Source organism: Bombina bombina, chromosome 4 (genome assembly GCF_027579735.1).
Source record: "Bombina bombina isolate aBomBom1 chromosome 4, aBomBom1.pri, whole genome shotgun sequence".
Taxonomy (NCBI): domain Eukaryota; kingdom Metazoa; phylum Chordata; class Amphibia; order Anura; family Bombinatoridae; genus Bombina; species Bombina bombina.
The window spans coordinates 364,818,468-364,962,646 of NC_069502.1; the positions used below are offsets into that span (position 1 = coordinate 364,818,468).

General features: G+C 39.4%; 1 protein-coding gene across 2 annotated transcripts; it reads right to left on the reverse strand.

Annotated features, from left to right (window-relative positions):
• Nucleotides 1-1,915: 1,915 nt before the first annotated feature.
• LRRC31 (leucine rich repeat containing 31) lies at nucleotides 1,916-80,219 on the reverse strand. 2 transcript variants are annotated; one of them, XM_053710121.1, is made up of 10 exons: nucleotides 79,908-80,219; nucleotides 72,763-73,005; nucleotides 68,087-68,227; nucleotides 67,151-67,318; nucleotides 51,783-51,938; nucleotides 35,202-35,369; nucleotides 16,096-16,263; nucleotides 6,485-6,652; nucleotides 4,447-4,614; nucleotides 1,916-2,355 (listed from the first exon to the last, which is right to left on the reverse strand). In XM_053710121.1, the coding sequence occupies exons 1-10, from the start codon at nucleotides 79,918-79,920 to the stop codon at nucleotides 2,039-2,041; spliced, it is 1,710 nt and encodes a 569-aa protein (XP_053566096.1). In that variant the 5' UTR covers nucleotides 79,921-80,219; the 3' UTR covers nucleotides 1,916-2,038. The 2 variants fall into 2 exon arrangements, with proteins under 2 accessions (XP_053566096.1, XP_053566095.1); XM_053710120.1 differs by having other exon boundaries at nucleotides 51,771-51,938.
• Nucleotides 80,220-144,179: the final 63,960 nt, after the last annotated feature.

Here is a 144,179-nt window from a genome sequence, read left to right on the forward strand (position 1 = left end):
ATCTCTTTTAAATTTCTACTTCTTCTGTAGCTCAATTGCACTTTGTTTCCAATTAAATCTTTGAGGTGGGGGTCAGATTGAAGTATGTGCCAATTTTTTTTAATTATATTGACAATTTGCTGAGTATGTTGATTGTAGGTTAACACCAATCTTGTTTTATTGCAATCTTAATGATGGGTTAAAAGAGGAAGGGTCTGTCACCAGGTGTGGATAACGTACCTATATATTTGTATATATAAGGGTGTATTGTGTATTTGTATTCAGAGATAATTAAGACGTAGTCTTTTGTATTTGGGCTTTAACTCCTCAATAAAGAACATACTGAAATAAGAGCAGTGCTGCCTGGTTGGACTTTCTTAGATTATTAAACAAGTTTGGCTCTACTTTCCTATAAAAATTCAATCAGGGAGAAAAAAATGTAGTCCAGAATTACAATAAAATATGCGTTCCAGTGCCATAGAGCAGACAAAATGAATCCAATTAATATATAATGGTATTGACTGTTGTTTCCAGAAACATGGGATAAGATGTTTAGCACAGTTGTTGATAACTTTTAAAAGGCGGAGTCTGTATTTGCATTGCAATTTTGGGGGCACTATTGAGTAAGGAGATCTCTGGTGTTTGAGTCACTGTGGTTACCTGGGTTTTTTATATAGTCCTAATAACCTCATCCAGAATTGAGAGATAGAGCCACATTCGCACCTTATATGCAAGAAAGGATGATCTTTTTTATTTACTAATACTTTACTATTAATATACAGTAACAGTATATATTAATTTATCTGATGTACATAGTGTATTACATAAACCATAAATATCATAAATCTCAGTTAATCACATATATATCTAAACCTAATACCGTTTCTAAGTTAAATAAATTAAGACACATTTTATTCATATTGCTGAAATACTTCTTACCATATAAACATACAATCATAAAATAAAAATATGATAATATCACTATTTTTATCTTGCAAGTAATATTATACACAGTCACATATGATTGGAATCAATGTGAAACCTTACTAGAACATATGTCAATAAAACCAAGCATATTTGAGTGAAAATTAGATGTCACAAGAGTTTATGTTTTATTATGAAATTAGGTATTGAAGCTTTATCATTCTGTCATAGGAGAATCCCACTGAAATTGCATCTATACCAAATGTACAAGTTCAGCATTTATTTAAAAAACAACTTTTGAATATAGCTTAAGATTTCACTTTTTCCTACTTACATAGGGCATGTTTCACCAATGAGGCCTAGACACAAAACCAGACCAATGAGCAAGGACTTCAAAACAGACTGCTCAATAATTATGTTGTACAATGTAGTTTTTATTGTATGCCATTTCTTCGTTTTAGTTTGTGTAGGCAGTTTACTTATTTCTGCCTACTCAAACAAGGCACACACCTAGGGCATCCAATCTTCTGATGCACTATGTAACGCAGCCTACGAATGACCTATTCAAAAGGCTATCGGCCGTATACTAGCCTAATATATATGTATGTGTATGTATGGGACATTAAACTGAAAATGTAATTCCACTTAAAATGTCCATGCATAGTAAACCTTGTTTATTTTGCCTGCTTTTCCTGTTTAACACTAAACTTGACCTCACAACATACTACACAGGTGTTGGTTGCTCAATGCAGGAGCTCATTTATATATCTCTCAAACTGACCACAGCATAGGATATAAGATAAGCATACTGAAGAGGTGTGTCCTTGGACTGCAGAACAATGCTTTTGAAACATTTATTTTGTTTGCAGGTATTCTGCAATGCAGTGCTTAATTACTTAAATAAACTATGTATATATAACAAATGTCTGCAATATCTATTTAAAGAGTATATATATATATATATATATATATATATATATATATATATATATATATATGAAATGTGGTGGCCACATAGCAAGGAAAAAGTAAGGGATATATTGATTTGAAGGAGACTGGCAGCATAATTATTAAACATCTATAGTCTAAGGTGCTGTTCTGTGGAATAACGTGCAATTAATCATTATAATTAATATCATTCAAAATAAATATGAATCATGCTCTCCTTATTAATACGCTCCAGTTGCTGCTGTTCTGCTGCTGAGAGTACCCAGCGCTGCATCCCTAGTTCCTTGAGCTTCGGCAGTTTTAGCATGCTGGATAAGAGATGGATAACCCATGCGCCACAGTCACGAGTAGATCCTGGACGAAGACTGACATCTAATTCAGTGATATTATTGATAGCATATAAGCTTTCAAAGAAAAGTGCCCATCCCTCGTCTGCGATTGTGTCGTTGTAGGCAAGATCCAAATGCTGGAGGCTGTCTAGGTAACCGGCCTGTGCTGCAGATGCTGAAATAAAGATAATGTCAGTAACAGAGAATTGTTATACTCCTAACATTGAAAATGATAAAAGAACATTTCAGATCTTTGGTGGTTGCTTGCGTCCTCCATTTTCACCACTGTCACTTAAAGGGACATGACATTTTTCTTTCATGATTCAGATACAGCATACGATTTTAAACACCTTTCTAATTAAGCTCTATTATCAAATTTTATTTTTTTCATCATGGTATCTTTTGATGAAAAGCAGGGAAGTATACTTATAAGCTGGCCCATTACTGGAGCACTATATAGCAGCAGTTTTGCAAGAATGCAAGAGCACTAGATGTCAGCACTATAGATGTCATTTGGAAGAGCACTAGATGTCAGCACTATTTCCTGCCATGTAGTGCTCTAGATGCCTACTTAGGTATCTCTTTAACACAGACTATCATGGGAACTAAGCACATTTGATAATTGAAGTAAATTGGTATTTTTTTTAAAAAAAATGGTATGAAAAAGTTTTTGGTTTCATATCCCTTTAAAGAGTGAAAGGATCAGACTCCCATTCACATTACAAAATAATTTATTATTTCAGAAGAAAAAAATGGAGTCTGTTGCTCTCATCCTCCACAGGACTATATCAGCTTTGACTCATGGGAATACATTGGAAAAACAGGTGGCACAAATATCCCCTCCCCACTACATGCTAAACAGACTGGCAGTAGGAATTTTAAAAAAAAGCTTGTAATTTTAAGACTCGCAAAGGGGTTAAACCCACAGAGCACTGCTGGTCCCAAGCAAAAAAAGCCCTCAGGAATAATATAAAGAAATGCACCATCTGCAAAAAGTACACCTTCAGCTCAGTATTGTGCACTCTAAGCTGAAGTGCATGATACAGCTTGTCAAGAAAACACTATCAATTATCCGTAAATATACACCTCTTCAGTCACAGTGTACAAGAATACTTCAGTTTCAATATGGCGGCACCCAATGTGAAGATGCAGAACTTCACTGACCAGAACAATGCAGAAATCATGCATTCCTAACACGAAAATTGCTTTTAATGCACATCTTGGATTTCTTGCATTCTGTATGTGTAAGCCCTATAGTAGTACCACTATTAGTTTGCACTGCAATTAAAAAGTAGGCTTCCATGTTGACGAATGTTACGTGTCTATTCTTTAGAGAATCATAATACTTCTGAGATTTTTATTGATAATCTGAGACACGTCTTGTCTGTAAAAGTGATGAGTGCCCAGCTGCCAATCTAGAACTAAACCCACTAAGGCTGCCCAATAAGGCTTACCCTCTTTCCATATAAAGTAACGCAACACAGAATTAAGAAGTTTCACATCTGCCTTCGTCAGTAGCATGAGTAGGGGGTATAGCAAGCGAAGTAATATAGTGAGCTTAAAGGGACACTGAACCAAAATTGTTGGGTTCTAATGTACTCCTATTCTCAAATTTTCTTAATTCTATTGGTATCTTTATTTGAAAAGCGAGAAGTTTAGATGCCAGCCCATTTTTGGTTTACAACCTGGGTTTTTCTTGCTGATTGGTGGATAAATTCACCCACCAATAAACAAGTGCTGTCCAGGGTCTGAACCAAAAATTGTATGGCTCCTTAGCTTAGATGCCTTCTTTTTCAAATAAAGATAGCAAGGGAACAAAGAAAAATTGATAATAGAAGTAAATGAGAAAATTGCTTAAAATTGCATGCGCTATCTGAATCACGAAAAAAAAATTTGGGTTCAGTGACCCTTGAAGTAAGCTTACCCTGCATGCGAGAGATAGTGGGAGTGATTTCCAACTTCTCATCTGATTATGTAATTTAGCACACAGTGGGGATAGGTTTACAGCATAGAGTTTATTAGAATTAATGTGAATCTGGATACCCAAATAGGTAAAGGATTGAGTGTTCACAGTAAAAGGATATCTATAATTTGTTTATTTTTCTTGGCTTAAACCAAAAAAGGTCAATTTTACTTTTGTGCTACTTAAATCTCACTCATTAGTCAGTTGTTCAAGATTTTTCGCACAGTCTAATATATTGGGCATTGTCTAATAAACTGACATCATACAGACTATATTTCTTTTTAATGTGTATTTTGTACGTACCTAAAACTGCCAGATCTTGAGTCACAAGGTCACAACTGCTCAACATCAGTGACTGGAGCTTAGTTGCTGTTTTAAGTGTATCTAAAAGTAGTTTCAGGTTTCCTCCTATGCACTTATTCCAAGAAAGATCTAGAATTTCCAGGTCCACAAGGTAACGGGAGGCTTCAGCTAAAACAGAGACATTAGTTATTTGAGATATACAATAGAGAACTAAATTATCCAATAGACTATATATATATACACACACAAACACATACGTTCAAACACCTGTATATATGTTTGGCAAATAAAATGTGCCATAGTTTAGATACTTTACTCAATTGTGTGTTTTTTTTTTGTGTGTGGGGGGGTGGGGGGCAGTTAAAGTTGAAACCTGGAATTTCTTTGGTTCTTCAAGGGGTTAGCTGGATGATTGATATTAGTAGTTTTACATTTCATAATGACATCACATACAGAAATAGAGAATTAGCCCATTAAGGACACAGGTTAAATGGGTTTTGAAGTAAACTACTTGAGTAAGTTATTTTCTCTGCACATTTGTAATTAAATCATGCACAATATGAGCTGTGAATCTTTTGGTGAGTTTAAGACATTTCAGTCTGATCTGTTACATTACTATTACATTTATAATGCACCATTGACATTTCAGCACGCAGTTTCCACTTGCTTCTAAAATAGACTGACTATATTGCCGCTTTTAAAAGGGACACATATGAAAATACATATGTCGGGTTCTTACAACAGAACATTATTCAAAGCATTTCTTTAAACAGCCCTGACATATGTATTTTTCATATGTGTCCCTTTTTAAAGCGGCAATATGGTCAGCCTATTCTTAAAGAAACATTTACTACTATGCGAGTGTAATATAATATGACTACTTTCATTATTTATTTTGTCTTCTTTTCCTGTAATTTAAAAAGGGAAAGTCTAGACCCAATACATAATCTTGATTACTTCTTGCTACATATCAGACAAGCATCCTGCAACTGGTCCCACATCTATAAACTTGTAAAAAGTGCATGAAACATTTAAATATTCATTGTTTGTTTGGAGTCGAAAATGTCCGCTAAGCTCTGTCCTCCTATTGCATGTATATTTTGTTATGTTACGTTTCTCCAATCACAATCGACTCTTAAAGAGACAGTCAAGTCAAAATTAAACTTTCATGATTCAGATAGGGTATGGAATTATAAACAACTTTCCAATTTACTTTTATCATCAAATTTGCTTTGTTCTCTTGGTATTCTTTGTTGAAAGCTAAAACTAAGTAGGCTTATAACTGATTTCTAAGCTATTGAAGGCAGCATTTTGACTGTTTTTCACAATTAGACACTGCTAGTTCATGTATGTCATATAGATAACATTCTGCTCACTCCCGTGGAATTATTTATGAGTCAGTACCGATTGGCTAAAGTGCATGTCTGTCAAAAGAATTAAGATAAAGGGGCAGTCTGCAGAGGCTTAGATACAAGGTAATCACAGAGGTAAGTGTATTAATATAACAGTGTTGGTTATGCAAAACTGGGAAATGGGTAATAAAGGGATTATCTATATTTTTAAACAATAAACATTTTCAAGTAGACTGTCCCTTTAAATAAGTTTTTCTATTGCACATGCTGATTTGTGCATGTGCAATTTGATACAGCTAACTGAAAAATTAAATCTGTGGGTGGAGCTTGGTGGCTATTTTTGTCCGCTAACAAACGTTGAAAATTTAAAAGTTTCATGAACTTCTTACAAGCTTATAGATGTGGAACCAGAAAGCCAGAAGAGACTTCTGTAGCGCGCCCCATAGAAACCTATGGGAAAAGGGAGTTAGCACAGTTGTGATGTCCACCCTACAGATGTTAGTGCACTTGAGGCATTCACTGGCATATGTGTACATCATAGAATGTTAATTCATAGACATTGAATTTATGTAAACATTTAAATAATGTACGCTTAGGAATTAAAACTTGTCTTTATTTATTTTTTTAAAACCACCAAATTGTGTGTGTTTATTAAGCCACTAAAGTTTATATGTTAGTTTTCATACCCAATGCAGAAAAGGATTCTTTCTTTAAGGAGCAGCTGCTGACGATTATACATTTGAGTTTTGGTAAAAATCTGAGTCTGCTGAAAAGATGCTCCGGGGAATGTCCCACCATTTTATTTGATGAAATATTCAACACTTGAAGATTGGAAAGCAAAGGTACAACCTGGGCTTCAAAACAAATAAAAAAAATAAATAGATATTATTCATTGAAAAATTACGCTGACATGTAACAGGAATTGATCTTATGTTTGAAATAAGCTCACATATGTTTGGTTGAATTCCTCATGCAATATTTAATTGTGCATGGTAAAAACTGATTTTTTTTCTACTGATCTAAGAAAGACTGAAGTGCACTCAGCAGGATTCTGAAACTGACCCTACATCATACTACACCGTGGTTGCTTGATCAGTGTGGTAGCTCATTTATGTCTGCTCCTAACTGGCTGCAATAGAGAAGATAAAATAAACACACTCAGGTGCAGCAACTCAAAACATTGTGCTGTCTAGAATGAAAAGAATAAAACAAAGTCCCAACCAACTCTCTGTAAAGTGCAATCTAAGCCTAACCAGGGGCCTCAAAGATTCAGCTTATTGTAGTTTCAAGAGCATGCAGATGTGCAGCTTATTGTAGTTTCACACATGAGCATGCTGATGAGCATCTTATTGTAGTTTCACACAAGAGCATGCAGATGTGCAGCTTATTGTAGTTTCACACATGAGCATGCGGATGTGCAGCTTATTGTAGTTTCACACAAGAGCTAGCTGATGTGCATCTTATTGTAGTTTCACACAAGATCATGCTGATGTGCAGCTTATTGTAGTTTCACACAAGATCATGCTGATGTGCAGCTTATTGTAGTTTTACACAAGAGCATGCGGATGTGCAGCTTATTGTAGTTTCACACAAGATCATGCTGATGTACAGCTTATTGTAGTTTCACACAAGAGCATGTGGATGTGCAGGTTATTGTAGTTTCACACAAGAGAATGCTGATGTGCAGCTTATTGTAGTTTCACACAAGATCATGTGCAGCTTATTGTAGTTTCACACAAGAATATGCTGATGTGCAGCTTATTTTAGTTTCACACAAGATCATGCTGATGTGCAGCTTATTGTAGTTTCACACAGGAGCATGCTGATGTGCAGCTTATTGTAGTTTCACACAAGATCAACCTGATGTGCAGCTTATTGTAGTTTCACACAAGATCATGCTGATGTACATCTTATTGTAGTTTCACACAAGAGAATGCTGATATGCAGCTTATTGTAGTTTGTTTCACACAAGATCATGCTGATGTGCAGCTTATTGTAGATTCACGCAAGAGAATGCTGATGTGCAGCTTATTGTAGTTTCAAACAAGATCATGCTGATGTGCAGCTTATTGTAGTTTCACACAAGAGAATGCTGATGTGCAGCTTATTGAAGTTTCACACAAGAGCATGCTGATGTGCAGCTTATTGTAGTTTCACACAAGATCAACCTGATGTGCAGCTTATTGTAGTTTCACACAAGATCATGCTGATGTACATCTTATTGTAGTTTCACACAAGAGAATGCTGATATGCAGCTTATTGTAGTTTGTTTCAAACAAGATCATGCTGATGTGCAGCTTATTGTAGATTCACGCAAGAGAATGCTGATGTGCAGCTTATTGTAGTTTCAAACAAGATCATGCTGATGTGCAGCTTATTGTAGTTTCACACAAGAGCATGCTGATGTGCAGCTTATTGTAGTTTCACACAAGAGCATGCTGATGTGCAGCTTATTGTAGTTTCACAGAAGAGCATGTGCAGCTTATTGTAGTTTCATACAAGATCATACTGATGTGCAGCTTATTGTAGTTTCACACAAGAGCATGCTGATTTGCAGCTTATTGTAGTTTCACACAAGACCATGCTGATGTGCAGCTTATTGTAGTTTCACACAAGGTCATGCTGATGTGCATCTTATTGTAATTTCACACAAGAGCATTCTGATGTGCAGCTTATTGTAGTTTCACACAAGAGAATGCTGATGTGCAATTTATTGTAGTTTTACACAAGATCATGTGCAGCTTATTGTAGTTTCATACAAGATCATACTGATGTGCAGCTTATTGTAGTTTCACACAAGATCATGCTGATGTGCAGCTTATTGTAGTTTTACACAAGAGCATGCGGATGTGCAGCTTATTGTAGTTTCACACAAGATCATGCTGATGTACAGCTTATTGTAGTTTCACACAAGAGCATGTGGATGTGCAGCTTATTATTGTAGTTTCACACAAGAGAATGCTGATGTGCAGCTTATTGTAGTTTCACACAAGATCATGTGCAGCTTATTGTAGTTTCACACAAGAGCATGCTGATGTGCAGCTTATTTTAGTTTCACACAAGATCATGCTGATGTGCAGCTTATTGTAGTTTCACACAGGAGCATGCTGATGTATAGTTTATTGTAGTTTCACACAAGATCATGCTGATGTGCAGCTTATTGTAGTTTCACACAAGATCAGCCTGAAGTGCAGCTTATTGTAGTTTCACACAAGATCATGCTGATGTACATCTTATTGTAGTTTCACACAAGAGAATGCTGATATGCAGCTTATTGTAGTTTGTTTCACACAAGATCATGCTGATGTGCAGCTTATTGTAGATTCACACAAGAGAATGCTGATGTGCAGCTTATTGTAGTTTCAAACAAGATCATGCTGATGTGCAGCTTATTGTAGTTTCACACAAGAGAATGCTGATGTGCAGCTTATTGTAGTTTCACACAAGAGCATGCTGATGTGCAGCTTATTGTAGTTTCACACAAGAGCATGCTGATGTGCAGCTTATTGTAGTTTCACACAAGAGCATGTGCAGCTTATTGTAGTTTCATACAAGATCATACTGATGTGCAGCTTATTGTAGTTTCACACAAGAGCATGCTGATTTGCAGCTTATTGTAGTTTCACACAAGACCATGCTGATGTGCAGCTTATTGTAGTTTCACACAAGGTCATGCTGATGTGCATCTTATTGTAATTTCACACAAGAGCATTCTGATGTGCAGCTTATTGTAGTTTCACACAAGAGAATGCTGATGTGCAATTTATTGTAGTTTCACACAAGATCATGTGCAGCTTATTGTAGTTTCATACAAGATCATACTGATGTGCAGCTTATTGTAGTTTCACACAAGAGAATGCTGATGTGCAGCTTATTGTAGTTTCACACAAGAGCTTGCTGATGTGCAGCTTATTGTAGTTCCACACAAGATCATGCTGATGTGCAGCTTATTGTAGTTTCACACAAGATCATGCTGATGTGCAGCTTATTGTAGTTTCACACAAGAGCATGCTGGTGTGCATCTTATTGTAGTTTCACACAAGAGAATGCTGATGTGCAACTTATTGTAGTTTCACACAAGAGAATGCTGATATGCAGCTTATTGTAGTTTCACACAAGATCATGCTAATGTGCAGTTTATTGTAGTTTCACACAAGAGCATGCTGATGTGCATCTTATTGCAGTTTCAAATAAGATCATGCTGATGTGCAGCTTATTGTAGTTTCACACAAGATCATGCTGATGTGCAGCTTCTTGTAGTTTCACACAAGAGAATGCTGATCTGCAGCTTATTGTAGTTTCACACAAGATCATGCTGATGTGCAGCTTATTGTAGTTTAACACAAGACCATGCTGATGTGCAGCTTATTGTAGTTTCACACAAGAGCATGAGAATGTGCAGCTTATTGTAGTTTCACACAAGAGAATGCTGATGTGCAGCTTATTGTAGTTTCACACAAGAGCATGCTGATGTGCAGCTTATTGTAGTTTCACACAAGAGAATGCTGATGTGCAGCTTATTGTAGTTTCACACAAGAGCATGCTGATGTGCAGCTTATTTTATTTTCACATAAGAGAATGCTGATGTGCAACTTATTGTAGTTTCACACAAAAGAATGCTGATGTGCAGCTTATTGTAGTTTTACACAAGAGAATGCTGATGTGCAGCTTATTGTAGTTTCACACAAGAGAATGCTGATGTGCAGCTTATTGTAGTTTCACACAAGAGCTTGCTGATGTGCAGCTTATTGTAGTTTCACACAAGATCATGCTGATGTACAGCTTATTGTAGTTTCACACAAGATCATGCGGATGTGCAACTTATTGTAGTTTCACACAAGATCATGCTGATGTGCAGCTTATTGTAGTTTCACACAAGATCATGTTGATGTTCAGCTTATTGTAGTTTCACACAAGATCATGTGCAGCTTATTGTAGTTTCACACAAGATCATGCTGATGTGCAGCTTATTGTAGTTTCACACAAGATCATGTGCAGCTTATTGTAGTTTCACACAAGATCATGCTGATGTGCAGCTTATTGTAGTTTCACACAAGATCATGTGCAGCTTATTGTAGTTTCACACAAGATCATGCTGATGTGCAGCTTATTGTAGTTTCACACAAGAGCATGCTGATGTGCATCTTATTGTAGTTCCATACAAGAGCATGCTGATGTAACATGAATTGATCTTATGTTTGAAATAAGCTCACCAATGTTTGGTTGAATTCCTCATGCAATGTTTAATTGTGCATGGTAAAAACTGATTTCTTTTCTACTAATCTAAGAAAGACTGAAGTGCACTCAGCATGATTCTGAAACTGACCCTACAACATACTACACAGTGGTTGCTTGATCAGTGTGACAGCTCATTTATATCGGCCCCTAACTGGCTGCAGTAGAGAAGATAAAATAAACACACTCAGATGCAGCAACAACTCAAAACATTGTGCTGTCTAGAATGAAAAGAATAAAACAAAGTCCCAACCAACTCTCTGTAAAGTGCAATCTAAGCCTAACCAGGGGCCTCAAAGATTCAGCTTATTGTAGTTTCAAGAGCATGCTGATGTGCAGCTTATTGTAGTTTCACACAAGAGCATGCGGATGTGCAGCTTATTGTAGTTTCACACAAGAGCTTGCTGATGTGCAGCTTATTGTAGTTTCACACAAGAGAATGCTGATGAGCAGCTTATTGTAGTTTCACACAAGAGCTTGCTGATGTGCAGCTTATTGTAGTTTTACACAAGATCATGCTGATGGGCAGCTTATTGTAGTTTCACACAAGAGCATGCTGATGTGCAGCTTATTGTAGTTTCACACAAGATCATGCTGATGGGCAGCTTATTGTAGTTTCACACAAGGTCATGCTGATGTGCAGCTTATTGTAGTTTCACACAAGAGCATGCTGATGTATAGTTTATTGTAGTTTCACACAAGATCATACTGATGTGCAGCTTATTGTAGTTTCACACAAGAGCATGCTGATGTGCAGCTTATTGTAGTTTCACACAAGAGAATGCTGATGTGCAGCTTATTGTAGTTTCATACAAGATCATGCTTATGTACATCTTATTGTAGTTTCACACAAGAGCATGAGAATGTGCAGCTTATTGTAGTTTCACACAAGAGAATGCTGATGTGCAGCTTATTGTAGTTTCACACAAGAGAATGCTGATGTGCAGCTTATTGTAGTTTCACACAAGAGCATGAGGATGTGCAGCTTATTGTAGTTTCACACAAGAGAATGCTGATGTGCAGCTTATTGTAGTTTTACACAAGAGAATGATGATGTGCAGCTTATTGTAGTTTCACATAAGATCATGCTGATGGGCAGCTTATTGTAGTTTCACACAAGATCATGCTGATGGGCAGCTTATTGTAGTTTCACACAAGATCATGCTGATGTGCAGCTTATTGTAGTTTTACACAAGATCATGCTGATGGGCAGCTTATTGTAGTTTCACACAAGATCATGCTGATGTGCAGCTTATTGTAGTTTTACACAAGAGAATGCTGATGTGCAGCTTATTGTAGTTTCACACAAGATCATGCTGATGGGCAGCTTATTGTAGTTTCACACAAGAGCATGAGGATGTGCAGCTTATTGGAGTTTCACACAAGAGAATGCTGATGTGCAGCTTATTGTAGTTTTACACAAGAGAATGATGATGTGCAGCTTATTGTAGTTTCACATAAGATCATGCTGATGGGCAGCTTATTGTAGTTTCACACAAGATCATGCTGATGGGCAGCTTATTGTAGTTTCACACAAGATCATGTTGATGGGCAGCTTATTGTAGTTTCACACAAGAGAATGCTGATGAGCAGCTTATTGTAGTTTCACACAAGAGCATGCTGATGTATAGTTTATTGTAGTTTCACACAAGAGCTTGCTGATGTGCAGCTTATTGTAGTTTCACACAAGAGAATGCTGATGAGCAGCTTATTGTAGTTTCACACAAGAGCTTGCTGATGTGCAGCTTATTGTAGTTTCACACAAGATCATGCTGATGGGCAGCTTATTGTAGTTTCACACAAGAGCATGCTGATGTGCAGCTTATTGTAGTTTCACACAAGATCATGCTGATGGGCAGCTTATTGTAGTTTCACACAAGGTCATGCTGATGTGCAGCTTATTGTAGTTTCACACAAGAGCATGCTGATGTATAGTTTATTGTAGTTTCACACAAGATCATACTGATGTGCAGCTTATTGTAGTTTCACACAAGAGCATGCTGATGTGCAGCTTATTGTAGTTTCACACAAGAGAATGCTGATGTGCAGCTTATTGTAGTTTCATACAAGATCATGCTTATGTACATCTTATTGTAGTTTCACACAAGAGCATGAGAATGTGCAGCTTATTGTAGTTTCACACAAGAGAATGCTGATGTGCAGCTTATTGTAGTTTCACACAAGATCATGCTGATGTGCAGCTTATTGTAGTTTCACACAAGAGCATGAGGATGTGCAGCTTATTGTAGTTTCACACAAGAGAATGCTGATGTGCAGCTTATTGTAGTTTTACACAAGAGAATGATGATGTGCAGCTTATTGTAGTTTCACATAAGATCATGCTGATGGGCAGCTTATTGTAGTTTCACACAAGATCATGCTGATGGGCAGCTTATTGTAGTTTCACACAAGATCATGCTGATGTGCAGCTTATTGTAGTTTTACACAAGATCATGCTGATGGGCAGCTTATTGTAGTTTCACACAAGATCATGCTGATGTGCAGCTTATTGTAGTTTTACACAAGAGAATGCTGATGTGCAGCTTATTGTAGTTTCACACAAGATCATGCTGATGTGCAGCTTATTGTAGTTTCACACAAGAGCATGAGGATGTGCAGCTTATTGTAGTTTCACACAAGAGAATGCTGATGTGCACCTTATTGTAGTTTTACACAAGAGAATGATGATGTGCAGCTTATTGTAGTTTCACATAAGATCATGCTGATGGGCAGCTTATTGTAGTTTCACACAAGATCATGCTGATGGGCAGCTTATTGTAGTTTCACACAAGATCATGCTGATGTGCAGCTTATTGTAGTTTTACACAAGATCATGCTGATGGGCAGCTTATTGTAGTTTCACACAAGATCATGCTGATGTGCAGCTTATTGTAGTTTTACACAAGAGAATGATGATGTGCAGCTTATTGTAGTTTCACACAAGATCATGCTGATGGGCAGCTTATTGTAGTTTCACACAAGATCATGTTGATGGGCAGCTTATTGTAGTTTCACACAAGAGAATGCTGATGAGCAGCTTATTGTAGTTTCACACAAGAGCATGCTGATGTATAGTTTATTGTAGTTTCACACAAGATCATACTGATGTGCAGCTTATTGTAGTTTCACACAAGATCATGCTGATGTGCAGCTTATTGTAGTTTCACACAAGAGCATGAGGATGTGCAGCTTATTGTAGTTTCACACAAGAGCTTGCTGATGTGCAGCTTATTGTAGTTTCACACAAGATCATGCTGATGTGCAGCTTATTGTAGTTTCACACAAGAGCTTGCTGATGTGCAGCTTATTGTAGTTTCACACAAGATCATACTGATGTGCAGCTTATTGTAGGTTTCACACAAGATCATGCTGATGTGCAGCTTATTGTAGTTTCACACAAGAGCATGCTGATGTGCAGCTTATTGTAGTTTCACACAAGATCATGCTGATGTGCATCTTATGGGTGCTATGTGACAGCTAATTCTCTAAAAACATTGGGCCAGATTATGAGTGGAGGGCTAATTCATTGCGCTAGAAGTCATTTTTTTGCATTCGCCAGGTTGCGCTTGTATTATGAGTTGAAAGTACACTGTTTTCGCTGTTGAGCTAACCTGACGAGCGCAAAAAGCTGAAGTAAGAAACTCGAGTGTGCATTCACATATTTCCCCACAAAAGTCAATGGAGAAAAAAAAGTTGAAAGAAAACTAACACCCCACTCTCGCGCAAACCCTATTGCATATACTCATGTGCGCTAACCCGACATGAAAATATGAATATTTTACATTCCAATGTACTTCACATAACAGAATATGTTCTATTTATTCATAAATAAATATTTCTACATATATCTGATGGTATTTTGGTACAATATATATCTATATATATATATATATATATATATATATGTATAGATATATAGAAATATATATATATATATATATATATATATATAGGAATATCTCTTTAGAAATACTTACAACATATTCTGCTATGTACAGAACATTTGAATGTGAAATATTTACAGTAAATATATAGTTAAAACCTGTATTAAAAATGAATAATGCATAAATATGTTTATGTTTTCATCTACTTAACTGGAAAGGGCTCCAATGCACTTACGGTATATATATTATTGTCTATATAATGTATACATATGTATTTATTTGTTTATACATTTCTATATGTTTGTAAATACATATATGCATATAAAAATATGTAAATAAATATGTACACATACATAGACATATATATATATATATATATATATATATATATATATATATATATATATATATATATATATACATACATACATACATACCCATCTTTTTACATGTACAGTATATGTATCTCAATGTTAAAGCCCTTTGCCTGCCTTTTTTTTCTCTAACACCTGAGAACTTATATATTTGTGACCTTACAACTTTTATGTGCAATATTTTTTTTAATAATTTTATTAGACGGTCTTATTATGAGTGTAACTATACTTTGTAATGTATTTTTGGTATGTTTTGTGCAACTTTTTTGTTTTGCGAAACAGTTAATCATAGCTATGAAGTGTGATTGCGCTCAAGCGATCACATTTACTTTCAACTCGTAATACAAGAGGTAAACCCAACAAGCGCAAATCCTGCGATTAACCCCTTATCACTTGCGCACAAATGTTTGCGCTCCACTCATAATCTGGCCCATTAAGTAACTTAGCTTTTCAAAATATAATATGCCTAAACCAGCTATTTGATTTGCAGCATTTTGAAAAACCAGGTTATAGAATTTGCTCTAGGGATTGTGGGACACATTTTTCTACACAAAAGCAAGAGGTGTCATTTAAGTTCAGATTTTTAACTGCAGTGAGAGGTTTGTTAGTGACTGAGACAAAACCTAGTGAGTATTTCTTGTACTAACAAGAAGCAGAGGGAAATCATTTCTCACAAGTTGTGAACATCAGCTTCAGGTAGGAATAAAGACCAACTTCATGTAAGAATAGAGACCATAAAGGCAAACTCTGTGATAGAGGCCTATTGCTATACAAGATCACATTACAAGTTACTGTAAGTCTTACTCAGAGCATCAACATCATCTCCAGACAGGCAGCACTGATGAATGTCCAAGAGCTCAAGGTGTTTGAAAGTAGTGAGACGAGCAGCTGCCTCTTTGAATCCTCCCCCGGCTTCCTTATTGCATGACAGATCCAGCTTTCTTAAATATGGCCAGTTGTGGAACACATCACCTACAGAATAAACATCATAAGCTGCATTCTGTACCAGTGTGAGGCTAAATGGTTAAATACAAATACACTCTAACCATTGGTGACTAGTGATGGGGGGGCGCAATGCTGCCTCTTAGAATTTTGCTTCTAAGCATAAACACCCACTTCAGTCACTCTTTTGTTGCCAATGAACTACCGTCTTTAAAATGATGTACATACAGCACACGGGTAAAAGCAGCTCGCTCCTAATGTACATGCTGTCACAGATATGTTTCAGGCATTTTATTATTTTCTTTGCACCCCCCACCCCATAGACGCCCATGACCTCAGAGGGACAGTGAAGTCAAAATAAATTTTCCGTTTTACTTCTATCATCAGATTTGCTTTGTTTTCTTGGTATACTTTGTTAAAGAGTAAACCTAGGTAGTCTCATAGGACATGAGGAAAGTGCATGAGTCTTTCTCACTGTATGGAAGCAGTGTTTGCAACATCATATAATCATGAGGCACTATGAGGCTAGATATTCTCATTGCATCAGCATTTCAAATACTGCAGCTGCTCAGGGCACCAGTGGGGCTTGTATCATATCAGCAATTAACAAATTAAGTAATTACCAGATGGTACAAGCACCTTAGGGTCTCTGAGCAAGTGCCGTATTTAAAATGCTGGTGCACGGTGCATACTTAAATACAATTTTGAAACAGCTATAGCTTTTATTTTTAACATTTTTGCTACTACAGGTATACCCCGCTCATACAGCGGGTTAGGGACCGGAGCCTCGCTGCAGGCCCGGACTAATTTGCCCGGTATGCCGCTGAGTAGTTTAGCCCCGTCCACCGCAGCCGCATTGTTTAATATATCAAGTAGCCAAGCAAATGACAATTACTCGGGCCGGGCCGACCAGTGGCCGCACACTAAATGGTGGTCAGGTGGTGAGTGATACACATGGCAGTAACGGTACGCGGCTGCAATATACTGATGCCGCGAACCGTGTCCACGTGACACTGACTGTTAGAAGAGTAGGAGAGATGCCGGGCCTGTCCGATCCGACGAATCATCTAAGAAGAAAGCAGACTCAGCCGCCAGCCTCTGTCAGGAGGTGAGGTTAGACAGAGGACATTTTTAGTTAGCAGGCTGGCCCAGTGTTACACCGAATGTATATGGGGACAACACATGCCCCATGTCACATAATCTCAATCTCCTCTTGGTGGGGTGGGTGCCTGGCACCGAAAACAACTTCTGGCTCAGGCTGGTAATGCATAAATTACATGCTTTCACACAGAAAAACGTGCATGTCCTGTTAAAGTTTTATTGGTGATTTTTGTTAATGCCATAATGTTGGGAAATTGATTAAAGCTCTACTGTTTAATCAAATTCTTAAGTCTTTGGTAAGAAATATTCTGCAGCCTTTTACATTTCTATAAATATTAAGGCTGTAACTCAAATGTATAATAACCTGGAAGACAGTTCTCAGGCAGCAAAGTGTCTAAATGTTGGTGAAATGTACAGGCAACCTGGGGTATTACTTTATACATAATGTGTGCCCACACTCTCACACGCACTCACACTTACACACACACATACTCACTCAAACACACTCACACTCTCTTACACACACACTCACACTTACACACTCACCGCACACACACACTCACTCAAACACATACTCTCTAACACACACGCCCACACACTCATTTAAACACACACTCTCTCGTCCACTCACACCACACTCACACACACGCTCCCAACACTCAAACACAGACACGCGCACACACACACTAACACACACTAATACACTCTCACACACTGCACGCACACCAATACTCATAACTCTCTCACACACATACACTCTCACACACTCACACACATACACACACTCATACACAAACACACACTTCTCCAGAGGTTAGACAGAGGACCTTTTAGTTAGCAGGCTGGCCCAGTGTTACACCTCCTCCTAATGTATATGGGGACAACACATGCCCCATGTCACGTACCAGCACATAATCTCAATCTCCTTTTGGTGGGGTGGGTGCCTGGCATGGGAAAACAACTTCTGGCTCAGGCTGCAGTAGCAGCACCAGAGAGAGAGAGACACGGATGGTGACACAGGCAGCAGCAGCTCTCAGTGAGTGAGTGAGTTTACTAAGTACTGACTACTACTGTGATGTGAAATAACATTATTTTTATATTAAAACTAAGTGAAGGCTACAGGCAAGCAGGTGGGTGTTTAGCTACAAAAAATATTTTTTGTTGGCTGGCTCAGTAATCCCTATAATGACTGATTATCAGAAATTCTTATGAGTCACTCACATACTGATATATTCTGATTCATAATATATCAGTATGTTAGTGACTCATAATAATTCAATTGTTTTTGCTGCCTTGGATGAAAAAGTATCAATCTCTTGAAGAGATCATCCTATACCTACATCTGAATTTGTGTTATGTGATATATACTTTGTTCCCTATAGCTGTGTGTTATGTGACATATACTTTGTGTCCTATAGCTGTGAGTTATTATGTGACATATACTTTGTGCCCTATAGCTGTGTGTTATGCGACATACTTTGTCCCTTATAACTGTGTGTTATGTGACATATACTTTGTGTCCTATAGCTGTATGTTATGTGATATATACTTTGCTCCTTATAGCTGTGTATTATTATGTGACATATGCTCTGTGCCCTATAGCTGTGTGCTATGTGAAATATATTTTGTGCCCTATAGCTACCCCTAAATGTGTGTTATGTGACATTTTGTGCCCTTACAGCTACAGCTGAATGTGTGTTAAGTGACATACATTTTGTGCCCTATAGCTACAGCTAAATGTGTGTTATGTGTCGTAAGTTAGATCAATGTTCATTCAAGGCAGCAATAAGCAATTCAGTCACTGTCAATATACATACTATACTTTTTACTGATGACAGACTCAGAATTTATAAAACTGGTTGTAGCTACCCTTATTCAACAAAATAAACATATTTTTTTTTTAATTAGGCTAGCTACAAGCATGCAAGCGGTATAGCTGTACTGCCGCAACTTGTAATATGGGAGACCTGCATATTCCGCGCACAATGGCCAATATTTCAGTGGTATAGCCATACCGCAACACTTGTAATCTTGGTGATTATTAGTTCTGACTTTTTTTAGGGGCCACAACAACTAGTGCAGAGGGCTACATATAGTCTTTGGGCCCCCAGTTGGCCATTTTTTGATAAATAAATATGAGGAAGTGCTGTCTTTTCCGAAGGATAGTAGCCAATTGTCAAAGTGGGCCAAAAACACTGTATTCAGATACATAGTAGCATAGTAGATGAGGTTGAAAAAAGACCGAAGTCCATCAAGTTCAACCATTACAAATATAAAATACTTACAAAAGGCTCCAATTAAGCTTAAATAATTCCACTAAAATGTGACCCATTACTAGCAATCATATCTATGAATTTTATTTATAGACAGAAATGTATCCAAACAATTTTTAAATGTATCTAGGGTATTGGCATTCACCACCTTCTTTGGTAATGAGTTCCACAATTTTATTGCTCTTACAGTGAAAAAACGTTTCCATTGCAAGAGATTAAATCTCCTTTCCTCCAACCTTACATTGTGACCTCTTGTCACAATTTTTTTTGGAATAAACAGAGCTTCTGCCATCTCTGTATATGGGCCTTGAATATATTTATATAAAGTAATCATGTCACCTCTCAAGCGCCTTTTTTCTCAAGAAAACAGACCCAGTTTGGCTAGCCTCTCCTCATAGCTTAAATTCTCCAATCCTCTTATTAGCTTTGTGGCCCTTCTCTGAACTTTTTCTAGTTCTGCAATATTTTTTTTTGCGATCGATCCCCAGAACTGCACTCCATACTCAAGGTGAGGTCTTATCCAAGGCTTTATATAGTGACAGAATTATGCTTTCCTCCCTTGAATCAATGCCTCTTTTAATACATGCTTGTCAGTTTAATTGAAGAATTCAGTCTATGGAACTCAACTGTAGACCTAAATAAGGTTTTGTATCACTTTGTCTGCTGCAATCCTGGTAATAGAATGGGTTACAGAATTAGACAGAAGTGAAGTTTTTTATAATGTACTGATAAAGTTCCTCTGATAATTATAACACAGGTTATGTAGCAGTACTTTAGTTACCACCTAGGTAGTAGGCAGATGAGCAGCGGTAAGATTAGTAAGACTTTAGGTAATGTCCCAACTTAGGTATGCTGTAAAGTATAGTATATCCCTTTAAGCAGTAGCTTCTTAACATGTGTGTCCCTTTAAGGGTTGCAGGTTCAAGGTAAGTAACTCCAATTTATATACAGATATGAGTATGCAAATCCCTTATTCAGGGTAATGAATATTTACCTGGAGACTCCTAAATGAAGAGGAGGATGCAGGACAAGTTGTGTTAAGTATTCACACAAGCTGATTTACTGCAGGCAGTGCCTTGTCCGTGGTTTCAGTGTGTGAAGATCCCAGACGCTGATGTTTTTCTCTGCAGCGTTGATACAGACAGGATCAGCTGTTGTTCCGGTGAGTAGTTTCAGTTTAGGATCCAGCTGGCTGCTTAGATGTGACAGGGAAATTGCTCCGTTAGCAGCAGCAGTAGAGAGAGAGGATTCCTCTGTGGGCTGTGAGGCAGAGCGAGACAAGTTGAAATATATACACAGGACAGGAGATAAATCAGAAGGAGGTGTGTACTGCCACGATGTTTTCATATAAGGCTCCCACACTGAAGTTTAATATCTCAGTCGTGCAGATAAGTAACGTTAGCAAAATAACAGTTCAGAGAATCTGATTTAACTTTGAAGATTTTATCTCTTAGAGTGTGAATAAAGATCACAGGAGTAGAAATCCTGATGTGGCTCAGAAACAGTGCTCACTACAAACAAATTACTAAGCACTTGTCTGCAGCTGAGAAGGAAGCTTTATAGGCATTGGGGGAAGGGCAAAGGAAAACCTGACATGACCCCCCTTTCAAGCAAGCTGTCCCACAGATTGAGGCCGAGGACGATCTGGATTGCGGCGGTGGAAGAGGGCGACAAGCCGAGGTGCATGAATGTTAGTGGAGGGTTCCCAAGAATCCTCCTGGCTGGAATAGCCCTTCCACCGTATTAGATATTGCAGTTGATCCTTGTGGTACCTAGAATCCAGTAAGGTTTGGACCTCGTATTCATCAGGCTGAACAATCTCCGATGTAGGAGGCAGTACCAAATTGGAATCCCTCATGTCCCTAGCTGGTTTTAATAGGGATACATGGAAGGTCGGATGTACATGTAAATTTGATGGTAGTTCCAATGAAACTGCATTGACATTGATGATCTTGTTAATGGTAAAGGGTCCTATGAATTTTGTGAATAACTTCCTAGAGGGTATATGTAATCTAAGGTTTTTTGTGGATAGCCAAACCTTTTGTCCCACTTCATATTTCGGGGGCTCCCTTCTTCGTAGGTCGTAAAATCTTTTTTGAGTGGCCTGTGCGTCTCTGATGTTCTCCTGGAGTACCTTGAAGGTTTCTATTAAGGAATTTGTCATGGAATCGACCAGGGGTGAAGTAGCAACAACTCCTTCAGCAAAGGTTATCTGTGGGTGGAATCCGTAATTTGCATAAAATGGAGACATGTTGATGGTGGAATTCATGGCATCATTAAAGGAGAATTCGGCCATTGGTAAGTACTGCATCCAGGTGGTTTGATGGTGTGAGCAGTAACAGCGAAGGTACTGTTCCAACCACTGATTTACGCGTTCTACTTGTCCGTTAGTTTGGGGATGATAAGACGTTGAAAAACGGTGTTCGATGTTTAGGATCTTGCAGAGTTGTTTCCAGAAATGTGATGTGAATTGAGTTCCCCTGTCGGAAACCAGAATCGTTGGGAGACCATGTAGCCTAACTATGTGCTTCAAGAAAAGATCCGCTGTCTCAGAGGAGGTTGGGAGCTTGTGGAAAGGGATGAAGTGAGCCATCTTTGTGAAGTGGTCAACTACTACTAATATGGTATTCTGATGTTCTGATTCAGGGAGTTCGACTATAAAATCCATTCCCACCTGTTGCCATGGCTTGCTTGGAACTTCGAGGGACATTAGGAGACCAAAAGGAGATTGATTATCAGACTTACATGTGGAACACACGGTACAGGTTTGGATATGCTCTTTCACAGAAGTATGTAAACCTGGCCACCAGTATGCCCTTGAGAGCTTCTCAGTGGTACGTTTTATTCCCTGGTGACCAGCTAATGGTGTGTCATGGTAAAGTCTGAGAATGTGTGCTCTAAGATTTCTTGGGATGTACAACCTATCCTTGAAATAATAAAAGCCATCCGGTTTAAGCGTTACAGCATGATGTGGAATCTCTAAATCGTTTTGTAGGGAAGACTTTAACTCCATACGTAGGTCGGTTGTGATACCCAGGAAACATTCTTTGGGTATAATGTTTCGGGACTCCTCATGAAATATAGGAATAGGTTCCTTTCTTGATAGGGCATCTGCCTTGCGGTTTTTGTCAGCAGGTCTGTAGATAATAGTAAAAGTGAATCTTGTAAAGAACAAGCTCCACCTTACTTGTCTAGCAGACAAGGTTTTATTATTCTGTAGATACTCCAAATTCTTATGGTCTGTGTATATAATTATGGGGTGGATAGTGCCTTCTAAAAGATGTCTCCATTGCTCAAGAGAACGTTTTATGGCAAGTAGTTCTTTATCGCCAATAGAGTAGTTCCTCTCAGCTGAAGAGAGAACTTTAGAAAAGAAAGCCACTGGGTGGAGAGGTGTAGCTGGTGTCTCCCATTGAGATAGAATGGCCCCGATGGCGTAATCCGAGGAATCTACCTCCATTACGTATTGATGCTGAGGGTTAGGAAACTGTAGAATCGGTGCAGTTGTAAACCTTTGTTTTAACTCTATAAATGCTTGGTTAGCTTCGTTGTTCCATTTAAATGGTAATGTACCTGTGAGAATAGTAAGAGGTCTTACTATCTTAGAGAAATTCTTTATAAATTTCCGGTAGTAGTTAGCAAAACCGAGGAAGCGTTGAAGTTCTTTCTTTGATGTTGGTTGACACCAGTTCCTTACTGTACTAACTTTATTTTCTTCCATTTGAATCCCAGCTGAACTGATGTGGTACCCAAGAAAGGATATGGTATCCTTGTGGAATTCACATTTTTCAGGTTTTGCGTACAACTGATGAGAACGGAGTCTGGAGAGTACCCATCTGACATGTGTGATATGTTGAGGAAGATCATCGGAATATATGAGTATGTCGTCTAAATAAATGACTAGACAGACATCCAGAAGATCCCTGAATACATCATTTATGAAGTACTGGAACGTCGCGGGGGCATTACATAGCCCGAATGGCATTACCCTGTACTCATACAGGCCATATCTCGTCCTAAAGGTGGTAAGCCACTCATCACCTTTTCGAATCCTGACGAGATTATAAGCCCCACGAAGATCCAGTTTTGTGAAAATTTTTGCGTTTCCTAATCTTTCAATGAGTTCTGGTATGAGGGGGAGAGGGTATCGGTTTTTTATAGTTCTTCTGTTTAGTTCTCTGTAATCTATGATTGGTCTAAGTGAGGAGTCTTTGTTTCTGACGAAGAACATTCCTGCCCCTGCTGGGGAAGTAGAAGGTCTTATGAAGCCCTTTCGGAGGTTCTCATCAAGGTAATTTTTTAGATGTTCTAACTCTGGCTGGCTGAGAGGATATAGATGTCCATGGGGAACAACAGCACCCGGTTGAAGTTCTATAGGGCAGTCGTATTTACGATGTGGTGGTAAAGTTTCTGCCTCTCTTTTGCTGAAAACATCAGCAAAATCCTTGTAGACTTCAGGTAGGTTGACTTCGAAATGTGATAGCTGTAAGACGTGTACCTGTGGATAACAAGTGGTTTTGCAATAGTCAGAAGTTAGCCCTAATGTTAAATTCTTCCAATCGATAAAAGGATTATGTTCTTGTAGCCAACTAAGACCCAAAACGACAGGAAACAATGGTGAAGGAAGTATGTCAAATACTAAGTATTCAGTATGTCCTGTGGACGTTTGTACCTGCAAAGGTACTGTTTCATGTGTAATAGGACCTGTGTGGATGTTTGAACCATCAATTACACGAACAACAACAGGTTGCTGCTTGCACACAAACTTAATTTTATTTCTTTTAACAACATCTAAATCCAAATAATTTCCATAAGCCCCTGAATCCACGATGGCCTCAGTCTTCAGTCTGCTTTGGTCCCACTGCAAAGTTAATGGGAGACGACAGTAAGTGGAGTTCATATGTGAAACACAAGATGTATGAATAGTAATGCACTTACTTCTCTTATTCTTTATCAGCGTTGGACAGTCCTTCACCGTGTGGTTCGGATTAGCACAGTACATGCAGAGCATTTGAGTCCTTCTGCGGTTGCGTTCTTCGGAAGTGAGTGGTCCACGGATTATACCTATGTCCATAGGTTCTGGGGTTGTTTTGTGTATGGGAGGCAAACGGTGTGAGGAGGTTGCTCTGTGTGTGTTCTCCTGATAACCCCGTTCGCTTCTCCTCTCGCGGAGACGTCTATCAATTTGGGTAGTAAGTCTAATAAGTTGTTCTAGGGAATCAGGTAAGTCGATTCGGGCCAGTTCATCTTTAATTGCGTCTGATAACCCTATCCTAAACTGGTTCTTAAGCGCTACTGTATTCCATAAGGAGTCCGTGGAGTATTGTTTAAACTCCGTTATATATTCCTCCACTTGCCGTTTTCCTTGTTTGAGACTTCTCATGTTTGTCTCGGCGGTCTGTTGGAGGTTGGAATCCAAGTACAGTTCATCCATAGCATGTATGAACCGGTCTAGAGATGAAAGAATAGGGTCATCTGTCTCGTATAGTGTGTCTGCCCATGCCCGTGGTTCCCCTCTCAAGAAGGAAATGGTAGCTAAAACTTTAATCTTGTCAGTCTTGTATGTCTTGGCTTTTAGTTGAAATAACAAACTGCAAGAGTTTTTGAACTGTCTATAAAGTCTACGATTGCCAGAGAATGGATCTGGTAGGGACACCTGAGGGTCAGGTTCAGAGGTCTTAGAGGTCAGGGTTTCCTTTAAAAGTTCATGTAAAGTTTGGTTTTCAAATTGTAGCTGTTTAAGGCCTTGTGCCAATTGGTCGACTCTTTGTGAGAGAGTATAAACTACTTGCGGTAGGTCTACTGGCTCCATTGCGTTTTAGGCTTAGTAATATGTCAGTTTAATTGAAGAATTCAGTCTATGGAACTCAACTGTAGACCTAAATAAGGTTTTGTATCACTTTGTCTGCTGCAATCCTGGTAATAGAATGGGTTACAGAATTAGACAGAAGTGAAGTTTTTTATAATGTACTGATAAAGTTCCTCTGATAATTATAACACAGGTTATGTAGCAGTACTTTAGTTACCACCTAGGTAGTAGGCAGATGAGCAGCGGTAAGATTAGTAAGACTTTAGGTAATGTCCCAACTTAGGTATGCTGTAAAGTATAGTATATCCCTTTAAGCAGTAGCTTCTTAACATGTGTGTCCCTTTAAGGGTTGCAGGTTCAAGGTAAGTAACTCCAATTTATATACAGATATGAGTATGCAAATCCCTTATTCAGGGTAATGAATATTTACCTGGAGACTCCTAAATGAAGAGGAGGATGCAGGACAAGTTGTGTTAAGTATTCACACAAGCTGATTTACTGCAGGCAGTGCCTTGTCCGTGGTTTCAGTGTGTGAAGATCCCAGACGCTGATGTTTTTCTCTGCAGCGTTGATACAGACAGGATCAGCTGTTGTTCCGGTGAGTAGTTTCAGTTTAGGATCCAGCTGGCTGCTTAGATGTGACAGGGAAATTGCTCCGTTAGCAGCAGGAGTAGAGAGAGAGGATTCCTCTGTGGGCTGTGAGGCAGAGCGAGACAAGTTGAAATATATACACAGGACAGGAGATAAATCAGAAGGAGGTGTGTACTGCCACGATGTTTTCATATAAGGCTCCCACACTGAAGTTTAATATCTCAGTCGTGCAGATAAGTAACGTTAGCAAAATAACAGTTCAGAGAATCTGATTTAACTTTGAAGATTTTATCTCTTAGAGTGTGAATAAAGATCACAGGAGTAGAAATCCTGATGTGGCTCAGAAACAGTGCTCACTACAAACAAATTACTAAGCACTTGTCTGCAGCTGAGAAGGAAGCTTTATAGGCATTGGGGGAAGGGCAAAGGAAAACCTGACAATGCTAGTATCTTATTAGCCTTTGAAACTGCTGCCTCTTGCATTGTGCACCCATCTTTAGCGTGTTATCGATTACTACCCCCAAATCCCTTTCCTCCTGTGTTTGGCTAAGTCTTGTCCCATTTAAATAATACACTGCCTGCTTATTTTTACTTCCAAAATGTAGAACCTTGCATTTTTCCCGTATTAAATTTCATTTTCCATTTACCTGCCCATACGTCTAATTTTTGCAGGTCCTTTTGTAACGAAATTTCATCCTGCTCTGACCTAATGACCTTACTTAACTTAGTATCATCTGCAAAAATAGAGATGTTGCTATTTAATCCTTGCTCCAAGTCATTTATAAAAATATTAAAAAGAACAGGGCCCAGTACTGATCCCTGGGGGACTCCACTGATTACCTTTGTCCAATCTGAGTATGATCCATTTACTACTACTCATTGATCCCTCTCTTTTTTTCCAGTTATTTATCCATGAGCTAACATTACCAGCTATTCACAGTCCCTTAATTTTGTGCATTAATCTCTCATGTGGCACTGTATCAAATGCCTTTGCAAAATCTAAATATATCACATCAACTGATTCCCCTTTATCTATATTTTTACTTACTTCCTCATAGAATCTAATTAGATTAGTTTGACATGATCTATTTCTCATAAAACCATGCTGATTAGAACTCACAACCTTGTTTACACGAATATGCTCATCAATATAATCCCTTATAATCCCTTCAAATATCTTCCCCACTATTGATGTCAGACTAACTGGTCTATAGCTTCCTGGATCATCCCTACTTCCCTTTTTGAAGAGTGGCACCACATCAGCTTTACGCCAATCCTTGGGTACCATGCCTGAGGATAATGAGTCTTGAAAAATTAAGAGTAGAGGTTTGTCTATAACAGTTCCCTTAACACCCTTGGGTGTATTCCATCTGGACCTGGAGTTTTTTTACCCTAATATTATCCAATTTGTTCCTGATATCCTCTATACATAACCCAGTTAATGGTAAGGGCTGGCATGTTCTATTTTTTTCCAAAGTATCATCCAATGGTTCCTCTTGTATACTGAAGAAAAAAACTGGTTTAGTACCTCAGCCTTCTCCCTGTCACTGGTAATCATGCTACCCTCCATGCATTTTAATGTACCTATATTGTCTTTCTTAGATTTTTTGCTATTTATGTACTTAAATAATTTTTTAGGGTTAGACTTAGAATCCTTTGCAATTTATTTTTTATTTTCAATGTTGGCTAATTTGATTGCTTTTTTTCATGCTTTGTTACATTCCTTATAAACATGGAATGTTGAGTCTGTACTATTTTCTGTGAATAATTTAAATGTCCTACGTTTTTTCCTAATTTCTCTTAACACATTTTTATTCAGCCACATTGGCTTGGATTTTTTTTTTTTCATAACCATATAGTATTTGTTGATATGTATATTTATTTAACAAAGTTTTAAAGGTTATCCATTTATCCTCTGTATTTTAATTAGAGAATAATTTGTCCCAATTTATGTTATTTAATGATTTCCTTAAATCGTTGAATTTTGCTTTCTTAAAATTAAAAGTCTTGGTAAACCTTTAAGACACTGCTTATGAAAAGAGATTTCAAATGTGACCATGTTATGATCACTGTTACCCAAATGTTCTTTGACTTCTATGTTTGATATTATATCTATATTATTTGATAGCACTAAATCCAATATAGCGTTACTCCTAGTTGGCTCTTCTATTAATTGTGACAAGAAGTTATCCCTGAGAACATTTAAAAATATATCCCCCTTAGCTGAATTACTAGTTTCATTGGCCCAGTTTATATCAGGGTAGTTGAAATCTCCCATAATTACAGCACTGTTATTAGCAGCCTTACCTATTTGCATTAGTAGTTGAGTTTCCTCTGGGTCACTAATGTTGGGAGGCTTGTAGCATGTTCCTAGTAAAAAAATTTTTTGATTTTTTTCCCCGCACTCTTTATTTCCACCCACAGGGTCTCTACATTGTCGCCTGTAACATAAATATCTTCCCTTATTGTAGGTTTAAGGTTAGATTTAATATACATGCAGATTCCGCCACCCCTTTTATTATTCCTGTCCCTCCTAAATAAAGTATACCCCTCTAAGTTAACTGCCCAGTCATGTGAATCATCCCACCAAGTTTCAGTTATACTGATAACATCATAGTCCTCTTCTGCAACTAAGAGCTCCAGCTCCCCCATTTTACCTGTCATGCTTCTTGCATTTGTTGCCATACATTTAATTTGCATGTGCTTTCTGCTGATACTTGGTGTGCTTTCCTCTATACTTTCTAATGTGACATTTCTTAAGTCATCCCTTCCTTGAGATATTAAGGGAGTGACAGATTCACAGACTGATCTCTCTGTTCTATTGTGTTCAAACTGACCCTCCCCCCCTTTGCCTAGTTTAAAAGATTCTCTAAACTTGCTACCATCCTTTCCCCCAACACACCTGCACCCATGTCATTCAGGTGCAATCCATCCTTACTTTACAAACTGTACCCAAGTGAAAAGTCAGCCCAGTGCTCTAAAAAGGAAGACACAGAGGAAGACATACTAGTTGCTATGTGCTGTAACATTCAGTTTCTATGGTTTCTGTGTACACGCTGGGAGCTATACAAGCAGCCAACTTACAATGTGGCTTTCACATCAGTGTAATTACTTCATAATAAATAAATACACAATTAAAGAAGCTTAAGGTGAAATATAAAAAAAACTTCTAATGTTCAAATCTTGTTGAAAATCAAGCCACATGTTATGCACTCAGGTTAAAAGACTGCTAGCTAAATGTCAGTAATAGCATCAGACTTATGTATAATGAAACTGGTTTATCACGTTTTCCCAGATTTGATGCACATCCGTTAATGTGTTTGTGCCATCATCTAAGCTCCAGCACATCATAAAGGGAAATCTGTTAATCTCAACTGCATATTAAGAGGGCTTTGCTTCTTCTCTTAGTATCCCTTGTTGAAAAGCGTACCTAGGTAGAATTAAGAACAGCAATGCACTGTTAGGAGCTAGCTGCTGATTGGTAGTTGCACATATATGCGTCTAGGCATTAGCTCACCTGACGTATACAGCTACTTCAACAACGTATACCAAGAGAATGAAGCAAATTTGATAATAGATTTAAATTGGAAAGCTGTTAAAAACGGAATGCTCTATCTAAATCATGAAAGAAAAAAATTAGATTCAATGGGGCTGAATTATTAAGCACCGTATGGTGCCTAATACATCTGTTTCCGTGCAAGCCTACAGCAGTTAAGAAGCAACAGTCTTAAGACCACTGCTCCTTAACTGGTCCGCCGCCTCTGAGCAGCAGACTGCAATCAACCCAATCAGATACGATCGGGTTGATTGACACCCCAGAGGGCGGCATTGCACAAGCAGTTCACCATAACTGCTTGTGCAATGTTAAATGCCAACAGCGTATGCCAACAGCGTTCAGCGTATGCTGTCAACATTGATTGATGTCTGTCAGACATGATCCGCTGAGCGGATCATGTCGGACAGACATATGATAAATCGGCCCCCATGTCTCTTTAATGGGAGATTAATGTAAAGAAAATGGGGTAAATGTACCAAGTGCCGGGCGGCATTTAACATTGCACAAGCATTTCTTGTGAAATGCTTGTGCAATGCCGCCCCCTGCACATTTGCGGCCAATTGGCTGCTAGCAAGGGGTGTCAATTATCCCGATCGTATCTTACGACCGCTGCTTCTTAACTTAAGTTTCTGGCGAGCCGTAAACTTTGGGCGTAGAAAGCAGCACCCGCTGCTTGTTAAATCTACCCCAAAGCACTTTCAATAACTTTTCAATTAAGTAATTTCAATAACTTTTCAATTAAGTAATTTCGTATACATACATATGTAGTATATATATATATATATATATATATATATATATATATATATATATATATATATATATATATATATATATATATATATATACAGTATATAGTATATTGTAAGAAAATGACCCTTAAAGATGTTACAAATATTTTTTGTCAAAAAAGGTTAAGTTGAAGCTGTTTAAATTGATCTTCAAACTAACAGGAAGTACATGTCTATGCACAGCTATTTGCTGAGCATTAATTGTGCAATAGCTAATAAGGGGAACACCAGCGGATCTGTTGGTGGATAGACGCCTCCTTCTAAAACCTTAGTTACAAAATATTATTTAAAAAATAGTGATATATATTTTAAAATACATTAATTTCAATTTATATTGATTAATTTAGTCCTCAGCCTCTTCCTTTTTCAGAAAAGCAGTATAGGAGGTGTTAGAACTGAGTGAAGACCCAACCAAAAAAGAGCAGCCTCAAACTAAAAAAAGGAAGGTCTAATACTATTTGGATGGATGAAAGGGTTAAATGTCTACATGAGTACATTATCGGGCTCAGGCCCAAGTGATATTTAGACTTTATATGTCTAACACTGGCCAAGTGTACTCTCTTCTTTAAAACTGTGAAAAAGTTTGAGATCCCTAGAAACCTAAGAAATAAACTTGGAAGAGGACTGATGATATCATTTGTGTCCATGGGGATCAGTATCGTTTGTCCAAGAATATGAAAGATTTGAAAGCCTTGTTTACTGAAAAAAAACGTAACTTGCCTTCTGAAGTGAAAGATTTTAAGGGAATGGCTTGAACATTGGTACACCTTGGTCTTGCTTTGTGGTGCTTTCTTGGAAGACTTACTATTAGATTTCCAAGAGGATTTCCCAGCAAACTCCTACAACAACGCATTTCATTTAGTTACAGCATTTTTTCTCTTGTCATGTTTTTCCTATCTGTAATAACGGAAATAACAAGCTCTATGTGCTAAATAATATGTTACCTATATAAGGAATGTTAAAAACCTGGGATTACAACCATAAATACCTTGGACTGCAAATGTTTTAATTTAAGAAAAAGTAGAACATCCAAAAAGAATAATGAATGAATGAGTGAATTAATACATTTATTATTTGAGAACAAATTAGCAACCTCTGTCAAAACTATTTTTCAAGAATTAACTCAGACAAGGCAGACTCGACAACCAGCTCTTTCACAGATCCAATACCGCCATACGTAAATAAATAAATAAATAAATAAATAAATAAATAAAAAATACGTTTGAATGCACAATCACCTAGATTACGAGTTTTGCGCTAAACAGGGTGCGAAACTAACGCCAAAAAAGTTGTGTTATTTCACTCTCCATAGCGCTGCCATTTTGAGTTACTGAAAAGCCTCCATGTGCGTGCGATATGGTGGTGTTAAGCTCCATACCGCACAAAAGCCAAGGGCTGCTTTGACATGCTCGTGAGCACTTTCCCCCATAGACATCAATGGGGAGAGAGTGTTAAAAAAACTAACACATGAAGTGCAGAATGAAAAATCTCCTTAATGCAACCCCATTGATGTCTATGGGGAAAAAAAAGTTATGTTTAAGCCTAACACCCTAACATAAACCCCAAGTCTAAACACCCCTAATCCGCCGCCCCTGACATCGCCTCCACTAAATAAACCTATTAACCCCTAAACCTCCGGCCCCCACATCGCCGCACTAAATAAACCTATTAACCCCTAAACCTCTGGGGCCCCACATTTCCGCTACTAATTAAACCTATTAACCCTTAAACCATCAGCCCCCCACATTGCAAAACACTAAATTAAAATATTAACCCCTAAACCTAACACCTCCTAACCTAAATATAAAATTACAATATAACTATCTTAAAATAAATAAAAACTTACCTGTGAAATAAAAATAAACCTAACATTAAACTATAAATTAACCTAACATCACTATTCTAATAAAATAAAAAAATACTACCAATAAAAAAAAACTAAATTACAAATTTAAAAAAACCTAAAAAACACTAAATTACAAAAAATAAAAAACACTAAGCTTACAAGAAATAATAAACAAAATTATCAAAAATAAAAACAATTACACCTAATCTAATAACCCTATAAAAATAAAAAAGCCCCCCAAAATAAAAACACCCCCTAGCCTACAATAAACTACCAATAGCCCTTAAAAGAGCCATTTGTAGGGCATTGCCCTAAGTTAAACAGCTCTTATACCTGTAAAAAAATACAAAGTACCCCCAACAGTAAAACCCACCACCCAACCAACCCCCCAAAATAAAAAACCTAACTCTAAAAAAAACCTAAGCTATCCATTGCCCCTAAAGGAGCATTTTTATGGGCATTGCCCTTAAAAGGGCATTCAGCTATTTTTCACTGCCCTAATAACATCTACTCAGGGTTCCTGAAGTTCGGACATCCATCTACATCCAGGCGGCGACACCTTCATCTATCTTGGGGACGTCTTCTATCTTCATCCCGGCGGCGCGGAGCAGAGCTATCCTGGAAGCTGATCCCATGCTGCGCGGAGCTTCCTCTTCATACGGTCACCGCCGTACACTGAAGTTGAATGCAAGGTAGCCGTTTCAAAATGGCGTACCTTGCATTCCTATTGGCTGATGTAGGGGGGCCGGAAGTTTAGGGGTTAATATGTTTATTTAGTTGCGGCGATGTGGGAGGCCGGAGGTTTACGGGTTAATAGCTTTATTATAGTGTCAGAGATGTCGGGGAGCGGCTGATTAGAGGTTAATAGCTTTATTATAATGTCAGCGATGTCGGGGAGTGGTAGATTAGGGGTTAATAGCTTTATTATAGTGTCGGCGATGTCGGGGAGTGACAGATTAGGGGTTAATAGCTTTCTTATAGTGTTTGTGATGCAGGAGGGCGGCGGTTTAGGGTTTAATAGGTAGTTTATGGGTGTTAGTGTACTTTGTAACAGTTTAGTTATGAGTTTTGTGAAACATTTTTGTTTTGCAAAATCCAAAACTACTGGTCTCAGATGGCGGTATGGATTGTGTCGGTATAGGCTGTAATGCAAGCATTTTAGCCTCAACGCACAACCTGTAATACCGGCGCTATGAAAATCCCACACAAAAATGTAATTGGACGTTGCATTAACGGCTATAATGCTTGCGTTACAGCTATACCGACATGACTCGTAATATGCGTTCCTGGCCATTACACTGGAATTGACATTTTTTTCAGGGTTAAAAGCCGTACTTCAACAATCTAGCTGATTGTGTCTGAACATTTCAGCTCATACCATGTTTTCCAGGTGGACTGAAAGTTAAAATAATTAGGACTGGATTACAAATGGAGCGCTAATCTCCACTAATTTGCAAGCGCATGATAATTAAAGTGAAAGTGAATCCTAGCGTTTGTGAAACGCTAGGATTGACCATTGAAACAAATAAAGGGGACTTTCGTTCATGAAGTATAAAATACTTCATGCCGAAAGCTCCTTTATTTATTTCAAGCATTGCCGTACTGAGCTGTTCAGGCAGCCCACGGCAGAACACTGTTTTGCTTGAGAGGTAACGTTTTAAGGGAGCTTAGATAGAGGGGTTTGAAGAACCTCCCAGATTAAGAATATTAACAGCAGTGGTCACTTAATATTATTTACTAAAATCTAACCAAAAATATAAATGTTTTTACCGTTTTTGCCAAGGCTATCTCACATGCCATGCATTATAAATATAATAAGGGAATATTTTTAATCTGCTGAGGCTGCTGAAGAAAAACCCCAATATATAATTAGAGTGAAAAAAGGCTTAGCATTAGCAGTAAAAGGGTTAAAATACAAGTTACTCCCATGGAACACCTATATATATTCGATATGCATGAGATCTCTATTATAAAAAAAGAACAAAAAAAAAACTTAATGAGAAACTATAGAAGCTAGGGAATTATGGGTATAATGTACACGTGTATATAGTGTGTTATGTGTTGTATTATACTGTCAAATAGTATATTATGTATTTAAAAAAAGTTTATTATATAAAAAACTTTTGGTATGAAGATTTTGTTGTATGGGATTTTCATTTCTCATAGAAGACAGTAGCTACGGCTTTTTTTGTCTTACAATAGTACATTTTTTTACCTTAGCATTATATATAACATTGTTTTATTATATTTAAAGAGACACTGACCCACATTTTTTCTTTCATGATTCAGATAGAGTATGCAATTTTAAGCAACTTTCTAATTTACTCCTATTATCAATTTTTCTTTGTTCTCTTGCTATCTTTATTTGAAAAAGAAGGAATCTAAGCTAAGGAGCCAGCAAATTGTTGGTTCATCACCATGGACATCACTTGTTTATTGGTGCTGTCCAATCAGCAAGGACAACCCAGTTTTTTCAACAAAAATGGGCCGGCATCTAAACTTACATTCTTGCTTTTCAAATAAACATACCAAGAGAATGAATAAACTTTGATAATAAGAGTATATTAGAAAGTTGCTTAAAATTGCTTGCTCTAACTGAATCACAAAAGAAAAAAATTGGGTTCAGTGTCCCTTTGACATTGGGTTTTTTAGCCGCAAGTTCACACTGTACTATATGTTTTTTAGTTATATATTCTCTAATGGTCTATTGTCTTACAATCAGCAGACGTCCATGTTCAGTACCCACAAACCTATTAGGTATTTTTCTCTAGCTTTTTTATGCTTTTCTCATTTATTATTATAGTACATTCCCTAGATAGAGCTATGCTATGTGGATTTTGAACAAGCAGTTTTAGTAGAATCTGAAATATTAGGAATCTTATGTCACTTACACATTTAGCACAATTAAACATTTTAAAAACAAAATGCAAACATATGCTTATCTCATGGTGGCTAATGAATCTTATGACAGTGTTAGCATTATTTTCCCAGATATACTAACTCAGACTCTGGATGGTCTCCTGTTGTAGCCCAGTGCCATGCAACTTCAGCACACTTAACGAAGACTTTGTTTTCAGTTCATCAATAAGGGTCCTGATGATGCTGCCAATGTCTTTGTTCATAGAAAGATCCAACACCTCCAGATTTGGCATCTTATTTAAGGCATGAGCTTTAATATAAACAAAGTATAGAAAACATTATTCAATGTGAAAGTGCTAAAATATATTTTTTCTGTCCTGTCACAAACTCATCAGACCTGTGTTGACTGCAAAAACATGTATATAAAAGGTCTTTGTTATTATGACACAATTTAGTACAGATTAAAAATAAGTAATAAAATATAATAAACAACTTGTAATAGAATTAGAATTATAACAATTTCCACAGGAGGCTATCATGCTGAATGGTGTTTGGATTGTAAAAGAAAAATCCCCAAATTATGTATGGGTTTTTTGTGTGTTAAAAGGACATTAATCACTTTGAGATGGTAATATAAAATGATAAATCATATATAAAAAAAAAAATCTGCAATATACTTTCATTATTTAATTTGTGAGCTTTTCAGTTCCTGTTAGAAATGGAAGTGCAGAACACTGTTCCACAAAGCCATTGGCTGCACACTCCAGCGACCTATTTATAAGTGGCCCTAGTTGGCCACAGCAGAGAAGGTAACCTAACTTACAACATGGCAGCTCCCATTGTTTTATAGACACTAAGGGGGAGATTTATCAAGCAGCCGATACTGCTTGTTCCGCCCGATGTTTCTGGCTCGCCGGAAACATAAGTTAAGAAGCAGCGGTCGTAAGACTGCTGCTTCTTAATTTATCCACCACCTTTTAGGTGACGGACTGCAATCATCCAGATCAGATACGATCAGGATGATCGACACACTCTGCTAGCGGCCACAAATGTGCAGGGGGCGGCATTGCATAAGCATTTCACAAGAAATGCTTGTGCAATGTTAAATGTCGACAGCGTATGCGTATACAGTGAATCATGTCCGCCATTTGATAATTCGGCCCCTAAAACTTAACACTTATTTTTTCAATATGTAAACAGCGAATGAAGCGTTAAAAATACATCTACATGTTATTCTAAGACTAATCTTTTCTTTGTATGCATCATTCTATCTAGAAATTATTTACTGTTTAATGTCCCTTTAATGGGACATAAAAGACCCCATTTTTCCTTCATGATTCAGACAGAGTATGCATTTGTAAATAACTTTCCAATTTACTTCTATAATCAATTTTGCTTTATTCGCTTGTTTACCCTTTGTTGAAGGAGCAGCAATGCATTACTGGGAGCTAGCTGAACACATCATTAAAGGAACAGTCTACACTAAAATTGTTATTGTTTAAAGATATAGATAATGCCTTTACTACCCATTCCCCAGCTTTGCACAACCAACATTGATATATTAATATACTTTATAACATTTAAACCTCTAAATTTGTGCCTGTTTCTAAACCACTATAGACAGCCTCTTTTCACATGCTTTTTTTATTTACTTTTCACAACAGGAGACTGCTAGTTCATGTTGGCCATATAGATAACATTGAGTTCACACCCGAGGAGTTATTTAAGATTTAGCACAACACAGTACTAAATGTAAGTCAACAGATAATAAATAAAAAGTCGTGATCAAGGGGCTGTCAGAAGCTTAGATATAAGGTAATCACAGAGGTAAAAAGTATAAAAATAGTGTTGGTTATGCAAAACTTGGGAATGGGTAATAAAGGGATTATCTATCTTTAAAACAATAAAAATTCTATTGTAGACTGTCCCTTTAAGCCAACGACAAGAGGCATATAAATGCAGCCACCAATCAGCAACTAGCTACAAGCTCCTGAACATACCTAGGTATGATTTTCAACAAAGGATACTAAGATAACAAAGTGCATTAGATAAAAGAAGTAAATTGGAAAGTTGTTCAGAATTGTATGCTATCTGAATCATGAAACATTTTCAATTCCATGTCCCTTTAAGTAACAGATCCAATTCAAACATTATTCCCTATTAAAGTGTGTATATATATATATATATATATATATATATACATACAGAAAGCAAAGCGCTCTACCAGATCCCGCCTAGTAAGGTGAGTTCAGCCCTGAAATACCATGCACCTCATTGACAAGGCCCACTGTGCTTAGAGGGATATGGATGCACCTCACTGACAAGGCCCAAAAAATGTGAAAATGATCATCTGGGGTTACCTAGTTCCTTGTTCAGATAATTGCCTTTACTTTACTAGGCAGGATTAGATTGAAATACTTCAGGAAAGTTCTCCTCTGTCAAAAGCACATTTGGGCTAAAAGAGGCTGCCCCTAGGTTGTAACTCGCCATAGAACAAGCTACTGAGCTGTTGTTCGTTCCTGGTAGAGTGCTTCTATTTCTGTATGCATTTGTATTATGACCCTGGGGAAGTCTCCCTAAGGGTGATGGGGGAACCAGACGTGGACTTCTTGCCCAATTTGCTTAGAGGGATATGGCGGCACCTCACTGACAAGGCCCAAAGAAGGCTGAAATGATTATCTGGGGTGGTCATGTTCCTTTTTCAGAGGAGAATTACAAAAACAAAATGTAAAGTATAACACCGTGCACTAACAAATTATGTGATAAAATTATCAATAAGGATATAGTCCTTGGAACATACACAAATTTTCAGATATTCAGTTGTAGTAAGTGAACATCTGAAGGTCTGAAGATTTGTGTATATCCCAAGAATTATATCCTTATTCATAATTTTATCACATAATTTTTTAGTGCACGGTGTTATACATTACATTTTGTTTTTGTAATTCTCCTCTGAACAAGGAACATGACCACCCCAGACAATCGTTTCAGCATCCTGCTCGATGTTATACATTACATTTAATTTTTGTTTTTCTGTATATTTTTCTTGTAATAGAATTTGCACACTGTTGTTAGCGATAATTACTGTTTTGTTTGTCAGAGGAGAATTGCCTGGTATTTCTGGGCTGGACTGACCTTACTAGGTGGGATCAGACTGATATACTTTAGAAGAGTTCTCCTCTGTAAAAAGCACAATTGGGCTTGACGAGGCAGCTCTGAGGTAGTAACTTGCTATAGATCAAGCTACTGGGCTGTTGTTCATTCCTGGTAGAGCGCTTCTCTTTCTGTTTGTATATATACAGGGGTGGAATATATATATACTGTGTATATATATATATATATATATATATATATATATATTGCAAGGAAAAAAAGAGATAATTAGTGACTCTTAACCCAGCACATAAGTATCACAAAAATTTAAATAGTAAGGCTGAAGGAGCACCCGGTAAACCAGGTTGCTGATAAAAATGTTTCATTTATATTGCACAAAATTATATATATGTAACAATTCTATATGATAGATGGCAACTATACATTACACCATTGAGTCCCAATTTTATATATAGGAAATAATTATATCAACATAGTACCATATATGACACCCTTAGAGGCCTCTATTAGTCGGATCACAATGTCCATCCAATTCATGGGGGAAAAAAAGGATTTTAATTATTAGAGGTATATAATCCCATATTACGGCCTTTTCAAAAAACAGAACTTTTATGTCAGCCAAATTCTAGGAACAGGAACAGTTCACATTGATAATGTTACACAGAGCATAATCTTGGAGCTTGGAACTTGTAAAGGTAATGGTTTAGGATTTGTAGTTACCGCTTTGATCGACAGTAAGTATAGCTACACAGTGGCAGGGTGGTACACCTAAGAAATTACTTAGGGTTAATTGCGGTCATTGTTCATATACGCGGTACCTTTCCCAAAGGAGTTCCATTTGTTTACCAGAGTAGTGTTCCGTTATCCAAACAGGCACTTAGTGGTTACCCATGCCTTACCGCTCTTCACCGTTCCTTATGCGGTTGACCTTTTAGGGCTTGACTTTCCTGGGGCTCAAAGTATAGATGGAGGTGGTCAGCTGTTACCCCTCCGATCAATTGCAGCAGCTACGCACGTTTCACGTTTGGGTACATGGGCTTCTTCTGGCTGAGTTGTGATTCGTTGCAGACATCATGCAGTTTAAATCTGCCTGAAAACTCCTCCTCTTTTTCTACTTTACTCCCGGGTTGAAATTGTGTCAGTACAATTAGTTACTTTTGTTGCCATCTATCTAAATACTATTTACATTCTATCCTTATCTACTTTCGGCAGTACTATGCAGACTGTTTACACTGCATCTTGAATTTAGTTCAATACAAGAACAAACATGATTTTTATGTTATAACTTTTTGTTCACAATTACTTGATATAGTGATATCAAAGAGCCCTAGATATATAATGTAACGGTACCAACAGGATACCAAGGGTTAACACCAGGGAACAATGTCCTGCATAGGGAATCAGCAATTCACAACCCAGCCAGTTTTCAGGTTTAAAACAGAATGACATTTATTAAAAGGCTATGCCTAGTATTTATGCAGGTCTGACCCCCCAGATGGGGGTTGAAAGAATGTTGTACATTAGATGGAGGGACCACACCCTTGGACAGGCCACAATAGAATCACATTACTTTACTTAGGCGTCTGCTCTCTGAGAGTGATTAAACAATGGACTGTTTATCACTTACTTTAATTACAGTACACAATAGCTTCTTAGAGCTGAACACAGTTAACTCCTTCAGTACTGACAGAAGGGTCTGTCACATCTACATAGCACACAATACATTCTATAGACAACCTTTCTTACATTATAGTCCAGAAGTGGCTAGGTTTGCCACAATGCTCCCCCAGAACCAAGCCGGCATACACAGTCTGATCCCAACGGATCGGCTTGGGGATGTCCGGGGAAGTACTCACAGATCACTTTTCAAGTTCAGTTTGTCTGGGCAACCCGTCGGTGTTACCGTTTTGTTTCCCTGGGCGGTAATGGATGGTAAAGTCGAAGGGCTGCAGCGCCAAACTCCAGCGCAGCAGCCTGGCATTGTCCCCGGCCACACGGTTTAGCCACACCAACGGGTTGTGATCTGTGAGTAAGGAAAAAGGTTGTCCATACAGGTACGGCTGCAACTTTTTGAGGGCCCTGATTAAAATATAAAAGGTAACAGCAACTTGTAAGTAAACCAAACTAGGTTGTAGCTCCTCAAATAGGGCTTCAGCTACCGTCTCTGCATGGATGTTGGCGAGAGCAATGGCCTCGGGTACCTAGTGGCGTAGTCCACCACGGTTAAAATGTACCTCTTCCCGAAGGGACTGGGCTTGGGTAGTCACAGGGTTAACATCAGCGGGACCCATGGGAGCATAGGCAGAAACAAGGGGGGCCAAGTCATTTCCAAGGAGAACATCAGCAGGTAAGTCCTTCTTGACCCCCACATTCACAGGTCTAGCGCCCACTCCCCAATCCAAATGTACCCTGGCAACAGGTAGGCGGAACACAGTGCCCCCTGCTACCCTCACAGCCACAGTGTCTCCAGTGTGCTGTTTCTCAGACACCAAGTTCTCTTGAAGCAAGGTCATGGTAGCACCAGTATCCCGTAGACCACTGACCTCCTTCCCATTCACTTTAACCCGTTGCCGGTTATTCCGGTGGGCAGCTTGCACGGGGTCTGCTTCATGTAGGCTGCCCCAGCATTCAGGATTATGTGGGATTCCGACGGTGGGTCTTCTCCAGGACTGTGCTTGATTCGCTGCGTTTAGGGGACACTCTGGTCTTTTGTGCCCTAGTTGCTTACATCCAAAGCACCGAATAGGTTGTGAGTAGCCCCGCGAGGCCATGTGGTATAGCGGTGCGCCGGGGGCTGGTAACTGGCAGCTGCTGGGGTGACTGGAGGTCTGTACTCCACTCTAGCAGTGGGCAATCGGTATACCGCTCCCCCTGCCCCTCGTACTGCCACGGATCCGCCAGTGTGTGCTGTATCCGGCACCAAATGGGGAGCTATCAGGGTTAAAGTAGCTCCCGAATCCCGAAGTCCCTGGACCTCCTTCCCCTCTACGGTCACCAGCTGGCGGTGATGTTGCCGGTTATCGGTGGCCCGGACCGACATCACCTCATGCAGTATTCCCAGGGGTTACTCGGCTTGGGTGCTCAACACCTCATGAGCGGCTGGCTCCGTTTGGTAATGGTGAGCAGCCGCCCTTGGGGCCAGGTTCTGTCTGACCTGGTTCCAAGCTTGTCTGCTCCGATTTTGGGTGCACTCACGTGCCATATGTCCCCACTGCTTGCAGGTGTGGCATTGTATATTTGCCCGTCCGTTGTATCGTGAAGGGGGTGGTGGATTTCCTGGGGCTGGGCGAAAAGGTGCCGCTGTGGGGTTGTTAGGCTGTAGTCCATGGTACCTCCTGGCATCATAATGCTGGTCTGCTAATCTGGCTGCTTCGGTTAAGGTGCAGGGTTTTCAATCTCTCACCCATTCTTGGGCTTCTGGGGACAAGCCGTTAAAGAATTGCTCCAACAGCATCAGTTGTCGCAATTCTTCCATGGTGGTAGCTTGGCTGGCCTGTATCCACCCTTGAGATGCTTGATCCAGCTTGTGGGCCCACTCTGCATGTGAATCTCTTTCTGGCTTGCGCAGGCCTCTAAACTTGCGCCGGTATGCCTCTGAGGTAATGGCATATCTTTCCAAGATCGCTCTCTTCACTTTAGCGTAATCCTTGCTGTCCTCCCTGGGTACAGCGCGATACGCTTCTGCTGCTCTACCGGCTAGCTTGCCTGCTAGCACCGGCACCCATACGGACTGCTCCAAATCATGTAACTCGCACAGTCTCTCAAAATCCTGTAAATACCCATCGATCTCATCCTTCTCCTCACAAAACATTTTAAATGCATGGTATGGGATTTTGGGTCTTACTGGGTTGCTGAGTGCGTCCAAAATGGATTCTGCTCGGGAGGATGCATTCCGCGGACTGTGTGCCATCACGTACTCCTGCACATCTGCCATTACCATGGATAGCATATCCCGTGGTACAGGTTGGGGTAAAAATTCCAGCCTGGTCCTCATTTCCCTCTGGTATAGGGTCTCCTCCATGGCTGCTGGAGGCGTAGCGCTGCGAGCTCTGTCTCCCTCCATCAGCTCAGCAATTAATATAGCCTTGGGTTTGCTGCTGCCTATCTTTCCCCTGGCTTCTAGCAGTTCCTTTATTGTTTGTCTCTTTAGCTTAGAATAATCCATCTCCATTCACTTCAGTCCCTGGTACTCCTTCCATCTTAGTCAGTATTGTAGTAATCCCCCTCTTCCTGAGGTTACTGGCTTGTGTAGTTGCTCTTCTGGGCGATAAGGTTCATTCCGTCGCTTGCCACCAATTGTAACGGTACCAACAGGATACCAAGGGTTAACACCAGGGAACAATGTCCTGCATAGGCAATCAGCAATTCACAACCCAGCCAGTTTTCAGGTTTAAAACAGAATGACATTTATTAAAAGGCTATGCCTAGTATTTATGCAGGTCTGACCCCCCAGATGGGGGTTGAAAGAATGTTGTACATTAGATGGAGGGACCACACCCTTGGACAGGCCACAATAGAATCACATTACTTTACTTAGGCGTCTGCTCTCTGAGGGTGATTAAACAATGGACTGTTTATCACTAACTTTAATGACAGTACACAATAGCTTCTTAGAGCTGAACACAGTTAACTCCTTCAGTACTGACAGAAGGGTCTGTCACATCTACATAGCACACAATACATTCTATAGACAACCTTTCTTACATTATAGTCCAGAAGTGGCTAGGTTTGCCACATATAATTCAATACATGAACACACAATATATTATTGATTATATTAAACCTTAGGATATATATCCCTATTGCAGTACTTGGGAATTTTATTCAAATATTATTTCTTCTGATAAAAGTCTAGTAAGGTTTCAGCGATCATTAGCCTAGACGTGCATAAGGGTTCTAATTTTAAACTGAAATCTATTTATCCTTTCTACAGAAATGGGGCAAAATGTTTCTCCTCATTAAGGCCTAGGGGTTTTAATGATTTTAGATTAAAAATCCATTTACATTCTGCTTGGAGTAATTTTTGATCTAAGTTTCCACCCCTACCTTGCATATTTATTGCTTCTAGACCTCAACAATTTCTTATTACTGTTATGGAACTCTAAGAAGTGTCGTGCTATTGCACTATATTTAATGTTGTTGTTCTTAATATCTCTTTTATGTTCTTTTATGCGCTCCCTAAGTTCTCTACAAGTTTTCCCCATGTAATACATTGGGCAATCGTGAAATAACATCTATACTATGCCTTCACTGCCACATGATATATGACCTTTAATCTTATGCTTAGTTCCATATTTATCAGTAAAGTTATTGTCAGTTGGCATGTTTTGGCACACTGAACAATGACTACATTTGTAGTTACCACTCCTTCTTCTCCATCTATCTAACCAAGTTGTTTTAGGTTTGGAAGTAAAGTGACTCCTCACTAAGTTATCTTTGTAGTTAAGCGCTTTCCTTGGTGTTAAAGAGGGCCCTGTTCCTACTATTTCTGCTATTGATGATTCTGCCTGGAGAATATGCCAGTGTTTCTATAAAATTTGCCTAGTCTCTTTCCCTTTATTGTGATAGGTAGTTATAAACCTTATAGTACTTGTTTGTAATTTATTATTCTCCTTGCTGCCATATAAAAATTCTTCTCTTGTTTTATCTTTAGATCTATTATAGGCTCTTTTTAAGACATTGGCCTCTAGTTATCAACGTGTCTACTTACCTGCCATCGCCGGCCCCAATAAGCCCGCCTAAGCTCGCCTACCATCGCCGCCGCTGACCTGAATACGCTCTCCAAAGTTATCAATAAAGCTGTCAAAAAGCCGCGCACCAAGTACGGGGCGATGAGCAGCGGACTGTGATAGTTATCACTCGTCCGATCTCGCTGCTCTTCGGCTTTTTGACAGCTTTATTGACAAGCTGTCCCTAAGCACCCACACTAAAGTACACTGTTCTACCCCCTATACCGGCGCCCCCGGAGCCCCCCCACAACTAAATAAAGTTATTAATCCCTAAACCGCCACTCCCGGACACCGCCGCCACTATAATAAATGTATTAACCCCTAAACCGCCGCTCCCGGAGCCCACCGCCACCTACATTATACCTAGTAACCCCTATCCTGCCCCCCCTATACCGCCGCCACCTATATTAAATTTATTAACCCCTAATCTGCCCCCCCTACACCGTCGCCACCTATAATAAATTTATTAACCCCTATCCTGCCGATCCCGGACCCCGCCGCAACTAAATAAATTGTTTAACCCCTAAACCGCCACTCCCGGACCCCGCCGCCACCTATATTAAACTTATTAACCCCTAATCTGCCCCCCTACACCATCGCCACCTATAGTAAATTTATTAACCCCTATCCTGCCCCCCGTATCCCGCCGCCACTATAATAAAATTATTAACCCCTAAACCTAAGTCTAACCCTAACACCCCCCTAACTTAAATATTAATTAAATACATCTAAATATTATAACTCTTATTAACTAAATTAATCCTATTTAAAACTAAATACTTACCTTTAAAATAAACCCTAATATAGCTACAATATAAATAATAATTATATTGTAGCTATCTTAGGATTTATTTTTATTTTACAGGCAACTTTCAATTTATTTTAACTAGGTACAATAGCTATTAAATAGTTAATAACTATTTAATAACTACCTAGCTAAAAGAAATTCAAAATTACCTGTAAAATAAATCCTAACCTAAGTTACAATTAAACCTAACACTACACTATCATTAAATTAATTAAATAAATGTAAAATTTTAACCTAGTTAAAATAAAGAGAAATTTACCTGTAAAATAAAAACTAACCTAAGTTACAATTACACCTAACACTACACTATACTTAAATAAATTATTCCTATTTAAAACTAAATACTTACCTGTAAACTAAACCCTAAGATAGCTACAATGTAATTAATAATTACATTGTAGCTATTTTAGGATTTATATTTATTTTACAGGTAACTTTGTATTTATTTTAGCTAGTTAGAATAGTTATTAAATAGTTATTAACTATTTAATAACTACCTAGCTAAAAGAAATTCAAAATTACCTGTAAAATAAATCCTAACCTAAGTTACAATTAAACCTAACACTACACTATCATTAAATTAATTAAATAAATTACCTACAAATAACTACAATTAAATACAATTAAATAAACTAACTAAAGTACAAAAAATAAAAATAAACTAAGTTACAAAAAATAAAAAAAAATAAGTTAAACATTTCAAAAATATTACAACAATTTTAAGCTAATTACACCTAATCTAAGCTCCCTAATAAAATAACAAAGCCCCCCAAAATAAAAAAATGCCCTACCCTATTCTACATTAAAAAGTTAATAGCTCTATTACCTTACCAGCCCTTAAAAGGGCCTTTTTCGGGACATGCCCCAAAGAAAACAGCTCTTTTGCCTGTAAACTTGTTATTTTATTAGGGGGCTTAGATTAGGTGTAAGTAGCTTAAAATTGTTGTAATATTTTTGAAATGTTTGTAACTTATTTTTCTTTATTTTTTGTAACGTAGTTTTTTTTTATTTTTTGTTCTTTAGTTAGTTTATTTAATTGTATTTAATTGTAGTTATTTGTAGGTAATTAATTTAATTAATTTAATGATAGTGCATTGTTAGGTTTAATTGTAACTTAGGTTAGGATTTATTTTATAGGTAATTTTGTATTTCTTTTAGCTAGGTAGTTATTAAATAGTTAATAACTATTTAATAACTATTCTAACTAGCTAAAATAAATACAAAGTTACCTGTAAAATAAATATAAATCCTAGTGCATTGTTAGGTTTAATTGTAACAGGTTAGTTTTTATTTTACAGGTAAATTTCTCTTTATTTTAACTAGGTAGCTATTAAATAGTTAATAACTATTTAATAGCTATTGTACCTAGTTAAAATAAATTGAAAGTTGCCTGTAAAATAAAAATAAATCCTAAAATAGCTACAATATAATTATTATTTATATTGTAGCTATATTAGTGTTTATTTTAAAGGTATTTAGTTTTAAATAGGATTAATTTAGTTAATAAGAGTTATAATATTTAGATGTATTTAATTAATATTTAAGTTAGGGGGGTGTTAGGGTTAGACTTAGGTTTAGGGGTTAAAAATGTTATTATAGTGGCGGCGGTGTAGGGGGGGCAGGATAGGGGTTAATACATTTATTATAGGTGGCGAAGGTGTAGGGGGGGCAGGATAGGGGTTAATAAATGTATTATAGTGGCAGCGGTGTAGGGGGGGCAGGATAGGGGTTAATAAATGTATTATAGTGGCGGCAGTGTAGGGGGGGCAGGATAGGGGTTAATAAATTTATTATAGTGGTGGCGGGGTCCGGGAGTGGCGGTTTAGGGGTTAACATATTTATTATAGTGGCGGCGGGGTCCGGGAGCGGCGGTTTAGGGATTAATCAGTTTATTAGAGTGGCGGTGGGCTCCGGGAGCAGCGGTTTAGGGGGTAATAACTTTATTTAGTTGCAGCGGTGTAGGGGGGACAGATTAGGGGTGTTTAGACTAGGGGTACATGTTAGGGTGTTAGGTGTAGACAGCTCCCATAGGAATTAATGGGATGTCGGGCAGCAGCGAACATGAACTTTCGCTATGGTCAGATTCCCAATGATTCCAATGGGATCCGCCGCTGGGCCGGAAAAGTGCTGAGCGTACCTGCTAGTTTTTTGATAACTAGCAAAAGTAGTCAGATTGTGCCGAACTTGTGTACGGAACATCTGGAGTGACGTAAGAATCGATCTGTGTCGGACGGATCGAAGCTTACATCACTAAATTCTACTTTTGCCGGTGTGTAGGGCTTGATAACTTAGGCGAATCAGCCTTGACACAAATACGCTGCGGAATTCCAGCATATTTGAGGTTGACGGCTTGATAACTAGAGGCCATTGTTAGGATACCCTCTCTCTCTAAATCTCTCCTTTAATTCCCTAGATTCTAATTTAAATTTGTTCTCATCTTAGCAATTTCTTTTTAGGCGTAAATATTGGCCATAATGAATATTCTTTATTAAATTCTGAGGATGATGACTGCTATATGCTAGCAAGGTATTCCCTGCTGTAGGTTTTCTGTGTGTAGATGTTTCTATTTTGTTCCCTGTTCTTTTTATATTCAGATCCAAAAAAGTTATGCTGTCTGTAATCTGGGAAAATGTGAATTTCAAGTTCCATTTGTTAATGTTTAATTTGCCCATTAATGTTTGTAGTTTTTCTTCTGAATCTTCCCAAAATAGGAAAATATCATCTATGAATCTCAGCCATAGGCCAATACAATTTTCTCTATTGAATTCACTATCCAGAACACAATCCTGTTCCCACTTTCCCAAGTACAGACATGCATAAGTAGGGGCGCAACATGTCCCCATTGCAGTTCCCAATATTTGTTCATAAAATTTCCCATGAAATATAAAGTAGTTGTGCTCTAAAATGAACATTAGTAGTTCCAGCACAAAATCAGTATGTTTATCATATAGACTACCTCTCTGTTTTAGAAAATATTTACGTGCCTCAACACCTAATTTGTGTGGGATTGAGGAGTATAACGACTCCACATAAATGGCAACTAATAGTGTGTCTTGTTTAACGGAAATATCATCTAATTTCTTTAGTACGTCTATAGTATCCTTTGTATATGATGGTAAGTTAAATAGGAATGGTCTAAGGCAAAAATCTACATATTGGGAGATCTTTTCAGTTAATCAACCTAGTCCGGAGACTATTGGTCTACCGGGTGGTGGGAATTTTCCCTTGTGTAGTTTTGGAATCGTATAGAATGTTGGTGTAATTTGGAATTTTACTTCAAGGTAATCAAATTCCTTTTTGTTTATTATGTTATCTTCCAAGGCTTTAGAGAGTATTGAAAGCAGTAAATCATTATATTTTTATGTTGGATCAGACTTAAGAGGTTTGTACTGATTTCTATCCTTTAGTTGTCTCGTACATTCCTCTACATAATCAATGGTGTTGAGAACATAAAAGAGATATTAAGAACAACAACATTAAATATAGTGCAATAGCAAGACACTTCTTAGAGTTCCATAACAGTAATAAGAAATTGTTGAGGTCTAGAAGCAATAAATATGCAAGGTAGGGGTGGAAACTTAGATCAAAAATTACTCCAAGCAGAATGTAAATGGATTTTTAATCTTAAATCATTAAAACCCCTAGGCCTCAATGAGAAGATAAATGTTGCCCCATTTCTGTAGAAAGGATAAATAGATTTCAGTTTAAAATTAGAACCCTGATGCACGTCTAGGCTAATGATCGCTGAAACTTTACTAGACTTTTATCAGAAGAAATAATATTTGAATAAAATTCCCAAGTACTATAATAGGGATATATAACCTAAGGTTTAATATAATCAATAATATATTGTGTGTTCATGTATTGAATTATATATCTAGGGCTCTCTGATATCATTATATCAAGTAATTGTGAACAAAACTTTATAACATAAAAATCATGTTTGTTCTTGTATTGAACTAAATTCAAGATGCAGTGTCAACAGTCTGCAAAGTACTGCCGAAAGTAGATAAGGATAGAATGTAAATATAATTTAGATAGATGGCAACAAAAGTAACTAATTGTACTGACACAATTTCAACCCGGGAGTAAAGTAGAAAAAGAGGAGGAGTTTTCAGGCAGATTTAAACTGCATGATGTCTGCAACAAATCACAACTCAGCCAGAAGAAGCCCATGTACCCAAACGTGAAACGTGCGTAGCTGCTGCAATTGATCGGAGGGGTAACAGCTGACCACCTCCGTCTATACTTTGAGCCCCAGGAAAGTCAAGCCCTAAAAGGTCAGCCGCATAAGGAACGGTGAAGAGCGGTAAGGCATGGGTAACCACTAAGTGCCTGTTTGGATAACGGAACACTACTCTGGTAAACAAATGGAACTGCTTTGGGAAAGGTACAGTGTATATGAACAATGCTAACAGTGTGTGAATGAACTGTTCATTTGGATATCAATAATCATGGACCACAATTAACCCCAAGTAATTTCTTAGGTGTACCACCCTGCCACTGTGTAGCTATACTTACTGTCGATCAAAGCGGTAACTACATCCTAAACCATTACCTTTACAAGTTCCAAGCTCCAAGATTATGCTCTGTGTAACATTATCAATGTGAACTGTTTCTGTTCCTAGAATTTGGCTGACATAATGGTTCTGTTTTTTGAAAAGGCCGCAATATGGGATTATATACCTCTAATAATTAAAATCCCTTTTTTTCCCATGAATTGGATGGCCATTGTGACCCGACTAATAGAGGCCTCCAAGGGTGTCATATATGGAGCTATGTTGATATAATTATTTCCTATATATAAAATTGGGACTCAATGGTGTAATGTATAGTTGCCATCTATCATATAGAATTGCTACATATATATAATTTTGTGCAATATAAATGAAACATTTTTATCAGCAACCTGGTTTACCGAGAGCTCCTTCAGCCTTGCTATTTAAATTTTTGTGATACATATGTGCTGGGTTTTTCTTTGCAAAATTGTATTTTTTGACTCTCTGTGCACAGGTGGACGGTTATAATTAGGTTCTCCTATACCGGTCACTTTAAGGCTATATAACTGATTTAGAGTAGTGCTGGTATATCTATCTATCTATCTATCTATCTATCTATCTATCTATCTATATCTATATCTATATCTATATATATATATATATATATATACACAGGATAGATAGATAGATAGATAGATAGATAGATAGATAGATAGATAGATAGATAGATAGGTCTATATAGATATATAGTTATAGAAATATATATTTTAAATATATCTAACTATAATAACATTTTGTGAGTGAAGAAAAATGCTATTTAAACTATTTGTCAACGTGCCTTCGGATTTAGTGCACTTTGGCTTAGCGCACCTTCGTGTTAGTCCTCAAGCGAAAGCTAGAACAGGGTATTGTAGCGTGTCTAATTGAAGTCTATGGGGACAGGGACTTCCCTTTGACCTACAGACATTAGTGTGCCTGAGACTTTTGTTTGCATGATAACTTGTAACTTTCTACTTGTAATATGACTGGAAGAATAAGAGAACTATTGATTTAATTTGAGTTGGGCTAGCGCTCAATAGCACTAATATTTTTGGGCTCCATTAGTAATTTAGCCCTAAAATATATTTTGCAGCTTCTGGTATCCCTAACAGGATCTGCTGCTGATGTCATTAGCTTGTTTACTGATTAAATCATCAGGAGTGCCCTGATTTACTAGGACCTTTACCAATCAGTAAAGAAGGTGAACACTACATATTGCTGTCATTATTATTATTATTATTATTATTAATAATAATACAATTAACCGTATAAGACCGTTATGGCATTCTATTCCGTCCTAACCACGTCAGGCTTTAGCGCTGTTGTTCCAATGTAGACAAAGTAACCCGGTCATCAAAGGGTTAACTCTGCATTTTGTTAATTTTTTTAATAAAAATTAAAATATAATATTTTTTATCTGCTGCCAATGTTTTCGGTGAGTGGGGTTAGAATTGGGTCAGTTTGGGAACAGCAATGAACACAAACAAATCTAAAAAATATATATATGATTAAGGGACATTAAATACTTTGAGATGGTAATATAAAATTATAAACTGTATATTTATGGGGGGAAAAACCTCTGGAATATACTCTCGTTATTTATTTTGGCCCCCTTTCCTATAATTCAATTTTTAAATTGTCGCCTTTTTTGTTCCTGTCAGAAATGGAAGTGCAGAATTCTGTTTTATCCCACACAGCAATTGGCAGCACACTCTACTGACCTATTTTAAACTGTCCCTAATTGGCCACAGCAGAGAAAGAAACCTAATTTACAACATGGCAGCTCCCATTATTTTAAAGACAATATTCAATATTTAAACATCTAATGAAACTTTAAAAAATACATCTACATGTTATTTTCAGACTACTTTTCTCTTTGAATTCATCATTCTATCTAGCATTTATTTAGTGTTTAATGTCCCTTTAAACATTTATATATACAGTACACATATATATATATATATATATATATATATATATATATATATATATGTACAGTATGTATATATAATATTGTATGTATGTGTGTATATATTTATATATATAATTATTTTTTAGGCAAAGCTCGAGACACCTAGTATTTTATATAATGGATTTCAGCACTGGATATTAGTACCTCAAACATACTTATACCTTAAACTTGTCCTGAAGGAGGGAAACCAAGCACTGGGTAAGTGATCTGAGAGTGTAAAGATTTACAAGAGTGGAGAGAGAAATAGGAACAAGGAAAGGAAGAGGAAGGGTGCTGATAGGTTACAAAGACCTAAACAAAACCTACCTTATGCTCTGCCTGTCATACTGAACAGTGTTTGACTCTTCTTGGCTGTAACTAATGCACATCAATCAATGACAAAGAGCACTATTATAACCTATTTTGCACTAGTAACACATATTCCAGTAGCAAAAGTGGTTAAAATATTATATCTCTCTTTCTTTTAATGATTTGCTTATCAGTAGCTATTGTAGATTGAATAGTTCCCTACCCTGGTAGCAGATACAATTATTCCAGCTCTATTTCTTACATAGAGGTTTACCATCTGCTGCTCTGACGTTGCATTCTGTTAAATACAGAGCCTTTAGTTCACATTGGGTTGATATGTGCTGGGTGAGTCGGGACAGATTCCCTCCAAGATCACTATTCCATGACAAATCTAGTGATTCTAACAATGGAATATGTTCAAGTGCTTCTCCTGGAAAAAAACACACAAATAGGTGGTTTAAACAAAAATAAAATATCAACAACACTGCACACTAAACTCTCATGATTCAAATAGATCATGCAATTTTAAAAGTCTTATTAACCCATTAAGGACCGGGCATTTTAGTCTACAACTTGCCCCAAAGAGGAGATTATTTTTATCATTTTTGACATCTCTCTATTTATACAGAAATAGAGCCTTGTTTGTTTTATTTTATTTACCTATCAAATCTTTATTTATTTATTTATTTTATTTTTTGTATCAAATTAATAAAAATAGAGAGATAGATTTCTGAATTCCCAAACATTTCTAGGTGATAAGTTACCTTGCTACTATGACACATTTTAAAAACATTTATTTATGTTAACATACTGCAAGCTAACTCCCAATCCAACAAATACAGCATGGTTTGTGTACTGTATCATTTGTACAGTTGAATCACAATAGATGGGCACATTAGTGCTGTGTGTGAGCAGCTCCTTATACCTGGTAACCATGACTAGCCAGGCATGGAGCTGCTGACACCAGCCTCTATAACACAGACAACTAATACAGGCAAACTTGCCCTCACCACAATGACCTGGGCCAAAACACAATTATTCCTAAATCAGACCAGTACCTCCACATTAAACCCTAACCACAGCTGACCAGCCATGCCACCACTATTAACTCTAACCACAATCTGCTCCAATTTGCCTGACACAGCTCCACTTGGTTATCCCCTACCCTACACTACAATTCTACAAGCAACCAAAGAAACCCACATGCAACCTGCCCAAATAGTAAACTCATTACCCCCTACACTATTACCAAATGGAAAATGATACCACACTTAGGATACACCCTACAGAAAACCTCCATACATGACCCCTATTAGTAAACCTCCTTAATTGTAAACCACCTATACAGTATATAGGTCCATCTAAACCCCCAACTAAAAAACACCAGGTTAAGTCAGCTGTTGGAAAAAAAAAAATAGTCACACACAGTAGAAATAGCTTTAGAATACAATCACGGCCACTAGAAAAAAAAAAAAAAAAAAAAAAAAAGACTAGTCACACACAGTAGAAATAGTCTTAGGATATTGTGATGGTAGTGGGAGTTGACATTACCGTATGGGGGCGTGGCTTATAGCCCTTATAGTCTATGTCGCAGGTACTACGTTAGATGTGTTGTACAAGCTGTTTACTTCAATGCTCTCAGCCTGAAGCTTGGACCACATGGCGACAGCGGTTTCAACGCTTCAGGATTGCTTCCAAGCTGGATTAGCAGATGCTGAGGTCTTACTGAAGCTACAGTTGGAGGCTGAATTAACGTTAGATGGGGCTATTTGGATCATATGGCCCGCCAGAGTGAACTTGGGAAAAAGCAAAGTGCTGATCTGAGGTCTGAGAGTATTGTGGATGAAGTGTAGCAGTTCAGGAGAGCTGCAGGTGAAAGGCACAGTGTGAGCGGTAGACCAAGGGCAACAGATAGGCCCAGAAGCGGATGGGTGCAGCAGACTTGCTGTACGCGGTGTAACCATATCCATGATCAGAATGTCATATGCCCCACTAAAGATAAAAGATGTAGAAGTGTAACCGAATGGGCCATTTTGAAGTGGCGTGTAAAACTGAATACATTGAGGAGATGCAGGTGGATAGTGACCAGGAGGGTCTAGAAGTGTCCTTTGTAGGGTCTGTTGTTAAACGGTCTGGTTCAGACGAAGATTGGCAGGTTACCCTTACTGTAATGGGAGCCAAGGTTGCCTTCAAGATTGACACGGGAGCAGACATCACTGTAATGTCCCTTGCAGCATTCATAAAACTGCCTCGACAGCCTCAGCTTGCAAAAGTTACAACGAAAGTTCATAGTCCTGGTGGCCGCATCGATTGTGTGGTGAAATTTCTTGCCAGCTGCGAGTACAAGCAGAGGAAATTTATCATGTGGGTACATGTAATTAGAGGTCAGTGTGTTAACAACCTATTGAGCAGGAAAGCAGCCTGTGGTTTGGGCCTTGTCGCCAGAGTGAATGAGATTTCGGAAGACATGTTTGGTGAATTGGGCCTACTGAATCGCAACCCAGTCCGAATATCACTTAAAAGTGATGCAGTCCCATACAGCATTACCACTCCTCGTAGAATTCCATTCCCACTCATGCCTCAAGTGGAGAAGGAACTTCTGCGTATATAGAATATGGGAGTTATTGAAGAGGTTGTTGAAGCAACTGACTAGTGTGCCCCAATTGTGCCTGTTGTGAAGAAAAATGGGAAGGTACACATCTGCGTAGATTTGAAAAGGCTGAATGAGGCGGTGAAGAGAGAGAGATATGTGCTGTTGACGCTTGAAGACATAGCTCCGAAACTGGCTGGTGCGAAGTTCTCTACACTGGATGCTTCCAGCGGCTTCTGGCAGATACATCTAGATCCACAGTGCCACAAACTGACTACCTTCATTAGACCGGTAGGTCGGTTTTGCTTCTGCAGACTCCCCTTTGGGATATCCTCTGCTCCCGAAATCTTTCAAAGAGGGATGAGTTCCCTCCTAAGAGACAACAAGGGCCCAGCAGTCATCATGGGCGACATTTTAGTGTATGGGTCTACATTGGAAGAACATGATCAGCGATTGAGCTGTGTACTGCAGACCATTAGAGAGTCTGGGCTGAAATTAAATAAAGAGAAATGCCATTTTAGAAAATCTGAGTTATGTTACTTTGGGCATATCATCAATGGAGATGGCATCAAGCCGGACCCTGATAAAATCCTTGCTATTGAACAGATGAAAAGTCCTTCTGATGTACACGAGCTGAGACAAATATTGGGCCTTGTGAATTATGTGGGCAGGTTCCTTCCAGATTTATCCACAGTACTACACCCCTTCACAGAGTTGTTGAAGAAAGATGTTGCCTGGGTCTGGGGTCCTCCACAGGAAGAAGCTTTTGTACAGGTCAAGTCCTTGCTGGGGTCTGCCCCAGTGTTAGGGTTCTATGACCATTCTAAAAAGACTGTGGTTAGTGCTGATGTGAGCAGTTATGGGCTAGGGGCCGCCCTCCTGTAGCTGAATGAAAACAAACTACAGTCCATCGCCTACTGTTCCTGTACACTGACGGCTGCTGAGTCGAAATATGCCCAAATTGAGAAAGAGTGCCTGGCTGCAGTTTGGGCCTGTGAGCGTTACCTAGTGGGTTTACAGAAATTTAGTCTGGAGACTGACCATAAACCGCTAGTCCCTCTAATCAACTCAGGCAGTGGATGTGCCGGGGAAACAACTGGTAGTGGCAGATACACTTTCCAGGCTCCTGCTGGCTGCTGCTGAAGAATCTTCAACGGAATCAGATGTGAAGGTGTATGTGGATTTAGTTCTGGCATCCAAATCCATTTCTTTAGGAAATCTATAGCAAATAAGACAGGAGACACGTTTAGATACAGATGTTATTAAGTACATAAAAGAAGGTTGACCCGAGAGCCGGGCAGCCTGGATGTCTTTAAGTTCTTACCAGTCAGAGAGGTCACAGCTCATGGAGCTGGATGGGTTAGTGCTGTTCCAAGACTGCATTGTCATTCTTGTTAGCATGCGGCAGGAGAAGTTAAGCAGGATTCATGATGGCCACTTGGTCATTACAAAGTGCAGAGAAAGGGCAGCTACAGCAGTATGGTGCCTGGGATCAGTTCTGACATTGCAAGCCACATGCCCTTGAAATCTACCCTGCTCCCTGCATGCCCATGGCAGAAAATAGCTGCAAATTTGTGCAAACCGCATGGGGAAAATTACCTAGTCATGATTGACTACTATTCCAGATATTTGGAGACTGCAGCCTTGAATGAGATCAACAGTCAAGCCGTTATCACTTGTCTCAAGAGCTTGTTCACCCGGTGGGGCATACCAATGTAGTTAGTGAGTGATAACGAAATGCAGTTTGCTTCCATGGAGTTCAGTTCTTTCAGCAGTGAATATGATTTCTTCCATTCTACGTCAAGTCCACATTACCGCAGGCCAATGGAATGGCTGAAAGCACGGTTCAAATATCAAAGTTCATTTTAAAGCAATCTGAGCCGTACCTAGCTCTCTTGGCCTATAGGGCGACTCCCAGCCATGCCACAGCCTTTAGCCCAGCACAGTTAATGATAGGACGTCAGATCTGCACTACACTACGCTCTGTGGGTTTTTTCCAGCCAGCTCGCTCTATTCCTTGGGACGAGGTCCTTAGGAGGGATAAAGAGGCAAAAAGGGGCTACCGATTCTTCTAAGACAGAAAACACTCCGTGAGTGTCAGGGTTTTCTCCCTGTTGTAATTGCCATGTGCTGCTGGCAGCCATTTTACTCACCTCTCTTCCTGACTATGGTGCATTGTGGGGGATGCTGCTCATTTCCTGCACTTCCTTTTATGGCCAGACTGGTGTGCATCATCCATGTGAGACAGGATGCAGTCTCAGAATTATGATGTCATCACTTATTATTTAAAGGGCCTCTGCTCAGTATGCTTTGCCTTTGCGTTGTCTCAGACCTGTTTGTGAGAGTTCCTGTGTATTACCTGGCTGCCTGACGTCCTTCCTGGTTCCAGATCCCTGGCTTGTTCCTGACTCTGCTGTTTTCCTTGTTCCTGATTCCAGTTCGTCTGACTATTCGCTTTGGCTCCTGACTCGGCTTGTCTGACTACCAGCTCTGGTTTTGACTCCTGGCTTGTTATTTGACTTGTGGACTTTTTATTATTTTTTGCTATTAATAAAGGTGTGATTATTTTTGCACTTCTCATCTCAGTCTGATTCCTGGCACCCTGACATTACGCAAAGGCCATGAATCCTGATGGTGCTAATAATCCACCTTTACCTGCCATCATTTCCAGGATGGATGAGCAGTATCACCGCTTGGATCAATTTGCACTAGCCCTGCAAACCCTGCTGACTCGCACTGCACATTTGGACCAAAGTGTCCCGCAAGTTATGGCTGCTCCTGTTTCCGCTGCTGCACCTAGTCCTACCAGGAGCATGTCCGGTTCTGCACCTCTACCTCAGTGATATGGAGGCGATCCTATTCAGTGCAGAAGGTTTTTGAACCAGGTGGGCATTTACTTTGAGATGTTACCTCAGGCGTTTCCCTCTGACAGAGCTTAGGTGAGATTTCTCATCTCGTTACTCTCTGACACAGCTGTTGCCTGGGCTAATCCCTTGTGGGAGACTAATAAACCTGTGATTTCAAATTGCCCTGAATTTGTGGCCTCCTTTCGAAGGATATTTGATGTTCCGTCTCGCTCTTCCTCTGCTGCTAAACGACTCATGTCCATTCAGCAAGGTACAAGATCTGTTGCTCAGTATGCTATTGAGTTCCGTATGCTTGCCGCAGAGGTAGGTTGGAATAATGAAGCCCTTGTTGCCGCCTTCTTTCATGGGCTCTCTGATGCGATTAAAGATGAAGTTTCTGCCAGAGATTTACCAGAGGATCTCGAGGCATTGGTGTCTTTTTTGATCCTAATTGACATCAGAGTCAGAGAGAGGCCCTCTTTCAAGGAGCGCTTGCGGAAGCCTCCTGTTCCGTTGTCTCCTATGTGTTTGTTCCCACCCATGCCTCCCTATCCTCCCATGCCTCCTGGTCCCGAGTCACTAGGTACTGCTGAGCCGATGCAGTTGGGATTCACGCGTCTCTCCGCGGAGGAGAGGGGCTTTAGGAGGAGGGAGGGGCTCTGCCTCTATTGTGGGTTACAGGGTCACCTTTTGAAGTCTTGTCCTACACGGCCGGGAAACGCTCACACCTAAGGTCCTGTCAGGGGCAGACCTTGGGTGGTTTATCCTCATCCCCGGAACCGCTTAAGGAGAAAACTTTGGTCACGGTTGTCCTTTCCTGGGTGGACTCCTCCATAGTCACTCAGGCTCTTGTTGACTCCGGTGCTGCGGGCTATTTCATTGAAAGTGCTTTTGTATCAAAGCACTCCATTCCTGTTTTGCCTCGGTCCGTTCCGCTTGCTATTGAGGCCATTAATGGCAGGCCCCTTCAGCCCGCACTCGTTACTCATGAAACTGCTCCGTTGTCCATGGGTGTTGGGGCTCTCCATTTTGAAACCCTCCAGTTCCAGGTGATAAACTCTCCGACTGGCGCAGGTCCGAAATGTTGTCGTGGTCCCCGCAATGTATTTCCACTTGTCTTCGGAAACCAGTTAAAGTCTTGTGCACTTCTTCGGTATCTCAATTGCCAGAGGAGTACCGAGAGTTCCTAGACGTGTTTGACAAGGTGCGTGCCGGTACATTGCCTCCTCACCGGTCTTACGATTGTGCCATAGACCTGCAACCTGGAGCCATTCCTCCTCGGGGCAGGGTGTACCCTCTGTCTGTTGCTGAGAATTGTGCTATGGAGGAGTATGTTGCCGATGCTCTGTCGCGGGGGATCATCTGCAAATCCTGCTCTCCTGTAGGGGCTGGCTTCTTCTTTGTGAAGAAAAAGGGTGGCGAGTTAAGACCATGTATCGATTATAGGGGTCTTAATCGTCTTACCATTAAGAATGCTTACCCTATTCCGCTTATTATGGAACTCTTTCACCACCTCAAGGGAGATACGGTCTTTACTAAACTTGATTTGAGAGGAGCGTACAATCTCGTAAGGATTAAGGAGGGCCACGAATGGAAAACAGCATTTAACACCAGGAGCGGGCATTATGAGTATCTTGTAATGCTCTTTGGCCTATGTAATGCTCCTGCTGTTTTTCAGGAATTTATTAATGATCTCCTACGAGATATGTTGCAACAGTGTGTTGTGGTGTACTTAGACGACATCCTCATACACTTACCCACACTTGAGGCTCATAGTTCTGATGTTACACGGGTTCTTCAGAGACTACGCAAGAACGGCCTGTTTTGTAAACTCGAGAAATGTGAGTTCCATCAGACTCAAGTAACCTTCCTAGGTTATGTTATCTCCGTTGCAGGGTTCTCCATGGATCCTGACAAGTTATCTGCATTTCTGCTGTGGCCTCGCCCAGTTGGTCTTCGGTCTATTCAATTACTATAGAAAGTTTATTAAAAACTTTTCTTCCTTGGTCAAACCTATCACAGACATGACCCGTAAAGAGAATGATCCACTCCATTGGTCACCTACTGCCATTAAGGCCTTTGATAGTCTTAAGAATGCCTTTGCTGCCGCTCCAGTTCTGGCTCATCCTAACCCTGTCCAGCCTTTCGTTCTTGAGGTCGATGCGTCTGAGACTGGAGTAGGTGCCCTCTTGTCTCAAAGTCCTACGCCTGACGGTTCCTTGCATCCGTGTGGTTTCTTCTCTAAGAAATTGTCTCCAGCGGAGTGCAATTATGAAATTGGCGACAGGGAATTACTGGCCATAATTTTGGAGGAATGGAGGCATCTTCTCGAGGGTACTAGCGTGCCAGTACTCATTCTTACTGACCACAAGAATTTAACTTATCTATCTGAAGCAAAACGTTTGTCGCCCCGACAGGCCAGATGGGCGCTATTTTTGTCTCGGTTTAATTATATGGTCTCCTACCTGCCTGGTAGTAAGAATGTTAGGGCTGATGCCCTCTCTCGACAATTTTCGCCTCTGTCCAAGGAGGAGTCTGTACCTACTCCTGTTATACCTCCTGACCATATTTTGGCTACCATACGTACTAATTTGATTTCTCCCTTGGGGGGAGGAGATCCTGGCTGCACAAACCAATGCACCTCCTGAGAAACCTAGTGGTAAGTGTTTTTTTCCTGAGAATCTTCAAACTAAACTTTTGCACACTTACCACTATCCTAAAGCCGCAGGTCACCCAGACAAGAACCAAATGATTTGGTCTGTCACTCGACAATTCTGGTGGCCAGGTCTTCGTTCTGATGTTGCTGCGTATGTTGCCTCCTGCTCAGTTTGTGCACAGAATAAGACTCCTCCACGTCTTCCTGTGGGTCTTCTTCAACCTATTGCTAATGGTGAGCGTCCTTGGACACATCTTTCGATGGACTTCATTGTCGAGATCCCTGTTTCCAATTGCAATACTGTTATCCTTATGGTGGTTGACCGTTTTTCTAAAATGTCACATTGCATTCCCTTGATGAAGCTGCCTATTGCTCAGGAGCTTGCTTCAATTTTTGCCCGGGAGGTCTTCCATTTACATGGGTTACCCAAGGAGATAGTGTTTGGACCAGGGTAGCCAGTTTGTCTTCAGATTTTGGCATTCCTTTTGTGCTTAAATGGGGATCCAGCTTTCCTTCTCCTCGGCATATCACCCTCAACCCAATGGGGCTGCGGGACGGTCTAATCAAGCTCTGGAACAGTTCCTCCGTTGCTATGTCTCAGATCACCACAATAATTGGTCTGAACTGTTACCTTGGGCAGAGTTTGCTCGTAATAGTGCTATTAATGCTTCCTCCAAGTTATCCCCGTTCATGGCGAATTATGGGTTTCAACCATCCTTGTTGCCCAATTCATTCATGTCTCAGGATACTCCGGCTATGGAGGAGCATCTCCAGCAACTCCGTTCCACGTGGGTGCAGATTCAGGATTGCCTTCATCGTTCTATGCAGCGCCAAAAGTTCCAGGCTGATCGTAGGCGTCTGCCCGCACCTTCCTACCAGGTTGTTGAGAGAGTTTGGCTGTCCTCCCACAACTTGAACCTTCGTGTGCCTTACAATAAATTGGCTCCCCGTTATGTTGGTCCTTTTCGAATACTCCGACGGGTTAATCCTGTGGCCTACGCTCTTGACCTTCCTCCTGCTATGCACATCTCCAATGTTTTTCATGTCTCCCTCTTGAAACCATTGGTTTGTAATCGGTTTACCACTGTGTTGCCTCGTCCCCGTCCTATCTTTGTTGACAACCATGAGGAGTATGAGGTCAGCAGCATTATTGACTCTCGTATGTCGAGGGGCTGTGTACAGTATTTGGTTCACTGGAGGGGCTACGGTCCGGAGGAGCGTTCTTGGGTTCCCTCCTCTGATGTTCATGCTCCCGCCCTCCTCCGTGCCTTCCATGCCCGTTTCCCCAATAAGCCTTTTGTCCTCCCGCGGGGGAGGGGTCATTGAGGGGAGGGTACTGTCAGGGTTTTCTCCCTGTTGTGTTTGCCATGTGCTGCTGGCAGCCATTTTACTCACCTCTCTTCCTGACTATGGTGCATTGTCGGGGATGCTGCTCATTTCCTGCACTTCCTTTTATGGCCAGACTGGTGTGCATCATCCATGTGAGACAGGATGCAGTCTCAGAATTGTGATGTCATCACTTATTATTTAAAGGGCCTCTGTTCAGTATGCTTTGCCTTTGCGTTGTCTCAAACCTGTTTGTGAGAGTTCCTGTGTATTACCTGGCTGCCTGACGTCCTTCCTGGTTCCTGATCCCTGGCTTGTTCCTGATTCTGCTGTTTTCCTTGTTCCTGATTCCAGTTCGTCTGACTATTCGCTTTGGCTCCTGACTCAGCTCGTCTGACTACCAGCTCTGGTTTTGACTCCTGGCTTGTTATTTGACTTGTGGACTTTTTATTATTTTTTGCTATTAATAAAGGTGTTATTATTTTTGCACTTCTTGTCTCAGTCTGATTCCTGGCACCCTGACAGCGAGGCTCTTGCAGGAGCTGAATGTGGGCCAAAATGTCAGAGTTAAGCTGGATGATGAGAAGAAATGGAAGACAAGTACTACGGTAATAGGACACTCTCCAGAACCAAGGTCTTATGTAGTCCTTACTGAAGGAGGGACAGTCACACATCAAAATAGAAGGGACTGGATGACTCAGACCCACAGCCGGTGGGATCCCCTGTTTTATAAGGGGTACCTTCCCCTCAGCAAGACCACAGCGGGGATACTTCTTTGCTTCCAGCAGACTCTCAATCACCTTCTTCTGTATCAGAGTACAGTTCATGTAAAATGACGTCAAGTGGAAGAGTTGTGAAACTTCCAGCCCGCTACCAGGATTAGCACTGTAGTTAGAGCAGTGACCAGAAGAATAGGCAGAATAATCCCATGGTTACTGTGGACTAGGGTAGTCTACCCCGATGTTCAAGTCAGGGTTGTATTTCTTGTTGTTCATATATATTCTCTTTACCTTGTTATTTGTTGTACACTAAACAGAACAATTTTTGTATGCTTCTTGTATACCTTGTTATTTATATGTATGCTTTGTCCATTGAAAAAGGGGAAAATGTGATGAGAGTGGGAGGTGACGTCACCGGATGGGGGCGTGGCTTATAGCCGTTACAGTCTATGTCGCAGTTACTAAATTAGATGTGTTGTACAAGCTGTTTACTTCTATGCTCTGCGATAAAATAGTGTTGTACCTTCTATGCTGTGTCCTGCATCTCATGACAGATACCATCACTGCCATTGGAAAAAGTGACCAGCTACAGAAAGTAGCAATAGCCATAGGATAACCACACTGCTATTAAACTGCAGTTCCCTTAGAAAGTAATAGTACTAGGATGCTGCTTCTACGTTTTTTATTGCATGTGAAACGCACATTGTAGCAACAGGGTAGAGTGTTTAGAAAGCAATCTTGTGGCTACAACGTGTGATCGAGCCCATTGTTTTTAAACAAAGCCATATACTTGTTAAGGTTACATTTTCTTTTATAAGAGATATTCTGCTCCTTTTTCTTAACATAATATGCAGTGTATAATTGTTTAATTTATCATGTAACTCACCCGCTTAAAATGCTGCATTTTGCAGATATTTTCCAATTATTAAAAATAAGAAAATGATGCTCTAGGTCTGACCCTATTAGAAAAAAACACCCTTTAAGCGCTTTATGTCGCTTTTGTGCTGAAAAAAAAATGTGCAATCGCGATTTATGCTAGAATGATTACCGCAACCTCAGAGCTCTTGTTAACTGTTTCGTAAAACAAAAAAAGTGACACATAAAAAATACATTGAAAAGTACAATTACACTCATAATAACACTATCTAATAAAAATTATTTTAAAAAATATTGTACAAAAGAATTATAAGGGCTCAAAGATATGAGGTCTCAGGTGTTAGAAAAAAAAGGCAGACATACAGAGGATACATATATCTCTAAATATTTATATGTATATATATATATATATATATATACTGTATATGTGTGTGTAAATATGTATTTATATGTGTATATGTATATACATATATATGCATATAAACACATAAATACATATGTATACATATATAAACATATATATAAGTGCATTGGAGCCCTTTGTAGTCAAATAGATGAAAACATATTTACGTAATATTCATATTTAATTTGATATAAATATCTAAAAGAACATATTCTTCTTTATGAAGAACATTGGAATGTGAAATATTAATATTTTTATGTCAGGTTAGCGAACCTGAGAAAATGTGATTGGGTTTGCGTATGAGTAGGATGTTAGTTTTTTTTATTACACTTTTCACGCTCCAGTGAAGTCTATGGGGAATAAATTAACACGGATGAGAAAATCGATGTTCATTTTTTTTATGCTTATGAGGTTAGCGTGCGAGTGAAAACTTTTTATTTTCAACAAGTGCTACCTGACACGTGCAAATAAGCTTACATCTAGTGGAGTTAATATGAAAAATAAACCACCGCTCGTAATCTAACCCAAAGTAAGGATACCAGTGTAGTGTGAGTACCTTACTAACAAAAACTAATATGAACTGAGCGAAAAAATGTAAATGTGCTCTTAAAGAATACTGATCAAACAATCCAAGAAATGTGGGTAATATGTACTAACTAAACAACGTTTTGCCATAAACAACATGAGATGTCGCAGTGCACAGCACTGCAGTTATTTAGTAATTATGAATCCACCCAAAGTAAACTGACAATGAAAAAATCTCTTTATAATCCAGTCATTTATTTATTTTCAGGGAGGTTACTGGTATCAAATGTAATTCCTAACTCGATGGGAGCTCATTTCCCACACCTTAAAGGTACACAAATAGAGAGCAGCAGAAGGAATTTCATTGCAACCTGTTATAAAAATAGACAGTGTTTAAAAATAAGCTCCTTGTGAGTTGGTATGAAATATTTAAATAATGTGTTTTTATATTAATTAACAAATACTTGTTCATTACTATTAGTTGTTTCTCTACATACTGTATTTATTTTTAAATAACAAAAGGCTAGATTACGAGTTTTGCGTTATGAGTAAAAAAGCAGCGTTAAGGCTCATAACGCTGCTTTTTTACTACCGCTGCTATTACGAGTCTTGTAGGTACAGCTGTCCTGCACACTTTTTTGGCCGTACCGCAAATTAACTTACGCAATTTGCATAAGTCTTTTTTCAATGGGACTTTCATAGTGCCGATATTACAAGCATTTTTTTTTAGGCCAAAAAGTGAGCAGTACAGCCTATCCCGCAAAATTTGTAATGCAATCTAAAGTCAGTAGTTATGAGTTCTACACTACAAAGCTGTAGCATAAAACTCATAACTAAAGTGCTAAAAAGTACACTAACACCCATAAACTACCTATTAACCCCTAAATCAAGGCCCTCCCGCATCGCAAACACTAAAATAAAATTATTAACCCCTAATCTTCTGCTCCCAACATTGCTGCCACTAGAATATAGGAATTATTTAGTTATTAATAGTAGGTTTTCTTTAGATTTATTTTAATTATATTTAAGTTAGGGGGTGTAAGGGTTAGGGTTAGACTTAGGTTTAGGGGTTAATAAATTTAGTAAAGTGGCGGCGACGTTAGGAGCGGCAGATTAGGGGGTAATAAATGTAGGTAGGTGGCGGCGATGTTAGGGACGGCAGATTAGGGGTTAATAATATTTAACTAGTGTTTGCGATGCGGGAGTGCGGCGGTTTAGGGGTTAATATGTTTATTATAGTGGCGGCGACATTGGGGACGGCAGATTAGGGGTTAATGGGCCATTATACACTCATTTTTTCTTTGCATAAATGTTTTGTAGATGATCTATTTATAAAGCCCATAAAGTTTGTTTTTTTTAAAAAATTATAATTTTGCTTATTTTTAAATAAAATAACATTGCTCTGATTTCCAGACTCCTAACCAAGCCCCAAAGTTTTATTTGAATACCATCAGCTACCTTCTCCAGCTTGCTCCTGTTTGTGTAAAGGGTCTTTTTATATGCAAAAGAAGGGGGAGGGGGGAAAGTGTCTTATTTACCACTTGCAGTGGGCTTTCCAACTACCTTTTCAACAGAGCTAAACTGAAAGCTTCTAAGTACGTTTTTAAACCATTTTATACTGGATTTTTATATCAGTATCTGTGCATCTTATTCTTTATAGTAGTGTCTATTACATGCAGTTATATGAAAATGAGTGTATACTGTCCCTTTAATAAGTGTAGGTAGGTTGCGGCGACACTGGGGGCGGGAGATTAGGGGTTAATAAGTATAATGTAGGTGGCGGCGATGCCCGGAGCGGCAGATTAGGGGTTAATAAGTACAATGTAGGTGTCGGCGATGTCAGGGGCAGCAGATTAGGGGTTAATAAGTGTAAGATTAGGGGTGTTTAGACTTGGGGTTCATGTTAGGGTGTAAACATAAATTTAGTTTCCCCATAGGAATCAATGGGCCTGCGTTACTGAGCTTTACGCTGCTTTATTGCAGGTGTTAGGCTTTATTTCAGCTGGCTCTCCCCATTGATGTCTATGGGGAAATCGTGCATGAGCACAAACAACCAGCTCACCGCTGACTTAAGCAGCGCTGGTATTGGAGTGCGCTAAGGAGCACAATTTTGCTCAACGCTCACTTCTTGCCTTTTAACGCCAGGTTTCTGAAAACCTGTAATACCAGCGCTGTAGGTAAGTGAGCGGTGACAATAACGTGCAAGTTAGCACCGCACCCCTCATAACGCAAAACTCGTAATCTAGCCAAAAGATATTTAAAAGATAGAATATTTTAAAGATTATAATATTACAGTCCATTACCATTGTTGTTAGACCTTTCCAAGTAAAACAATATTGAGAGTTAGCTACACATCTGGTAAACCAATCACAAGAGGCCCATATATGCAGCCGCAAATCAGCAGTGCTTCCCTAGTGCATTGCTGCTCCTTTGCATAGAAGTAAATTTGAAAGTTATTAAAAGTTGCATGCTCTGACTAAATAATGATTTTTACTTTAGTGTCCCTTTAAGCTGTGTATAAAGTTTCTGTCCTATGTTAAGGGGATATTAGTAATTTTTATTTATGTATATTATATATATATATATATACTGTATATAGTCCTAAAAACAGAAGGCACTCTCCAGATTTAACTTCAGAGAGTGCCTTCTGCTTTTTGGGACTATTCATTATTTTGTTGAGCACCCCGGTCAGGATATTGTCACAGAGAGTGCTAGGCTGGTTGGTGAATTACATATATACACATATAATTGCATGTAGAATACATTTTAATAAGCATTTAAACAGTAATTTTATTATTAATTGTTATGCTGTTTCAAAGCAACCTAGAGACATAACTCTTAAAGGGGCAGTAAACCTAAACAATAATGTTATATAATTCTGGACATAGTGTAAAACTATATAAAATTAATTTAGTGCCAACTTTATACTTCAAAGTATTTGAAAGATTTTTAATGCCAAAGTAGAAATTTGTAGAAACATGGCTCTACTGAGCGGGTCTGGTCTTTTCAGAAGCGCATCGCGGCACACTGTCTAGTCACAGCCGGCCCGATCATGCCATTCAACTCACTGTAGCTCACTTCTGAAAAGACCAGACCCGTTCGGTAGAGCCAAGAGCGGCGTTATGTGTAATAAAACATTTTTGCAATATACTTTCATTATTTATTTTGCCCCCTCTTAATGTAATTTACCTCTCAAAATTGAGGATTTTCTAATTGTCAGAGCTGGAAATACATCTTGCAGGCACATCAAGGCTAACCCTACTACATACATTTACATAATTTGGTTTAACAGATAATTACTGCAAAACTAAATTAATGAATGTGCTTAGATTAGCCTTGTTGTCTGCAGACTGAAGCCTAGATTGGTTCCTCCAAATAAAGTGGTGGGTGGAGTTTGAATATTATAATATATTACAACACAAAAAAAATGTTTTGTAATTAGGTGTATACTGTCTACTTTAAGAATTCATTGAGTATATTTTCATTATGTCCTTTGCTGTGACCAGCTAGAGACAGATATAAATGAGTTCCGACATTAATCAAGTAATCACTGTGTATCATGTTGTATGTTTTTTCCTCTAGGGCAGTGGGAATTTTTTACTCTCAGGTAATTGAAATGAAAAGTGGGCAAAGTATATAATGAAAATACCTTGTAAGATTATGGGATCCAGTGATGTAGAGGACACAGAAACAAAACCTACCTAAAGCATTGACATCATTAGGGGTCAGACTGCAGTTGCTTAAGCTGAATATTTTTAACTTGCCGACTTGTTGGAGGTACGGAGTTAACAACCGTATGGATCCGCCAATTAAATCATTCCAAGAAAGGTCGATTTCTTCAGTGTCAGGAATAAAAGCTAGAAGTGTGCCTGTAACAAGAGCAAATTGTAACTCGTGCTGGGAAGTCAATGTTGTTAGTAAAGGCAAGAACAGCAAATTGACTTTGTTAGGCAACTATTTACTTAGGTTAAGTCATCCGCTCAATACCTATCCCAGACGCAGTGACTTACAGATCCAGTATATCACAGCAACAGTCAGGTGAATATGTTAAGGGCCCTACACATACAAGATCCTCATAAAGACTAAAATGTCACACTAACGATTATATTAAAATGCTGCCACAGACGCCATTGAGGGGCTGACTGTGGGAATTCTTGTGTATTCTAGAGGCGTGGTCGGGATTTTTCACTTAAACTGCTACTCAGTGGGGCGATAAAACAGAGAATGATGCAGACAAATAATTTGTCAAACATTCCAAGATTTTCTTGAAATATTTTATTATTGTCCCTTTAACTAATGCTCATCTCTTTATTCATAGTGAACTGGTTTCATAGGATAAAATATAAAATATAAAATAGTGAGGCAGGATGACCTGATGAAGTTGTTCCAGTGTTAGTGAATCTGTGAAGCTAACCTCTTCCAAAATTCACCTCATAAAACAAAGTCACCCTCAGAGCCTGGCACCATGTAAACGTCCACTGTAAATCTGACATTTATAAAATATCGGTATATGTAGAGACACTCCAGCCACCAGCAAACCATTTTTAAAAGACCTTTATTTTCATGGGTTAGTCATGTACTCATAAACTATAGTATTGACTTGTAATGGAGATGAGAAGATCCTTATATTTACCTACCAAGTTCTTCCATATCCATAGCAGTCAACCCACAATTATTCAGGTTTATGCAGTTACTCTCTGCTTTTTTCCCAAATCTCTGCATAAACTGTTTAACTTTCCACCATCCAGATATATCCAAACCAGGAAGCTGTGTTTCTTCTACATAGGAAAAATGTGTTAAAAAATAGCAATATAATGACACTCACAAGGCTAGATTACAAGTGGCGGACTAACGTTTGCGCATGAATGATATTGAGTTTTTGCGCGAAACAGAAACAACGCTCATATTACAAGTTGAAAGTAAACCCGAACATGAGAGTGCATTCACATTTTATGCTAGCGAGCTTAGCTCAACTGAATTGGGTTACGCATATTTTACATTCCTATGTTCTTCACATAGAAATTTTTTAAATTTTTTATTATTAAATATATATATATATATATATATATACATATGTGATAATGTTAATGTAATATATATATATATATATATATATATATGTATCTATATAGGAATAGATATACAGGTATAGTTATATACAAATATATAAAGAAATATGTATTTACAATAAAAAAAAAAAAATCCTGTATGTGAAGAAAATTGTAATGTGAAATATCAATAACTCCTGTCAGGTTAGTGTGCGATCCATAAGCATTAGTTTTTTTTTATTCTGCGCTGTCCATTAAAGTCTTTGGGGAGAAAAAGTTAACATAGTCGCGATATCTGAAGTCCTTTGGTTAGTGAGCTAATACGCTCACTAGCCGATGCGCACAAAATAGATTACTTCTAGCAAAGTTTACGCTCTTGTGGGAGCGCTAAATAGCATGCCCCTTGTAATCTAGCCCATAATTAAGTTTTTTTTAACAGTAAAGCACCAAACCTAGATAATGAAATACATTTTTCATAATTTCATGAGGTACAATGAATTAAATATTTTATTATATTTGTCTTTTACACATATAACACTAGTGGAGTGGGAGCCCCTGGGGATAAAATCACTAAAAAACAAGTAAAGGAATTCTGGGTTGCTCATTTAGCGCATAACTAGGGGGCAGATTATCTAAACTTCGCTGGTTCTGATGAGGTTTTTTACGCTGGCCCTCATGGAATTATCGTAAAAAAGGTGCTGTCCCTGAGAGTGGCGAGATGTCTCTTATAGAAAGTAATGGAGCTTGCTGGAAAGGGGAACTTCACTGTGTGGACGAAGTTAACAGTGAGCAGACGGCGCACATAGTTAACATATAATTAACATGAGCAGACGGTGCACATTAAAAATTAAAATACCAGTAAATACAGTAGATTTGTATAATAAACAAATGCATGATAAAAAGACAATGCAATAGCACTTAGGGGCCGATTTATCAATGTCTGGCGGACATGACCGATGTAGCGTATCATGTCCGCCAGACATCACTAAATGCCATCAGCATACGCTGTCTGCATTTATCATTGGCCAATCAGTTCTTGTGAACTGCTTGTGCAATGCCGCCCCCTGCAAATTCGCAACCAATCGGCCGCTAGCAGAGGGTGTCATATGCGATTGGGCGGATTGATGTCCACTGCCTCAGAGGCAGCGGAAGAGTTAAGGAGCAGCGGTCTTAAGACCGCTGCTTCTTAACTCCTGTTTCCGGTCGAAACAGGGGTATTTGACCCCATTCGAGCCATGATAAATCGGCCCCTTAGTCTGCACTTCAAATGAGTAGTAGATTTTTTTTGTGCAAATTTCAATCTGAATAATTTTTTCGTATTTTGTCAAAACCTCACCAACTTTTTTAAAAACCTGTGAGATCTATAGGTCAGATATGTTTAAATAATTACGCTTAGATTTGAGAGAAAATTTCATACAATTCTGTTACAAATTTTGATGCACCTTAAAGGGACACTAAACCCACATTTTTATTTCAGGATTCAGATAGGGCATGCCATTTTAAACAACTTTCTAATTTACTTATTGGTGGCTAAATGTAAGCCTCCAATAAGCAAGCGCTATCCATGGCGCTGAACCTAAAATAGGCTGGCTGCTAAGATTTACATTGCTGCTTTTAAAATAAAGATAGCAAGAGAACAAAGAAAAATTGATAATAGGAATAAATTAGAAAGTTGCTTAAAATGTCATATTCTCTATCTGAATCATGAAAGAAAAAAATTGGGTTCAGTGTCCCTTTAACAATAAAATTGATTCCTGCGTTTTTTTGTCTGAATGGTTCAATTACTTGTTTCACATGATTTTTAATTTGCGATTTTCATTGTGCACTTTTGTAATATATGCCTCTCCTTCCCATACAAAAATGCAGTATACGCTCCTTAGCGAGAGAACCTGTTTCCAGGGTAAAAAGTGGCTTTAGATAATTCCACCAGGGCAATAGAAATACTGGTGAGCGTTCCATTAATAATCTCACCAGCCCAGGGACCTTTAGATAATCAGGCCCTTAGCCTACTAGCAGCAGCACATGAATTCTTATAAGGCAACGTAGGAAGCTGTGTAGGGACACCTTTTGTACTGGAGGATACCTGTGTGAATGATCTAGTGATAACACTATGTGATATAATTCTTATTATTCTAGTGCAGCAGCCAGTCAGACTGTACTGTAGGACGTCCAACCGATGGGTGCTAAAGGCTTTATGTAGTTCCCATGGCTGAATTTGATGCTGTTACTAATTATGATAATTGGATATCAGTTTATGTAATAACACGTTCAGTAGTGTTACTGATCTGTTTTCTACATTAGTAGTATGCTATCCTTTTTTAGAATGATTATCCAATTTAGATTCCTCACTATGGGAGTTTGTATTACTCAAGATTTATGGGTTTAAAACCAGATGAGGACCTATATTCCTTTAAGAGGTTTATTCCTTTCTCTCACCCATGAACGTTTAATCCAAAATTACTAACAGTGTTATTAATTTGAATTTATTGTGTTTGTGTCTATTTTTGGGCTGTCATTCTTTAACACACTTTGAAACAGTCAAAAAAGATAACGATGCTAATTGTTTTGTGCATATTAGTTTTTCTTTATTTAGTATAAATTTTTGCCAGGTGAATAAAGGGTTATCTTTAGGCCATTCCTTTCATTTTAAATTTCAACCAATCAGTTAGTGCTGTATGATATATAGGTCTACAACAGCTGCAGCACGTTTATGTCTATGATTACGGTGTTGATACACCGAAACTGGTCAGACGTTTTTTGCTAGGCCTTTTGATATACATTGCAACCTCCTGTGCGCTTTTATATTTTTTGCATAATAAAGTTTGATGTTTTTATTTTTCCATACATTAAGGCTCTTTGGACTTTTTTTGTGTACTGTGGAATGTCTATGTTCTTCCTAAGAAGATATGTTTATAGTTTGGCAATCAATAGTGAGTATATATTAGTGGTGACATCACCAGCCATAAATAGGCTAAAAAATCTTCTGGCTAGAGGTGCCTACTGTATTATTCTGTGCCTGACCAGAGTTCATGTTATCTTCTGTGATCCCTGTATGTAAAGTGACATAAAGCCTAACATTTTATTTAATGATTCAGATAGAACATACAATTTTAAAGAACTTTTCAATTTAATTCTATTATCAAGTTTGTTTTTTATTCTCATGGAATCTTTTGTTGCATTGTACTACTGGGAGCTTGCTGAACAAATCGAGTGAGCCAATAACAAGGGGTATATATGTACTTTAATAAAATAATGATACTCCATTTAAAGGGATATGAAACCCCCCAAAAATATTTCATGGTTCAGATAGAGCATGCAATTTTAAGCAACTTTCCATGCAATTTTAAGCAACTTTCTAATGTACTCCTATTATCAAGCTTTCTTCGTTCTCTTGCTATCTTTATTTGAAAAACAGGAATGTAAGCTTAGGAGCCGACCAATCAGAAAGCGCTATCAGGGTGCAGAACAAAAAAAATTATAATAGGAGTAAATTAGAAAGTTGCTTAAAATTGCATGCTCTTTCTATCATGAAAGAAAAAATGTGGGTTTCATATTCCTTTAAGAACCTGCAAATACATCTTTGAAGCACCTAATTGTGGTAGCAATTAGCGCTTATAAAATGAACCAGAAATTAGATCTCTGGTTAACTTTATAAAATGTCCAGAAAATGTCCCCAAAATCAAGTGTGAGTTTTCATTTTTTTTGCTTATAAAAAAAAAAAGAAAACTGCACTTAGCTTAGGATTTTATAGCTGGGTCCTAACTTTTTTGGTTATTCTCAAAATATCTATATAAAAATACCACTGTCTGGCTCCTAAATTTTCAACGGATTTGTCAACCCTAGTTTAGGACATTTATTTTACAAAATATATGGGTATGGTATAGAACAAATATACATTATTATTCACAGTACATTTGTTCAGATAATGTATTATGCTGTTACATCCTGCAAATCTATCCCCCCCCCTCCATTTATAGGAACTTCAACATAAATCTCTGCTCCATCAAAATAAGAATATTTAAATATTTAAAAATGCATTACAGAGGTTTGTTTCTATTTTTTATTCTATAAAACTACCTTTGCTAAACGAGTTAACCCTATCAGCCCCAGCGGAAATGGATATGATGGTATATAAACTTTCTATTAGCTTCACATAAAATGCAAGCACATTTTACAAGACCTTTTATTTTAACATGTTTAACAGCTGCACTTTTATATACATGGCAGATCATTTTTGAATATAACATCCCTTTAACTGTAAATACCTTTTCCAGGGGTATTAACGTCCACATCTGGGTTATCATGAGTTGAAGTTTTATCTTGAGAGTCCTGCGGTTCCTTTTCTTTTGGCGCTTTTTCTGTTTCTCTTTCAAATGCTTTGAAGAACCTGTTCATACTGAATAATTCATTTTTGCCTTTTGTTGATTTTTTTCTTGGGTTAAAAAACAAATCAAAAGGGGATCTTCTCTGGCCAACGTCCTCTGATTTCTTCTGGGAGTCTTCTTTATCTTGAATTAAAAATGCAGTTAAACCATGTTTCATTTGATATTTAAACTGTAAACTATTGAAGTGTCCAAAATTACTTTTGAGGTCATTGCATGGTGCAATTTATTATTTTATTTTATTTATTACTTTATTTAGAACCTTAAATGGATATTAGAAATGTAATTACCCATAAAAAGTAAATGTTTATGTTTGCATACCTACAGTAAGTGAATAACTTTGTGATGCATTGTTATTTGTTTTTCATGTTTTCGTTTAATTTAAATATTTTTTATAATTCCCCCTAGATATATCCTCCTACATGACACATAGTAATTGCTTGAAATGTTCACTACCCCTCTTATAATTGCCTCTATTTGGCCACAGCAAAAGAGATACGATAAGCAAGACTCAAGAGGAGTTCAATTGGTGTGTCTCTGGACTGCAAAAGAATGCACATTTTGCTAACAAAAGAACCGTATTAAATATTTATTTTGTACGCAGATCTTCTGCAGCACAGTTATTAAATGTTGATGCCTATATAAATTTCCTTTAATATCCCTTTAAAATTGCTTTAAATGCCTCTTGCTTTTGTTTTAAAAAAATGCCAAAAAAGCTAATTCCATAACCTGCAAATACTGCTAATAATATGGCTGGAAAACGAGGTTTCCTTTTTGGCCTCTCTAGGGAGCAGGGTACAAGCACAATTTTTGCACAAGAACAAAAGATTAAATCCCCATACTGAGCTGGGCTATTATTACCCTTGGCACTCCAATCCATTACAAATAACTTGTGTTTGAATGTGTTAGACCATTTGACATACATAAGTGATTACTCTGTAATGCGTATTTCATACAGACATGTTCGCAGGCTTCTCATTCACAGGTTAGAAAAAAAATGATGCAGCCAATAGGAAATAATCTAAAAAGTGATTCAATATTGCTAATAACTACCTTATCTTTGATTGCAGGGGCCCGATCCAATATATGGCGCCGGTTTTGGCGCAAGCGTGGAAACCTGCGCCGCCCATAGTTTCAGCTCGCAGCTCGAGCTATCTTATATACGGCGCCGTCAGATGCTAAAGTGCCGTAAGTCTGACAAACTAGCGATGTCCAGAAATCTGCGTAAGTACAAATTTCTGGAGTCGCCAGTGACTTACGGCACTTTAGAAACTGCCGCCGCATAAAAAAACTGGCTAAGTTATAAAATCACCCGTTACTGTCTAACACGCCTCCCAAACATAGCCCGACACGTATACCCCTCTATCCGCAATCCCCCCTCTCACTCCTAATAATAAATATATTAACCCCTAAACCGCCACTCCCGGACCCCGCCGCCAGCTACACTATCTATATTACCCCCTAATATGATCCCCCTACACCGCCGCCACCTATATTATATGTATTACCCCCTAATCTGACCCCCTACTCCGCCGCCAGCTACATTAAACGTTTTACCCCCTAATGTGAGCCCTCTTCCCCGACGCCACTTACATTAACTATATTACCCCCTAATATGATCCCCCTACACCGCCACCACCTATTTAAAATATATTACCCCCTAATATGATCCCCCTACACCGCCGCCACCTATTTAAACTATATTAACCCCTAATATGATCCCCCTACACCGCCACCACCTATTTAAACTATATTACCCCCTAATATGATCCCCCTACACCGCCGCCACCTATTTAAACTATATTACCCCCTAATATGATCCCCCTACACCGCTGCCACCTATTTAAACTATATTACCCCCTAATATGATCCCCCTACACCGCCGCCACCTATATTAAATGTATTAACCTCTAATCTAATCCCCCTACACCGCCGCCGCCGGAAAAGGGCTTTTTGCGTGGCATTGCCCCAAAGTAACCAGCTCTATTACCAGCCCTTAAAAGGGCCTTTTGCGGGGCATTGCCCCCAAAGAAACCAGCTCTATCACCAGCCCTTAAAAGGGCTTTTTGCAGGGCATTGTAACAAAGTAATCAGCTCTTTTACCTGTAATCTAATCCCCCTACACCACCGCCACCTATATTAAAATTATTAACCCCTAAAATACTAAAATTTCCCTACCACTAAACCTGTCTAACCCTACAAATAGCCCTGAAAGGGCCTTTTACGTGGCATTGCCCCAAAGTAACCAGCTCTATTACCAGCCCTTAAAAGGGCTTTTTGCCGGGCATTGTCACAAAGTAATCAGCTCTTTTACCTGTAATCTAATCACCCTACACCGCCGCCACCTATAATAAATGTATTACCCCCTAATCTAATCCCCCTACACCGCCACCACCTATAATAAATGTATTACCCCCTAATCTAATCCCCCTACACCGCCGCTACCTATATTAAATATATTAACCCCTAATCTGACCCCCCTACACCGCCGCCACCTATATTAACTATATTCACCCTAATTATATTAGGATTAATATAGTTAATATAGTTATTATATTATATATATTAACTATATTAACCCAATCTAACTCTAACACCCCTAACTTAATTATTATTAAAATAAATCTAAATAATATTAATAATATTAACTAAATTATTCCTATTTAAAACTAAATACTTACCTATAAAATAAACCCTAAGATAGCTACAATATAATTAATAATTACATTGTAGCTATTTTAGGGTTTATATTTATTTTACAGGTAACTTGGTATTTATTTTAACTAGGTACAATAGCTATTAAATAGTTAATAACTATTTAATAGCTACCTAGTTAAAATAATTACCAATTTACCTGTAAAATAAATCCTAACCTAAGTTACAAATACACCTACACTATCAATAAATTAATTAAATAAACTACAAATATCTAAACTAAAATACAATTAAATACACTAAACTAAATTACAAAAACAAACACTAAATTACAAAAAATAAAAAAAAGATTACAAGAATTTTAAGCTAATTACACCTATTCTAAGCCCCCTAATAAAATAACAAAGCCCCCCAAAATAAAAAAAAATTCCCTACCCTAATCTAAATTACAAAAGTAATCAGCTCTATTACCAGCCCTTAAAAGGGCCTTTTGTGGGGCATTGCCCCAAAGTAATCAGCTCTTTTACCTGTAAAAAAAGAACAACCCCCCACATTACAACCCACCACCCACATACCCCTACTCTAACCCACCCAATCCCCCCTTAAAAAACCTAAGTCTAATCCCCAAGTGCTCCTTACCTGTCCTGAAGACCGGCGGAGAAGGTCCTGTTCCAGGCGGAGAAGTCTTCTTCCAGGCGGCGACCTCTTCTTCTTCCAAGATCCAGCCGGCGCGGAGCGGAGGAGTTGAAGACCGATGACCGCGGAGCTGAAGACCGTCCATCTGGAACTGAAGACCGGCGATGCTGGAACTGAAGATCGGAGCCGGAGCGTGGAGAATCCTCTTCATACGATCGCCGCCGTACACTGAATAGGAATTCAAGGTACGCAATTAAAAATGGCGTCCCTTGAATTCCTATTGGCTGATTTGAGCCTTCAAATTCAAATCAGCCAATCGGATGAGAGCTACTTTAATTCTATTGGCTGATTTGAATAGCCAATAGAATAAGAGCTGCTGTAATTCTATTGGCTATTCTAATCAGCCAATAGAATTACAGTATCTCTTATTCTATTGGCTATTCAAATCAGCCAATAGAATTAAAGTAGCTTGCATCTGATTGGCTGATTTGAATTTGAAGGCTCAAATCAGCCAATAGGAATTCAAGGGACGCCATTTTTAATCGCGTACCTTGAATTCCTATTCAGTGTACGGCGGTGATCGTATGAAGAGGATCCTCCACGCTCCGGCTCCGGTCTTCAGTTCCAGCGTCGCCGGTCTTCAGTTCCTGATGGACGGTCTTCAGCTCCTCGGTCATCGGTCTTCAACTCCTCCGCTCCGTGCCGGCTGGATCCTGGAAGAAGAAGAGGTCGCCGCCTGGAAGAAGACTTCTCCGCCTGGAACAGGACCTTCTCCACCGGTCTTCAGGACAGGTAAGGAGCACTTGGGGGTTAGACTTAGGTTTTTTTAAGGGGGGAATGGGTGGGTTAGAGTAGGGGTATGTGGGTGGTGGGTTGTAATGGGGGGTTGTTCTTTTTTTACAGGTAAAAGAGCTGATTACTTTGGGGCAATGCCGCACAAAAGGCCTTTTAAGGACTGGTAATAGAGCTGATTACTTTTGTAATTTAGATTAGGGTAGGGAATTTTTTTTATTTTGGGGGGCTTTGTTATTTTATTAGGGGGCTTAGAAGAGGTGTAATTAGCTTAAAATTCTTGTAATTTTTTTTATTTTTTGTAATTTAGTGGGGTTTTTTTGTAATTTAGTTTAGTTTATTTAATTGTATTTTAGTTTAGATAATTGTAGTTTATTTAATTTATTGATAGTGTAGGTGTATTTGTAACTTAGGTTAGGATTTATTTTACAGGTAAATTGTTACCTGTAAAATAAATATAAACCCTAAAATAGCTACAATGTAATTATTAATTATATTGTAGCTATATTAGGGTTTATTTTATAGGTAAGTATTTAGATTTAAATAGGAATAATTTAGTTTATATTATTAATATTATTTAGATTTATTTTAATAATAATTAAGTTAGGGGTGTTAGAGTTAGATAGGGTTAATATAGTTAATATATATAATATAATAACTATATTAACCCTAATATAATTAGGGTTAATATAGGTGGCGGCGGTGTAGGGGGATTAGATTAGGGGTTAATATATTTAATATATGTGGCGGCGTGTAGGAGGATTAGATTAGGGGGTAATACATTTATTATAGGTGGCGGCGGTGTAGGGGGATTAGGTTACAGGTAAAAGAGCTGATTACTTTGTGACAATGCCCCCCAAAAAGCCCTTTTAAGGACTGGTAATAGAGCTGGTTACTATGGGGCAATGGCCCGCAAAAGGCCCTTTTAAGGGCTGGTAATAGAGCTGGTTACTTTTGGGCAATGCCACGCAAAAGGCCCTTTTCAGGGCTATTTGTAGGGTTAGACTTAGGTTTAGTGGTAGGGAAATTTTAGTATTTTAGGGGTTAATAAATTTAATATAGGTGGCAGCGGTATAGGAGGATTAGATTAGGGGTTAATAATTTTAATATATTTGGCGGCGGTGTAGGGGGATTAGATTAGGGAGTAATACATTTAATATAGGTGGCAGCGGTGTAGGGGGATTAGATTAGGGGGTAATATAGTTAAAATAGGTGGCGGCGGGGTAGGGGGCTCACATTAGGGGGTAATAATTTTAATATAGATGGCGGCGGTGTAGGGGGATTACATTAGGGGTTAATCATTTTAATGTAGGTGGCGACGGTGTAGGGGGATCACATTAGGGGGTTAGACATTTAATGTAGGTGGCGACGGGGTCTGGGAGCGGCGGTTTAGGGGTTAAACACTTTATTAGGGATGCGGCGGGGATCGCGGTTGACAGGTAGATAGACATTGCGCATGCGTTAGGTTTTATTTTGCAGCCAGTTTAGGGAGCTACGGGGCTCCAATACTCAGCATAAGGCTTACTACGCCTGCAATTTGTGGCAAGGTGAAAATGGAGTAAGATTTCTCCATTTTCGCCACGTAAGTCCTTATGCTGTATATTGGATACCAAACTGCGCTGGTTTGGTATACCTGTCTATGGGCCAAAAAACTACGGCCGAAGGCAGAAATATACGAGCGTAACTTCTATGTTACGCCGTATATGTGATACCAAACCAGTGCAAGATTTGACGTTGCCGGCTTTTGCGGGTGACGATTTATATCGGATCGTGGCCCAGTTTCCTAAAGTCCTAATCTGATGACGTATGTGTAAATAACCATTTCCTGTAATTTACAGTCAAAATGTAATTATATATTTTAATATCTGCCAAACATGTAAAAGCAATCGTGAACAAGCATTCTGATGTTATTTGGTAATATGTTTTACTGTTTAAACATGAGATTTGTTCATTACATGAACATTTTAAACACTCTAAAATGTGAATAGAATGTGTGAGCATTACATTACACCAAAAAAAAATATTTATTAATATATATATATATATATACATACACATACACATATATATATATATATATATACATACACACACGCATACACATATATATATATATATACATACACACACACATACACATATATATATATACATACACACACACATACACATATATATATATATATACATACACACACGCATACACATATATATATATACATACACACACACATACACATATATATATATACACACACACACACGCATACACATATATATATATATATACATACACACACACATACACATATATATATATACATACACACACGCATACACATATATATATATACATACACACACACATACACATATATATATATACACACACACGCATACACATATATATATATATACATACACACACAATTAAGATAGAATTAAGTACATTTATGTTACTTTTTTCTAACAAATTACAATATTTGCTACATATTATTTTGTGACATGCCAGAAAATGCACACAAACTGAATATAGCATGAAGCATCCATATCATGTAACTAGGCTGTGCAGAATGCAAGCTCTTCAGTCCTGATTTTAAACTATAATGTCTCATTAAACTTGTGTGATTCAGATAGATCATGCACTTTTAAGACACTTTTAAATTCACTTCTGTTTTCCAATGTGCTTTATTTTCTTGGTAACCCTTGTTGAAATAGAATATGCACATATCCTGCACTAGTGGGAGCTACTTGTGGATTGGTGCCTGCACACAATTTTCTCTTGTGATTGGCTCATGTACAAGATAACAAAGCAAATTTGATAATAGAAGTAAATTGGAAAGTTGTTTAAAATGGTATCTTCTATCCAAATCATGAAAGAAAATTTGATGTAGCATAGGAAATAAGGTAATAGACTAAGGTTATATATAAATTTAGCAACATACCATTTGTGTCCATTGTTTTGCCTCAATTGCTATTTCACTTAACCTTCTATTCACCTGAACAATGCATAAATTCCAGTAAACGTCTCCTGTGTTCCAACACTACATATGTAGCTGTATTTCTTTCTTCTATGCTTCCATCTATTTAATCAGCGGAGAATTTGCACATATCTTAGAAATATTGTCTGTATATTCACCATGTTGCTGCTTTATTAGAGCTTACAGTGAGACACATCCAGCTACAAGGCGTGAGTTTGCAGCCAAACCAGCTCTACTAGTAGATACAATTTCACAAACCTGTGCAAGACAAGAATAAGAAAACTAAATAATAACCCAGGAAGTATGCGGCAGGTGGACTTTGCCTTGATACTTCCCATTAGGTTTGGGCTGCCAAGAAGAATTGTTTAGTGATTTGAAAGGCTGAGTCAGAACTTAGCTCAAGTTACACAACTAAGTGAAAAAAATGCTACATAGCCTGAAGGTTTTTGGAAGACATAGTGTATTTATATGGCTGCTGGTAAAGAAATATAGTTTTACAAACAGGTCTAGAGTAAAACTAGTCCATAGTGTATACATGCCATCTTTAATGTATTTTTCTTAGATAAAACCATTTGAGTGTGCTAGTTAGTTATTCTGTCTACAACTTACTGCAATTAATCATCAGGATAGCTTTACATGCAAACCAGGCACTCTTGAAATCATTTACTACATCTGATTCAAGAGCTTCTGGTGAAAGTAGAAATGCTCTCTGTAAAGATGCAGTCTTGCAAATTATTTCTTCATCCACAGCATTCTAACATTGAATCATTAATAAACTGATATATTTGAAGATTTCTATCATATTACATCTTCTTTTCTACAAGGCATGGATATTAGGGACCAGATTATCATTATTTTAATGTGATATAAAATGTATACATAGGACTTGTCCACCTGGGATCTCCAGGAGTGAACAGCATTTGCTATCTGTACTTATCAATACACAAGTAGTCGCTTGTGCAATGCTCTCACCCTGCTCTTGTGTAACCAATCATGTGAGAGCAAGTACTATCAATTACACAGGTTAGATCATCCTGGGTCTAAAGACAACTGCAAAAATACTGGCACCTAACTCTTTAAGGCTTTTTCATATATGACAGGGGTATGAAGCAGCTGACACGTGCACAAGTACAGTGAAGACTGATGGTCTTGAATTTGACAGTTCACAAATCTGTGTATAGATTAAATAATGTTCTAATTATATAAAGTGCATTCAAATGAGGTGTGTCTCAGTGGTCAATTCCTGTGCCTTTTTTGTTTAACATATTCATTCTGGGCCCTTAGGAGATGTTGTGTTTACATACAGATGATACAAAAACGAATAATAGTGTATGCCCCAGGAGGGGTAGATTAAATGATTAGCAAGGACTGGACAGATAAATGGGATATAAAATGTAAAATTACAAAATGCATTTAGGCTGCAAAGGGTAATTACAGACTCTGTGGTATTTTTCTGATAGTAACAATAATAACATAGGTCTTGGGATTTATTACTTCAGACCTTTTGAAGTCAGTAAACAGTGCATTAGTGCAGCAAGTAAGGTCACAAGGATTCTTGGTTTTATAGGAAGAGAAGTCAGCAGCAGAAAAGTGATGCCTCTATATAGATCACTAGTTAAGACTTATCTTGAATATCGGTTATCTAGAAAAAAAGTAATTTGTATTTATAGTTTAAACACCCATCTTAACTGTAAAATAAGTATATATATAAATAGGTAAATAGAATGTTAACATAAATCCATTGGTTTATTTTATTTAATTTTGTGTTACTCTAGGTGTTGAGAAATTTGCTGCATCCAACACCTCCACTAAAATATCTCATATCTGCCTCATATATTTAGGGATTCATGCAGGAGTCACAATGCCTCAGTATACAAACATGGTAATTGATCTGTAAATTAATAAGACATCAAGTCATAGTACTACTGCTGCCCTAGGCAAAGACCTTGTTGACCAAGGCCAAAACACACCCCTGTACCAACCATAATTTTTATAGACTATCATGTGACCCATCATTTGAAAAAAGGAGACTCTGCTCCTTGAGTCTCAACTGTGTGTTGGTTAATTATTGGCCATAAGTGTGTTGTAATCTCAGTTAATAGATGAGGGTTTTCCTCTTGTAAGTAAGTGGGCTCATGTTTGTATTGGTTTATTTAGGTGAGAGGTTTGAAGCATCACAGAAAAGGAGAGAAGAAGAGTAGACAGAGCATGCCCTTTATGGCTCCCTCATGCCCAAGCATTAGACCTCAGACCAAACCAAGGCCTCCTGCATGCCCAGTACGTCAGATATATGGCTACATTAAAGCTGAGAGAAATACCTCCTGAAGCCCCTTTAGGTCTGTTATGACCACAAACAATCCCAAATCAGAGCAGTGCAGCCTTTTTATGCCAAATAGGACAAATATCAGACAAGAACAATACCCATGTTATTCTGATGGTGGTGCTGCAGATGTGATCCCTGCTGATGTGATACTTGTAGCATCCGTGGGCATACAGCTATCTCTGTAGGTAAGGTGAGCATGGGATCTAGGCTGCAATGAAAACTAAGCATTCATTTTGGAAATGGCGATCTGAATTCCATTTTCATATCTTAATTTTTCTCCATCTCAAAAAATGCAACAGTTTTAGGGACACAAATGTTAAACAGTACAGCCCCATCACAAAATTTGAATTCACTTTGCAATATATGACCATTAAAAAAGGCTTTTTATTAATGTTGAATATGGCTGATGCCAGATCCCATGCCGCCTTTGGCTTTGACTATGTTGACTAACCCTTTTCAAACAATTAAACATAACAAAAGAAGGGGTTTGTTTAAAAATAAAATGATCTAATAAAATAAAACATTTTTTTAACTGTTAAATGTGCACTTGTTATTAATTGGTGAAGAAACAAAATAGGCAGGGCTAGATTATAAGTGGCGCACAATTTAGCGCTCCCGCTCGAGTGTAAACTTTGCTAGAAGTAAGATTTTTGCGCGTGCCGTGTAACGCACGTATTACAAGTAAAAAGTTTGCGCTCAAGCGAAACCCAATGTGTGCTAACTTCCGGATTTCGGATATCGCAACCATGCTAACGCATTCACCCCATAGACTTCAATGGAGAGAGTAGCAGGGAAAAAAAATGACAGGAGTTATTAATATTTTGCATTACAATGTTCTTCCCATACAAGACAATGTTATTTTTATTGTAAATACATATTTCTATATATATGTGTATATACCTATACCTTTTTATCTATTCCTATAGCTATATAGGTATAGATATTTATTTGACATTAACAGCACATACATCTAATAATAAAAATTAAAATAAAATTCTATGTGAAGAACATAGAAATGTAAAATATGTGTAACAGTATTCATGTTTTGCCATTTAGGTCTAATAAGGTGTCGGGTTTAGGCACATGATAATTTTAAAGTTATCTTAAGGTGAATTATTTAAATATTACATTAAACATTAGAAAATATTAATAATTATTAAATATTATTATAGATACTGTAATATATATATTCTATGGATTATTTAGAATAAACATTAGCGCACCACTTGTAATCTAGTTTACAATGTTTAAAACTAAACATAAAGTTATAACAGTGAAACATTGCATCTGAATTATAAACAAATTGTTAGTACTATCTGCTTAAAACAAAAACAAAATATAACTGAAACTATTTGTTAATATGAGCACAGTTAATCTCTCTGTACAGGGGTGAGGGAAAACTGTGGATCCCTGAAGTAGTTTATAGAAACAATCCTCTTAAAACAATGCTGTACAATAATTATCCTGCATTATATTTACTGTTAAGGGATTAACTTGGATTTTGGTACTTTGCCTCACTGTGACACTTTAATATGACACACGTTCTGAAGTATTAAAGCATTAGAAAGATTAGATCAGCCTGATGGACGAAGGAATTGACAGCACAATCCAATAGCTGTTTCTAGAGCCAACTTAAATAACTATCCAAAACAGCATGAACATTTAGAATTAATGATGTAATTAATAAATGTCATTATATGGTGAACACCTTTACTATAGATATATGAAAATGATTTTAATTGATGTGATGATATTAACCAAGTGATGTTTTTTTCATGAACAGATTCTACAATTATAGTTTATTAACAAAATGGTATCTTATTGTATTGCACAATCATCATTAATGGGCCATTAGTTTAAAAAAAAAACTAGAGCATATCATTTTTACAATATCATTGATTGCCCTTTAATGAGTGAAGCTTTTTTTGAGAATATATAAATATTGAGATGGGGCTTTTGTGTATCAGTTGATATGATCTTAATCTTATACTAATTTCATACACTAAATATGTATCCTTCACACATACACCTCAGCCCTTAACCTCTTAAAATAAACATTTTTAATCCCTTCGATTTATTCTGTCATCAACCTCCAGAAGTATTGAGTTATCTCCTCCTCCGTCCTGCACCCTCACCCACCACCAGACTCACTGCTAATAAACTAGCAAACAAGTTCAGTAATAAGACTGACACCATCGGTTATAACATCTGCATATGCTAAACCCCTTCATCTAGCACTATATCCTAATGAAACACTCAACACTCAGTTTCTCAATTACCCAGAGGGCAACGTGTCCCTTTGACTCCATTTCCTTCTGAGTTCTTTCATCTCTCTCTGCTATTGTGATCCCAACCAGGCCACAAACTGTCAATAAACCTCATAGATGCTATCATACTATTTACAGCTTAATATTCCAAAAAGTATGAAACTCAAACTGCAAGACTTTGTAATACCTACTTCTACTCAGGTCCAAAGTCACAAAATCTCACATGACTCTTTCAATGCCCATATTCAAGCACTGGTAAATCATACTACTATCACCTGCATAACATCTGTAGACTTGACCATTTCCTTAATCAACTCACTACCAAAATATTTTTTTCTCTCAGATCAAATATTGCAATCTATGTTTTAGGGGTTTTCCCAACACCCATGTGTCCTCCCTCCAATTTATCATAGTTGCTGCTGCTAGACTCATTCACTGCTCTCCACATCGATATCCACAATGTCTCTCTGTCATTCCCTACACTGGCTACCTAAACTCACAAATAAAATTCAAAATACTTAGGCTAATTTACAAACCTCAAAACAGTTTCACACCTGATTATATTTCCACAATCATCTCCAGATACTACAGCCTTCTGATCTACCAATGACCTACTTTTATCCTCTTCCATCAACACCTCCTCCCTCTCCCTGTAACAAACAAATAGAGAATGATCTGGTAATCTCAGTTTATTTAAGGGACACTAAACTTTAAAATGATTAAAACTGTATGCAATACAATGCATTGCAGTAACACAAGGGACTATCTTTAGAGCTGTGAAACCAGTCAGGCAATACTCTGTGAAACCCTCCAATTAGGTGCTTTCTTTAATGGTTTGTTGTCATCTCCCCTGTAGGGAGCTTTTTTCAAACATGAATATTGTTCTCATTCTTCTCTGCTATTGTCTCTTGTTTTTAACGGTATTACAGCTTTGCTTTTTGAAAAATAGCTGTTCCTGTGCTGAGTAAGCCTTTTTATTTCTATGGTAGTTGCCATTGTAAGTCTGTAAGCAGGAGAGTCACAAAACTTGGCTGCAAATAATAACACAAAAAATGTTTATATTTGTAATATGTTAATTGCGGCACTTTAATATAAATGTCAGTAATATGTTCCTCTAACTTTAACCTTCCTTTAAATATTAAAGTGGTAACATCAGTGATATAAGGGGTGATGCTGTGTATTATTATGTATGATGTAATTAAATAAGACATATACACCTATATTAAAAGTTTTGCGCTATAGAGGGTGCGAAACGAACGCAACAAAAGTTGTGTTATTTCACCCTCCTTAGCACTGCCATTACAAGTTTCTAAAAAGCTGCCTTGTGCGTGCGATATGCTAGCGATAAGCTCCATACCGCACAAAATCAAAGGGCTGAAAATACGTGCTCATGTACGCTTTCCCCATAGACATCAATGGGGAGAGCGTGTTAGAAGAAAAAACACCTGAAGTGCGGAATGGCGATCGCCGTAACGCAACCCCATTGATGTCTATGGGGAAAAAATACCCTATCATAAACCCCGAGTCTCAACACCCCTAATCTGCTGCCCCCGACATAGCCGACACCATTAATAAACGCTATTAACTCCTATTCTGCCACTCCCCGTCATTGCCGCCACTATAATAAAGTTATTAAGCCCTATTCCCCCACACCTCAACATCACCGTCACTATAATAAAGCTATTAACTCCTATTCTGCCGCTCCCCGACATCGCTGCCACTAAATAAAGTTATTAACCCCTAAACCTCTGGCCTCCCACATCACTGCCACTAAATAAACCTATTAACCCCTAAACCGCCAGCCCCCCACATCGCAAAAAACTAAATTAAACTATTAACCCCTTAAACTAACAACCTCCTAACTTTAAATTAAAATTACAATATCCCTATCTTAAAATAAATAAAAACTTACCTGAGAAATTAAAAAAAAATAAGTTTAAACTAACAACCTAACATATACTAAAATTAAAATAACTACCAATTAAATAAACTAAATTACACATTAAAAAAAAACTAACACTACTAAAAAAGTTTGTCTAAAATTAAAAAAAATAAAAATAAATAAATTACAAACCCCCCCCCCACTAAATTACAAAAAATAACAAACACTAAATTACAAAAAATAACAAACGAAATTATCCAAAATAAAAACAATTACACCTAATCTAATAGCCCTATAAAAATAAAAAAGCCCCCCAAAATAAAAAAAAAACTAGCCTACAATAAACTACCAATAGCCCTTAAAAGGGCCTTTTACAGGGCATTACCCTAAAGAAATCAGCTCTTTTACCTGTAAAAAAATACAAAGACCCCCCAACATTAAAACCCACCACCCAACCAACCCCCCAAAATAAAAACCTAACTCTAACAAAAACCTATGCTACCCATTGCCCTTAAAAGGGCATTTGTATGGGCATTGCTCTTAAAAGGGCATTTAATTTTTTTAAAAGAGCCCAAACCCTAATCTAAAAAAAAAAACACCTAAAAAAAGTTAAAACACCCCCTTAACACTGAACCCTGACGATCCACTTACAGTTTCTGAAGTCCGGACATCCAGGCGGCGAGAAGTCGTCATCCAGGCGGCGAGGTCTTTATCCATCCAGGCGGTGTCTTCTATCTTCATTCAGGTGGAATCTTCTATTTTCATCCCGACGGCGGGGAGCGGGTCCATCCTTGAAGACATCCGGCGTGGAGCATCCTCTTCATACAGTAACCGCCGTACACTGAATCTTAAATGCAAGGGAGACTTTTCAAAATGGTGTCGCTTTCATTCCTATTGGCTGAAGTGATTTTTGAAATTCAAATCAGCCAATAGGATGAGAGCTACTGAAATTCTATTGGCTATTCGACTCATCCAATAGCAGGCGCATAGCATGCAAGATAACTTTCATAGAAAAAGACCCCCAAGCCAGATACATATTATTAAAATGTAAACTCAATCAAATGCTGTATACAATAGTCTCAATATATCTCCCCAGTACTGGCCAATGCAAATATCTCCACAAAATTCTTAAATTAGTTGACAAATATCGACAAGGCAGAGTAATTATTGGAGGGGACTTTAATTTTTTCTGGGATCCCTTATTGGACAAAAAAAAAACAGAATTATCTCAGGGATTTCCCGTAGTGTTAACCTCTCCCACAAATTTAGATCTATCTTGCTAAAATTTGGGTTCTATGACTTATGGAGAGCTTTCCACTCACAGGACAAAGATTTTACACACTTCTCACATGTCCATTCAACCTATCCCAGATTAGATTAGTTTTTCTTCCAAGCCCAAACCTTAGACCAGGTTACAAAAGTTAAAATTCATGTATGCCCATGGTCAGACCATGATTAGGTTTCTCTCTTAGCGAACCCACTGATAGGCCAAGTCCTGCAGTATGGACTATGCCCCATACACTACTCTCTGACACTCCCTTTAGGGAAGAACTTCGGAAAGCCCTTTGGGAATTGATCACTGTAAATGATAACCAATTAGTCTCGGATAATATCTTATGGGGGGCTCTGAAGGACTCAATTAGAGGCATGATTATCAATAAACAAGCTAGTATTCGGAAAGCTTGGGGATTACCCCTATCACAGGCCTTTAGTGAGATCAAAAACTTAGAGGCATAGAATCATAAGTCCCCCTCACCACAATATACTTAAGCAATTCACGCTTTAGAAGCACATATTTGTGACCTGGAATTGAAACGTACACAACAGCAACTCATAAAGATCAGGCAATTGTTTTATTATATGGGTAATAAGGCTGACATACTGCTAGCCAATAGACTACGTCACAAAGAAAGTGTTTCTTGCATTCAAGTGCTTAAACATAACGGCCAAACCACTGCCCTGTCCAGTCAAATAGGCTCCCTTTTTGCTAAATACTACGAAGACCTGTATAATATCAAGGACTCTGAATCCCCCCTACCATGCCTAGGCCTATCATTCAGCAAACCCTCAAACAACTCAATATCCCCACTCTCTCTATAGCTGACCAGGACTCCTTGGGGAGCCCCATATCCCTGACCGAGATTAAGCAGGTAGTTAGGCACCTTAAGCAGCTTAAGGCTCCGGGCCCTGATGGCTTTCCCTCTCTGTTATATAAAACCTATACTGCAGAACTTTCCCCTCTGTTACAACGTTTTTTCCACATGGCTAGTTTGCAGGGCTCCTTCCGCAGGGAGTTCCTGGAGGCCACTATTATTACTTTTCCAAAGCCTAATAAGGACCCCTGTCTATGCTCCAGCTATAGGCCAATTTCCCTCATAAACACAGATATTAAAATTTACTCAAGAATTTTAGCCAATAGAATTGCTGCCCTGCTCCCTAACTTGATTACTGAAGATCAGGTGGGTTTCATTTCCAGTCGCGAGGGACCTGATAACACCAGACGCCTGCTTAACATTGCTATGGAGGCCACTAGACTGAACAAACCCTTCTCGATCCTATCGTTGGATTCTGAGAAGGCATTTGATAGGGTCCGGTGGGAATACTTATGGAAGGTTCTAGAAGCATTTAGGTTCCCAGTAGAAATGCATTCTCATATTCAAGCTTTGTATTCCTCTCCTTCAACAAGGGTCAGGGGTATGGCGTTCTGCTCTGCTCCGTTCTCACTGTCTAATGGCACTCGGCAGGGATGCCCTTTATTCCCCTCTTGTTCGCTCTGGCCATAGAACCTCTTGCTGAGCTCATCCGACGGAGTCCTCTTTAGAGGGTAATACTTTATATGGTACTTCTCATAAAATTGCGCTCTTCGTGGATGATTTCACTATTTTTTCCTCCTCACCCAAAGACACTATCTCTCCGTTACTGTCCCTACTGAAACTCTTTGGAGAAATGTCCTACTACAAATGAAACCCTTCAAAAACAGAATTATATTCCTGGGGGTTTCCCTCAGAACACACTCAAGACTTAGTACATACATATAACTTTCAGTGGAAAAAGAAAAACATTAAGCATTTAGGGATTTACATCTCAAATAATTTTACTCAGCTTATCCGTGACAATTATGGCCCACTGTTATCTGAACTGCGGTCACTGGTTTCCAGGTGGAACCCCCAGGCTTTATCATTGTTGGGCAGGATTACTGCTCTTAAGATGTCATTCCTTCCAAAATTGATGAACCTGTTTAGGTGCCTCCCCGTTCGGCTTCCTAGGTATCTGCTGATGCAATTCCAAAGCGAGTTTACCAGATACATTTGGTGTGGGAAGCCAACTAAAGTGGCCCACAAAGTTTTCCAATACACTAAATCATGCGGGGGTATCAAATCTCCCTGTATTGTCAGATACTATGAAGCTGCAATGCTAACCCATATATTGCTATGGGGTATTAACAAACCTACTAGTAAATGGAGCACTTTGGAGCAGGCCTCTTTGCCCAACCATGTTCAGCTGCGGGATCTGATTTGGATCCCTCCACTCTGCCGCCGACACCTATACATTAATGACAAAGTCATTTTGGAATGCTTACTTATCTGGGGCTCACGCAGTTTAAGGACCTGTTGGTCCCTCAGTTTCAAAACCGCTTCCCCTCCCTTACCCAGCTTGCAGGCTCCCAGGCTGTTCCCCCAGACTACATTTTTAATATACCTAATTTAAGAATATCCTTGGTGCTTGGGGATTTTCCCCATCTGCTCCCCACCCTTTGACCCCCTGGGAAGCTAGGTAGCAGAGAGGCAGGAAATTATATAGACCCATGTCTCAAGACTACCTCTTAATGGAGGGGGCACTCCCTATGGATAAGGCAGCTCATCTACTGAAATGGGAAGACATACTATACGCTACATTCCCACCACAAATTTGGGCTAGAGCCTTTGACCTTACCTCCAAAGCCATTCACTGTACGACTTTATTCGAAACGTTCTACAAACTACTATCCCATTGGTACTTTGTCCCTATGAGCCTGTTTAAACTTGGTCTGATTGCTACTCCTCTGTGTTGGAGGTCTTGTTGCCTCCCAGGTGACTCCCTACATATTTGGTGGGGATGCCCTAAAATTAAGTTATTATGGAACACGGTTTTTGCGACACTGTCAAGGTGTAAAGTCTGTATGTAGTTCAATGGAAACTCAGCTGCAGACCTTTGATACTATATAACAATATGTTATAACAGAAGGTTTGGATATGTATCACTCTGACCGGAATAAAACTGAGATGTAAGATTTATTCAATGGTCAGTATGGCCTAGATTTGGAGTTTGGCGGTAGCCGTGAAAACCAGCGTTAGAGGCTCCTAACGCTGGTTTTAGGCTACCGCCGGTATTTGGAGTCACTCAAAAAAGGGTCTAACGCTCACTTTTCAGCCGCGACTTTTCCATACCGCAGATCTCCTTACGTCAATTGCGTATCCTATCTTTTCAATGGGATCTTTCTAACTCCGGTATTTAGAGTCATGTTTGAAGTGAGCGTTAGAAATCTAACGACAAAACTCCAGCCGCAGAAAAAAGTCAGTAGTTAAGAGTTTTCTGGGCTAACGCCGGTTCATAAAGCTCTTAACTACTGTGCTCTAAAGTACACTAACACCCATAAACTATCTATGTACCCCTAAACCGAGGTCCCCCCACATCGCCGCCACTTGATTACATTTTTTTAACCCCTAATCTGCCGACCGCCACCTACGTTATACTTATGTACCCCTAATCTGCTGCCCCTAACACCGCCGACCCCTGTATTATATTTATTAACCCCTAACCTGCCCCCCACAACGACGCCGCCAGCTACCTACACTTATTAACCCCTAATCTGCCGACCGGAGCTCACCGCTATTCTAATAAATGTTGTGGCAAACCTAGCCACTTCTGGACTATAATGTAAGAAAGGTTTTCTATAGGCTGTATTGTGTGCTATGTAGATGTGACAGACCCTTCTGCCAGTACTGAAGGAGTTAACTGTGTTCCACTTTAAGAAGCTATTGCGTACTGTCGTTAAAGTTAGTGATAAACAGTCCATTGTTTAATCACCCTCAGAGAGTAGACGCTAGGTGATAAGACAAGCCAAATGTGTTTTGTGTTTAAGTTGTTATCTGCCTAAGTAAAGTATGTGATTCTATTGTGGTCTGTCCAAGGGTGTGGGCCCTCCATCTAATGTACAACATTCTTTCAACCCCCCCTCTGGGGGGTCAGACCTGCATAAATACTGGGCATTTGAGCCTTAATAAAGTACATTCTGTTTTAAACCTGAAAACTGGCTGGGTTGTGAATTGCTTATTCCCTGTTCAGGACATTGTTCCCTGGTGTTAACCCTTGGTATCCTGTTGGTACCGTTACAATTGGTGGCAAGCGACGGAATGAACCTTATCGCCCAGAAGAGCAACTACACAAGGCAGTAACCTCAGGAAGAGGGGGATTACTACAATACTGACTAAGATGGAAGGAGTACCAGGGACCGAAGTGAATGGAGATGGATTATTCTAAGCTAAAGAGACAAACGTTAAAGGAACTGCTAGAAGCCAGGGGAAAGATAGGCAGCAGCAAACCCAAGACTATATTAATTGCCGAGCTGATGGAGGGAGACAGAGCTCACAGCGCTACGCCTCCAGCAGCCATGGAGGAGACCCTATACCAGAGGGAAATGAGGACCAGGCTGGAATTTTTACCCCAACCTGTACCATGGGATATGCTATCCGTGGTAATGGCAGATGTGCAGGAGTACGTGATGGCACACAGTCCGCGGAATGCATCCTCCCGAGCAGAATCCATTTTGGACGCACTCAGCAACCCAGTAAGACCCAAAATCCCATACCATGCATTTAAAATGTTTTGTGAGGAGAAGGATGAGATCGATGGGTATTTACAGGATTTTGAGAGAGTGTGCGAGTTACATGATTTGGAGCAGTCCGTATGGGTGCCGGTGCTAGCAGGCAAGCTAGCCGGTAGGGCAGCGGAAGCGTATCGCGCTGTACCCAGGGAGGACAGCAAGGATTATGCTAAAGTGAAGAGAGCGATCTTGGAAAGATATGCCATTACCCCAGAGGCATACCGGCGCAAGTTTAGAGGCCTGCGCAAGCCAGAAAGAGATTCCCATGCAGAGTGGGCCCACAAGCTGGATCAAGCATCTCAAGGGTGGATACAGGCCAGCCAAGCTACCACCATGGAAGAATTGCGACAACTGATGCTGTTGGAGCAATTCTTTAACGGCTTGTCCCCAGAAGCCCAAGAATGGGTGAGAGATCGAAAACCCCTCACCTTAACCGAAGCAGCCAGATTAGCAGACCAGCATTTTGATGCCAGGAGGCACCATGGACTACAGCCTAACACCCCCACAGTGGCAACTTTTCGCCCAGCCCCAGGGAATCCACCACCACCCTCACGATACAACGGACGGGCGAATATACAATGCCACACCTGCAAGCAGTGGGGACATATGGCACGTGAGTGCACCCAAAATCGGAGCAGACAAGCTTGGAACCAGGTCAGACAGAACCTGGCCCCAAGGGCGGCTGCTCACCATTACCAAACGGAGCCAGCCGCTCATGAGTTGTTGAGCACCCAAGCCGAGGAACCCCTGGGAATTCTGCATGAGGTGATGTCGGTCCAGGGACTTCGGGATTCGGGAGCTACTTTAACCCTGATAGCTCCCCATTTGGTGCCGGATACAGCACCCACTGGTGGATCCGTGGCAGTACGAGGGGCAGGGGGAGCAGTATACCGATTGCCCACTGCTAGAGTGGAGTACAGACCCCCAGTCACCCCAGCAGCTGCCAGTTACCAACCCCCGGCGCACCGCTATACCACACGGCCTCCGGCCATGAACTACCCTCAGAGAGCCCGGTTCAATTCGCGGGGCTACTCACAACCTATTTGGTGCTTTGGATGTAAGCAACTAGGGCACAAAAGACCAGAGTGTCCCCTAAACGCAGCGAACCAAGCACAGTCCTGGAGAAGACCCGCCGGCGGAATCCCACATAATCCTCACCCTGCGGCCCGCTACGTAGAGGCGCCAGAATGCTGGGGCAGCCTACATGAAGCCGACCCCGTGCAAGCTGCCCACCGGAGTAACCGGCAACGGGTTAAAGTGAATGGGAAGGAGGTCAGTGGTCTACGGGATACTGGTGCTACCATGACCTTGCTTCAAGAGAACTTGGTGTCTGAGAAACAGCACACTGGAGACACTGTGGCTGTGAGGGTATCAGGGGGCACTGTGTTCCGCCTACCTGTTGCCAGGGTACATTTGGATTGGGGAGTGGGCGCTAGACCTGTGAATGTGGGGGTCAAGAAGGACTTACCTGCTGATGTTCTCCTTGGAAATGACTTGGCCCCCCTTGTTTCTGCCTATGCTCCCATGGGTCCCGCTGATATTAACCCTGTGACTACCCAAGCCCAGTCCCTTCGGGAAGAGGTACATTTTAACCGTAGTGGACTACGCCACTAGGTACCCCGAGGCCATTGCTCTCTCCAACATCCATGCAGAGACGGTAGCTGAAGCCCTATTTGGGGAGCTACAACCTAGTTTGGTTTACTTACAAGTTGCTGTTACCTTTTATATTTTAATCAGGGCCCTCAAAAAGTTGCAGCCGTACCTGTATGGACAACCTTTTTCCTTACTCACAGATCACAACCCGTTGGTGTGGCTGAACCGTGTGGCCGGGGACAATGCCAGACTGCTGCGCTGGAGTTTGGCGCTGCAGCCCTTCGACTTTACCATCCATTACCGCCCAGGGAAACAAAACGGTAACGCCGACGGGTTGTCCAGACAAACTGAACTTGAAAAGTGATCTGTGAGTACTTCCCCGGACATCCCCAAGCCGATCCGTTGGGATCAGACTGTGTATGCCGGCTTGGTTCTGGGGGAGCATTGTGGCAAACCTAGCCACTTCTGGACTATAATGTAAGAAAGGTTATCTATAGGCTGTATTGTGTGCTATGTAGATGTGACAGACCCTTCTGCCAGTACTGAAGGAGTTAACTGTGTTCCACTTTAAGAAGCTATTGTGTACTGTCATTAAAGTTAGTGATAAACAGTCCATTGTTTAATCACCCTCAGAGAGCAGACGCTAGGTGATAAGACAAGCCAAATGTGTTTTGTGTTTAAGTTGTTATCTGCCTAAGTAAAGTATGTGATTCTATTGTGGTCTGTCCAAGGGTGTGGGCCCTCCATCTAATGTACAACATTCTTTCAACCCCCCCTCTGGGGGGTCAGACCTGCATAAATACTGGGCATATGAGCCTTAATAAAGTACATTCTGTTTTAAACCTGAAAACTGGCTGGGTTGTGAATTGCTTATTCCCTGTTCAGGACATTGTTCCCTGGTGTTAACCCTTGGTATCCTGTTGGTACCGTTACAAATGTATTAACCCCTAAAGCTAAGTCTAACCCTAACACTAACACCCCCCTAAGTTAAATATAATTTTAATCTAACGAAATTAATTAACTCTTATTAAATAAATTATTCCTATTTAAAGCTAAATACTTACCTGTAAAATAAATCCTAATATAGCTACAATATAAATTATAATTATATTATAGCTATTTTAGGATTAATATTTATTTTACAGGTAACTTTGTAATTATTTTAACCAGGTACAATAGCTAAAATAGTTAAAATAATTACAAATTTACCTGTAAAATAAATCCTAACCTAAGTTACAATTAAACCTAACACTACACTATCAATAAATAAATTAAATACAATTCCTACAAATAAATACAATGAAATAAACTAACTAAAGTACAAAAAATAAAAAAGAACTAAGTTACAAAAAAATAAAAAAATATTTACAAACATTAGAAATATATTACAACAATTTTAAACTAATTACACCTACTCTAAGCCCCCTAATAAAATAACAAAGCCCCCCAAAATAAAAAAATGCCCTACCCTATTCTAAATTACTAAAGTTCAAAGCTCTTTTACCTTACCAGCCCTGAACAGGGCCCTTTGCGGGGCATGCCCCAAGAAGTTCAGCTCTTTTGCCTGTAAAAAAAAACATACAATACCCCCCCCCCAACATTACAACCCACCACCCACATACCCCTAATCTAACCCAAACCCCCCTTAAATAAACCTAACACTAAGCCCCTGAAGATCTCCCTACCTTGAGTCGTCTTCACCCAGCCGAGCCAAATTCCTCATCCATGCGGAGCAAGAAGAGGTCCTCCATCCGGTAGAAGTCTTCATCCAAGCGGGGCAGAAGAGGTCTTCCATCCGATTGAAGTCTTCATCCAAGAGGCATCTTCTATCGTCATCCATCCGGAGCGGAGCGGCAGCATCCTGAAGACCTCCGACGCGGAACATCCATCCATCCATTCGACTGAACGACGAATGACGGTTCCTTTAAATTACATCATCCAAGATGGCGTCCCTCGAATTCCGATTGGCTGATAGGATTCTATCAGCCAATCGGAATTAAGGTAGGAATATTCTGATTGGCTGATGGAATCAGCCAATCAGAATCAAGTTCAATCCGATTGGCTGATCCAATCAGCCAATTCGGATTGAGCTCGCATTCTATTGGCTGTTCCGATCAGCCAATAGAATACGAGCTTAATCTGATTGGCTGATTCAATCAGCCAATCAGATTTTTCCTACCTTAATTTCGATTGGCTGATAGAATCCTATCAGCCAATCGGAATTCGAGGGACGCCATCTTGGATGACGTCATTTAAAGGAACCGTCATTCGTCGTTCAGTCGTCGGCCAGGATGAAGAATTTGGCTCAGCTGGGTGAAGACGACTCAAGGTAGGGAGATCTTCAGGGGCTTAGTGTTAGGTTTATTTAAGGGAGGTTTGGGTTAGATTAGGGGTATGTGGGTGGTGGGTTGTAATGTTGGGGGGGGGGTATTGTATGTTTTTTTTTACAGGCAAAAGAGCTGAACTTCTTGGGGCATGCCCCGCAAAGGGCCCTGTTCAGGGCTGGTAAGGTAAAAGAGCTTTAAACTTTAGTAATTTAGAATAGGGTAGGGCATTTTTTTTGGGGGGGGGGCTTTGTTATTTTATTAGGGGGCTTAGAGTAAGTGTAATTAGTTTAAAATTGTTGTAATATATTTCTAATGTTTGTAAATATTTTTTTATTTTTTGTAACTTAGTTCTTTTTTATTTTTTGTACTTTAGTTAGTTTATTTCATTGTATTTATTTGTAGGAATTGTATTTAATTTATTTATTGATAGTGTAGTGTTAGGTTTAATTGTAGATAATTATAGGTATTTTATTTAATTAATTTATTGATAGTGTAGTGTTAGGTTTAATTGTAACTTAGGTTAGGATTTATTTTACAGGTAAATTTGTAATTATTTTAACTATTTTAGCTATTAAATAGTTCTTAACTATTTAATAGCTATTGTACCTGGTTAAAATAATTACAAAGTTACCTGTAAAATAAATATAAATCCTAAAATAGCTATAATATAATTATAATTTATATTGTAGCTATATTAGGATTTATTTTACAGGTAAGTATTTAGCTTTAAATAGGAATCATTTATTTAATAAGAGTTAATTAATTTCGTTAGATTAAAATTATATTTAACTTAGGGGGGGTGTTAGTGTTAGGGTTAGACTTAGCTTTAGGGGTTAATACATATATTAGAATAGCGGTGAGCTCCAGTCGGCAGATTAGGGGTTAATAATTGAAGTTAGGTGTCGGCGATGTTAGGGAGGGCAGATTAGGGGTTAATACTATTTATTATAGGGTTAGTGAGGCGGATTAGGGGTTAATAACTTTATTATAGTAGCGCTCAGGTCCGGTCGGCAGATTAGGGTTTAATAAGTGTAGGCAGGTGGAGGCGACGTTGTGGGGGGCAGATTAGGGGTTAATAAATATAATATAGGGGTCGGCGGTGTTAGGGGCAGCAGATTAGGGGTACATAGGGATAATGTAAGTAGCGGCGGTTTACGGAGCAGCAGATTAGGGGTTAAAAATAAGATACAGGGGTCAGTGATAGCGGGGGCGGCAGAATAGGGGTTAATAAGTGTAAGGTTAGGGGTGTTTAGACTCGGGGTACATGTTAGAGTGTTAGGTGCAGACGTAGGAAGTGTTTCCCCATAGCAAACAATGGGGCTGCGTTAGGAGCTGAACGCGGCTTTTTTGCAGGTGTTAGTTTTTTTTTCAGCTCAAACAGCCCCATTGTTTCCTATGGGGGAATCGTGCACGAGCACGTTTTTGAGGCTGGCCGCGTCCATAATCAACTCTGGTATCGAGAGTTGCAGTGGCGTTAAATATGCTCTATGCTCCTTTTTTGGAGCCTAACGCAGCCATTCTGTGGACTCTCAATACCAGAGTTATTTTAAAGGTGCGGCCAGAAAAAAGCCAGCGTTAGATACGTGGGTCGTTACCGACAAAACTCTAAATCTAGCCGTAAGTGAATTGCTACGAAGTGGATTAGTTCACCAACCAAGAGCTGGTTACGTGAGCTGGTGGCGAATTTCAATGGAAACAGAGGTAAAGTCTGAGAAAGGCAGCATAAAGGAAACTTCCTACCGTAACTCTGAGGAATTTGTTGAATTGTCTGGTATGGCTGCTCTGTTACGAGTGAAGATGTCTCTGTGCAGAGATGCGTTAAGCATTCGACTCGATAGGGGAAGGAGGAGCTCTGAGCAGTGCTGTAGTGCAGCTTGCAATATGGTAATAAATACCTTCTGTGGATCTTAGTAACAACAGGGAAAACAGCTCTGCGGTATAGAAAACACTGTAAATACCTTCTGTGGATCTTAGTAACAACAGGGAAAACAGCTCTGCGGTATAGAAAACTCTGTGATTGACACGGGAAGGTTAGAGCTTACAACTTGTGAGGTTAAACACAGATCAATGTGAATGTCACTCCATAGTAGCAATAACAACAAGGATTGCACAAAACCTCTGTGAGAGTAAGTCCTGAATTTATCCGAGACGGGAACACTTGGTTAACAGAGAGTTCCTGATTATGTTTGGTGCTGCAATTGATCAATCCTCAGTTGAGTAGTATAATATCCAGGAGAAGAGGATAAAATAGGAACTGTAATCCTTAAGACGTTCTTGGAATACAAACAATCCAAGCTGCAAAGGCTCAGTTAGAGAAAGCTTCACTAACAAAATTACTAAGCACCTGTTTGCAGGTGTGCAGATCCTTTTAAAGGAAAAGGGGGATGGGCTGAGTAGAAAATCCTGAGATGTGGTAGAGAATCCTGACATGACCCCCCTCCCTAAGCAAGCTGTCCCACAGCTTGAGGTCGTGGATGATTTGGAAACTGGCGATGAAATAAGTTCACTAATCTGGGAGCGTGTATATTAGTGGAAGGTTCCCATGAATCATATTGACTTGTATAACCTTTCCATCGAACTAAGTACTGTAGTTGCCCTCTACAATATCTTGAAACCAATAAGGCATGTACCTCGTATTCGTCAGACAGTTGATTTACCCTTACGGGTGGTAAAACAGGATTAGAGTCCCTCATTTGTCTAGCTGGTTTCAGGAGAGACACGTGAAAAGTCGGATGGATGTGCATGGAGGAAGGTAATTCCAGAGTAACAGCATTTTCACTGATTATTTTCGAGATCAGGAAGGGACCAATAAACATCCTACCCAATTTTTTACATGGTATCTGCAATTTTAGGTTTTTGGTCGACAACCAAACAGAATCTCCTACTGTATATCTTGGCTGTGAACGTCGTCTCAAATCATAGTTTTTCTTTTGGTTGGCTTGAGCTTGTGTGATGTTGTTATGAAGATTCCTAAAAGTTTCGAGGAGAGTGTTTGTCAACTGGTCAACATGTGGTGAGGCTGATAAAATTCCGGGGGCGAAAGTAAAAGTTAGTTGGTACCCGTAGTTGGCATAAAATGGTGTAATCTTTGTTGAAGAATTGATAGAATCAATGAATGCATATTCAGCCTTGGGAAGATACTGTACCCAATCTGTCTGCAGAGATGTTTCCAGAACTGGGAGGTAAACTGGGTACCTCTGTCTGAGGTCAGTGTTCGTGGTATTCCGTGGAGCTTGACTATGTGATTCAAGAATAAGTCAGCAGTTTCTGAGGAAGTGGGGAGCTTGTGGTATGGAATAAAGTGAACCATCTTTGTGAAAAGATCAATTACTACTAAGATGGTATTTTGTTTTTGCGAAAGTGGGAGCTTGACAATAAAAATCCATACCCACATGTTGCCAAGATCTTTCAGGAATTTTAATTGGCATGAGGAGTCCATATGGATATTGCTTCTCAGACTTAGATGTAGTACAAACAGTGCAACTCTGAATATGTTCAGTTACAGAGGATTTTAATCTAGGCCACCAGAATTCCCTTGAGATTTTTTCCAAAGTGCGTTTCACAACTTGATGTCCAGAAAGTGGTGATTCGTGGAACAACTGTAGTAAAGCTGGTCTTAAATCATTTGGTATATATAACCTTTCATTATAATAATAAAATCCATTGGGTTTCAAGGTGAGTATTTTACGAGGAAGATCCTTATCCTTGTTTAAAGAATTCTGTAGTTGAACTGTGAGATTAGATGTTAAACCTATGAACCATTCATTAGGTATGATATTATAAGGTTCAGTATAAACAGATGGTTTTCTTTCTTTGCGGGATAGTGCGTCAGCCTTACCGTTTTTGTTTGCAGGCCTGTAAATGATGTTGTAATTGAACCTGGCAAAGTAAAGGCTCCACCTAACCTGTCTTGAAGAAAGAGTCTTATTATTTTGTAAATTTTTGTGGTCAGTATAAATGAGTATGGGTAGTTCGGTACCCTCTAGGAGATGTCTCCAATGTTCCAGTGAACGTTTTATCACAAGTAGCTCCTTTTCACCTATTGGATAATTCCTCTCTGCAGGATTCATTACTTTGGAGAAGAATGCAATAGGGTGAATAGGTGTAGTGAGTAGAGAGTATTGCTCCTATGGTTTAATCGGATGAATCAACTTCCAAAATGTACTGTAAACTTGGGTTGGGGAAGCGTAAAATAGGAGCACTAGTGTATTTTTTTTTTTAAATCATTGAATGCTTCAGTTGCTTCTGAATTCCAGCGGAAAGTAGTAGTAGTACCTGAGAGTAATGTGAGTGGTTTAGCAATCTTCGAAAAATTCTTAATAAATTTTCTATAGTAATTTGCGAATCCTAGGAATTGTTGGAGATCCTTCTTGTTCCTGAGTTGTGCCCAGTCTTTCACAGTTTGAACTTTATTTTCCTCCATTTGTATACCTGCTGGACTAATATGATATCCCAAGAATGAAATTTTGTTTGTATGAAATACACACTTTTCTGGCTTAGCGTATAACTGATGTGTTCGTAATCTGGAAAGCACCCATCTAACATGTTTAATGTGGTCTTGTAAGGTGTTGGAATATATTAAAATGTTGTCGAGATAGATTACAATGCAAACATCCAGGAGATCTCTGAAAACATAATTTAAGTATTGAAAGGTTGCAGGGCGTTGCATAACCCAAATGAAGATCGTAGCTTGATGTAATCTTTCTATGAACTCTGGAATCAAGGGCAGAGGGTACTTATTTTTAATAGTTTTTTTATTGAGTTCTCTATAATCAATAATTGGCCTGAGCGCCGAATCCTTGTTCCTAACGAAGAACATGCCAGTGCCAGTGGGTGATGTGGATGGTCTTATAAAACCTTTTTGTAGGTTTTCATCCAGGTAATTCTTTAGATGTTTTAGCTCAGGTTGACTCAGTGGATATAGATGTCAGTATGGTACTACAGCTCCAGGCTGTAAATCAATGGGACAGTCGTAGACTCTGTGCGGGGGAAGAGATTCAGCCTCTTTCTTACTGAATACATCAGAGAAATCTGTGTATTCTTTATGTAAGGAGAAAGTTGAATCCGTTACTTGTAGTAGGAGATCTTGGTGTGGGTAACAGGTGTTTTGGCAATATGTAGAGGTGAGGTTAACCTTTAAATCCTTCCAATCTATGATTGGTTGAAGGAGTTGGAGCCAATTTAAGCCTAAAACAATGGGAAATAAAGGGGATGGTAACATATTGAAGATTATGTATTCCGTATGACCTGAGGTTGTTTGTACCAGAATAGGAATTGTTTGATGTGTAATAGGACCTATAATAATACTAGAGCCGTCAATAACACGAATGGAGACTGGTTTTTGCTTACACACCAAAGGTATTTTATTCTTAACAATCAATTCCTTATCTAAATAATTCCCGTAGACACCGGAGTCCACGATAGCCTTAGTAGTCAGTCTGCTTTGATCCCACTGTAAAAGTAAAGAAACATGGCAATAAGTGGGTTTACCTTCTATTGGGAGAGATGAGTGTATATGTAAACACTTACGGCTAGATGGCTGCTCTTTTACGAGTGAAGATGTCTCTGTTAGGAATTATCCCGGGACAATATTGGAAGATGAGTCTTGGAGGAAAACAGTGACCTTCTCAGACGTCTGGGAAACAATTACCAAAATAACACACACAGGCAGGTTATCATTAGCAAATGTCTCGTTTATTGTGGGACCCAAAAGCACAATATATAGACGTGGACACACGTGGGCATTTCTGGTGCGTGGCATCATTTTATTGGCCAAGCATAACACAGTAATATATTTCCTAATGGCCTTATTGGCATGCAGCATAACATATATGAAAAAAAGACAGACATGAAGAAAAGAAAAAAATGTATTTTGCAGCTTACAGGAAATATGTAGGCAGCATATGGGTCATGGAACTTAGCTCTGAGCGTTGTGGTTAGGCTACAGGAAGCAGGTGTGGAACACAGGCAGAACAGACAGAAACTTATGTTAGCAAAATAATGTTAGCAAAATTACAAGTGGTGTGAAATAAGTACATAGGTAAAGTGTGCAACACAAATAAGTGATGTTCCCTGACAGTCTCTGTGCAGAGATGCGCTAAGTATTCGACTTGATAGGGGAAGGAGGAGCTCTGAGCAGTGCTGTAGTGCAGCTTGCAATATGGTAATGGATACCTTCCGTAACTCTGTGGATCTTAGTAACAACAGGAAAGACAGCTCAGTGTTAGCTGTGGAAAAGTCCGTAGAGAGATCTGCTCTGATACTAACTCCGTTATGGAGGGAGGAGCTGTGTGAAGAGCTGTGGTATAGAAAACACTGTGATTGACACGGGAAGTTTAGAGCTTACAACTTGTGAGGTTAAACACAGATCAATGTGAATGTCACTCCGTAGTAGCAATAATAACAAGGATTACACAAAACTTCTGTGAGAGTAAGTCCTAAATATATCCGAGACGGAAACACTTGGTTAACAGAGAGTTCCTGATTATGTTTGGTGCTGCAATTAATTAATCCTCAGTTGAGTAGTATAATATCCAGGAGAAGAGGATAAAATAGAAACTGTGATCCTTAAATCGTTCTTGGAATACAAACAATCCAAGCTGCAAAGGCTCAGTGCAGAGCTAGAGAAAGCTTCACTAACAAAATTACTAAGCACCTGTTTGCAGGTGTGCAGATCCTTTTAAAGGAAAAGGGGATGGGCTGAGTAGAAAATCCTGACATGTGGTAGAGAATCCTGACACAAGGTTAGGCATCCGTGTTATAAAGTCTCCGGAAACAGCCCTTCTCCATATAGGACTCCACCCCCTTTCCCAAGCACCAGAGCTACTTATGCATTTATTTTTTCACTGCCTCCAAGCCATTGCTAGATCCTGGAAAAAAGATAGGCCCCCATGTTGGAACTCTATCCTAGAAACTATGGCTTATATTAAAGCTATGGAAAAAAATGTATTTTTTATTTTAAACAAAATTGATCTACACAAACTTATCTGGGAGGATTGAGCAACTATATTCAAACCCAACTGGCAACCCTCAATTTCCATGTAGCCCATCCGGTAATCTGCCCCTCTAGCGTCAATTAAAAAAAGCCTGCCAAATTCCTCCCCCCCATCCCCCCTCACCTTCCTGCCTACCCCCCCCCTCACCCTAATTATATGTCTAAAAAGTGTTCTTATTTTGGTTGTAACATTTCTGACCTTATTTGAAGGTTTGTGATATAACACTTTGTAAGTGTTACTCGGTGTTAACTGTTTTTTCTTTTACCAATAAAGCCCTATGAAACCAGAAAAAAATAATAATCAGCCAATAGAATTTCAAAAATCAGTAGCTTTCATCCTATTGGCTGATTTGAACAGCCGGGGGTTAGTGTTAGGGTTTTTTTTTTAATTTTTTGGGGTGTTTTTTTTTTTAGATTAGGGTTTGGGCTTTTTAAAAAGAGCTAAATGCCCTTTTAAGGGCAATGCCCATACAAATAAACTTTTCAGGGCAATGGGTAGCTTAGGTTTTTGTTAGAGTTAGGTTTTTATTTTGGGGGCTTGGTTGGGTGGTGGTTTTTACTGTTGGGGGGTCTTTGTATTTTTTTACAGGTAAAAGAGCTGATTTCTTTAGGGCAATGCCCTACAAAAGGCCCTTTAAAGGGCTATTGGTAGTTTATTGTATGCTAGGGTTTTTTTTTATTTTGAGGGGGCTTTTTATTTTTATAGGGCTATTAGATTAGGTGTAATTGTTTTTATTTTGGATAATTCTGTTTATTTTTCGTAATTTAGTGTTTGTTATTTTTTGTAATTTAGTATTTTTTATTTTTTGTTATTTTAGGCTTACATTTTTTTAGTAGTGTTAGTTTTTTTTTTAATGTTTAATTTAGTTATTTTAATTTTAGTATAATAGTTATGTTAGGTTTATAGTTTAAACTTATGTTTTTTTAATTTCACAAGTGAAATTTTATTTATTTTAAGATAGGGATATTGTAATTTTAATTTAAAGTTATGTGGTTGTTATGTTTAGGGGTTAATAGTTTAATTTATTTTTTTGCAAATAGGTTTATTTAGTGGCGGTGATGTGGGAGGCCAGAGGTAGGGGATAATAACTTTAATTAATGGCGGTGATGTCAGGGAGCTGCAGAATAGGGTTTAATAGCTTTATTATAGTGTCAGCGATGTTGGGGTGCGAGGGAATAGGGGTTAATAACTTTATTATAGTGGCGGCGATGTCAGCGAGCAGCGGAATAGGGGTTAATAACTTTTATTAGTGGTGGCGATGTTGTGAGCGACAGATTAGGGGTTAATAAGTTTAATATAGTGTTTGCGATGCAGGAGGGTGGTGGAATAGGGGTTAATAGGTAGTTTATGAGTGTAAGTTTACTTTGTAACATTTTAGTTCTGAGTTTTGTGAAACATTTTTGTGACGCAAAACTCATAACTACTGCTTTCAGATAGGGGAACGGATTGTGTCGGTAAAGGCTGGAACGCATGCATTTTAGCCTCACCGCACAACCTGTAATACCGGCGCTATGGAAATCCCACGCAAAAATGTCATTTTTTGAGTGGGGGATTGATGTTGCGTTGCAGGCTAAACTGCTTGCGGTACAGCTATACCGACAAGACTTGTAATGGCTGCTTTACTGTTTTTAGGCTGAAATGGCCATTTTTTCAGAGTTAAAACCGTAACGCACAACTCATAATCTAGCTGATATTTAATATCAGCGATGTACTTGATCATGACATCGAAATATAGTGGATAAATATCTTAAGATATTTTTCTATTTACTATAATCCAAAGGTTATTCATCCTGAAATAAGGATTCATTTGTAATTATGTAGCGTGAGACTGTATATTATAGCTTTAATGTTTATTTTATTTTTTTGTAAATAAATTCCATGAATCCATTACAACGTCATGCTCTCTAAGAGGTTTCTGTAAGATTGTTTTTGGAATATTTTTCTATCTATACTGTCACATATTCTTGGTTTTGTAGTAATTAAAATTGTGAATTTGCATCTACAGAATTAATATGCCTCTTCTTCACAGCAAAATCCTATAAATAAACATACATAGTAGAGAAATATACCTTAAAGGGACATAAACCAAAATAAACAAATTCTTGCATGATTCTGATAGAACATACAGTTTTAAACAACTTGCAAATTTAATTCTATTGTCAATTTTTTTTCATTCTCCTTTGTTGAAAAAGCAGCAATGCATTATTGGAAGCTAGCTGAACACATCAGATAAGTCAATAACAAGAGGCAATTATGTGCAGACACCAATCAGCAGCTAGCTCCCAGCAGTGTATTGTTGCTCCAGAGTCTACCTAGGTATGCTTTTCAACAAAGCATGGCAAAAAAAAAAAATTGGAACGTTGTTCTATCTGAATCGTTGAAGTTTCAATTTGACTTTGCTCTCCCTTTAATGGCATTGTACCCCTGCAAATCAATGTACACAGATTCAATCCCTTACTAAGTTTCAAGAAGTTAAATGAATAAAAGATTGTTTGGAGTGGAATAGATCTTTCAGTTATTTATAGCTATTTAAATTGTTATTATTAAGGTAATGATTATTGTTCTCCTGCCAATAAAGTACAGCTGAAACGTTGATCAAATATGAATGACTAACCGATTAATTAAACTGGAAATAATTTAGCTCCCAATAATGACTGACAACTGATTTCAATTGATTGTATTTAAATCAAAGCCACTCTGCATTGAAATCACAATTACTCTTCCAGGTGTGTTTGTGTGGACTCGAGGGAATTTAAGTTCAGAATTTCATGGTTCATTTATGTTTAATTGTTCCTTCCCAGGGGAAAGCTGATAAAAAAAAGTGTTCAATTTACCTGGGGAAATGCCTGGAAACAATAAACTGATATGCACTGGAAAGAAAAGGGCAACTCTTCAAAAGAAACAAAATTTGATGAGGAGCTCATTTTTGAGCTCAGCATCTATCTGGCACTTTAATCTCTTTCCCTGTCATTTATATGCCCAGGTTCCATCTAAACTATGCCCACTGACTATCTGGCTATGCCCATGGACAACAAGCCCCCTGGCCATGTTTATTTTGCTCCTGGACTACTAAATCCCTTTTTGGCAAGCCACAGCTTCAGAATACCCTGACATTTCCAGCCCATTTATAGCACTTGCATTCCACAGATTAAGTTGGGAGGTAAGTGATAATGCTATTGAATGGAAAACTGTTATTACGAATAACATCGCTCCTTAAAAAAACACTGCACATGCATAAAAGAATATATTTTATTTTTATAAGAAATTTAGTTTTGTATTTAATATCTCTAGAACTATAAAAAATATTCACTTAAATTATTTATATATACAGTCCTGGCCAAAAGGGCAGCAAAGAAGCCACTTCTCTCCAGGTAAAGACTGATATTCTGCAAAAGGAACAGGGATTTGACTGCTGAGGACTGGGGTAATGTAATTTTCTCTGATGAATCCCCTTTCCGATTGTTTGGGGCACCAGGAAAAAACCTTGTCCAGAGAAGAAAAGGTGAGCGCTACCATCAGTCCTGTGTCATGCCAACAGCAAAGCATCCTGAGACCATTCATGTGTGAGGTTGCTTCTCAGCCAAGGGAGTGGGCTCACTCACAATATTGCCTAAGAACACAGCCATTAATAAAGAATGGTACAAAAACATCCTCCAAGAGCAATTTCTCCCAACCATCCAAGAACAGTGTGGTGACGAACTATGACTTTTCCAGCATGATGTAGCACCTTGCCATAAGGGTCCATGGCCAGGAAACTCCCCAGACCTTAATCCCATTTAGAACTTGTAGTCAATCCTCAAGAGGCGGGTGAACAAACCCCCCCCCCCAAAAAAAAATTCTGACAAACTCCAAGCATTGATTATGCAAGAATGGGTTGCCATCAGTCAGGATGTGGCCCAGAAGTTGATTGACAGCATGCCAGGGCAAATTGCAGAGGTCTTAAAAAAGAACGGTCAACACTGCAAATATTGACTCTTTGAATAAACTTAATGTCACGGATACCAGACAGCTAAGGATACACCCAACCCCCACTACAACCTCACCCCTGTTGTTTATCAGTGGTTTGGGGCTCCTCAGAGCAACCACCATCTCTGGAAGCATTTGGTTGCATGGTTTTGTCTTCCAAACTTGTTTAGAAAAGAGCTGGTGTATGACCAGGAAAACCCTCCTAGGCTGGACGGGCTCCTGGAACTTCTGGTTGGCCGCCTCACAACGGACACCCGCCTAACCCCTCTCAGGCTGTCCAGGCTCCTGGAACTCCCGGTCGGCCACAGGACAGCAGGACACCCGCTAACTTTACCCCTGGTCGCTCCAGCAACCATGTGCCCCAGAGCTCCGCTCTTTTGGGGAATAGTAGCCCCTAGGGAGGACAAGAGGTGGGCAAATTACCGGAGGGGAGCTCCTTTGGGAACCGGGGGTTTTGGACACCCCTAACCCCATAACTTCAACGGAATGTAACTCTGGTCCCCAGTAACGAATCATGCTGATTTTTGTACTGTGAAATCTGAAGACCGAGAGCTTTACCTGGAAGTGCCGCCGCTCCACCGGGATCATCCCAAAACTGCCACCCCTAAGTATTGAGATTATGTAGGACTGTGGCTCCTATGGAGGCGCCGGTCAGTCTGGAGGGGCGGGAATGGCGGGAAAATTGTGGGATTGTCCTTTGTGTTATCAAGATGAGCTCTGTGTATAAAAGGAGTGCATGTTTTACAATAATATCAGTTCTTGTCTAACCTGAATGCTAGTCTGTCTAGTTATTTGGGTGAGCTCCAGCTAAAATCATTTTCCTGGGCTACATAGAAATCACTTTCCTGGGCTACATAGCAGCCTGTTCCAAGCAGAGAAAGGATCATCAGGCAGAGCTACCCAGTCTGGGTAGCTGGAGTCTGCCACAGGGTAGGACCCTGGGTACTGATGCTGTCGGGCATCAGGGGTGGCTACAGGCTGTGGTCACTCGCCAGCTACATAGCTGCAGTCGGCAGTGAGGAAGCAGGACTCGTTTGGCGGAGCTACCCAGTCGGGGTAGCCGGGGTATCCATCACATTGGCTGGCAGCGGTGGGATCTGCTTCTTCCACACGATTCCTGCTGACAGAGAAGGGCCACAGTAGCTGTAACTATGGATGCCGAGTACCTAAGGAGAGTAAAGGAGGCACTGACCCAGCTGGACGATCTTGGTTCTGAACTGGACCAGCTGAGCTGCAGGAGCATTGTCCGCCGGCAACTATGGAGGGAGAGGCTTCAACAAGAAAAGGATTATGATGGAAAGGTCCTCCCCACAGATGATGAGAGGTACTGGGTCCGGTGGGACTTGCGAGTGCTTTTCCTGGGAGAGAAGCCCATGGAGGAATGGCTATCGGATCTAGATCGACTGGTCCGGCCCGAGATGTGGGTGGAGGATGGCTATCGGGACCTCTGATGGCTCGCTATGCAAGTACGGCCATGGCTGGAGGATTGCTCCCCCACAGAGGGCTTTGGCTTTGGCGGCCCTGGGTTACTATTGGAAAAGTTGACAGAAGACCCAGAATTTGGGAGCGGGGCGGAACTGAGAGTAACGAACATTGGCCACTCCCAAGAGCAGCTGTTGGACCTCTTGGGGTACCCTGGCTGGTATCCAATATGGTATCGCTTATTGTCCAAGAATGGGGACTGGAAAAGGCATACAAGAGGCTGCTAGACCGAGTTCTGCAGCATGCCATGGAGTCTGCACGGAGCTGTGGTGCAGCACTCTGGGAATCATGGAGGTTGGCCTCAGATGAGTGTCAACTGAGCATAAGCGATGACGAGCTGCTAGATACAGATCCGCAGCCTGGGCCCAAGCTTATAGACCTGGAAAAAGGAGCCACCCCAGCAGAAGCGCTGACAACAGTGCAGAGAGCCACCGGCCTCTGCCCAGCACCTGTAACAGCTCCAGGAAACCAGGGAGAGGAGGAAGTCTTCCTCCCTCCCCTTACAGAGAACCCCTTGCAGGGAGTGATGGATGTCAATAACTCTCCCCAGCAGCAGAATCCCTTCCTGGGAGAGGAGACAGACGGTCTCTCTCCCCAGCGGAAGAGCCATCCCCTGGAAGCGGAGGTAGTCATTCTCCCTCCCCGTAAACAGAACCCCTGTCCTTTGTGTTATCAAGATGAGCTCTGTGTATAAAAGGAGTGTATGTTTTACAATAAAATCAGTTCTTGTCTAACCTGAATGCTAGTCTGTCTAGTTATTTGGGTGAGCTCCAGCTAAAATCACTTTCCTGGGCTACATAGAAATCACTTTCCTGGGCTACATAGCAGCCTGTTCCAAGCAGAGAAAGGATCATCAGGCAAAGCTACCCAGTCTGGGTAGCTGGAGTCTGCCACAGGGTGGGACCCTGGGTACTGATGCTGTCGGGCTTCAGGGGTGGCTACAGGCTGTGGTCACTTGCCAGCCACATAGCTGCAGTTGGCAGTGAGGAAGCAGGACCCGTTTGGTGGAGCTACACAGTCGTGGTAGCCGGGGTATCCGTTACACTTAATATAATTGGCAATAAAAGCCTTTGACACTTATGAAATGCTTGTAATTATACTTCAGTATACCATAGTAACATCTGACAAAAAGATCTAAAAACACTGAAACAGCAGACTTTGTGAAAATTAATATTTGTGTCATTTTTAAAACTTTTGGCCAGGACTGTGTGTGTGTGTATATATATGGCTGGGCGGGACGAGATGCTGAGAGACAGAGAGCTCTAAAGAGGGGGGATAGAGAGAGCAGAAGAGGGTGGATAGAGAGAGCAGAAGAGGGGGATGGATAGAGGGAGAGAGACAGCAAAAGAGAGAGGGGAGAGAGACAGCAAAAGAGAGAAGGGGAAAGAGACAGCAAAAGAGAGAGGGGGAGAGAGACAGCAAAAGAGAGGGGGAGAGAGACAGCAAAAGAGAGGGGTAGAGAGACAGTAAAAGAGAGGGGGAGAGAGACAGCAAAAGAGAGGAGGGAGAGAGACAGCAAAAGAGAGGAGGGAGAGAGACAGCAAAAAAGAGGGGGGAGAGAGACAGCAAAAGAGAGGGGGGAGAGAGACAGCAAAAGAGAGGGCGGAGAGAGACAGCAAAATAGAGGGGGGAGAGAGACAACAAAAGAGAGGGCAAAAGAGAGGGGGGAGAAAGACAGCAAAAGAGAGGGGGGATAGAGTGCAAAAGAGAGGGACGAGAGACCGCAAAAGAGAGGGGGGAGAGTATGCAAAAGAGAGAGGGGAGAGTGCGCAAAAGAGAGGGGGGAGAGCGCGCAAAAGAGAGGGGGAGAGTGCGCAAAAGAGAGGGGGGAGAGAGTGCAAAAGAGGGGGAGAGAGCGCAAAAGAAAGGGGGAGAGAGTGCAAAAGAGAGGGGGAGAGAGCGCAAAAGAGAGGGGGGGGGGAGAGAGCAAAAGAGAGGGGGGAGAGAGCACAAAAGAGAGGGGAAGAGAGCGCAAAAGAGAGGGGGAGAGCGCAAAAGTGAGGGGGAGAGAGCGCAAAAGAGAGTGGGAAAGAGCGCAAAAGAGAGGGGGGAGAGAGACAGCAAAAGAGAGGGGGAGAGAGCGCAAAAGAGAGGGGGGAGAGAGACAGCAAAAGAGAGGGGGAAGAGAGACAGCAAAAGAGAGGGGGAAGAGAGACAGCAAAAGAGAGGTGGGAGAGAGACAGCAAAAGAGAGGGGGGAGAGAGCACAAAAGAGAGGGGGAGAGAGCGCAAAAGAGAGGGGGAGAGCGCAAAAGTGAGGGGGAGAGAGCGCAAAAGAGAGTGGGAAAGAGCGCAAAAGAGAGGGGGGAGAGAGACAGCAAAAGAGAGGGGGAGAGAGCGCAAAAGAGAGGGGGGAGAAAGCACAAAAGAGAGGGGGGGAGAGAGCAGCAAAAGAGAGGGGGAGAGAGACAGCAAAAGAGAGGGGGAGAGAGACAGCAAAAGAAAGGGCAAAAGAGAGGGGGGAAGAGACAGCAAAAGAGAGGGGGAGAGACCGCAAAAGAGAGGGGGAGAGTGCGCAAAAGAGAGGGGGAGAGTGCACAAAAGAGAGGGGGAGAGTGCGCAAAAGAGAGGGGGAGAGTGCGCAAAAGAGTACGCAAAAGAGGGGGGGAGAGTGCGCAAAAGAGAGGGGGAGAGAGCGCAAAAGAGAGGGAGAGAGACAGCAAAAGAGAGGAGAGAGAGAGCAAACGAGAGAAGAGAGAGCAAAAGAGAGGGAGAGAGACAGCAAAAGAGGGGGAGAGAGAGATAGCAAAAGAGAGGGAGAGAGACAGCAAAATAGGGGGAGAGAGAGCAAAAGAGAGGGGAGAGAGAGTGGGCAAAAGAGATGGGGAGAGAGCGCAAAAGAGAGGGAGAGAGAGAGAGAGCACAAAAGAAAGGGGGAGAGAGAGCACGCAAAAGAGGGGGGAGAGAGAGCGTAAAAGAGAGAGAGAATGCAAAAGAGGGGGTTGAGAGAGCATAAAAGAGAGGGGGAGAGAGCGCAAAAGAGAGGGGGGAGAGAAAGCAAAAGAGAGGGGGAGAGAGGGAGCAAAAGAGAAGGGGGGACAGAGAGCGCAAAAGAGAGGGGGGAGAGAGAGCGCAAAAGAGAGAATGCAAAAGAGAGGGGGGAGAGAGGGAGCAAAAGAGAAGGGGGGACAGAGAGCACAAAAGAGAGGGGGGAGAGAAAGCAAGAGAGAGGGGGAGAGAGGGAGCAAAAGAGAAGGGGGGACAGAGAGCGCAAAAGAGAGGGGGGAGAGAGAGCGCAAAAGAGAGAATGCAAAAGAGAGGGGAAAGAGAGCAAAAGAGAGGGGGAGAGAGGGAGCAAAAGAGAGGGGGGAGAGAGAGAGCAAAAGAGTGGTGGAGTGAGAGAGAGCGCAAAAGAGAGGGGGAGAGAGCACAAAAGAGAGGGGGAGAAAGAGCGCAAAAGAGAGGGGGAGAGAGAGCGCAAAAGAGAGAATGCAAAAGAGAGGGGGGAGAGAGAGAGCGTAAAAGAGAGGGGGAGAGAGAACGCAAAAGAGAGGGGGAAAGAGAGCAAAAGAGACGGGGAGAGAGAGAGGGAGCAAAAGAGAGGGGGGAGAGAGAGCACAAAAGAGAGAATGCAAAAGAGAGGGGGAGAGAGAGCGCAAAAGAGAGGGGGAAAGAGAGCAAAAGAGAGGGGGAGAGAGGGAGCAAAAGAGAGGGGCGAGAGAGAGAGAGCAAAAGAGAGGTGGAGTGAGAGAGAGCGCAAAAGAGAGGGGGAGAGAGCACAAAAGAGAGGGGGAGAAAGAGCGCAAAAGAGAGGGGGGAGAGAGAGCGCAAAAGAGAGAATGCAAAAGAGAGGGGGGAGAGAGAGAGCGTAAAAGAGAGGGGGGAGAGAGAACGCAAAAGAGAGGGGGAAAGAGAGCAAAAGAGACGGGGAGAGAGAGGGAGCAAAAGAGAGGGGGGAGAGAGAGAGCAAAAGAGAGGTGGAGCGAGAGAGAGCGCAAAAGGGAGGGGGAGAGAGCACAAAAGAGAGGGGGAGAAAGAGCACAAAAGAGAGGGGGTGAGAGGGCAAAATAGAGGGGGAGTGAGCAAGGGTGGGACCGCTGTACTGCAAAAAATGGCCCGTGTGAACAGGCTTTAGGACTAATATATATATATATATATATATATATATATATATATAAGTATCCATAGATTCAATTATGACACAGCTCATTTTTTTTAGCATTTTATTTACATAATACAATGTTTCAGCCTTCACTTGACAAAGGCCTAAGTGAAGGCCGAAACATTGGATTATGTAAATAAAATGTTAAAAGAAAATGAGCTGTATCATACTTGAATTTATCTATATATATATATATATATATATATATATATATATATATATATATATACACTCACCGGACACTTTATTAGGTAAACCTTGCTAGTACCGGGTTGGACCACCCTTTTGAACTGCCTTAATTTCTTTATGGCATATATTCAACAAGGGTTTGGAAACATTACTCAGACATGTTGGTCCATATTGACATGATAGCATCACTCAGTTGCTGCAGATTTTCCAGCTGCACATATATGATGCTAATCTCCCATTCCACCACATCCCAAAGGTGCTCTGTGGAGGCCCTTGGCATGAACTCATTGTCATGTTCAAGAAACCAGTTTAAGATTATTTGAGCTTTGTGACATGGTACATTATCCTGCTGGAAGTAGCCATCAGAAGATGGGTACACTGTAGTCATAAAGGGATGGACATGGTTAGCAACAATACTCAGGTAGACAGTGGCGTTTAAACAATGCTCAATTGGTACTAAGGGGCCCAAAGTGTGCCAAGAAAATAACCCCCACACCATTACACCACCAACACCAGCCTAAATTGTTGATACAAGGCAGAAAGGATCCATGCTTTCATGTTGTTTACGCCAAATTCTGACCCTACCTTCTAAATGTTGCAGCTGAAATCAAGACTCATCAGACCAGGCAACGTTTTTCCAATCTTCTGTTGTCCAGTTTTGGCTAGCCTGTGCGAATTGTAGCCTCAGTTTCCTGTTCTTAGCTAACAGGAGTGGCACCCGGTGTGATCTTCTGCTGCTGTAGCCGACGTGTTGTGCATTCAGAGATGGTATTCTGCATACCTTGGTTGTAACGAGTGGTTATTTGAGTTACTGTTGCCTTTCTATCTTCTTGAACCAGTCTGCCCATTCTCCTCTGACCTCTGACTTCAACAAGGCGTTTTCATCCACACAACTGCGGCTCACTGAATATTTTCTCTATTTTGGACCATACTCTGTAAACCCTAGAGATGGTTGTGCGTGAAAATCCCAGTAGATCAGCAGTTTTTTAAATATTTAAACCAGCCCATCTGACACGAACAACCATGCCACGTTCAAAGTCACTTAAATCCCCTTTCTTTCCCATTCTAATGCTGGGTTTGAGCTACAGCAAGTTAGGTTCACCACATCTAGATGCATTTGAGTTGCTGCCATGTGATTGGCTGATTAGCAATTTGTGTTAACAAGCAATTAAACAGGTGTACCTAATAAAGTGACAGGTGAGTGTATATATCTTCATGAAGATAAGAACCTAATAATAAGGCAATCTGATAAGGGAGGAAACATAGTAGGGCTTAATAGGGCTAATTATGTTTCAGAAGCAATGAGACAACTTTCTGATAAAGAAGTATACACACGCCTTCCTACTGATCCTACTGTTAGGTATCAAGCCCTTTTGGATACATTTGTGTATAAGGGAGTACTTACAGTGGCATTGGGAGAGTCTATTCTAGTGGAGAATCCGGTTGTACCAATCTTACACTATTTGCCTAAATTGCATAAAGATGATAAATGCCCTCCTGGGAGACCAATCATTGCTGGAATAGATTATCTCAATGAAAGACTGTCAGATTTGGTGGACCTCTATTTGCAGCCAATGGTGAAGAATCTGTTTGGATATATTCAAAATACTACCTCTTTAATAAATAAAGTTGAAAGTTTGGAGTGGAAAAAGAGTATAGATTGGTCACCATTGATGTATCATCTGTGTATACCTCCATTTCACACTATTTGGGGGTCAGAGCCATTGAATTTTATGGGGGGATAATTTATCTCAGTATGGCAAAGATCTCAAAGAATTTCTTATTCAGTCTACTTGCTTACACATAATTTATTTATGTTTGAGGGACAATACTATCTCCAGAGACGTTGAACTGCTATGGGGGCCAAATTTGTGCCCCCATATGCAAACCCCTTTATGGGGTTTTGGGAACTGTCTTTGGAGATAGAAACCCCTACAGAGAAAGTATTGTATTTTTTGGCAGATATATTGATGACCTGATAGTAGTAGTTTAATATTCAGCATTAAGAAAATTGTATTTCAAAATCTGGTTAGTTAATAGCTAAAAATGAGTTTCCAGATTTGGCCAAAATAATTTAGCTAATTAAAAAAGTAATGATTGGCTTTTGAAAATAAAACTGAATAAAATAATTTTCACACATGATAAACAGGTTTGGCTTAATTTATGGTGGTTTAGTCTGCACACAAAAAAAATAAATTTAAGCTATTCTGGAAGTTGCTTGAAATGTCACCCTTAACAACTGAAATGCATAGCCTAAGTGGGTTCAGGACTGTTAAAAAACCAAATAGGTAGCTTGCTATTAGACAATACTATGTAAAACTGTACCAAATGTGTTATTAAAAAAACAAAAAGTTTGCTGTACTGTAAATGCAATATTAGAAATAATCCAAAGTAAATTCACACTGTACTGAATGGATTTACTTCTAATAATACAGCCCCACTGTAACAAATGTGTTATTAAAATAGAATACGTTGGTACAGTGCATTCTTGATATTAGACCTAAACAAGTTCTTTACAGTGTAAACCTGTAGCAGCTATACAAATACAATATTTAAAAAGCTGTCTATTTTTAAAAACACATTTTGTAGCGCTATCTTTAAAAAAAAAACCCACACTATTGTAAAATAAAAATGCATTGGCTATTGTCTTATATTAATATTCCATACACAAACTCTTGTTCCTAAAAAGGAAAGAACACATCAAAAGTTAAAACACATTAAATACATAGGGTGAGATTACAAGATTACATTTTTTTTCCTCGCTCAATTGCTGCCATCAAAGTAAAAAGAAGCAGGGCCGGATAAGCGAGCGTATTGCAAGTTGAAAGTAGAAAGTTAGCGTGTGAGCGATAGAGTCAGGCAGGCTAACTTCAGGACTTTAGAAATCTAGACTTCTATGGGGCCTATACCATTTATCACTTGCTAGCTAACCAGGAGAAAGTCTTTTAGTGCAGGCCCTGGGAGCCGCCGCACTAAGGCTCCCATTAGCACGTGCCCCGTGCTCTGTAAAGAAGGATCAGGATTAGCTTAGCTTTCCAGCATGCTAAAGGTAAGTATTTTATGCTATAGGTGAACACTGTCACCTGTGGCAAAATAACTTTTACATTCCTTTAATGAATAGAAATGTAAATGTTACACAAATGGTCGGTATTTGTTTAGTTTAAAATGAGACGAATCCCGAATTACTCGTACAACAAATATTAAAAATACAATCACATAGATTACGAGTTTTGCGTTAGAGGCTGTGCGGTGCTAATGAGCAGTTTATACTCACCGCTCACTTACAGACAGCGCTGGTATTACGGGTTTTTACAAACCAGACAAGAGGTGAGCGTTTAGCAAAATGTTGCTCATTACCGCACTCCAATACCAGCGCTGCTTAGGTTAGCGGTGAGCTGGTGTAACATGCTCGTGCACGATTTCCCCATAGGAATCAACGGGGAGAGCCGGCTGAAAAAAAGTCTAACACCTGCAAAAAAGCAGCGTAAAAGTCATTAACGCAGCCCCATTGATTCCTATGGGGAAATACATTTTATGTCTACACCTAACACCCTTACATGAACCCCGAGTCTAAACACCCCTAATCTTACACTTATTAACCCCTAATCTGCCGCTCCGGACACCGCCGCCACCTACATTATACTTATGAACCCCTAATCTGCTGCCCCCAACATCGCTGACACCTACATACTATTTATTAACCCCTAATCTGATGCCCCCAATGTCGCCGCAACCTACCTACACTTTTTAACACCTAATCTGTCGCCCCCAACATCGCCGCCACTATAATAAACATATTAACCCCTAAAACGGCGCACTCCCGTCTCACAAACATTAGTTAAATATTATTAACCCTTAACATCGCCGCCACCTACCTACATTTATTAACCCCTAATCTGCCGCCCCAACGTCGCCGCCACTATATTAAAGTTATTAACCCCTAAACCTAAGTCTAACCCTAAACCTAACACCCCCAACTTAAATATAATTAAAAGAAATTGAAATAAAAATTCCTATCATTAACTAAATTATTCCTATTTAAAACTAAATACTTACCTATAAAATAAACCCTAAGCTAGCTACAATATAACTAATAGTTACATTGTAGCTGGCTTAGGGTTTATTTTTATTTTACAGGCAAGTTTGTATTTATTTTAACTAGGTACAATAGTTATTAAATAGTTATTAACTATTTAATAACTACCTAGCTAAAATAAATACAAAAGAACCTGTAAAATAAAACCTAGCCTAAGTTACAATTACACCTAACACTACACTATAATTAAGTTATTTCCATAAATTAAATACAATTAAATTATCTAAAGAACAAAAAAAAACACACTAAATTACAGAAAATAATAAACAAATTACAAGATTTTTAAACTAATTACACCTAATCTAATCCCCCTAACAAAATAAAAAAGCCCCCCCCCCAAATAAAAAAAGCCCTACCCTACACTAAAATACAAATAGCCCTTAAAAGGGCCTTTTGCGGGGCATTGCCCCAAAGTAATCAGCTCTTTTACCTGTAAAAAAATTACAAGTCCCCCCAACATTAAAACCCACCACCCACACAACCAACCCTACTCTAAAACCCACCCAATACCCACTTAAAAAAATCTAACACTAACCCCTTGAAGATCACCTTACCGGGAGAAGTCTTCATCCAACCGGGCCGAAGTCCTCAACGAAGCCGGAAGAAGTCTTCATCCAAGCCAGACGAAGTGGTCCTCCAGACGGGCAGAAGTCTTCATCCAGACGGCATGGAGCGGGACCATCTTCAAGACATCCGACCCGGAGCATCCTCTTCATCTGACGACTCTTCTGGAATGAAGGTTCCTTTAAATGACGTCATCCAAGATAGCGTCCCTTCAATTCCGATTGGCTGATAGAATTCTATCAGCCAATCGGAATTAAGGTAGAAAAATCCTATTGGCTGATGCAATCAGCCAATAGGATTAAGCTGGCATTCTATTGACTGATTGGAACAGCCAATAGAATGCCAGCTCAATCCTATTGGCTGATTGCATCAACCAATAGGATTGAACTTCAATCCTATTGGCTGATTGCATCAGCCAATAGGATTTTTTCTACCTTAATTCCGATTGGCTGATAGAATTCTATTAGCCAATTGGAATTGAAGGGACGCCATCTTGGATGACGTCATTTAAAGGAACCTTCATTCCACAAGAGCCATCGGATGAAGAGGATGCTCCGCGTCGGATGTCTTGAAGATGGACCCACTCCGCGCTGGATGGAGGAAGATAGAAGATGCCGTCTGGATGAAGACTTCTGCCCGTCTGGAGGACCACTTCGCCCGGCTTGGATGAAGACTTCTCCCGGCTTTGTTGAGGACTTCGGCCCGGTTGGATGAAGACTTCTCAAGGTCAGGTGATCTTCAAGGGGTTAGTGTTAGGATTTTTTAAGGGGGTATTGGGTGGGTTATAGAGTAGGGTTGGTTGTGTGGGTGGTGGGTTTTAATGTTGGGGGGGATTTGTAATTTTTTTTTTACAGATAAAAGAGTTGATTACTTTGGGGCAATGCCCCGCAAAAGGCCCTTTTAAGGGCTATTTGTAATTTAGTGTAGGCTAGGGCTTTTTTTTTATTTTGGGGGGGTTTATTTTGTTAGGGGGATTAGATTAGGTGTAATTATATTAAAAATCTTGTAATTTGTTTATTATTTTCTGTAATTTAGTGTTTTTCTTGTACTTTAGCTAATTTTATTTAATTGTATTTAATTTAGGTAAGTAATTTAATTATAGTGTAGTGTTAGGTGTTATTGTAAATTAGAGGTTACAGGTACTTTTGTATTTATTTTAGCTAGGTAGTTATTAAATAGTTAAAAACTATTTAATAACTATTCTACCTAATTAAAATAAATACAAACTTGCCTGTAAAATAAAAATAAACCCTAAGCTAGCTACAATGTAAATATTAGTTATATTGTAGCTATTTTGGGTTTATTTTATAGGTAAGTATTTAGTTTTAAATAGGAATAATTTAGTTAATTATAGTAATTTTTATTTAGATTTATTTAAATTATATTTAAGTTAGGGGTGTTAGGGTTAGACTTAAATTTAGGGGTTAATAACTTTAGTATAGTGGCGGCGACGTTGGGGGCGGCAGATTAGGGGTTAATAAATGTAGGTAGGTGTCGGCGATGTTAGGGACAGCAGATTAGGGGTTAATAATATTTAACTAATGTTTGCAAGGCGGGAGTGCGGCGGTTTAGGGGTTAATATATTTATTATAGTGGCGAGGATGTCCGGTTCGGCAGATTAGGGGTTAAAACATTTTTTTTTAGTTTTTGCGATGCGGGAGGGCCTCGGTTTAGGGGTTAATAGGTAGTTGATGGGTGTTAGTGTACTTTTTAGCACTTTAGTTAAGAGTTTTATGCTACGGCGTTGTAGTGTAAAACTCGTAACTACTGACTTTAAAATGCGGTACCAGTCTTGATAGGAGAGGGTCTACCGCTCACTTTTTGGCAGACTCGTAATACCAGCGCTATGCAAGTCCCATTGAAAAAAAGAGGATACGCAATTTACGTAAGTGTATTTGCGGTATTTCCAAGTCTGGCCAAAAAAGTGAGCGGTGAGCCTGTACCTTCAAGACTCGTAATACCAGGACCTCTTAATGCTGCTTTTTTAACCTAACGCACAACTCGTAATCTAGCCGAATGTTTTTTTGAATATTTGTAACAAAAGATTCAGCTGAACTGAATTTTTTACCCGTGCACACCGCTAGAAATATCTATTTAAAAATAAAAAGATCAAGTGAAGAACATAGCTAATTTGAAAGTTTTTATTAAAAAACATTAAAACATATTTAAAATGATAACAAATCAATGATATTGCATGTTTAAATGTATTTGACTGGGAAGGGATCAAAAGTGTATGTATATATACTGTATATATATATATATATATATATATATATATATATAAAGTATATATATATATATATATGCATATGTGTATATATGTGTTTATATGTGTGCACATACATATTTACACACATAAATATGTCTATATATGTATTTATTTGTGTATAGTGTCCTCCATTAATATTGGCACCCTTGGTAAATATGAGCAAAGGCTGTGAAACATTTTCTTTATTTATTGTTTAACCTTTTGATCTTTTGTTCAAAAAATACTCTGGACTCATGTATATCAAACAATTACAAACACAACACAGGTTTATACCCAAAAAAAAAAAATATTTTAAATATTTGTTACAATTATTGGCACCCCTTTAGTCAATACTTTGCCCTTTGCCAAGATAACAGCGCTGAGTTTTCTCCTATAATGCCTGATAAGGTTGGAGAATACATGCCAAGGATCCGAGACCATTCCTCCATACAGAATCTTTCCAGATCCTTCAAATTTCGAGGTTGACACTGTTGGATTCTCCTATTCAGTTCACCCCACAGGTTTTCTATGGGGTTCAAGTCAGAGGACTGGGATGGCCATGGGAGGACCTTGATTTTGTGGTCAGTAAACCATTTTTGTTTTTAATTTGATGTATGTTTTGGATCATTGTCCTGCTGGAAGATCCAACCAGAGGCAGTCAGGTGTTCATTTAATATCTGTTGATATTTGACAGAGACCATGATGCTATGCATCCTAACAAAATGTCCAGGTCCTCTGGCAGAATAACAGCCCCAAAACATTAAAGAGCCACCACCGTATTTAACCATGAGCATGAGATACTTTTCCATATGGCTACCTCTCTATCGCCTAGATTTAGAGTTCTGCGGCCAAAGGGGTGCGTTAGCTACGCATGCTTTTTTCTGGCCGCACCTTTTAAATACCGCTGGTATTGAGAGTTCACAAAATGGCTGCGTTAGGCTCCAAAAAAGGAGCGTAGAGCATATTTAACGCAACTTCAACTCTCGATACCAGCGGTGCTTACGGACGCGGCCAGCACGATTCCCCCATAGAAAACAATGGGGCTGTTTGAGCTGAAAAAAAACCTAACACCTGCAAAAAAGCCGCGTTCAGCTCTTAACGCAGCCCCATTGTTTGCTATGGGGAAACACTTCCTACGTCTGCACCTAACACCCTAACATGTACCCCGAGTCTAAACACCCCTAACCTTACACTTATTAACCCCTATTCTGCCGCCCCCGCTATCGCTGACCCCTGCATATTTTTTTTAACCCCTAATCTGCCGCTCCGTAAACCGCCGCTACTTACATTATCCCTATGTACCCCTAATCTGCTGCCCCTAACACCGCCGACCCCTATATTATATTTATTAACCCCTAATCTGCCCCCCACAACGTCGCCTCCACCTGCCTACACTTATTAACGCCTAATCTGCCGAGCGGACCGCACCGCTATTATAATAAAGTTATTAACCCCTAATCCGCCTCACTCCCGCCTCAATAACCCTATAATAAATAGTATTAACCCCTAATCTGCCCTCCCTAACATCGCCGACACCTAACTTCAAACATTAACCCCTAATCTGCCGACTGGAGCTCACCGCTATTCTAATAAATGTATTAACCCCTAAAGCTAAGTCTAACCCTAACTCTAACACCCCCCTAAGTTAAATATAATTTAAATCTAACAAAATAAATTAACTATTATTAAATAAATTATTCCTATTTAAAGCTAAATACTTACCTGTAAAATAAACCCTAATATAGCTACAATATAAATTATAATTATATTATAGCTATTTTAGGATTTATATTTATTTTACAGGTAACTTTGTATTTATTTTAACCAGGTACAATAGATATTAAATAGTTAAGAACTATTTAATAGCTAAAATAGTTAAAATAATTACAAATTTACCTGTAAAATAAATCCTAACCTAAGTTACAATTAAACCTAACACTACACTATCAATAAATGAATTAAATACAATACCTACAAATAACTACAATTAAATAAACTAACTAAAGTACAAAAAATAAAAAAGAACTAAGTTACAAAAAATAAAAAAATATTTACAAACATTAGAAAAATATTACAACAATTTTAAACTAATTACACCTACTCTAAGCCCCCTAATAAAATAACAAAGCCCCCCAAAATAAAAAAACAAAATTTATGCTTACCTGATAAATTCATTTCTCCTGTAGTGTGGTCAGTCCACGGGTCATCATTACTTCTGGGATATTATCTCCTCCCCTACAGGAAGTACAAGAGGATTCACCCAGCAGAGCTGCTATATAGCTCCTCCCCTCTACGTCACCTCCAGTCATTCGACCAAAGGACCAACGAGAAAGGAGAAGCCCAAGGGTGTAGTGGTGACTGGAGTATAATCCAAAAATTTTTTAGCCTGCCATAAAAAACAGGGCGGGCCGTGGACGGACCACACTACAGGAGAAATGAATTTATCAGGTAAGCATAAATTTTGTTTTCTCCTGTTAAGTGTGGTCAGTCCACGGGTCATCATTACTTCTGGGATACCAATACCAAAGCAAAAGTACACGGATGACGGGAGGGACAGGCAGGCTCTTTATACGGAGGAAACCACTGCCTGAAGAACCTTTCTCCCAAAAACAGCCTCCGAAGAAGCAAAAGTGTCAAATTTGTAAAATTTGGAAAAAGTATGAAGAGAAGACCAAGTTGCAGCCTTGCAAATCTGTTCAACAGAAGCCTCATTCTTAAAGGCCCAAGTGGAAGCCACAGCTCTAGTAGAATGAGCTGTAATTCTTTCAGGAGGTTGCTGTCCAGCAGTCTCATAGGCTAATCGTATTATGCTACGAAGCCAAAAGGAGAGAGAGGTAGCCGAAGCTTTTTGACCTCTCCTCTGGCCAGAATAAACGACAAACAGGGAAGACGTTTGACGAAAATCCTTAGTTGCCTGTAGATAAAATTTCAGGGCACGGACTACATCTAGATTGTGTAGCAGACGTTCCTTCTTCGAGGAAGGATTAGGACACAAAGATAGAACAACAATCTCTTGATTGATATTCCTGTTAGTGACCACCTTAGGTAGGATCCCAGGTTTAGTACGCAGAACTACCTTGTCTGAATGAAAAATCAGATAAGGAGAATCACAATGTAAGGCAGATAACTCAGAGACTCTTCGAGCCGAGGAAATAGCCATTAAAAACAGAACTTTCCAAGATAACAACTTGATATCAATGGAATGAAGGGGTTCAAACGGAACACCCTGTAAAACATTAAGAACTAAGTTCAAACTCCATGGCGGAGCAACAGTTTTAAACACAGGCTTGATCCTAGCTAAAGCCTGACAAAAAGCTTGAACGTCCGGAACTTCTGACAGACGTTTGTGTAAAAGAATGGACAGAGCTGAAATCTGTCCCTTTAAGGAACTAGCGGATAAACCCTTTTCTAAACCTTCTTGTAGAAAAGACAATATCCTTGGAATCCTAACCTTACTCCATGAGTAACACTTGGATTCGCACCAATATAAGTATTTACGCCATATTTTATGGTAAATCCTTCTGGTAACAGGCTTCCTAGCCTGTATTAAGGTATCAATAACTGGCTCAGAAAACCCACGTTTTGATAAAATCAAGCGTTCAATTTCCAAGCAGTCAGCTTCAGAGAAGTTAGATTTTGATGTTTGAATGGACCCTGGATCAGAAGGTCCTGTTTCAGAGGTAGAGACCAAGGCGGACAGGATGACATGTCCACTAGATCTGCATACCAAGTCCTGCGTGGCCATGCAGGTGCTATTAGAATCACTGATGCTCTCTCCTGTTTGATTCTGGCAATCAATCGAGGAAGCATCGGGAAGGGTGGAAACACATAAGCCATCTTGAAGATCCAAGGTGCTGTCAGAGCATCTATCAGAACCGCTCCCGGATCCCTGGATCTGGACCCGTAGCGAGGAAGCTTGGCGTTCTGACGAGACGCCATGTGATCTATCTCTGGTTTGTCCCAACGTCGAAGTATTTGGGCAAAGACCTCCGGATGAAGATCCCACTCCCCCGGATGAAAAGTCTGACGACTTAAGAAATCCGCCTCCCAGTTCTCCACTCCCGGGATGTGGATTGCAGACAGGTGGCAAGAGTGAGACTCTGCCCAGCGAATTATCTTTGATACTTCCATCATTGCTAGGGAGCTTCTTGTCCCTCCCTGATGGTTGATGTAAGCTACAGTCGTGATGTTGTCCGACTGAAACCTGATGAACCCCCGAGTTGTTAACTGGGGCCAAGCCAGAAGGGCATTGAGAACTGCTCTCAATTCCAGAATGTTTATTGGAAGGAGACTCTCCTCCTGATTCCATAGTCCCTGAGCCTTCAGAGAATTCCAGACAGCGCCCCAACCTAGTAGGCTGGCGTCTGTTGTTACAATTGTCCAGTCTGGCCTGCTGAATGGCATCCCCCTGGACAGATGTGGCCGATAAAGCCACCATAGAAGAGAATCTCTGGTCTCTTGATTCAGATTCAGAGTGGGGGACAAATCTGAGTAATCCCCATTCCACTGACTTAGCATGCACAATTGCAGCGGTCTGAGATGTAGGCGTGCAAAGGGGACTATGTCTATTGCCGCTACCATTAATCCGATCACCTCCATGCATTGAGCTACTGACGGGTGTTGAATGGAATGAAGGACACGGCATGCATTTTGAAGCTTTGTTAACCTGTCTTCTGTCAGGTAAATCTTCATTTCTACAGAATCTATCAGAGTCCCCAAGAAGGGAACTCTTGTGAGTGGAAAGAGAGAACTCTTCTTTTCGTTCACCTTCCATCCATGCGACCTTAGAAATGCCAGTACTAACTCTGTATGAGACTTGGCAGTTTGAAAGCTTGAAGCTTGTATCAGAATGTCGTCTAGGTACGGAGCTACCGAAATTCCTCGCGGTCTTAGTACCGCCAGAAGAGTACCCAGAACCTTTGTGAAGATTCTTGGAGCCGTAGCCAATCCGAATGGAAGAGCTACAAACTGGTAATGCCTGTCTAGAAAGGCAAACCTTAGATACCGGTAATGATTTCTGTGAATCGGTATGTGAAGGTAAGCATCCTTTAAATCCACTGTGGTCATGTACTGACCCTCTTGGATCATGGGCAAAATTGTTCGAATAGTTTCCATCTTGAACGATGGAACTCTTAGGAATTTGTTTAGGATCTTTAAATCCAAGATTGGCCTGAAAGTTCCCTCTTTCTTGGGAACTACAAACAGATTTGAGTAAAACCCTTGTCCTTGTTCCGACCACGGAACTGGATGGATCACTCCCATTAATAAAAGATCTTGTACGCAGCGTAGAAACGCTTCCTTCTTTGTTTGGTTTGTTGACAACCTTGACAGATGAAATCTCCCTCTTGGGGGAGAGGATTTGAAGTCCAGAAGGTATCCCTGAGATATGATCTCTAACGTCCAGGGATCCTGAACATCTCTTGCCCAAGCCTGGGCGAAGAGAGAAAGTCTGCCCCCCACTAGATCCGGTCCCGGATCGGGGGCCCTCGATTCATGCTGTCTTAGGGGCAGCAGCAGGTTTCCTGGCCTGCTTGCCCTTGTTCCAGGACTGGTTAGGTTTCCAGCCTTGTCTGTAGCGAGCAACAGCTCCTTCCTGTTTTGGTGCAGAGGAAGTTGATGCTGCTCCTGCTTTGAAATTACGAAATGAACGAAAATTAGACTGTCTAGCCTTAGCTTTGGCTTTGTCCTGAGGCAGGGCATGGCCTTTACCTCCTGTAATGTCAGCGATAATCTCTTTCAACCCGGGCCCGAATAAGGTCTGCCCTTTGAAAGGTATATTAAGCAATTTAGATTTAGAAGTAACATCAGCTGATCAGGATTTTAGCCACAGTGCTCTGCGTGCCTGAATGGCGAATCCGGAATTCTTAGCCGTAAGTTTAGTTAAATGTACTACGGCATCTGAAATAAATGAGTTAGCTAACTTAAGGGCTTTAAGTTTGTGTGTAATCTCATCTAGTGTAGATGATTCCAGTGTCTCTTCCAGAGACTCAAACCAAAATGCTGCTGCAGCCGTGACAGGCGCAATACATGCCAGAGGTTGCAATATAAAACCTTGTTGAACAAACATTTTCTTAAGGTAACCCTCTAATTTTTTATCCATTGGATCTGAAAAAGCACAGCTATCCTCCACCGGGATAGTGGTACGCTTAGCTAAAGTAGAAACTGCTCCCTCCACCTTAGGGACCGTTTGCCATAAGTCCCGTGTGGTGGCGTCTATTGGAAACATTTTTCTAAATATCGGAGGGGGTGAGAACGGCACACCGGGTCTATCCCACTCCTTAGTAACAATTTCAGTAAGTCTCTTAGGTATAGGAAAAACATCAGTACTCGCCGGTACCGCAAAATATCTATCCAACCTACACATTTTCTCTGGTATTGCAACTGTGTTACAATCATTCAGAGCCGCTAATACCTCCCCTAGTAATACACGGAGGTTTTCCAGCTTAAATTTAAAATTTGAAATATCTGAATCCAGTCTGTTTGGATCAGAACCGTCACCCACAGAATGAAGTTCTCCGTCCTCATGTTCTGCCACCTGTGACGCAGTGTCTGACATGGCCCTAATATTATCAGCGCACTCTGTTCTCACCCCAGAGTGATCACGCTTACCTCTCAGTTCTGGTAATTTAGCCAAAACTTCAGTCATAACAGTAGCCATATCCTGTAATGTGATTTGTAATGGCCGCCCAGATGTACTCGGCGCTACAATATCACGCACCTCCCGAGCGGGAGATGCAGGTACTGACACGTGAGGCGAGTTAGTCGGCATAACTCTCCCCTCGTTGTTTGGTGAAATATGTTCAATTTGTACAGATTGACTTTTATTTAAAGTAGCATCAATACAGTTAGTACATAAATTTCTATTGGGCTCCACTTTGGCATTAGCACATATAGCACATGTATCTTCCTCTGAATCAGACATGTTTAACACACTAGCAATTAACTAGCAACTTGGAAATGCTTTTCAAGTAATTTGCAATAATATGAAAACGAACTGTGCCTATAAGAAGCACAGAAAAAATTATGACAGTTGAAATAAATAAATTATAGCATCAAATCTTTGTAAGAAATATACAATTTTAGCAAAGGATTGTTCCCATTAGCAAAGGATAACTAACCCTGACAGCAGAAAAAATACACAAATAAACTTTTTTTATCACAGTCAACTACAATCTTCACAGCTCTGCTGTGAATGATTACCTCCCTCAAAACAAGCTTTGAAGATCCCTGAGATCTGTAGAGATGAACCGGATCATGCAGGAAGAAAATGAACCTCTGACTGAGTTTTTTGATGCGTAGTAAAAGCGCCAAAAATGGCCCCTCCCCCTCACACATAACAGTGAGGGAGATCAGTAAACTGCTTAAATTTAAACAAAACTATTGCCAAGTGGAAAAAACAGTGCCCAAAAGATTTTTTCACCCAGTACCTCAGAGAAATAAACGATTTTACATGCCAGCAAAAAACGTTTAACCTCAATAAATTAATTGTTATTTAAACACCTATTGCAAGTCCCTGCAAATTAGGTTAAGTCTATGCATACAGTATAAATCCAGTGAAGTACCATTCCCCAGAATACTGAAGTGTAAAATATACATACATGACAGCCTGATACCAGATACATCTACTGTATTTAAGGCTGAGTTTACATTATAACGGTATGGCAGGATTTTCTCATCAATTCCATTGTCAGAAAATAATAAGCTGCTACATACCTCTTTACAGATTAATCTGCCCGCTGTCCCCTGATCTGAAGTTTACCTCTCCTCAGATGGCCGAGAAACAGCAATATGATCTTAACTACTCGTCTAAAATCATAGAAAAAAACTCAGGTAGATTCTTCTTCAAATTCTACCAGAGAATGAATAACACACTCCGGTGCTATTATAAAATAACAAACTTTTGATTGAAGGTAATAAACTAATTAAAATCACCACAGTCCTCTCACACATCCTATCTATTCGTTGGGTGCAAGAGAATGACTGGGGGTGACGTAGAGGGGAGGAGCTATATAGCAGCTCTGCTGGGTGAATCCTCTTGCACTTCCTGTAGGGGAGGAGATAATATCCCAGAAGTAATGATGACCCGTGGACTGACCACACTTAACAGGAGAAAATGCCCTACCCTATTCTAAATTAAAAAAGTTCAAAGCTCTTTTACCTTACCAGCCCTGAACAGGGCCCTTTGCGGGGCATGCCCCAAGAAATTCATCTCTTTTGCCTGTAAAAAAACACATACAATACCCCCCCCCAACATTACAACCCACCACCCACATACCCCTAATCTAACCCAAACCCCCCTTAAATAAACCTAACATTAAGCCCCAGAAGACCTTTCTACCTTATCTTCACCTAGCCGGGTATCACCGATCGCTCCTGGCTCCAAAATCTTCATCCAACCCAAGCGGGGGCTGGCGATCCATAATCCTGCGGCTGAAAAGGTCCAGAAGAGGCTCCAAAGTCTTCATCCTATCCGGGAAGAAAAGGCGATCCAGACCGGCAACCATCTTGATCCAAGCGGCATCTTCTATCTTCATCCGATGAGGAACGGCTCCATCGTGAAGACCTCCAGCGCGGACAAATCTACTTCCGACGACGTCCAACTGAAGAATGACGGTTCCTTTAAGGGACGTCATCCAAGATGGCGTCCCTCGAATTCCGATTGGCTGATAGGATTCTATCAGCCAATCGGAATTAAGGTAGGAAAATTCTGATTGGCTGATGGAATCAGCCAATCAGAATCAAGTTCAATCCGATTGGCTAATCCGATCAGCCAATCAGATTGAGCTCGCATTCTATTGGCTGATCGGAACAGCCAATAGAATGCAAGCTCAATCTGATTGGCTGATTGGATCAGCCAATCGGATTGAACTTGATTTTGATTGGCTGATTCCATCAGCCAATCAGAATTTTCCTACCTTAATTCCGATTGGCTGATAGAATCCTATCAGCCAATCGGAATTCGAGGGACGCCATCTTGGATGACGTCCCTTAAAGGAACCGCCATTCTTCAGTTGGACGTCGTCGGAAGAAGATTGGTCCGCGCTGGAGGTCTTCACGAAGGAGCCGTTCCTCATCGGATGAAGATAGAAGATGCCGCTTGGATCAAGATGGTTGCCGGTCTGGATCGCCTCTTCTTCCCGTATAGGATGAAGACTTTGGAGCCTCTTCTGGACCTCTTCAGCCGCAGGATTATGGATCGCCAGCCCCCGCTTGGGTTGGATGAAGATTTTGGAGCCAGGACCGATCGGTGATACCCGGTGAGGTGAAGATAAGGTAGGAAGATCTTCAGGGGCATAGTGTTAGGTTTATTTAAGGGGGGTTTGGGTTAGATTAGGGGTATGTGGGTGGTGGGTTGTAATGTTGGGGGGGGGGTATTGTATGTGTTTTTTTACAGGCAAAAGAGCTGAATTTCTTGGGGCATGCCCCGCAAAGGGCCCTGTTCAGGGCTGGTAAGGTAAAAGAGCTTTGAACTTTTTAAATTTAGAATAGGGTAGGGCATTTTTTTTATTTTGGGGGGCTTTGTTATTTTATTAGGGGGCTTAAAGTAGGTGTAATTAGTTTAAAATTGTTGTAATATTTTTCTAATGTTTGTAAATATTTTTTTATTTTTTGTAACTTAGTTCTTTTTTATTTTTTGTACTTTAGTTAGTTTATTTAATTGTAGTTATTTGTAGGTATTGTATTTAATTTATTTATTGATAGTGTAGTGTTAGGTTTAATTGTAGGTAATTGTCGGTATTTTATTTAATTTATTTATTGATAGTGTAGTGTTAGGTTTAATTGTAACTTAGGTTAGGATTTATTTTACAGGTAAATTTGTAATTATTTTAACTATTTTAGCTATTAAATAGTTCTTAACTATTTAATAGCTATTGTACCTAGTTAAAATAAATACAAAGTTACCTGTAAAATAAATATAAATCCTAAAATAGCTATAATATAATTATAATTTATATTGTAGCTATATTAGGGTTTATTTTACAGGTAAGTATTTAGCTTTAAATAGGAATAATTTATTTAATAAGAGTTAATTTATTTCGTTAGATTTAAATTATATTTAACTTAGGGGGGTGTTAGTGTTAGGGTTAGACTTAGCTTTAGGGGTTAATACATTTATTACAGTAGCGGCGAGATTAGGTCGGCAGATTAGGGGTTAATAATTGAAGTTAGGTGTCGGCGATGTTAGGGAGGGCAGATTAGGGGTTAATACTATTTATTATATGGTTATTGAGGCGGGAGTGAGGTGGATTAGGGGTTAATAACTTTATTATAGTAGCGGTGAGATCCGCTCAACAGATTAGGGGTTAATAAGTGTAGGCAGGTGGAGGCGACGTTGAGGGGGGCAGATTAGGGGTTAATAAATATAATATAGGGGTCGGCGGTGTTAGGGGCAGCAGATTAGGGGTACATAGCTATAATGTAGGTGGCGGCGCTTTGCGGTCGGCAGATTAGGGGTTAATTATTGTAGGTAGCTGGCGGCGACATTGTGGGGGGCAGGTTAGGGGTTAATAAATATAATTTAAGGGTCGGCGGTGTTAGGGGCAGCAGATTAGGGGTACATAAGTATAACGTAGGTGGCGGTCGGCAGATTAGGGGTTAAAAATTTTTAATGGCGGCGATGTGGGGGGACCTCGGTTTAGGGGTACATAGGTAGTTTATGGGTGTTAGTGTACTTTAGAGAACAGTAGTTAAGAGCTTTATAAACCGGCGTTAGCCCAGAAAGCTCTTAACTACTGACTTTTTTCTGCGGCTGGAGTTTTGTCCTTAGATTTCTAACGCTCACTTCAGCCACGACTCTAAATACCGGAGTTAGAAAGATCCCATTGAAAAGATAGGATACGCAATTGACGTAAGGGGATCTGCGGTATGGAAAAGTCGCGGCTAGAAAGTGAGCGTTAGACCCTTTCCTGACTGACTCCAAATACCGGCGGTAGCCTAAAACCAGCGTTAGGAGCCTCTAACGCTGGTTTTGACGGCTACCGCCAAACTCTAAATCTAGGCCAAAGTGCGCCAAATCTACCTCTGGTGTTTATTGCCAAAAAGCTCTATTTTGGTTTCATCTGACCATAGAACCTGATCCCATTTGAGGTTCCAGTAGTGTCTGGCAAACCTACCTTGAGTTTGGTTTTAGATGAGAGTAGAGGCTTTTTTCTTGAAACCCTTCCAAACAATTTGTGGTGATGTAGGTGAAGTTGGATTGTAGTTTTGGAGACTTTCTGACCCCAAAACACAACTAACTTCTGCAATTCGCCAGCTGTGATCCTTGGATATATTTTGGCCAATCAAACTAAAAAAAATAAAATATCAAAGGGAATATACTTCAAATTTATTTTTTCTCATATGAATTTATAGGGGTACTAATAATTGTGCTACACATATATTTAACAAAGATTTTTTTTTTTAATAAACCTGTGTTGTGTTTGTAATTGTTTGATATCCATGAGAGCAGAGTATTGTTGTGTATTTTTTTAACAAAAATCAAAAGGTTAAACAATAAATACAATGCTTCCCAGCCTTCTTTGCTGTGAGCTAGCTGGTGAGTGCTGGGTGTCTCTATGGGTTGTATTACTTTTTGTTTGTAATCCCCCCTGTTTATTGCACCCATTCCAGACTGAGATTAACTGCCTGTGGCTCTGGTGACATCACAGCTTTTTTGGAGTGCTATTTAGCACCCAGGGCTGGATGTTGCTGAGTCACAGGATGTGTACCTGGTCCGGTCTTGGAGTGCAGTTCCCTTCCATTTTTTTTTTTATATATATATATATATATATATATATATATATAATATATATATATACAGTATACATATATAAATATATATATATATATATATATATATATATATACACATACACTGGAGCCCTTTCCAGTCAAACACTGTGCCATATACCATATCCCTTTTTAAATCTTTTAAACACGTTTTTTTTTAATCAATATTAAAATATTTTTTATTAAAAACAAAATTTATGCTTACCTGATAAATTTCTTTCTCTTGTGGTGTATCCAGTCCACGGGTTCATCTATTACTTGTGGGATATTCTCCTTGCCAACAGGAAGTTGCAAGAGGACACCCACAGCAGAGCTGTCTATATAGCTCCTCCCCTAACTGCCACCCCCAGTCATTCGACTGAAGACAAGCAAGAAAAAGGAGAAACTATAGGGTGCAGTGGTGACTGTAGTTTAAAAATAAAAAACACCTGCCTTAAAATGACAGGGCGGGCCGTGGACTGGCTACACCACAAGAGAAAGAAATTTATCAGGTAAGCATACATTTTGTTTTCTCTTGTAAGGTGTATCCAGTCCACGGGTTCATCCATTACTTGTGGGATACCAATACCAAAGCTTTAAGACACGGATGAAGGGAGGGACAAGGCAGGAACTTAAATGGAAGGCACCACTGCTTGCAAGACCTTTCTCCCAAAAATAGCCTCAGAGGAAGCAAAAGTATCAAATTTGTAGAATTTAGAAAAAGTATGAAGCGAAGACCAAGTCGCCGCATTACAAATCTCTTCAACAGAGGCCTCATTTTTAAAAGCCCATGTGGAAGCTACCGCTCTAGTGGAATGAGCTGTAATTCTTTCAGGAGGCTGCTGGCCAGCAGTCTCATAAGCTAAACGGATTATGCTTCTCAGCCAAAAAGAAAGAGAAGATGCCGAAGCCTTTTGGCCTCTCCTCTGTCCAGAGTAGACAACAAACAATGCAGATTTTTGACGAAAATCCTTAGTAGCTTGTAAATAAAACTTTAAAGCACGAACCACGTCAAGATTGTGTAATAGACGTTCCTTCTTTGAAGAAGGATTAGGACACAGTGACGGAACTACAATTTCCTGATTGATATTCTTACTAGATACCACCTTAGGAAGAAATCCAGGTTTGGTACGCAAGACTACCTTATCTGTATGGAATATCAGATAAGGGGAATCACACTGTAAGGCAGATAACTCTGAAACTCTTCGAAACTCTCCGAAGAGATAGCTACCAAAAACAGAACTTTCCAAGATAAAAGCTTGATATCTATGGAATGCAGAGGTTCAAACGGCACCCCTTGAAGAACTTTAAGAACTAAATTTAAACTCCATGGCGGAGCAACAGGTTTAAACACAGGCTTGATTCTAACTAAAGCCTGACAAAACGCCTGAACGTCTGGAACATCTGCCAGACGCTTGTGCAGAAGAATAGACAGAGCAGAAATCTGTCCCTTTAAGGAACTAGCTGACAATCCCTTCTCCAATCCTTCTTGGAGAAAGGACAATATCCTAGGAATCCTGACTTTACTCCATGAGTAACCCTTGGATTCACACCAATGAAGATATTTACAACATATCTTATGATAGATTTTCCTGGTGACAGGCTTTCGAGCCTGAATTAAGGTATCAATGACCGCCTCGGAGAAACCACGTTTTGATAAAATCAAGCGTTCAATCTCCAAGCAGTCAGCCGCAGAGAAATTAGATTTGGATGTTTGAATGGACCTTGGAGTAGAAGGTCCTGCCTCAGCGGCAGAGTCCATGGTGGAAGGGATGACATGTCCACCAGATCTGCATACCAAGTCCTGCGTGGCCACGCAGGTGCTATTAAAATCACTGAAGCTCTCTCCTGCTTGATCTTAGCAATCAGACGAGGGAGGAGAGGAAATGGTGGGAACATATAAGCCAGGCTGAAGGACCAGGGCACTGCTAGAGCATCTATCAGCGCTGCCTGGGGATCCCTTGACCTGGACTCGTAACAGGGAAGCTTGGCGTTCTGACGGGACGCCATCAGATCCACTTCTGGTTTGCCCCATAGTTGAATCAGCTGGGCAATTACCTCCGGATGGAGCTCCCACTCCCCCGGATGAAAAGTCTGCCGACTTAGAAAATCCGCCTCCCAGTTCTCTACTCCTGGGATATGGATAGCTGAGAGATGGCAAGAGTGAACCTCTGCCCATAGAATTATCTTTGAAACCTCCAACATTGCCAGGGGGCTTCTTGTCCCCCCCGATAGTTGATATAGGCTACAGTTGTGATATTGTCCGACTGAAATCTGATGAACCTGACTGCAGCTAGTTGAGGCCAAACCTGAAGAGCATTGAATATCGCTCTCAGTTCCAGAATGTTTATCGGAAGGAGGGCTTCCTCCTGAGTCCACGAACCCTGAGCCTTCAGGGAGTTCCAGACTGCGCCCCAGCCCAGAAGGCTGGCATCTGTCGTGACTATAGTCCACTCTGGCCTGCGGAAACTCATTCCCCCGGGACAGATGGACCCGAGAGAACCACCAGAGAAGAGAATCCCTGGTCTCTTGATCCAGATTTAGCAGAGGGGACAAATCTGTGTAATCCCCATTCCACTGATTGATCATGCAAAGTTGCAGTGGTCTGAGATGTAGGCGGGCAAACGGAACTATGTCCATTGCCGCTACCATTAGGCCGATTACTTCCATACACTGAGCCACTGACGGCCGAGAAGTGGAATGAAGAGCACGGCAGGAAGTTAGAAGCTTTGATAACCTGACCTCTGTCAGAAAATTTTAATTTCTACTGAATCTATCAGTGTTCCTAGGAAGGAAACTCTTGTGAGAGGGGAGAGAGAACTCTTTTCTTCGTTCACCTTCTACCCGTGAGACCTCAGAAAGGCCAGAACAATGTCCGTATGGGATTTGGCGATTTGAAAAGTCGACGCCTGTATCAGAATGTCGTCTAGGTAAAGAGCCACCGCTATGCCCTGTGGCCTTAGAACCGCCAGTAGGGACCCTAGAACCTTCGTAAAGATTCTTGGTGCCTTGGCTAACCCGAAGGGAAGAGCCACAAACTGGTAATGCCTGTCTAAGAAGGCGAACCTGAGGAACTGATGATGATCTCTGTGAATCGGAATGTGGAGATAAGCATCCTTTAAGTCCACGGTAGTCATATATTGACCCTCCTGGATCATAGGGAGGATGGTTCGGATAGTCTCCATCTTGAAGGATGGAACCCTGAGAAATTTGTTTAGGATCTTGGGATCCAAGATTGGTCTGAAAGTTCCCTCTTTTTTGGGAACTATAAACAGATTTGAATAGAAGCCCTGCCCCTGTTCCTCCCTTGGAACTGGGTGGATCACTCCCATAACCAGCAGGTCTTGAACACAACGTAAGAATGCCTCTCTCTTTATCTGGTTTACAGATAATTGTGAGAGATGAAATCTCCCCTTTGGAGATGAAGCTTTGAAGTCCAGAAGATATCCCTGGGAAACAATCTCTAATGCCCAGGGATCCTGGATGTCTCTTGCCCAAGCCTGGGCGAAGAGAGAGAGTCGGCCCCCCACTAGATCTGGTCCCGGATCGGGGGCTACTCCTTTATGCTGTCTTAGAGGCAGCCGCAAGTTTCTTGGCCTGCTTCCCCTTGTTCCAAGCCTGGTTAGGTCTCCAGACTGGTTTGGACTGGGCAAAATTTCCCTCTTGTTTTGCATTAGAGGAAACTGAAGCTGTGCCACTCTTGAAGTTTCGAAAGGAACGAAAATTATTCTGTTTGGTCCTTAACTTATTGGACCTATCCTGAGGAAGGGCGTGACCTTTTCCTCCAGTAATATCAGAAATGATCTCCTTCAGACCGGGCCCGAATAGGGTCTGTCCCTTGAAGGGGATGTTAAGAAGCTTAGACTTTGAAGTAACGTCTGCTGACCAGGACTTAAGCCATACGCCCTATGCGCCAAAATGGCAAAACCTGAATTCTTATCCGTTAGCTTGGCTAAATGAAAAATGGCATCAGAAATTAAGGAGTTAGCTAACTTAAGAGCTTTAATCCTGTCTAGAATATCATCTAACGGGGTCTCCACCTGTAGAGCCTCCTCAAGAGACTCAAACCAAAAAGCCACTGCAGCAGTAACTGGGGCAATGCATGCAAGAGGCTGGAGAATAAAACCTTGATGTATAAAAATTTTCTTAAGGAGACCCTAGAATTTTTTATCCATAGGATCTAGGAAAGCACAACTGTCCTCGACGGGGATAGTTGTACGCTTAGCTAGGGTGGAGACTGCTCCCTCCACCTTAGGAACCGTCTGAACGAATCCGTACGGTGGCATCTATGGGAAACATCTTTTTAAAAGCAGGAGGGGGAGAGAAAGGCACACCTGGTCTATCCCATTCCTTAGTAATAATTTCCGAAAACCTCTTAGGGACTGGAAAAACATCGGTGTAAACAGGTACTGCAAAGTATTTGTCCATTTTACACAATTTCTCTGGAACCACAATGGGGTCGCTAAAACCTCCTTGAGCAATAAGCGGAGGTGTTCAAGCTTAAATTTAAACGCTGTCATCTCAGAATCAGACTGAAGTAACGCCTTCCCTGAGTCTGAAATGTCACCCACAGATAGAAGCTCACCTGCCTCGGCTTCTGAGCATTGTGAGGGTATATCGGACACAGGCAATAAAGCGTCAGAAAGCTCTGTATTAATTCTAGCCCCAGAGCTGTCTCGCTTTCCTTGTAAAAATGGAAAGTGGGAAGGGGTGGGATAAGCGCTCTGGAAGGAGCAAACCTAAAGTGGGTATAATGTGATAATGTAGTGACAAAATTGATAACAAAATTAATCAAGATGTTGAATATATAAGTGACAAAAGAAACCAATAGTGACAAAAAATTGTCAGTTTAATAAAAATAAATAAATGGCAACAAAGTATGCAATTTGAACATATAACATATGATAAAATATAATTCAGAAGACTCAAATGAATCTAAGATGCCGGCATCAAAGGAATAAAATATATAGACCTATAGGAAATTTATAACATTTAAAAGTAGCGGTTGCTAAGTAAAAACAACAATACACAAAAGACTTGATTATGCTATAAATGTGTTAATAATTGCTAATATATGGCAGACCAATCTTATGGGCACTTAATGGGAGTGATTAGCAGGTAATACCATAGAACTGTGATGAATAACAACAAACCAGCAGCTATGAAGCGTGTGATCCGTGGATGATGACGTCACGTCATGTGACTAGTCGTACTGATCCAATAGTATCCAATAATTATAGTGTAGCGTTATATTTGAAAAATTGTGTATACCGGTATAAAAAAGAAAAAAGATATAGTGTCAAATATTTTCCGTAACAGTATAAAAAGATCGCTGTCCTCCAATCTCTCCCGTGGGAGAAAAGCAAATCGTCTGATTTCCAAAAAAGCAACAATGTAGATGAAATAGAGACAAGTGTCCGTCTTATTCCTTTCTGATCTTCAAGTTGATAGAAATTCCTTGTAAGGTGCTCTTTATTCAGCAGTCCTTTAGGTGAATGGTGATGTTGTAGCTAGAACCAGAGGTAACCTGCAGGCACACAGGGATTATTCATATATCCAGCTCAGATGATGTGTATGAGCTAGAAATGATCCTGTTGTTTGTGCCGCCGTGGAACCAGGTGAGATATAATGAAGCTCTGTGGCTATTTAAACTTGTGAACGCCGCACACAGGAATTATTCATATATCTTGCTCTGCTTGAATTGTAGAGCTCGAAATTAACCTGTAATGTGCAGGGTAGAAGGATAAGTATGTTTCCTTTAGTGACTGTAAGCAAATCTACGCGTTTCGGCAGAGTTACCTGCCTTTATCAAGATGCTTACAGGATGTGACAAGGAGCCTTATAAAGGGAGAGAGTGTGGGTGTATCAATTAGGATATGGGCGTGTTGATAGTTAACCCTTTGTTGAATGGGTCATAGATGAGATGTTTAACTCATATATATACACATAGATGTAAATATAAATAGAATCATAATTGAATGTAATGTATAATATTTTTCAGTTATATAAGTTGTGGTTTATAAAAATAGAGATAGACAGTATATAGAAATGCACAATATATACAAAAGATTATTATATCTATATAAACATACCTATATGTGTATGTTTTGATTGGCTAAAAAATCATGCGAAAAAATATACATTAAATACTTGATTTATACTCTATTTGGGTGTAGTATATATGTTTATATAGAAATGGTTAAACTTTAGGAAAAAATTACTACATAATGTCATATATTCAACATCTTTGATTAAAGGGGACAAATAAAGGGAGTGTAATACTTTTGTAAAAATGATTGGAGTAATGATAGTTCTAGATTAACTGGATGTGGTCGGAAAAAACATAATTGTTTGTTATGTATTTCTAGAATACTATAATTAGTGATTATTAATTTTACATATTAATGTTACATATTAGATGTTATGTTTATGTTTACTACCATACGTATATAATTGAGTTTAAGTCGAATGAGCTATTTAATCCTAGTGGATATATTGTTTTAAATTTAAAAATTAACTCTGCTTCTTTTTTGAGAAGCATCTTTTCCATATTGCCACCTCTATGATTCATTTTTACTTTTTTATACCCCAAAACTGAAAACAGTTTAGATCCCCATGGTGGACCTCAGCAAAGTGTTTGTAGAGTATTGTTTTGGTATTTGCATGCTCTATGTTCAAAATGTGTTCTCGCATACGATCCCTTAATATTCTGCTAGTTTGGCCAATGTAAAATAAATTACAAGAACATTTTATACAGTAAATTACATTAGAGTCACTGCATTTAATAGTATCCTTTATATGAAAAGTAAATAGTTTGTCAGTGGATGTGATCTTTTTAGTTTTATTACTATGTTTGCAGGATTTGCATTTGATGCAAGGAAAAAAGCCAAATATTTTATCTTTTCTTAAATCTCTATCAATATAATTAGTATTAGTTCCTTTGAATTCACTAGGTGCCAAATAACTCTTTAGATTTTTTGCCTTTTTGAATACAAGGTCAGGATGTTTTTTTACTTTTGTACCTAATATAGGATCTTTTTCAATATAGTGCCAGTGTTTGTTTAAAATGGCTCTAATCTCATTATGTTGAGCATTATATTCTGTGATAAATGGAACAAAAATTTGACTAGTGGAAGTAATGTTTGTCTCATATGAATTTTTATTTTTATTTCTATTTTTGTTAGTATTATTTTTTAGTAAACTGGATCTATCGATTTCTCTAATCGATAACATAGTGTTTTTAATTTTTTTCTGACTATAACCTTTCTCAGTAAATCTGTTTAATAGGATATTTGATTGTAAATCATATGATTCTAAATCTGAACAGTTTTTTCTGATCCTGAGTAGCTGACTTTTGGGAATAATTTCCTTCCACTTATTAAGGTGGCAACTGTTATGATGGATAAAGTTATTCGAATCAATGTTTTTAAAATATGTTTTAGTTTTGATCATATTATCCACAATTTCCACCTCAATATCCAGAAAATAGAGTGATTTCATACTATGTTCATGTGAGAAAGTGAGACCTAGATTATTGGTATTAATATCTTCCAGGAATATTTCTAGAATTTCATGATCTCCTCTCCAGACCAGGAAGATATCATCAATATATCTTTTATAGAGCACAAGGTTCGCTCCCCATTGGCCACTGGATAAAAAAGACTCTTAAAAAAACCCCATAAATAAATTGGCATAGCTGGGAGCGAACCTTGTGCCCATTGCCGTCCCCCTGGTCTGGAGGAAGAATTCATTGTTGAACATGAAACTATTGTTCTTGAGAATAAATTCTATGCTATCTAAAATGAATTTATTTTGTTCATACAGTAAGTTTTCGTCTTTATCTAAATAGTGGGCAATAGCTTTTAATCCTAAATGATGATCTATATTGGTATATAAGGAATTAACGTCACACGTTACCATAATGTAATTATTTTTCCATTCAATCTCGTTTAATATGTTTAAAAAATGGGTGGAATCTTTTAAGTATGACGGTAACTGTGTAACGTAATTTTGAAGAAAGTAATCTACATATTGTGAAAGATTTGAAGATATTGAATCAATTCCAGAAATAATAGGACGTCCAGGGGGTTTATTAAGGTGTTTGTGAATTTTAGGTAAAAAATAAAATGTGGGATTTTTAGGATGGTTGATTTGTAAAAAATTGAATTCTGAATCTGTTAGAACTCCTAATTTTTGCTTTATCTAATAGAGTATTTAACTTATTTTTCTGAGAATCAATTGGGTTATGTTTGAGTTTAGTATATGTGGTATTGTCAAGCAGAAGTCTGTAGGCTTCTTCCAGATAATATTGTACATCCATAATTACAATACCTCCACCCTTATCTGCTTGTTTGATTATAATTTCCTTATTTTCTTGTAATAATTTTAATGTCTTACGTTCTTCAGGTTTCAAATTTTCTTTAACTTTAATATTAGTATCTAATTTATCTAGATCCTCTTTGACTTTGCATTCAAAACTTTTAATGAAATCTCCCTTATCATGAGTAGGGTAAAAAGTGGACATTTCTTTCAAATTGGAATGTAGATAATTACTTGGTTTGTTAATTGTTCTGGTGAGGGGAGTAGATAGAAAGTACTTTTTAAGAGTTAATTTGCGGACATATTGATTAACATTTATGAGGGTTTCAAACTTGTTCATTTTACAAGTCGGTGCAAATGTGAGACCCTTTTTTAGAACAGATTCTTTTTCTATACTTAGTGTGTGTTTACTAAGGTTAAATATCCCTGTATTTTGATTGGTATATGAATTGTTTATCTGAGTTTTTTTTTGGATTTTCTCCCTCTTCGCCCTCTCTTTCTCTTTTCCCTTTTGGTGTTCCCCAAATAGAAATGTTTTTTTGATGTCCTGTGTGTTGTGGGGTTGTGCCTAAAAAATGACCATTATATGTATGTGTCTGACCATTTTCTGACCAATCTTGAATTATATTTTATCATATGTTATATGTTCAAATTGCATACTTTGTTGCCATTTATTTATTTTTATTAAACTGACATTTTTTTGTCACTATTGGTTTCTTTTGTTACTTATATATTCAACATCTTGATTAATTTTGTTATCAATTTTGTCACTACATTATCACATTATACCCACTTTAGGTTTGCTCCTTCCAGAGCGCTTATCCCACCCCTTCCCACTTTCCATTTTTTGTTTAAGTCTATATTTGGAGATTATATTAGACTATTTAGGGATTTAAGCTTATACCTTACAAGATAGCACTCACACCACCCCCTCCTTGTTCTATATCTTTTAATCTCTAGGTGTTAGTAGTAGCTTTTCTACTCACGTATTTACGTAACTTACCACATAGAATATCACACCATTATCCTTTATAATGGAATTATTTTCATTTAGAGAAAACATTCTCTCAGAAATTCAGATTAAAGACTTTGAATCACATAAATCACTATCACACGATACTATTGACTTACATAGTACTTGTAAGGACTTAGAAGACACTCTCTTAAAAGAAATTAAACACTCGGTAGAACTTTCATATACACAAAAATATATTGATTCAAAAATGGTCCCTAGAGGACTCATATTAAAAAACGATTGCACTTTTGAACTTAGTGAGGAACTGTCCACAGAATGGTATAGCATTTTAGAAAATGCATCACTGGGTCTACTTAAAGTATTAATTAAATCTAGAGATTGCTCATTGATTAAAATAAAAATGAAATTGAGGTATTTAAAGAAAAATTTAAACCATTTAATAATGACAAAGAATTCAAAACTAAACAACAAATTATGATGAAAAATATCACTGAATTTAAACAGATGTTATTAGAAGGTAAAAATAACAAACTTAATAGAGATATAGAAGACTACAAAAACATAAATGCAAATGAGAATATCCCTAAACCTATATCTACTATTGAGGATGACAATGATATCATCCCTTGTTCATCTTCTACAATCTCGCTTTCCTTGTAGCCCTGGCAGTTTGGAGAATACCTCTGTGAGGGTAGCATTCATAACTGCCGCCATGTCTTGTAAGGTAAAAGAATTAGACGTGCTAGATGTACTTGGCGTCACTTGAGCGGGAGTTATAGGTTCTGACACATGGGGAGAGTTAGATGGCATAATCTCCCTCTTTTTAGTCAGAGAATCCCCTGGAGATAAATCTTTAAGTGCCATAATATGGTCTTTATAGTTTATAGAAATTTCAGTACATTTGGTACACATTCTAAGAGGGGGTTCCACAATGGCTTCCAAACATATTGAACAAGGAGTTGCCTCAATGTCAGACATGTTTAACAGACTAGTAATGAGACAAGCAAGCTTGGAAAACACTTTAATAAAGGTGAAACAGCAATTAAACAAAAACGTTACTGTGCCTTTAAGAGAAAAAATACAGTAAAATCATTGAAATTTTTACAGTGTGAATAAGGGACTAAAGCAGCATTGCACCCACTTGCAAATGGATGATTAACCCCTTAGGCCCCAAACCGGATTGAAAAACGTTAAAAAAATGTTAAAAATCAATTGAGCACCATGCCACAGCTCTGCTGAGGCTCCTACCTGCCCTTAAATACGATTTTGTGCAGAAATAACCCCTTTGAAATGGTTCTCAGATGCCAGAGGACTCTTCTAGGGAAGCTGGATGTCTCAGTCTGTATTAAAACTGTACAGTTAGAGCGCTAAAATAGGCCCCTCCCACCATGTACTGGATGTCAGAGGGGCCTTAAGAAAATACTCCTAGGAGTATCTGACTAGCCATGTGGAAACTAGGCCCCAAATAAAGACTTATCTCCCTCAGAGAAAAAACGTCCTATTTATGAAATCATGTAAACGTTTTGTCACTAAGCAATATGAATATTAACATGAGTATTACCCTGTTATGTAAGCATGATCCCAGTCGCTGTTAAATCACTGCATCAGGCTTACCTCAAATACACAAGGCTCTGTCAGCATTTTCTAGAATTTATTCCTCTCTCTAGAAATAAAAATACTGAACATACCTCAAAGCAGGTAATCTGCAGGCCGTTCCCCAACTGAAGTTTTCCCATATTCATCAGTTATGTGTGAGAACAGCAAAGGACCTTAGTTACAAACCGCTAAGATCATCAAATCTCCAGGCAGAATTCTTCTTCTAATTTCTGCCTGAGAGAAAAACAGTACAACGCCGGTACCGTTTAAAAATAACTCTTGATTGAAGGTAAAACTACACTAAGTCACCACATATCTCTTGATACTTCCTTTCTTGTCGAGAGTTGCAAGAGAATGACTGGGGGTGGCAGTTAGGGGAGGAGCTATATAGACAGCTCTGCTGTGGATGTCCTCTTGCAACTTCCTGTTGGGAAGGAGAATATCCCACAAGTAATGTATGAACCCGTGGACTGGATACATCTTACAAGAGAAAAGAGTATATATGAGTGTAAAACTTTATTTTTATATGTTTTTTAAGTGTTTTGAGATTTTTTTTTCTATCCCTTTTACTTTACATCAGGTCTCAAGTTTTGCTAAATATTTTAGTGTAGTTTCGACTTTTGCTCAATCGCAACATATAACTTTCAACTTGTAATAAAATCGCTATATACCACATGACTGCCTTCTAATAGTGATTTCATCCCTTTAGAACATTTCACCTGCAAACCTCGATCAAAATGCGGATACCTTTATAACAAATTGCTGTTGGGACAATGCTTAAAACACTGTACACATACATACATACTACAAACACATACATATACACATACACATATATTCATTTGGTGAAATGCTGTAGCTAACTCTTCCAGTTTGGTTTTAGTGGTGTGCATGCAATTAGTAAGTGTCAGAGTCTCTGTGTGCTGTGTATATATATATATATATATATATATATATATATATATATATATACACATACAGAAAGAGAAGAAGTCTGCCAGGAACAAACAGCTCAGTGGCTTGTTCTATGGCCCGGTTACCACCTGGGAGTAGCTTCTTTTAGCCCAATTGTGCTTTTCACATAGGAAAACTTTCCTGAAGTATATCAGTCTAATCCTGCCTAGTAAAGTCAGTCTAGCCTTGAAATACCAGGCAATTATCCCATGAACATGGGAAATGGCAACCCCAGACGATCATTTCAGCCTCCTTTGGGCCTTGTCAGCCAGGTGCAGCCATATCTCTCTAAGCATATATATATTTAAGTGTGTATGTGTGTGTGTGTGTGTATATATATATATATATATATATATATATATATATATATATATATATAAACACATTATCAACACAATTGAACCAGCTTCAGATAACTGGAATACATTATTAACACAATTGAACCAGCTTCAGAGAACTGGAACTTTGGGAAACGGGAGATGTTAAGCTGTAATGTGGGATTTGCTACTGGCACTTACAGAGCAGAGGTCTAGCTGTGATATGTGTATGTCTGCAAGTTGTCAAGCTCTGTTATAGAATAATGATAAGGATCACTGGCTTCTGGTGAGGCAGAGTTCATTGAGGCTAAACCTAAAGTACAGATTACATTGTATTCATCCCTAAAAATACTGAACTACACCGGATTACATGATGGGATCAGAAAGAAGCAGGGGTCCAAGATTCACTGAGCAGATGGCGTCAGCAGTA

Excerpts from the sequence above, each read along its gene's own strand:
- LRRC31 (XM_053710120.1), bottom strand. Across the intron at positions 16,264-35,201 it reads GGAGACCATCCAGAGTCTGA|GTGATGTGTTCCACAACTGG; the intron begins GTTAGTATATCT and ends TTTATTCTGTAG. Across the intron at positions 4,615-6,484 it reads AGAATCCTTTTCTGCATTGG|CTGAAGCCTCCCGTTACCTT; the intron begins GTATGAAAACTA and ends TCTCTGTTTTAG.